A 144,179-nucleotide genomic window follows, 5' to 3' on the forward strand; every position below is an offset into this window, starting at 1 on the left:
ACAGCCCTCATTCCTTTAAGTTTTTACTTGTGAGTAGAAAACGACTGGAAAGGAATGAATCGCCATCCCTCCATCATACTGATTCGTGCAGTAGTGAAGGTTGCTTCCGCTAGTACAGTGCACTGTGCTCGTAAGTGAAACTGGTTATGACACTTCAGTTCAGTTCAGTCGTTCAGTCGTGTCCGACTCTTCGTGACCCTATGGACCATGTCACGCCACGCTTTCCGGTCTCTCACTATCTTCCTAACATCACATAACTTCATCTGCAGCGCCTCGAGGATGCCATCTAACCATCGCGTTCGCTGCCTACCCCTTCTCCGGCGACCCTCAACATTTCCCAACATCAAATCTTTCTCCAGCGACTCCTCTCTTCTCATCAGATGACCAAAGTAGCTGAGCTTCATTTTTAGAATTTGACCTTCCAATGAGCAGTCAGGGTTTATGGTCGACAATATCGACTGATTTGATCTTCTGGCAGTCCAAGGAACTCTCAAGAGTCTTCGCCAGCACCACAATTCAAATGCGTCAATTCTTCGGCGGTCAGCCTTTTTCACAGTCCAACTCTCGCATCCATACATCACAACTGGAAAGACCATAGCACGAGTTATACTTACTGCATCACGAACGTTCGCCATCCTTGAGATTCTGATGAAAATGACCAAATTGTATCTCACCTTATAAAAAGCACTTCAAGACAAAAATTTAATTTGACATCAACATGCGCAAACCAATAACAAATTTGCATGAATTTACAACGAGTTTACATGAATCACTTTCGGTGAACCAAAAACCGGAGCAGGGCTTCCGATTGGTCACTTATTGCATTAGTTCTCCGGATCCGTGTGGTTTAGTTCATCGGGTGGAATTACACAGTGCGGCCAAATGTCACCAATGTGAACGCGCCGAGGGGATATATTCGTACGTCAAAAAAAAAAAAAAAGCGCGTACTGGACAGCAAGCTAAATTTCGGCCTCGGCGTGCGGTGTACACAAGGTTGTTATATTATCTTTTCTTTGACGCCAAAATACCTTATTTCTTACTCTTATGTTAGCATGTAGTTTAGTTATCATTTTCTAACCCTCGCTCCGTTTTGCCATTCAAAATCTTTCCATCAGCTGGCAGCCGGTGAATGTGGTATCTTTTTACTGCTATCAGGCTATTAGCGTACTCGCTTTGGCCGGGGCAAGCAAAATACAATAACTACTTACTGTTATCTTTCTGGCGGTCCTCACCAGGAACCACGTGACGTATACGTCATAATTCAAGATGATGACCTGCTTTGGAACCACGTCATGATTCAAACATAACAACTTACGCTCTTGCATTTAAACATCTATTGTCGGTGCCTGCATTTGTTTTTGTTTTGCAGTCTGCGGAACATCCAGTGTTGATTCACTCAGTGCGCTTTTTAGGTATCCAGCTGCTAGAACTCAAGCCACCGCAGTCCATATCCTCTCACTTTAAGGAAAGATACCTGCTTGGTGCGCACAGCTTCTTTGACCAAACTGAGATATCAACATCCCATTTACCGATATTATTTTGCCGTCGGTGCTGACTTTATGAATGAAGAATTGCCTGGAGAAATTATTCGAGAATGCATTATTTATGATGGAATACTGTTATAGCTACAACGAGCGCAGCGCACAATTCGTTATCTTTCATTCAGTGAGGTCGAACAAAACGAAACTATTAAAAGAAAAACTTCGCTTGTTTCCTTTCAAATATGCTGTGTGCTTGGGCTGAAAGAAAGGAGCAGATGCGAATACCAAATCAACCGGGAAGAGGGAAAAAAAGAACCGGTGGCTGCAGGATCGCCTCCTTATCTCGGCGCATGTGGAAAGCTGAAACGTTTCGAAACCTGCTGAATTGTTAAAAGGAATTGATGAGGCTGATGTGGGAAGAAAGCTATCTGACTGAGAATAAGAAAAGCCGTTATTTTCAGAAAACATGCAGTCCCTCCATATGCTGCGCTTTTATCATGAGTCACTTGTAGTGAAATCAGGACCACGTGTACTTTATTTGCATAATCTCATTGCTTTCGAGGATGTGGAAACAAAAACGAACGTTTTTCTTGCAGCGGATGTACAAGTAACACCAAAATATCTGGCGTGTGCCACGTCCCGCGTCAAAGCATAGTTAGACTGCATTCCGTTTAACAAGGCTATTTTTGTTCTTGTAACCAATCGACAAGCTTGGTTAAATCGGTCGAAGGTGCACCACTTTGCATTTATTCAAGCTCGTGTGCTTTAAAAAAGACAGGAGGAATTTCACAATATTTCATCATGTCACATCATGTCACAATATATTATATTATTTCATATCATATCACATCATTTCATATATATACATCACTGAACACTGGTCATTCTCTACTGACGTGACGCACCTCCTTCGGGTTCATGTCTTTCTCTTCATCTCAAAAAAATTTTAAGGCGTGATCGAATCCGCCAGCTTTTATCGCGTTATGATAACCCTGAAATTTTTCATATGAGGGATTCAAATATACCGACCGTACTTTTCTGTTTACTGAAATACTGTGCTTGCCCCAAGCTCTTACCACTGTATCGGCACCAAACTATTGCAAATAAGAAATAAAATATGAATACTAAGTATAAATAATGACGAAATATAATGTGTTTAGCTCGTATAATTGGATAAAACCATATACCTTCCTTAAGATCAAACGGGTGTCATTCTGGTATAAGTCAGCTTATTTGACTACGATTTTTCTATTAACGAACGGTAGCATCAGCGTCTTTTCCGCGGGTGTACAGATAATGGTAAGATGGGGATAGACAGACGGGGAGCTTAACGAGCAAATGGAACCTGTTTTTCTTTTTTTTTTTTGGCCAGTACTATAAAAAGGAGATTAGAATGGATAGAAGCACCTTTAAAAAACACAAAGGTAACTACATTTAAAGGGGCAAGCTCATTTCTTCGCGCTACCTAGTACTAAAATTTAGGATGAGCAGTTGTCTGAAATGGGTTTGACGAAATTTACCTTAAAGAATCTTCTCTATGGCGAAAGAGACAATCGGTGGGGATGGAAAAAAAAGAACGACTGCTGCCATTGCGTGCTGATCACATTCTCTGAACCACTCACACCTATCAGCGGATTTAATGCAGCGCTATCGCAAACAAAAACCGCTTCCTTATGGCTTACCGCCAAGAACCCAGAAACTTCTGATCAGCCATTGTAAAAAAAAAAAAAAAAAAAAAAAAAGATGCATAACACAAGTTTTGCCTGAGCTGCGGATGACGCCACGTTTTTCACTGCTTTCATCTCACTGCACTTCATAGTCGGTCGTAAATTTGCTTTAGCATCCACAAACGACAGTCTTGTCATATACAAGGATTCGTCAAAGCTTTCTGCAGAAAGGTAAAATATGGTGTCGCCTTAAGGAGAAAATCGGCCCGCGTTCCGCATATTCCGGACGTCCGTGTGCGTACGCAGGCACTCTTTATCAGCCAGTCTAAAAGCTCGTAAATATTTCTCAACCATAATTATGCTGCTGTCCAGTTATACTATCAGCATAAGCTGAAATGGTTTTTATTTTTAGTGTTTGCTGTCTGAGGCTCATCGCTTTCAAACCTTTGCTGGCGTGGAGGCGTTCGTTCGGGCAACTAGAAGTGGAGAGGTCGCCACAGAAAAATTTATGAGATACTAGCGGGTTCGTGTAGAGATGGTATCTCATTGCCGAGGGTCTTACAAACACGCTGCCCTTCTCTGTAAGAGAGACAAATGCAACAGGCAAAGAGTAAATAACGTAAGGATGGTTGAAGCCGGGACGCCAGCGTTGGGCACATAAATGTCGGGCGGCACTACATATAGACGTGACCGCGGAGCTATTTACACTTCAACCTAATCACAGAAACGTCGGATTCGTCTAGCGGACAAACGAAGGCCGAAAGGAAAAAGAGAAGAAAGCGCGAATGTCACTTCATGCGTATAACCGCCCAGGACAGCGACACGGCAGGAAATGAAATTTATGGCGCTAGTCGAATACTCCTTGACGGCGCCGCTTGCCGATGCCGCGTGCGTGCGGTCGCAGCTCCGCAAAGCGGCACGCCCGGCGAAAGCAGAGCAGATGCGAGCGCAGCACGAGAGCGGCAGCTGAATACCGAATGAGCGGAGGGAGAGCTGAGCAAATTTACTGCCGCCTACAAAAGTTGTTGACAAGAAATCGTCTCTTCGTGCGCTCCTGTTTTATTCTTCAAAAGACTAATGGTTGCACTGTCACAACACTATTTGCTACGCGCAGCGCTGACACATATTTTTTGTGTGTGTGTATATGCGTGTGTCCCCGCTTGCACGTGGGTGCTTGAAAGCATATATGTGAAAATCTGTGTTTTCTTGATGACGTTTTGCAAATGCTATAAACTTAATATCCGCGCAACATTACTCAACCGATGTTCCAGTTAGAATTCTTACATGAATCTGCGTTTTCTGTATCTCGTGAACATCTCTGAGGCACTACGCTTCCCATGTTGTTCTTTAAAACCACCCAAGCCCTTCTTTATATGCAGCATTATCGTGAATCCTACTCATCATAAGCGCCTCAAGAAAGTGGATTAGTGTTTGAAGTTCTGGGCTTGAGCCGCGGTACTTAAAAAAAAAAAAGAAAAAAGGGTCGCACTTTTCTTATATGAGTCCAGCGATATATAGCTACTACACACCGTAGCTGCTATGCAACATCGCTGAGCTAGAATGCCAGCGCGCAAACGAATCCTGTGGATTTTTCGGTGCCACTTTGTACACCTTTTCACTATCTCGCACCCTGGCTCTCTACAGGGCAAACTGCTTCATGAGGAAGGAACTTCGGCTGTGTCGTAGTGCTGTCCCATTGGCCCCCTTGGTGTGGTCACAAGACTAGTTCGAGCTCTGATAGAAGGGCAGACAAAAATGTTCTGTTTGGTTAGTTCGTTATATGGGATTTTATGGTACATAGCAACTGTGGCTATCATGCGCCAAAGACAGAGTTAGATGTCTAGATTACTATACTTGGCATAAAAACCTGGATTTTTTGAGAAACATTAAACTTGTGAAAGAAGAATAAGCGCGTATTCTCCTAAAAGCAGTGCTGGATGAAATAGGATGCGTTGACAGTAAAATAAGGTAAGGTATTTTTTCTCAAATCTCTCAAGTTTTGTGCATGCAAATTAAATTTAACTTGAGTGAGCTCCTCACTTCGAAATTCACAAAATGTTTTTTTTTTTGTTAGTAAAAAATTGCTAGTAAAAAACTGACCAATGTGACTTGGGACCCAGCAGAATATTATAGAATGGTTTTGTGTCGTGACTATTATTATGTTAAGTATAATGTTTCCTATCATTGGCTCAAATGCGTTTCTAGAGGTTAATGCAGTAAACCCTAGTAACGAGTGTGTGTAAATAATGCTATTTTTGATGTTTGCATTCTTTATTTTCTCCACAGCGACACAAACTGTATAACGTTCTGCTGTGAAAACTGATGCGCACTGAGGCAGTCGCATTGATTTCCCTGTTTCTCCCTGCACTATCGCTCTTTCGACACAATCTTTAGTTTTTGACCCAACTGTATCAAATGCAGGGTAATTCCTGTACTTTCCCCCTAGCCCCAGGTATTCTTGTATTATGAGTTCCTGTGGTGTGTGTGCGTTTTCTAATCGGAGAATTTGGAAAATGGTGGAAGTAGTTCGCGCCATGGCGCAATAGTTGGTATTTTACTCATTATGTCTAGGCTCTCGCATTTTTCTTCGAATCGCAGGAGGAGTGGCTTTATTGTATGGGGTTTGTTACTGAAGAGCGTTCTGGATGGGATTTTGTGCCTATAGAATAACAGAGATGTCTTGGTTCAGAGGATATTAAGGACGTATGAAAAAGTTAGAGCAGTTCTTCGATCTTCTAAGACGGGTTCATAGTTTCCACATAGAGGCTGGCTATTTGAGAGGTTCGGTAGGCACAGGATGGCAACCGTAAACCAAGATTGAATATAGAATCTACTCGTTTGATGTCAAATGACCTTGCTGAACCGTATACTATGCATCAATCATCCATCTTTGATCGCATTATCGAACAACTGACATAGAATAGACAAGCTCTGTCAGATCCCCAGCGTTTACTTGACAGTATATTTCAGCACATTTAGGGACTACGATGCTTTCTTCTTTAGGCTATTTATATGTGGTAGGAAAGTTAGGTTTTTATAAAACTTCACAGCTATAAATTTATATTCTTGTGGAACTGATAGTGGAGTTTGGTTCAGGTACAATGTAGGATCAATTTGCGAGCGTTGTTTTAGTGAGAAGTGAACGGCTACAGTTTTCTGTGGAGATAATTTGGATCTTTTGGTCCGCCAAGTTTGACAGCTTGTTTTTAGTCACCTGTATTTGTCACCCTCAGGTTCACACGCTGGAGGAAGTGCGCGCTGTCTGGAGGTCGTTTGCACAAACAGAATACATTATGAATTTCAAGATTACTTTAGCTATGGAGTTCATTTCTACTATGAATACAGTTGTGCTAAGAATGCATCCTTAGGGCACACCGTTTTGTTATGTGAATGTCGTGGAGAATGCTGCGCCTAGACGGATTCTGAATGTACGGTCTGTCAGGAAGTCGCTCAGGCAGGTCAACATCCTGCCGCAGATATCTAGGTCTGCTAGGTTACGATGGACACCGAACCTTCACATGGTATCGTACGATCTCTCCAGATCGAAGAACACCCTGATACAATGCTGTCTGTAGATGAACGCTTCCGGGACTGTGTTCTCGAAGCTGAACAAGTTATCGGTTGTTGAAGATGTCTTTTTTAAGCTGCAGTGAGGTATATCTAGCAGTTTCTAAAATTGAAGAACAAATGTGAGCATGATGTTTACAATGCTTTCAAAAGGTTTTGCAATACAGCTGGTGAGGGCTATTGGTCTGTAGCTGCCAAGGCTTGTAGGTTGTTCTTCAGGTTTCAAAAAAGGTACTATTACTGCTTTTTTCCACGCCTCAGGCATTATTCCAGTCATCCGTATTTTATTAAAACATTTAAACAGGGCATCTATGGCAGCTTCAGAGAGATGTGCAAGCATTGCATAATGCACATTGTCTGGGCCAAGTGCTGTATATTTACTACAGGATAACACTGCATTTAGTTCTTGTAGTGTAATTGGTTTGTTGCATTCTTCCTCTGTGCCTGCACGAAAACGTAGTTTTTTGTTTTTCTACTATCTCCAGTGAACATTCGAACCTGCCTCCATATTTTCTTTGCAGGAAGTGAGCTATTTATGGACGATACATAATTATACCATGAGTTTTTCTCCGCCTTTCGCCGGACGTACCATGCTCTCGCTCTAGTCTTTTTAAAGGTGATCAACTTTTCTGCCGTTGTTTATCGACGGAGGATAACCCCAAGCTTTGTTCTATTTCTATTTTGCTACTTTACATTTATCCGTACACCATACCATGTGCTTCTTCCTTGCACGTTTGGTTGTTTGTGGAATGGCGACTAAGGCTGCTGATATTATGTATGTTGAAAACCTTTCATTTATTTCTTCTATAGTTAATTCTTCAGAGTATATTTCTTCTAATGTGGCATTTGTTTTAAAAACTGACCAATCAGCGCGATGAAACTTCCAACGTCGTGGCCTTGTTCAGATGATGAGTACAGAGGGTGATACCATTAAATTGTGGGTAAATGGTAACTCCCTTAGGGTAATCTCAAATATCCCAGTTAAAATGTTTGAAAGTGGATGGTGATGAAAAGGCTAAATCAAGACAGCTCATTGGGCTCAGCGGGGGTAGCAATAAGTTGTATTCCCCTTGTTCAGCAGACATATATTGTTTGATAATATAAAATCCTCTATAATTTGACCTCTTGTGTCAGTGCGCTTACTTCCACAAAAGCAGGAGTGTCGTTAATATCCCCGACTACCACGTATGGCTCCGGTAATTGTTGAGTAAGTTCTTCTAAATCATTGACTGTAAAGGTAAAATGTGGTGGTAGGTATAGAGAATATATTGTTATTCTTTTGTGGCTGGCTATGTTCCAAGTTTGTTTTCAATAGTATTTCTGTTGCAGGCACATCGCTTGTGTGATGATTGCGAAGCCTCCGGAGAATCTGTTGGCTTATTCTCGATCCCTTCGGAAGATTTTATATATCTTGAGTATATTTGTGTTTTTTTGGACCAAAGTTTGTTAATTGAAGGCATAAAGCTGTCGCTGCTATTGATGTTAGCATATCTTTGACGTCAGTATAATTTCTTAATGAATCCATGCAGTTCCATGGTATTAAGTAAGCCATTGGTGTTTTGGAAATTAAAAGCTATTTAATTTCGGTTGGAATTACTCTCAGTTGACACCCTTTTCCCAACTAGTTTCGCCGCTCCTGTCACGGACGAACGAGGTCGAGGCCTCTCTCTGGAAAGGAAAACCCTGTGGCTTCCCGGCTCAGAGGTCGGCAGACACTGTTTTGGAGCTGGCAGTGTAGTATTCACTGCGTCTGTCTGAGGCGGCATGGAAGGCCATACTATAGGCTCCGAAAACGCCTTCTTAGGTGCCAGGCTGTGGTCTGGCGCGCCGCGCCATGTCCTCGTAGTGAGTCTTTGCGGTCTGCCTCTGTGTACGATATGTTTTCTTTGGTCTTCATTGTGATAATTGTTTCTTTATTCTATGTTGCACATGATCTTGAATATGATGAATGTTTCCCTTCACAGTTGGCGCAGTGTGGCACTGGAGCATCACAGTCTTCAGCAGGGTGTTTCTTAGAAGCATATTTAGCATAAGGTTTGTATCCGCGGCAGCGTTGTGACCATTGACTGTACTTTGATTTTGTCGGCATTCACAATATTTTGGTCAGTGACGCCATTTAGCATTCCTTGTTCAGTGAGATGCAGGAAGACAGAATCCAATATTATACAACAATACAACAAACGGTTTTGAAAGATCTGTGTGCAGTTATGGTCACAGGGACATGCCCAAGGGATTGGATGTTGGTAAGTTTCTCTTGCTGCTCTGCATGGCTTTGCTCGAGAAGCAGATCTCCATTTGCTATTTTATTCACTTCATGCTTTGAGCCTAAGGCATTTGTTAGGTACTTGGACAATAGAAATGGTGGCAGGGTTCGGGCAGGCTTTTGCTCAACTTCAGAATGAATGACATGAAACTTAGCATTTGGTTTCTTAAGAAGTTGTATTGTCACTTCGGTCCGCCTCCGTTTGTCGGGGCGATCGGTTTTCGAGGAGTTAGAAGCCGAAAAATTAGATTTGTTGTTCGGCCAGGGTGGCGACCACTCATCATGGTGCCTAATCAGGGGACGTGACAGGAACGTGCAAGGCAGTCCTGCCAACGCCGGCAGTACACCCCAACTACAACTGAATATGGCGTACCGCAGGGAGGCTAGCCACACAGGGTTAACGCTAGACGCGTGGAAGAATGAGAAAACAAGACAAGAAGAGAGGACATGAGAGTTGTCAGAAAGGGGATAGGAAAGTGGAAGTAGGAGGGGAAGACAGGAAAAATCGGCTGCTGATTTCCTCCCGAGTGGGTCAGCCCTGAGGTGCTGCTTTTGGAAAGCATCGGGCAAAGTGGTGTATTGCCTCTGCCGAAGAAGCCTTAAAGGTCATAACACTAGGCATCAGCTCACACATCAGGATCCTATTTTCTACACACACAGCGATGCCACGCACGGCTAAGCGTGGCGGCTCGGGGTCCATGCTGTCGCGCAGTACACACAAACATCTGCTTTAACAGATGCTCCCTGCAGGGTTATATATAAATAAATAAATGATCTTAGAACCGGTAAGCAAATGTTCGTAATGTTCAGCGGCATTGAGATGTAAACACAAAGCTTTAAACTAGACACTGTTAACTATAAACTGAGAAAATATTCAGTCTTACAGTAATTTAGGGGATGTACGTCTGACTGTTGTAGTCGCATGGCACAAAAGTGTAATGCCGTTAAACTCTTTTCTGCCACTGATAAAGGCTACCAAGCTACATTATCTGTTTCTCACTCACATTAGAGCGCTTACTGGTCCCTTGGTTAACAGCGCTAACACAGGACCAGTTGGCTGCTCATAGCTTCAGATGCGCTACTTGGGAACACGGGTAGACAGAAGGAGAGACGACACAAGCGCTTGCATCGTGTGGTCTCTTGCCCTTCCATGATCCCAAGCAGCGCATCTGAAACGATGGCTTCCTAAGGTTAGAAATTGAGGGAAATCGATTTGATTACTGCGAAGAGGATGGGAACGCTTGCCGCGAACCATTTAAATCATTGTTTGTTGCTTTCAATAGCAGCCGTCATGCGACCTTCTCACAGTGATTATGGCGCACGTACCAATTTTGTACTTTGTTTGCTCATGCTCGGCATCGTGAAACACAACTTTATCGCTTTCTTTGCAGCGTGATATACTTCGAGATTAGGCTGGAATGAGCACAGGCAAGCACAAGTGTTGCCGTAATGTTCCAAAGTTTTCCACCATCTCTTGGCTGGTTTGTCTAGATGTTTCTGCTGCGACTTTAAATTGAGCACTACGGGCATTCGTGGATCTCTGACCGCCGAACACGCTTGTTGCTATCGCAGCCGCTGATTACTTAGTTATTTTGCGGGAGCAAGTCAGCCCAATAAAGAGCTTATGCCAGTGAATTTCAAGCCTCCTCATATGTCGCCAACAGGCATTATCACAACTGCGTGCCAATATGTCTTTTGGTTTTCACTTACGTAAAAGGAAGCGCCATTAAAAGTTTTGGTTATATCCGAGTCTTTCGTCTTTTCTCCCACCTTTCTGCTAAAATAAAAGGGAAGATTCCCCCTTCACTTTGCAACCTGGAAATTCTGGCACGGGGGCTGTTGCATGTACCATCCTCCTCGGACTGTACAGAGAAGACGACAGAGGCTTCAGGCACACGGCTGAAATTTATCGTCTGCATGGCTCCCCTAATTGTGCTGCATTAAAAGCGTTGAAACGCAATGGCAAGGGGTCAGCTTACGTTAGAAAGTAGTGCCTGTCTGGTGGTTGAAGTGCTATAATATTAATCTCAGAAGAGAAATAAGCGGTGTGGTTAGTTTTCGCAAAGATGGCATCTTTGCACAGATACTTTCTGCCGTCCTGGCCAAGAATGGTCATGCGCCAGATTGTTAGTTGCAAGCGCGAAGCCACAGTACTTAACGCTTGAAAACTTAGGATCTCTTAAGCAAATCACTGTGGAGTACCTGCCTGAACATCGCTTTGAAAGGTTCTCGACTGAGGTCTGTGCTGTGTGTGCGGTGGATACACGCCAAGCTCATACTTTCTGACAGCACCTGCTTTCCTAAGTGGGATTAATCGGCGTTTGCAGTTTTCAATGTCACTTCACTTCAAATCGCATCACTTTAACTTAAGGGCTCCTCCACTTTGCAGGTGATGAAAAAGAGGTAGATACAAGACTATAAGAAGCTCATGTGCACAACTATGAATGGTACACAATTTGAAAATGTGGATGAGCACTCGATTGCAGTGACGTCAAGTGGAATTAGGCCGCTCCGGCTTATGGCTGAGTGAGGCCAGAAGGTTTCATCACTCATTGCATTAGCAGCATATGGACTAAACAAATGCAAGAGATGATCATTGGAAAATGGAATTCATAATGTCGGAGGGCTGAAGTAGGGCAGAATATAAAGCAACCTGCAAAAGCAAATTATGAACCAAGCACAAACTGGTGACTGCTACCTGATGGTGGGATGTTGGTGAAATGCGCATTTCAGGAAGGGCATTCCACAAGGTTACGCCGATGTGGCGGCAACAATCGAAATTTGCTTGAACGGGCTTGGCTTTCGAAGCCGATATGCTGACACAGTACGAATAGCATGAATGAGGGTATCTAGTGGTTCGATTCGATAGTGTGGCAAGCGATTATCGGATAGATTTAGTTAGGGCTGCAAAAAGGGGATCCACTCTTATTTTTATTAGGACGAGTTTTCAGTATACCAGAAGGTTTACATTTTGCGGCGCGTGAAGCGAATGACATTTTAAGAAACGACAGGTTCTGTTAGAAATTAGTTGGATGTTTGTGCTTTATTTTTTTCAGGGGTGGTAATTGTGTAAGGTATATTAGTATATTAGTATATAAGGTATTTTATTAGTAAGACCCAAGTATATTAGGTCTTGGTTAATTCTATCGCTACACCTGTTTCTACGTTGAGCAAAAAGAGGATGCTTCTTGGGCTACATCAGCTTTGTGCACAGGCTAGATTATTTCAGAGAGTAGCTGTCGAATTAACTGTGCGGTAGGTAATGCAGTCGTAGACAAACATGCGGTTGATAGAAGAAACTGTCGAGAATAAATCATTGATCTATATCGACGAGCATTATATACCATGGTTTCCATATTATTCAATGCAGGGTTATCTTTCTCAAACCCGTACTTGATACATCAGTGCAGTCTATGCAGGTTGATTTGACGGTATAGGGCGAGAATGTTTGTTGCCGATAACGAAATGAGATGATTAGTTATCAATATTATTATAATAAATATTCGTACTCTTAGTATTAGAGCAAGTGATTAAGTTGTGAATATGCATACTGTCCACATGCAAATCGAGCCGTTTTTAAACTACTCACAGTCGGCATCATTGTTCGTGGTGTGTAATGCTAAAAAGCCCATTTGAAAGCTCCTAAGTGGCTTTGCCCTGCTACAAATTGGTAAAATTGCACCGCTTGAACGAAATTCAGACGTAATAAAGGTTCTCTATACAGTAGAACACATTTACGGAAAGATGTCACACGCAACTCTGCCATTTTGGCCATGTGCACTTCGGCAAAGACACATTATCATACTATAAAACCTGTTTTTTTTTTTTTATATTCTATATTTCAAACCACCATGCGGTTTGATAAAATTTGCAAACTGCAGTCAGGTTCAATACTGAACGCTTCCAATTTCGCAATGCTGCCCCATATAAGCAAGAATTAAAAACCTTATTAGTTTCTCTAGCATAATTATTCATAAAAAAAATTCCTCGCAAAAGCTATAAAATGCCTGTTTCGACATACAGGCTATCAGGCTAATTTCCCCAGCGCATTTCATGGAAACGTGTCTATTACACGATTTGAAATGCTCCATGTATATACGAGCCCTGTAATTCAGCTAATGTGGCACGATGTTAGCAAGTTATTTTTTGTAGAACAAGTGATATCAATAGTGCAAATAATAATTTTATGGAGCATGTGCTATCCCGATTAAAACATAAACACCTTACGTGCCGAGTTTCAGTTGGGTCTTCTGAGCTTCAAGTATCATTTTGACTTTTTCGGTTATCATAGGGAGCAGTCGTGTCAGTCAGGCACAGCTAGTAAAGAGGGGTTGTTTTGGAGTTAGAGATGGAAGAAGAGGCGGCCCATGGGATATGCATGGTCGATGGCGGTCTCTAAGCGATAACCTCTACGAAAAATGTTAGTCGGCAAGAAAAGTGAGAAAGGCAGGTTTATCGGAAGCGCCCACATTATAGCGATAGTTATTTTTTCATAATTGCTACGACCCCGCAAATGAACTCACTGGGGCAGGAGAGGCTTCGTTTACGGTATCTTAACTGAAATGAACATGTGGAAAAACGCCCGGAAAAGCTGAAGTTCAACACATTCGAAGGAGGCGATCTGATAACCAGCTTAGATATGAGGCCTTTAAATACCAAGCAGACTTCAGAAGCGCCTAAGCAAGCTAACGAACACGCATCTACCGTCTGCGTCGTATAGGAGCAAAAGCGAACCCTGTTCCGCAGCGCTCCTTCCTTGATGCCTTTCTAATTTAGCGGCCCCATCACCTGTCGCCGTTGTATGTTCGTGGTGCTTTGTTTCTAACTCGGCTGTCTGTCCAAAATCCACAGTTCGCACAGTGAAAAGGCTGCCAAACCTGATAACGGCTTAATGCGAGAGGCTGCTCTGGCCGTCCTTTGGCGACGACATTGGCTGTGGTACCTGCAAGATGAAATTATAGAGACGTTTTAACTCCCCTTAAGAGAGAATGCGGTTGCATTAGAAGCAATGTTGCTTCTATAGGTTTTGTATATTGCTATCCAACATGAATACTGTCGTTTTTGTTTTTAAATGTAGTTTTAATTTTTTTTAGTTTTGCATTTTTGTCCCTCATAGGAGGTGGTGGATCCAACGTATGCCACCACTTTCAACTCCTGCAAACTTGATCCAACTACTTTGCCTAATGACGTCACTAAACTCGGCGATCAATTGACGCTTGCTGATGTCGCCTTCCAGAGCTCCTACTAAGCAGGCCATGTAAAAATGATCGCATGATGTCTCACAACCCGCCGACCAGTCAGTGTTAGGCCATGTAGTCTGCCAACTGCCGCTTGCTTAAGCACCTGCCATCTAGGCTATGTCAGCTCTGGGCTGATGACGTCACTCTTCTCGCCGAGTAATAAGGGCTCAGAAGTGAGGTAATATGACCTGTTACCAGATCGCTTAGCGCGGATTGCTTGAGAAGTTGATGAAGTTGGTGTAACATAGTCACGTAATATCTTTCGACCAATACGGTACTTTAATGTCGGGTAACACGAGGTCTTTATTGAGACAAATTATAATGCTGTCGCATAAAAACGCTTTTGACCCCAAATGAACATTATCGATGTTCATTTGGGGTCAACATTATCGATGATGTTGAAAATCCTCCAAGGTAGGCTGCAGCAGTATGTGGATCGGGAACTTCCGGACGTGCAAGCTGGGTTTCGCAAGGGCAGAGGAACTAGAGACCAAGTTGCCAACCTTCGCTGGATCATGGAAAAAGCAAGAGAGTTCCAGAAACCCATCTACTTCTGCTTTATTGATTATGCGAAAGCGTTTGACTGCGTAGATCACAGCAGATTGTGGCAAGCTCTCCAAGAGATGGGAGTTCCAATTCACCTCATCTGTCTCCTCAGGAACCTGTATGAAGGGCAAGAGGCCACAGTTAGAACTGGGCATGGTCTTACTGATTGGTTTCCGATTGAGAAAGGAGTGAGGCAAGGCTGCATACTGTCGCCCTGCCTATTTAACCTATATGCAGAGTGCATCATGAGGAAGGCTGGTCTGGACGAGTCTCCAGCTGGAGTGAAGATTGCTGGAAAACGTATCAACAACCTTAGATATGCGGATGATACCACTTTAATGGCAGAAAGTGAAGCGGAACTCAAGAGACTTCTGATGCGCGTACAAGAAGAGAGTGAGAAGTTTGGGCTTAAACTGAACATTAAAAAGACAAAGATCACGGCGTCTTGCCCTATCAAGTCCTGGAGCATCAAGGGACAAGAAGTGGAAGCTGTGACAGATTTTCTTTTCTTGGGCTCCAAGATTACCTCGGAAGGAGACTGCAGCCATGAAATTAGGAGACGCCTGCTTCTGGGAAAGAGAGCAATGGTTAGCCTTGACCGCCTAGTAAAGAGCAGAGACATTAGTCTGCCAACCAAGATCCGTATAACTCGTGCTATGGTCTTTCCAGTTGTGATGTATGGATGCGAGAGTTGGACTGTGAAAAAGGCTGACCGCCGAAGAATTGACGCGTTTGAATTGTGGTGCTGGCGAAGACTCTTGAGAGTTCCTTGGACTGCCAGAAGATCAAATCAGTCAATATTGTCGACCATAAACCCTGACTGCTCATTGGAGGGTCAAATTCTAAAGTTAAAGCTCAGCTACTTTGGTCATCTGATGAGAAGAGAGGAGTCGCTGGAGAAAGATTTGATGTTGGGCAAGGTTGAGGGTCGCCGGAGAAGGGGTAGGCAGCGAGCGCGATGGTTAGATGGCATCCTCGAGGCACTGCAGATGAAATTATGTGATGTTAGGAAGATAGTGAGAGACCGGAAAGCGTGGCGTGACATGGTCAATAGGGTCACGAAGAGTCGGACACGACTGAACGACTGAACTGTGAACTGTGAACATTATCGAAAGAGACGCCAGCAATTACACATTCAGTACTCCTAGAAGACAATCAATGGGCCTCTTTAATGCTACAGACAAGCTATTTAATTAGTGCGATAAAGGCTTAACCTTGCTAGCAGAAATAGTGTGAGGCGCTCCTGCATGAAATATAACATCCATAACACCTTGCTTCAGGCTTTCCACAGTAACTTTCCTTTCATTTTGCTACGGGCTTCCAGTTGAGTGCTTCTAGACCAGCTCTAAGCAGCAGAACTCTGGGTTAGGACTCAAACACGTACTGAGAGGCTAGGAAAGAGTTAAATGAAAACAAAAAGAGGTCATATATTTGCCTTCACTTTACACCACGGGCCCGACGCGGAGCTAACCGTGCAGGAAGCACACCGCAGAAACGCGAAACGACTGGCAGAGACACCGCAATACCAGCGGCGGTGCGTTCACAGTTTCTAGCCATCTCCAACAGCGTTACGAATCGCGCGGGGATGGGTCCACTCCATTAGAAGGATGATTCAGCTGTCAGGGCTTGTTTGAAATAGGGGCGCTCTCCACCTCGCCGTTCGCGGTCCCAGCGACAAATAATATTGCTGGTCCGCCCCATGGTTAGCCGAGACAAAGCGAACGCATTAGGCGCCTTCCCCGCCACCGCTAAAGCCTGCGCAAGGCGAGAAGTGTCGTCACCCCTCCGCCTGGCAGTAATGCGTCCAGTAATGGAGGGCCGAGGAGGCGCCATGGGACGGAAGCGATGAGAATACGAAGATAAGGATCACATTTTCATACGGCTCGAAATTAGTGCTCTAGAGGAGCCTGGCTTTGGTATACGAGACTTTATAGAAGCGGGCGCCGCATTAGTAACTCGTTGTTTCATTACATGGCTGAATGCTTTGTGCGGCGGTACTCGGGCTTAATAGTGAGTGCTGCCCATCGTGCCATCGCAGAAATCATTCATTACATCACTTATCTGACAGTGCAGCTTCTTAAACTGCCTTGTTCTTCCTCGCTGTGAGAAACGTTTGCTGCATTCTAGTTAAAACCGTTACAATGGTGAGCAACGAAGCGCTAAATGAAACTCTCGCTGGCGCCTTGCATGCATCTCACTATCAAAGTCGCCAGCAAGAAACCGTACGAGGTTCGCTCAGGTTACAGCATCGTTTTTATAGCAAATTAAGAACGTTTACGACTTAAAATTCCTTTCTATAAAAGGCAGTAACACGAATATTGCGATGACATAAGCTCTGGCAATTATACAATGTTAAAGGGACGGAAGATCAGATACCTCCGAGGCATTTTCTTTGTCACAAACCATAAGGGAATAAGTCTTTCACTGTCTTCTTGACTGCCGTACTGTCATAACCACTATGTGACAATATCTACACCTGACTTCTTCTTCCAGCTCTCGGCGTCTCCATGTTTCCCTCGACGCCCATTGCCTCGACCCTGCATCTGGTATTGCCACCGAAAGTAACGTGCGATCACCTACAAGCTCATAATTCTTCAAACTGCGCCTAGCTTTTTTATACAAAGAAACACGCTCTCAATTCTTTAGCACCATAGGAGGCTGTGGACCCAACCTATTGCCACCGCTCTAAGTATTTGTCGACTCATACCTGAAGCGACTAGACCCAGTACACAGCCTATAGTTTTGAGTCTTTCGACCGGTGTATTCAGGACGTCGCCTGCGAAAAGTCTGTATGCACAAACAAACGAACCGCCACTACAAGAAAGAAGAACCATCCTTACATTTTCATACGTTCTGAAATCCGCTCATTATCGAAATATATCTCTTACTCCATACTTATAACATGCCCCTCAAGAACACTGTTCAACAATAAACCCCAAGCCATCGGACCTCTCATACTCCATTTTTAAGAGCAATGCCGGGAATTCAACATACTAGACACACTCCCTGAAACTGTACAGAGACCTGACTCATTGAAACCTTGGTTAAAATTCCGTGCCTTATATGACCTCTCATTAACACACTTTCGCTAAGAACAAACACCGCACGAACAGATTATACAAGAGTTCTTAGCACTAAATGACAAATACAGTGATCACAAGGCATTTTATACAAATGTTTTCAAAACAACAGTTTAGGTTTACAGCGTTGTAATATAAGACAAATGGGAAACATTATTAAGGTCGTTTCAGTGTGCCTCATTATTTGCCGCCGAATGCTATGTAAAGAAAGAAAATAGCCAAAAACAACATTGAAAACTGTGTAATTTATACCAACTCCTTCAGCGTACTTCCATCGCTACACCCCCAAAATGCAAAAAAAAAAAAAAAAACCTTTAGTAGAGGACATAGCCCATAATGTAGCAATGACAAAAACAGAACGACTAAATATTAAATTCTACTGGGTACCAATTCATGGTGGAATCAACTGTAACAAGAGAGCGAATGTATGGGCTGTAGCCGGGTGTAATGCTTAAATACAGAAAGTGAAAATTGCACACAGTGATGTTATAAAATTTATGCAAAGAAAACTAAGAGCAAAATGGCAGGGAGCATGAGATAATGAGGTTGGCAACAAGTTACACCTAGTAAAGCCAGTTATAGAAGAATGAAAAATATGCAGTCGTCAAGAATGTTCAGTTGAAGTAATTTTATGCCGCCTTCGTATCCGACACATGCACCTAACACATAGCTTCATTCTAGGAACGAAAGACGAACCCACATTCGAATGCTGCGGAGAGGTGGTAACCACAAACCAGATCCTAATATCCTGAACGAAACTCGATGAAACTAGAAAAAAGCATTTCCCACCGTTCTATGACAAATACATTCTGCAACATTCCAGCTTACTCCCACGAGAAACTTCACTGGTTGAAACAACTTCTCTGGTTGATTTCTTAAAATATTGAAAGGTCCTAAATGCATTGTAGTGCTGTAAAATAGTATTTTACCTTCATCTCAAAAGAACAGGTATGTAAACTTTGTGTTTGGCGCATAATGGCCTTAGCTGCCTATGTGCCATAAAACCCAACACAACACAACAACTTTCCCTATTCTATCTTGTTTATCGGCTGAAGGAAACTTTAGGTCTTTAGGTCACATGAAAGGGAGGAGAACAACCAAACAACGGTCATTATATATATTCGTCTGCGATCAAGCGCGTCCACTAAGAAGAAATGTCTTCAAAGTTAGAGGATGGCTTCCTTAATTTAATGGCTACATGATCACGACTTCTATCTGGTCCCAAAGCCTCTTACGAAAGAGCAGTGCGCAACACGCTTTCCAGCGAAAATGCAAATGAGATATAGTTTTGTTGCAAATTTACAGGGTCGCCAGAGCATAGCGTCGGCGGGCGCTATAGTTTCATCTTTAACCTATAATTGACACTACGGCCACCCAGGTAAACGCATTTGAGCAGTCATAAAAGAATGAAGCTTTCGCTTGAATGCTATGTTAATCTTTAGCTAGGACTTTATGGCACAAAAGATAACAAATCAAGCAGTTCCTCTGGACCTTACGTCTCTAAAGGTCAGAGAGACACAACAACAGAGAAAGAAACCACGAGAAGTAGCCGAACTACACCAAAACAAACAAACCCATAAAAATTGTGCTGTGTGGTCTTCGTGTAGGACTTGTAAGATGACTTGTATGTGAATTACACTTCGGCACATGCCTCCGACGAATTAAGTTCACAAAGTAACTTTTTACATCAATAAATTTCAATGTTGGCGGTAATGATGACAAGAATAGGGACTGTGTACGAAAAGAAACATCTGAAGTCAGCGATCGATGCTATCTTGTCATACGCTTAAGCCAAAGCTTAAGTATTAAGTAATCCTTGTGTTAACAGTAATGAATTTGGATGCAAGAAAAAAAAAGTCAGGGAACGTTCAAGCGTCGCCCTAGTAGTACACGTGATACCTCTAGTCACGTAATAAAAAGACAGGCGCAGTATTCCTTCGCTGTACACCTGAACTTGCATGCCTCGATGTCAACATCTCTTCCTAGTTTTCCTGCCCTGTTCTGAACACTTCCGACAATTCTCGACCATACCCATGCCGAAACTGGGGTGTGGCGACGGCGTTTCGCCCAAACAACCTGTATAGGCTATCACGCAGAACTAAGCATAAACAAGCAAAGTAACAGTGCCCAAATCTTGCTTTAATGCAAGACCGCGGTATTTTGTCAGGCCTTTGCCTAGCCACCACTGCAAGTCGTATAACTCGCTGCTATGAGCAGCGCCACTTCTGTGGAAAGTTCAAGAGATTATCCGCGACTGGCAGACGGTAGAAGTTAATGGCGCGATCCTGCACTACAGAAAAAAAGAGAGCGCGCGCGCGCCACGTTTTGCCACGCGTAAAAAGCAGCTCTGCACCTTCGTGATGTGTGTACGAGCACAGTCTTCGCCAACCGGCGTGAACCTTCGCACTAGCAGCAACTGCCCAGTCGGTGAGTTGAACCGGATAACCATTTATCAAGCTTGAGCAGTACGTGGGCGGCCTCAGCTGCTGGCTTTTGCATTCGCGCTAAGTGCTACAGTGGCAACATCACAGCTGGCACAACTGCCCATGTACGTGACCATGCGCAACGAAGAAATAGACACTCGGCAGTGTCCCTGCAAAAGCGCTTTTACTGTAGCGCGGTTGACACGCCCTCACCGACGAAGCTATACGGCGCAGCTTGCCCGGAGGCACCTATGGGCTTCTTGCCGTATCGCATAGCAGTACACGGAAAGATGTCCAGTTCAAAGCTCTGTCATGTCCCATCCAGGATGTCTGCTTAAATGATTTATTGCGGTTGTGAGATGAAAAGTATATAGTGTAGAGGCATTATCCTACCGAAATTCACTAAAATTCAACATCCCCTTTCGCGTAATGTTATGTTTCATTTTCTAAATTATAACCAGAAATGCAATCAAGGATATTTCGTCCTTTTAGCAAAACACAAACAACAGGGACACAAATATTCAACTGCTTACACAATTTCAAAGCTGTTCTGCAGATATCATCATTATGGCTATATCTGTTCAGTTTTGTTGTTAGGTAGACTGAGGAAACGTAAGTGAAGCGAGTTACATTAAAAGCAGCCTCGTATTTGGGCAGCTCATAAACAAGCATTGGGTAACAGAAGCTCGTTGCATTCTGTAGAACCGAAGAGAGAAGTCTATGGACATCAATTAGGGCAGAGTCCCTAGAACTAAAAGATGGCATCCCACGAGATACTTGTGGCGCAAAACCTTCCTCCTCATCATTAAGTGCAGCTGCCTCGCTCTTTGGCTGTACGCTGTCAGTACCGCTATCTGTATGATCTGTAATGACTCGACATTTGTCACGTCAGCGGCAAGTCGAACATAGTTGCCGATGCTCTTTCTCGCACTGAAGTAAATGCGACGGACAATGGACGGCCAATCATCGACTTACGGCTATGGCTGCTGCTCAACGAGCTGATGCCGAACTGCAACGGCTTCGCACGCGCGACACCGCTCTGGTATTGGAGGACGTCTTGCTCCAGCGACTGTGCCATTTCCTCTCGTCTGTGATACGTCAATCGGTCGCCATACATAACAAATGAATATCAGCTTTTCTAAGACTGTCTGCGTTCATTCTCACGATGTCCCTGCATTTCCCTCTTTTGATATGCTTATAATACGGTCGCCTTGCGCAGAGTGTACGAATATAGGTATATCAGTATGCTTCTAACACGCGACATGCCTTGGTCAAAATACATCGATGTAATCTGTAATAAGGCCCTTAAAAGACTGGGATACTTAATGCTTCTTGCATATAAAACCCTTACTTTTCCTACCCTCGAATGCGCTTGAGTTGTTTAGAATCTATATAAACAGTGTGACATCAACAAACTAGGGTCAGTACAGAAGAAGGTTGTGCGTTTTATTTGCGGGAGAACCGATATGGATTTTTCACCATCTGTTTTTCTTCCACAACTAAACCTCAGTACGCTTGCTGCACGTTGTCTTATTGAATGTCTCAAATTTACGTACGCTTTGGTCAACTCTCCTCGCTTTCCTTAGCTACCTAATTATTTCACATTTTCCAAGCCTTCATCTACAAGGAGTAACATCGTCCTGAACATTTCACTCTTTTTCGCGAGCACTATTGTTGTAAGTAGTTTCTTTTACTATTACCATCAAAGCTTGGTATTCTTCACCACACAAAATTCATTCATTATCATTAGAGGAATTCTTAGCAGCCTGTTCATAATATTGTAGTTTTACTTTTTGTGTTTCTTTATTTTTTTACTGTACCACAATCCTGCAATAGCGTCGCCGAGGCTGCAGTTTGTAAAACAAACAAAAAAATAATTATGGAACTGAAAATTGTGTTTCATCACATATTTTAAGCTAATTAGTATGTGATTCATGCATGTGCACGTATTGAACTGTTGCTATAATCACATAGTGTTCGAACCGAACATTTCGACTTTTTGAAGGCTGCTTTATGTCAGAGACAAGCTATGCTGCAAACAGTTTTCTTTCGACTACTTCTTTCCCTCCAGAACAGTAACCGCTTATAAAAGAGAAGCCTTTCTTTCAATTAGCAGAGGGAAAGTCTTTATGCTTCGGAGGAATATATGTAAAACGCGCCTTAAGCTTCCTACGCTGTTTGCATTTTCTGATATTTTTGCCACTCTTTTGCATTATTAATGGTGTTAGTTTTCTGAATTTTGCTACGTAGGGAACATCAAATCACTCTGTTACGTGTTGTAGACAGAACTTTGTATACGAAATTTAATTATCCCTGTAAAGATCGCCTTAACTATTCACCGTCCTTAAACTTCGCCTACGCTAAAGTTCTTCCACATTTTGACTGACTGCTTTCATTACCCAAGTTCTCCCAGAGGCCTCGCAGCCAGGCTCGAGGTGAAGTTGACGTCACATAAGTATGAATAGGGCCATCACTCCTGACGCGTTCTAATTTGGTAGCGTCGGTACAATGATGCCACCTGGCCTCTTTTATTACGGACAACCAGCTTCTGTAGTCATCAAAGTCGTGGCACGTCGCTCTGGCATGCGTACGTTATTAAGACAATGCCGGGGACAGCTCAGACCCCATGCGCGATCGCAAAAAAAAAAAAAAACTTAAAATGTCTTGCAAAGGAAATATCTTTAGATGCTTTGGCAATAGAAAAGAACATTATGAAAGCTCGTCAGGGATGTGGTTATGCTTTTGCGCTTTAACGGGCGGTGCACCATCCGCGACTCTTGTAAGCTTTTTTTCCTTGTGCTTTAGAAAGACACTACAATAAATCCGCCAAAGAGGACTGTGTGGTGATCTAAACACGCTTTTATGACCGAGGCTGCGCCATTTGCTTCCGCCGGCATTGAAGAACGGGGCGTCTTTCTGTAGTGAACATTCAAAGTTTCTTTTCTGTGCCTAATGGAGCGCAGTTGGTAATAAAATGAGGAAGACCTTTTTATATAAACACTGCTTTTCTCGTTTTCGAGATATTATACATGACTTGTTTCGAAATGAAAACTGAAACATTACAATAAAAGGCCACAAACGCTCAGCTCACCATTCACATTTATTTTACTGCGTAATAATTCCGCATTGAGGAGGCTTGAGAGATAGGGAATAACGTTTATTTGCTCAAAGTATTACCCGGCGTCTTCTCAATGGCAGCAGTTATTAACCCGGTCCTCCGACAGCTCTGACTTGTCGCATGACATGGTATACCAGGTTGAGTTTGATTTGTGATCCTGAGCTGGACAAGATTGCCCCTACCTGCCCGGCCTGACTTTGTTACGCTGGCTTCCGCGTTACTTTGGAAGTTCCGTAAAATGCAATATTGGAACGGTATGCTGTTTACTAAGGACATGAGTTCGCGTAAGTGTGGGGTACATTCTGCTTCTAAGGTACAGAGTAGGATGAGCGATCAAAACTGGATCCAGGTGGCCAACTGTGCCTCTTCGAGTTTCGGATTGGGAGGCGTGTTTCGTTTCCTCAGTGGCTTCAAACGTTCCAATGTGTAGCCGTTAGCCCTAAGTAAGGTGAGTATTTCTTATGCGTTCTCGTACGCCAGAAAGGTAGAGCCTGAGGCGTGACAATCTGCGCGGCGATTCCGCGCCCACCCCTCGGGACCGTGCGCCCGCACTAGGCGCGTCTTGACCTTGTTTACTGTGGCTCCTACCACAATTCTAGCGGCTTGCTTTTCAGATCTGTCATTTTTATGTTTGTGGCAGGTGTCTTGAGAGTGGCAGAATTGCAAGACTTCGTTCCGGTTTATTGAACACCTAGATAGTTAGAGGGATTGCACCTTATCCGCTACCAGAGTCCCAGATGGAGATAGAGGCACTCTTCAGCCTTTTGTGCTGAGTGTGCAGCGCAACCGACACCCCTCCGGCTTCCACCTGATATACCGAGCCGCCCATGTATACCGTGTCAGATTTGTCACGGTACTGCCCCGACAGGACGAGGGGTCCGGATGTTCCTCCTTCTTTGCTGCGCGTGAGGCACATAAGTTGCTGGATTGCTGCAACCTCGAACGTGGGTCGGACTTCTCTAGAGAGGTTTGTGATATTGAAGAACAACGCTTTGTAGTCGCGATAACTCACTCTTATAGTTAGCCCCTTACCAGTCTTATTTAACTGTGAGTGTTCCTTTTGCGTCATTTGATTCGCTTCCCTAATTTCTCTACAGGGGTCCACCGCGCCTAACACTTCGAGATGGTTGTTGTCAATGCTAGTTTGGAAGCCCAAGTCGATTACGTATGAATTTTATAGAAGGAAGGCGCGAGGAGTTCTCATAAATTCGCCAAGCGACCGAAGAAAAAAATAACGACGAGTATGTAGCGTAGCCACGGGATGTTGAATTCATTGAGTCTCTTCCAACTTGAATCAGCGATTGTCCGTAACTGTACTAAAATTTTCAATTATATCTACTAAAAATTAAATGACGATCAGAATCCCCGTAGTGCGGGTGGTCGCGTTAGCTGATTCGCTGTGTACCTTTGCAATTGATCCATTTCCTCCGAATGCTGCAGCCATGGACGTGAGTCAGGAGATTGTTTTTTGTTTTGGTAAGTTTCGAACGAATGAATTACAGTTTGATAAATCTGTTCGCACGTGCTACGGGTACAAAAGTTTCCAAGACAAAACATCTAGAATAATAGCCAATTGCGTTTTTTTTTTGTTAGGCGGTGTCCACAGATAAAACTTAATTATCTGAAAGTCGGAGGCTGAGGATGTTTTTATATGTGTTTCAAAGCGTTTGCAGCCCACCTGTTTCAACAGCGCATCCTACCTGATGACCAATGAGTTCTGAGCACAATGTGGTCATGTGATCGTGGACGCACGGTTTTTGTGTCAAGTACTGCTACACCAAAGGCAGGAAAAATTGCTATTAACAGGTAACGCTGCAAAAATGTCTGGCATGGTACCCTCCTGGCGTCAAAACTCCGGTAACGTGAAATCGCTCGCTCTACACTCTCGTAACCGTCATATTATATTTTTTCTTTCTTTCTCTTTAGTTCTTTTCGTTTATCTTTTCCGCTCACTCTCAAGATCAATTTTTTTGTCTTCTACGTACTTTAACTCCATCTTTCTCTACCTCTTTTCTTATGTTTGCTTCTCCCGAATAATTGCCAGTTTTCCTGCTCAACCTCGGTTCAATTACAACAGACCGCGGCAGTAAATTAACTCGGGTTCACGCTGTAAAGCGTGCTTCACGTTATGAAGCTGAGCTACAGGCAAAGCTGCTTACCAAACTGCAGGTATAACGTGCTTTTTGAAAAGTTTGATCCGAACTGCCCACGGCGGCTGCGTTTCGATGGAGGCGAAACAAGTTGCGTCCGTGTGCTGTGCGATGTCAGCGCACGTTAAAGATCCCCAGGTGGTCGAAATTACTCCGCAGCCCTCCACTACGGCTCCCCTTTCTCTCTTTCCACTTTCACTCCCACCTTCATCCCTTCCCTTACGGCGCGGTTCAGGTGTCCACAGAGCAAAGTTTGACGGATACTGCGCCTTTCCCTTCCTGTGAACCAATTATTATTATTATTATTGATCCGAACTGCACTCATAAACCTCGTTCTTTGGGTTCGTGCAGTGAAGTACGCTTCCCAAATTTAAATTATGCAACAGGTGTAGCTACGTAGCTCGCTGTAAGTTTGTAACGTTTTTAAAAAGGTCCCATGACACTATGTTGGTTGTTCCTGAGATGTGTAGCATTTGTTTGATCACATACCTTTCACTAAAAAGATTGTAAAGTAGGAATTGACTTGGAAGGAAATTGTAATATCGCTATAAATGTCCAGGGTGCTAGGGATGTTATGCAGGCCGCACGATAAGCTCTAAATTAAATACTTTTCGAAAGTATTATGCCCACATGTTTCAACTGCGTGCAATAAGCAATTTATATCTTGGCCTGAAAACAGAGCCCATTCAGCTGTCCTCAAATATAATCATCCCGTATACTGAGCAGGACCAAGCATAGTGACTGTGTGTGCGATAGAATGAATGCAACAGATTCAACCATGTCCGTTGTTCCATGTCCATTGTGATAAAAAAATTTGCAAGGGGAGTTAAACCTCGCTGCTGCAGTGAAAGTTCCATGGATTAAAATTACCACATCCCTCAATGCGCTATTTCAAGCGCTTCTCCTCTGTTTTGACAACGAATGTTCACCATTTTCCCCGGTGTAGTAAAACTGTGATTAGGGCGTAGGGGCCCATTTCGAAATCTTGCACTGAGAGTAGATCAAACGTTACAACATCCTTTTTGTGCTTCACGTTAATATAGTGGTCTATGGACATGAGAAAAACTCATTTCGTTCCCGTTTCTTTTTTCTTTCGTTTATTTCTTTTGTTTTTCTCTCTACGTGTAGGGTAGCCTAATGGGCATCGCCTACTTGACCTTGCCGCCTTTCAGTTCTGCTTCTCTCTCTTGTGATTAATCTGGCCTTTCTACGGGTGTGCTCGTAAGTGTGCAGAAACTTTCAAATAATAAGGACCATACTGTCGGCCAACCAGAACTGGAAAACAAAAAGACAAAAAAGCCTGTTTAATGAAGAAGGATGCACTGAAACGTCGCACCAGCAGATAAGCTGGTCCATTACGGTTTAATATCCTTCAACAGAGCTGCTGAATGCGATCACATGGCGCAACAAGACCCACGAGCACCCCCTCTCTTTACGACAGTATGTGACAATGTAGCCTTTTAGCACTTTTGGTTTACCTCTGTTCGAAACAAACGATAATATTCGGGTCGATTCTTATTATTATCGAAGAAGGAGAAGCACGCAATAAAAATTAAGGCTGTATTTTTCCTTCAAATGGCGACAAAGAAATAGTCTCAAGAAAAAGGAAATTTTCAAAATTTCACATTTCGTAACTTGCGCATGAAGGTTGAGAAATATTCAGCTTTCTAATGAACATAGATGATAATTTTGCTATATGTCAAAATATTTGTGTTGGGAATAAGCACTATATTAAGGCTTGATATATACTCATTTGGCTGAGTGTGGTAGCAATAGATCAATACGTTAACAATTAGAAACAGTACGGCAAGTAAATGTGTTTAGTGGTTTTAAACACAAATTCACATTCACAGAAGGCAGACAAGTACTACCAAAATACGCAGTGTCAATAATTAAATAAAAGAAGCTCATATGCTTATTTTGCATGCTGATGCGATATCTATCCGGGAAAGAAAGCTGTTACATGCAGTGAGTTTTCAGATCCACATTGTGGAAATTGAGATTTTAGTAGACGAGCATTGATAAAGTTCAGGCTGCGACTACATACCGTACGAGAAACATACAAGGAGGGCGCAGCAATTCGGAAAGCTGAGTAAAATGGCGCCCTTTTTCCATTGACAACACGCGCTGATGCGTGTTTCTTGACCTGATTTTGCTCGCGGCTAGTAAGACAGGCTAAAAATAAAAAATTAGTTCGAGGAAATTATCACAAAAAAGGGGCACTGCTGAGCTTTAAACGGGGACAAAATCAAGAAATAATACAAAGTCACAAACTCGAGGAAAACGAATGAATATCTTGCTTCTTTTTGAGGACAGCTGACTTCATAAGATCATAGCTACCAGGAAAAGTAACTTGATTTTTCTTAATATGCGCATTTGTATGTAAACTGGATGTGGCTGCCAAAAGGGAAGGTCAAGCTTCGTGTCGGGAAAAGTTCGTTGACCCTGACGCGACATGTTTTAAGAGGATAATTGCACGCCTTTTAGAACCCTTTAACGACCGTCTGCGTCAGCCTTGAAACGCCGAGAGGTGGACCATCTTGAGCTCTTAGGTCGCATCGCGGCCCTATTACCACCGCTTTGTCCAGACAAGTTGCTAGCATGACAGCGAGCGGGATTTCTGTCGGTGCAGTAAGCCTCTTACCGGATTAAAAACGAAAGTGGTCTTAAACACGTGGAGAGTCTGACTGAAAAGACAGGATTTTTTTTTTCTTTCTAGATGCGGGTAAAAAGAGCAGACGGGTGCTACGTTGCGTTCAAGAAGGGCAAACGTCTGATGCTGGTGAGCTTATATGCCCAGGAGAAATCCTGCAGGCAAATGAATTCAGAAAACTACTGCGGCGCCTTACTTTTGCTGCGATCTGACTCAGTTATGGCAGGCGCTTCGTACACCCCTCAGCCCTCAGAGCTGACAGGAGGCGCAATATTTTTTTTTATTTATATATCATCGTGATCATACGAGCGAATGTATGGGTGGGAAACGCGCTAAAAAGGAAATTATAGGGGCACTCAAGCTCCTCGTTTACGTCCATGAAGCGACAGCGGTGAAAACTACCGTCTGCAGCTGCTGTCGTGGTTTCTCATTCGCGTACATGTAGTCCCTGCCTGTACTCTCAATTATCAGTCCCTTAAATTGCACCTCTAAAATCCCAGACATTCGTGTTAGCAAACTGTCCTAAAGCTCCCACGTTATCCAGCTACCAGCCGTATGCGACCATACGGCATAGCTAAATTGTCCCGCTTTAACCAAGCCATGCAAATGTGCCTGCGTGGCCAGATTGTACATCAAAGTGCTGTGGAAATCTATTTCCTAAAAAAAAAAAAAAAAAAGCTACAGAAAGCTATAGAAATTCTCTTTGGCTCGTCACTCTCAAATGGCTTATGACACTCTTCCGAGCGGCTACACCAGCACCGACGGCGACGCAGATCAACTGCAGAACTGGCGTAAGAGCTGCGCTACCTTTTCGTGCCTTTCCCGCGTTCGGGGCACAGTTGTGTTCTTTATGCGTCATGTAGGCAGCGAGCGATATAAATGTCCCAAATAGTCGCCTTAACGGGGATGTTTGTAACTAAGTCATGAGCCAATGCACACGATATTGGCGCCCTTATGCGCTCTTGTTATTTTTGCATTGCCTCATATTTTCTATTAAATCGTAGAACGAGACTTTGCTAATAACGACGTTGTCAGTGATTTTCACGACAGCATAAGGTCCCCGAGTCACAGAAAAGTGACCCCGTCGTCGTCGGCGTCAGTGTAGCTGGCCGTGAGCAAAAAAAAAAAAAAAAAAAAAATTAGCCGTGGCTTAGCTCTGGTTAAACTTGGATGGACGCGGAAGCTTTTATTGCCTGCTACATTAATAATAATAATAATTGGTTCACGGGAAAGAAAAGGCGCAGTATCTGTCAGACTTGTTCGGTGGACGCCTGAACCGCGCCGTAAGGAAAGATAGGAAAGTTGGAGTAAAACGAGAAGAGAAAAATTTGGAGGACGCTTAAGCTTCGCCTTCAAGAGTGGAACGCGATAGCGTTATTGCACCTCGTCGAGAAAACTTACTAAACGCAAGGGTATTGGGACATCCTCGCACCGGTACCCGCGCGGCCCGAAGGGGAGAAGCGGGTGAGCGAAGATAGTGATCTAAAGAAAGGAAAGACGCTTGATTCTACAACCTGTGAGGGTGCACGGCGAAACGTCAGGGGCGAGTGGCGCGCCACGTGTCGGGGCAGCGCCGCACATTGCGAGGACGGGTTCTTCTGTGTTTGCCGCAAGATGGCTCTGCATGTGCGCAGAGCGCAGAAGAAATGTAGCGGAAACGTACTTCGCTACTCGTGTAACTGCGACTTCTGTAAGTAACATGCTCATAAGTACCGATATACACTGCAGTATAACGTTCTACGGCATGTTTCTAAGGCAACACCGCATTCACTAGAAGCGCTTTTGTACCGCTTTCAAGCATTTTGTGGAAACAGAGAGAGCATTTGTGAATTGGTTAACGTTGTTGAAAAATTTTGTGACCAGACTGGATGTCGGATTAACTGGGAAAGAAGCTCCGGATTTTGGCACGGCTTATGGGATGATGAACCGGCTTCTTTCTCCCGATTGCAATGGTCTTCCGTGCCAATGCAGTATCTGGGTGTGCCCCTACAATGTTATCGCGATCCTAGCTTACATTGGAAGGAAGAAACAAATAGAGTGCGAGAGAAAGCGGAAGCATGGCAGGGAAGGCAACTGTCAATCTTTTCACGCGCGTTCATCTGCAATGTTTTTTTGTTTTCAAAGATATGGTATGTAATGAATGTTCTATGTGCGTCACGAACTGCCATTCAAAAAATTCATCGTGTGTTTGCGGTTTTTCTTTGGACTTCGACCTGGGAAAAGACGAGGCGAACGAATTTATTTTTTTCTTTAAAAAACGGAGGAGTCGGTTTGATTCATTTGTTTCTGCGCCGAGTGGTATCGCGCTTTTTTTTTCTTCGCGACCAAAATGACACCTTTTTAAGAACAGTCATGCAAGTGCGGCTGCAAAGTCTGTTACCCGGATTTGTTGTCTCCTCAAGTGAAAACATGCGTGGTGCTGTCACAGGGTATTTGTGCGAGGTAGCTCTCTTACAAGTTGTTAGAAGTGCGTTTTTCCCGTGAATATTTGTACAGTGTTGGCAAGAAAAAGCTGTATAAGGACCTAGTGGAAATAATGCTGCCGGCACCTTTGTATCGAGAGCCCTACCGTCGAGGCCCAGGGCAGGATATTTTAAAACGAGTGAAGAGGATGCCAGTTCGACCGGCTGCCAAAACGTTCTTTTTTAAGTTGCACTCGAACACTCTACCCGTCAAAACCTGGCTTCACGAAAAAGGAATCTATGTCCCTTGGACGACAAACTGCCTGCTTTGCAAGAAGCCAGAGACAATTGAACACATATTCTTAGACTGCTGGGATGCAGTATTTCATTGGGACGTGCTACAAAGAACAATTAAAAAAGAGCTACCACTAAACCCTTATGGCATCCGGTTTTTACCGGCGGTGAACGAAGACGTACCCTATGATTTAATAATGCTTCTGGGCCTCCACAGCTTGTGGAAAACACGGATGCAAGTAAGGCATGAAGATATTAACATTCGCAGTGTACGTGAAAATTTTGTTGAAAGTGCTGTTTATCTACGGGAATGTACCTGCGCGCTCCCCGACCCACCACAGTGGGCAGAAGTTCTGGATGACCTGGTAAAATTGAAGAAATTTTAACCTCACACGCGTCAGCTCAAGGGCAGCTGAAGTGTTTTATTAAGTGTGACAATTTGTTGTTCATGTATACCTCGGAAATAAAGAAAAAAAAAAATCTCGTGGCTGAGTGGTAGCGTCTCCGTCTCACACTCCGGAGACCCTGGTTCGATTCCCACCCAGCCCATCTTAGAACTTGCTTTTTATTTATGAAGTGCATGTTTATTTATGAAGTGCATGCCGGGATTTATCGCTCACTGGACGCCGACAACACCGGCTTTTCTGCGACACGAGCTCCTTAAAGGTCAACTCCGGTGGTTTTTCCATCGTTCTGTGTTTTTGGTTGAATTAAAATCCTCGGCACGTCCTGACTAGAACACACAAAACCGTTTTTCGAAATTCCAATTAGAAGTATTTTTAAAAAGAAAAAACAGCAAATCGAAACCGAAACTGCTTTCACGGCCAGAAATGACATCCCAGGTGACGAAATGGTGACGTCACACTCAGTATTAGAGAAACACTCGTACGTGCGTTGGATGGTGAAAATAAAGCATGGAAATCATGAAGCATTGCATAAAATGTCTGAGGCAGTTCAATATAAGCCTCACAATTTCCTAATCATGCGGGAAGTGGACAGTAACGCCGGTATACTGTTTGTGACGTCAGAAGCTCAGTGTTGCCGGCCGAAATAGTCCCAATTTAAGCCATGAAAACAGCATATTTTAAAGTCGTGTTGCGCGCGAACGGATTATCGTACGGCGCCCAAATTTTGTAGAATGCGTCAGGACGGAGAGGAGAACCTACAGTAAAATTTTTATTAGAATATTCGAATGTCAAAAAACCCCCGGAGTTGCCCTTTAACGCTACCGCGTTAAAAGGGGTGCCGTAGTGGAGGGCTGCGGAGTAATTCGACCACCTGGGAATCTTTTACGTGCACTGACATCGCACAGCACATGGACGCCACTTCGTTTCTTCTCCATCGAAAAACAAACCCTATTACGCCCTATCAATATAGGGTGCTATATTATTGGGGACAATTAAGCCTGGCCTTATAGGTATGACGCGAGATCATAAGCTACCAGCCCACATATAGAGTCCCGTTTTAACCGAGCCTTATGAACGCGCCTGCGTGTCCTAGTGATAAAGTGAATGTAAAGGGTTCTGACACTATCGCCTTACCATATGAAAGGAGCGAGCCGAGTCAGAAGTTCCTGCCCGTGGCTTATGGGTAACGTGAATTTAAATGTCATGGAAGGCCAATTCTAATGTCACCCTCCAACAAGAAAAGAGATACCCGAATAGGTGCTCTTTCAGGCACCCACAGACACTGACGCTGAAGGCTCGAGTTGGCTTCCGTAGTGAAGCATCCGCTTCAAAATTCAGCAGTTCGAAGCTGTAGACATGGATATCGATCGTTAGCTCAGGGTACTTTGCCGCTGATGGAGCGACCATGCATCATGAATGCATCTTGTTTATAATCGATGTTGCTTGTTCGTTATATCCGATGTGTGCATGCATCTTTGTTACAACTGCGGTTGCGTGCTTGTTATATCTGAGATCACGCGATATGTGTGCATCTTCACTGCAACCGAGGTCATGCATCTGTATATTCGAGGTCAAAGGTCGAATCAAGAATAACTGCGATATTCGCATATGTATGCAGTAAAACTAAAGCTCTAAACCAGACTCGCCGGCAAGACCATGACGTTGCATGTCACAGTCGAATAAATACGAGAGATGATTTCAAACATCCCACAAAGCTCATATTAGGTCCGCTGTCATTCTTGGAATGCAGTGACTAAATCCTGACATGTAAAACGTTGTTTAAGATGGCGTATTAAGTATCCAGTGTGTGAACCTTATGAAGCTTAAACGGCAACAAGTGATCTTTTACAATTCAACAAATTTATTGAGTTGAACGACTGAGAGCTAAAAGTCTCTATTGTATGTCGTCCTGCACTAGCATTAAAGATGTGTGACGTAATTGATGCAATTACTTCGGCGTTCAGGCATATTCGTAGCACTTAGCGATGACAAGGGAGCCCGATGATGGTGTCGTCGATTGATGTGGCGCGTTTACAACGCAGAAACGCTATCCGAAAGGATAAAACTGACGTCACCGGATTGAAAGGCAACGAAGCAGCGTTTTGCAGCATCGTATGACCCGCAAAAAGGGGCGGGTGGAAACAGTTGGAATCTGGACACATCACACTGTCATCACCATCCAGTTTTCTCACTTTACTTTGATTTACTTTGACGCTACGAGAAGAACCTTGTAGATCGCGCGACTTTTGTAGTCGGATACGACAGAATTTTAAATGGTAGGGGAAAAACACTTGGAAAGCTGAACGTCAAGATTTTATTTATTTATTTATTTATATATTTATTTATTTATTTAGAGATACTGCCGACCCTTCACGGGCCGATGCAGAAGTGGATACAAAGAAAGAAATAAAATATTAAATAGGAAAACAAATGTAGGCATAATAACAATTCACACACAATGCACAATAACAATTCATCACCATAGTGGCGTCATGCTGTTAATGACATCAATTGAATGAAACAAAAAGACCTGGTTGAACAGGGGGGTAAATTTAGTTGCAAAGTGAGTAGTTATCATGGATTCATCACGGTGGTATTGGTGGGGATTCAAAGCGATTAACATGCTCTATGAATGTTTCTACTGAGTTACAGTTTAAGTAGCTGAGGGTAGTTTATTCCTGCGAGAAATCACCAAGGGGAACAAAGGGTACACATGAGCGGTAATGCGGCTAATGGGTAGATTAAGTGCTTTTTCATGGCTAGTTCTCGAAGAGTGACGGAATGGTTCCTAGAGGCATGTTTCTATGCATATGTTCAGATGACCGTGATAGAGTAAGTACAAAACTTTAAGTCTTGATATTGTTATACGGTATGCTAAGCTGTAAACATCTGCTCTGTGAAGTAGGTTGGATATGCTGGAATGTCTGGAAAAGTTTGTATATACAAAGCGGATTGCTATGTTTTCAATACGGCCAGTTTTCTCAACAAAACTTTTTGATGCGGACTCCAAATAATGTCAGCATATTCTAAGGTTGGCCTCACGAGTGTTTAATATACATTCAGTTATTTATTAGTAGCGGCGTTGCGCAATCTTCTTCTGAGGAAATAAAGTTTTTCTTGGGCCTTAGGACATGTTTTTAATGCGCTTTGCTTTACGTTTCTGTAATGAAAACTCTTCGAGTTTAGCACAAACTCGAACCCTTGACACTTATGTTGCGAGAAATGCACTGTACCGACTAGATTACGCAACGTATGCTTGTATTGCTTGAAAACAGCCGTACTGTAATCTTTCGCGTAAAGCGGTATGGTAAGATGGCATGTCAGTGAGCATGTGTAGATAGAGAGGCCAACAGGTTGCTATAGTGTCAAACCCGTAAGGTGGGGCTTAAGTTTTCGGCAAATGTTTTCTCCTACCTCTAGGAAAAGGTACGATATTGAACTGCCAGCCATAAAAATTACATATTGCTTTTAAATAACAAATGATTAAATGAACGAATGTTGATATAAAATAAATTGGTACCAACGGGGCACAAAGCAGCAATCCCAATGAGAGCCAGTGCACAAGAAAATGAAATAGTCATAAACGCGAACCCTCAGGGGGCACCGGACGCCGGAATGAAACGAACTATGAAGCCTTAGGTGCGAGACGAAGAAGAACGTACGAGACAAAGCCTGCGAGCCGGTTACTTTTACCTTTTTTTTCCGCGTTTCGTGGCACGAAGCTTGGCTGGCATTCCACTCAGAGGGGTTGTAAGACTTCCAGAAGCCGTGGCTAGACCGGTGTCGTTTTGGATGTGTGAAAGCAACGTAAAAGGTGTAAATGTACCTCATGGTTGCTAGCGTAAAATTCTGCTTTCTATACCTCGCCTTCTAGTGTCTTAATATTTCGAAATAAACCACTTTACCCTCTGCTTACCATCATGCTGTACGGGCACCGGTACGCAGCATGAACGTCCTGAGCGCGTAATCAAAACTTTTCAGTAATATGAAATAAAACAAAAATGTATTTGTTTCTTCTAAAACTAAGGCAGCTGGCTTATATAATGCATGCAGCTATCTTAATTGGTATAGATCTTAATTTAGCGACATTTGATTTGATGTGACAAAAGAAAAGCATTCTGTTTTATGGTTTTTTTCTCCTGGAGTATAAAGTGCAGCTGTTGCGTAAAGTAATGCTTACCCTTTATTTCTTGCAACGCATGTGTTTCTACCATCCCAACTATATAACTATAAATCAAGCACTCAGTCCCTCTATGTAGAAAAAAATATTTATTATGCGTCTACTGAACAAAACCACTTCTTTTATTGCGCATTTTACTTGCTTTGGCACGTCTTTTGTGCCGCAAGACACAAAGCCTGCAGCACCAAAATCTTCGGGTGCATTAATCTTGAAACCGCGCATTAAGCAAGAGCTACTTTAATAGTGTCGAATCATTGCCGAAATAAATTTAGCAGTACTTCTGCGCGGGATGCCTTTATAACCTTCTTTACTACAGTCAGAGCTTTTCAGCAGAAGCAGTCTCGTGCCATATGTAACTCATTGCGTTTATTTAAAATGACGGTCTTTTTTACGGCAATATCTTGAGTTCGAAGAGTCTTCGACATTCGCCTGGTCAGAAAAAAAAAAACTCCAGTGGTTTTAACCGCTTCGCGAATTTTTGCTTTGAGCGAGTTGATATTCCGCCTTGAAAACCAATACTTCAAAGCGAAAAAAGTCGTTTCGCCGCTTTTTCAGCTTTCATTGAGTACCAAGGTCTTTCATGCCAAAATACAAAGAAAGACCCGTAGCATAGTTGGTATTATTTTAGTTTCACTCAAAGATAGTGATCGATGTCAGCGTGGCAAAAATGGCATTGCAGCGATTTAGTTTACCGTGATCCGCGATCCGTCACCCTGACCTTCTCCCGCACGTGGGCGGGGCGCTAAAGCTAATTGGTCCCGACGCAACAGTCTTCGTGCCGATATCCAGTTTGGCGCCATCTATTAGCGTCAAGAGGATCTGGGCATGCGCAGTGGAACGCGCGGTGGCGGATCACGGTAAACTAAAACTCTCTATAAGAGCCTCAGACTAGAAGTGACTGTTGTCTCTCTGCAATTCGAAGGGTAACTCCGGGAACGTTTTTTAAGGTTGAAGTAATCACAAAAAACCTATACTGCCAGTTTACCTAGCCGTCCTTATCATTGAGAGCATGTACCGTAGCTGTGCGAAGATTGTTTTCTGCGAAAATTCAGTTTCAACTAACCGTTTCGTTGGCATCAGTTGTAATTTTTGTGGGCGGCCCAGAATTTTAGGCCACAAACAATACCACGATTTTATTCCCTAATCACTGCGTGATGCAAAATGGTGATGCACGTATTAGGTCCCCTTATGCATGTTATGAAATGACTCCTCGCTTACAGCCACTCTAAAAACAATCAGACGTGTTTACGAGTGTTTTCTGTTAATGTCTGTGACGTCATCCCTGGATCAACTGCAGTACACTAAAGGAGTTTAGGTTTCCTTTGCATTTTTTGCTCTTTATAGAGATCTATTTGCAATTTCGAATAGTTACTGTTTGTACGGTAGAGCGCGGATTCGATGGAGCTGTGATGCGACCATTAACGCAAAAGGTTGAAAAACAAAAACCGAAATTACCCTTCGAAACAAAACGGCGCGCTGCTCAATATACCATCTGCCGTGTATACTCGCGCGTTCAGCGTTTTGCTTTATGCTTCACACCGGTGCTTCTCATACGGTACAGTCTCTTTGCGAGGGCAGTGACTTAAATACACCGAATCAAGTCATTTTTGGTGAACAAACAGCACGGAGAGACGCAAGACACAGATAAGAAAACCACACGGGCGAGCGCTCGTCCGTGTGGTTTCCTCTCAGCTCGCCCAGTTTCCTATTCTACGAATCAATTAATCCGTCCCGCTTCCAGCGCAGGGTGTATGATTGCTGCAACAGGGCGGCGCGTCATCATTCATTTTTGCGTTTTTATGTTCCGCCCTACCTCTTGCCCGGAACACGCACGTTTCGCCAGGCTCCACAAATTGATAACGGGAGTTTATTACCTCATAAAGACGAAACGTGGAGTACCGCTTTTATATCTGATGCAGAATAAATCATTCTGTACTACCAGTAGGTCATAGAGTGCAGTGATAGGCTGAGATAGGCATTCTCCGCGCGCAGACTGGCGGCAGTCGAGAGGCTGAAGCATGCATAATATACACAGGCAACATCATCCTCGGGGTCGATCAGAACTCCTGATGCAATACTGATTGGGTGCTTCAAAATGCCGTATACATTACCGAGTGGCCTAGAATGATTTCATGCTGTCAGAAGTGCTGTTCATCATAAAAGGCTGCAAACGCAGCAAACGCTTACCTCCTTACACCGCCTAAAAGTAACGATGAAGGGACAACCTATCAAAGAGTCAGGCCCCGTACGAATCTTTAGCATACTCATTCGGGACAACAGATGAAGCGTTGTCACTCCCGACAAACCGGCAATCATGGTCAGCCAAATCACGTACTCGACTCATCAAATGGCTCGCCAATAGAAGTCGAGGTAGGAAGGGGCCCAAATTATGCCGGCTTATTCAAGTATTTGTCCTCAGCAGATTCAGGTACACCATACCATACCTATACCTCATGCACAGCAAGACAGCCAAACTTGACAGCCTCATCCAGTTAGCATACAAGACGGACGTCAGGCCACCCAGAAAGCCCTCCACCGACAAATGTTTTGCCCTAGAATTGCACACAATCGTATATAAATGACATGTAGATGCACAGACTGGAATTGCAAGGGAAGCGTCCACATACTGGCCAACTCGATCATCAGCACTGAAACGATGGCGGACGAACCCACGCCGGTAATCCTACAGGTATAAAAACGGGTCACTGTCTGACCCCCGTCTAAAACATGGAACATGAACAACACGAATGTAGAAGGAAGGCAAGGGCGAAAGCCCTACACGTCAAAGAGAGACGAGGAGTGCCGATGTGGACGCAGGTGACTGTGGAACAAGAGACCGCACTTATGCGATTTCCGTGGTGACTAAGCCATGTTAGAACGCGGCGCTAAAGTGGTCGCAGCCGCCACAGTATGCACAAAAGCTCTGTAACCATGGAGGAAGGAGCCGTTACAGTGACCAACACAGATGTTTGGGTAACCATGAGCGACTCGAAATCATTCATGGGTAAACTTTCGAGCATCGAGCCCAGTTTCAATACATCGCTCTAAGTTGTAGAGGAATTTCAACCCGATACTAGAGAGACAGACCTAGTCTGTGTGCCCATCCAGACATTGCAAGAACGAAGCTGCCGGCAATCACGCTCGAGGTTTGGTCGGCGGAGCAGTGGCTGTATCGGTTGTATCGAGCGAGGGTTTCACCTTTTCTCATTGCATCCCCCAGCACTTTCACCACACGATGTTAAGCATGCTGCCACAGCACACATCTCTCACCAAATAGTCAAGAAATAATCTGGGCCTGTATTCCGAGATAGCGTCGCTATCGAAGTGTCGCTATCTCCCGTGACCTCGAGTCATCTTATTGGTGGAAACGTCGGAACATGATTTTACCACCTCTTCTGATTTCTTAGTGGCAACATCTGGTTCTAACGTTTTGACCAATCAGATGACTCGAGGTCACGGGAGGTAGCGACACTTTCGATAACGACGCCGACTTGGAATACCGACCTTGGTGCGGCTCCTGACTTACTCGCATCCCTGCCTGCCCGCAGGAATATACGCACATATTCCTTTGATCCCGGCATCAACTGGACTTGAAACACTGTCCTCGGTGAGTGTACAAATAAGAGTGAATGTATAAAAATGCTTGATATAGCTCACTTTTTTTGCTTACAACAACTTGTGACTTCGCCAACTCGTGACACTGCTGTTTTAGACCTATTTTTCACGACCCACCCTGCGCATTCCACAACAATGGTTACTGATAAAATAAGTGATCATCTTGCCGTTCATGTTAATCTCTCCCTCGAAGTCGAGAATTGCGACCGTGCAAAGAAAAAAATATATGATTACAGACGGGCAGACGTTGAAAATATGACGACAATGCTGGTCGATTTCTCGTCTTTTTATCTCGATGGATTCGAGAATCGGTCGATCAACAACAACTGGGTATTGCTTCGTGATAAACTTCTTGAATGTCAGAACGCATGTGTACCAGTGTTAGAAATAGCCCCTTGTTATCGTAACCCATGGTTCACGACAACAATTAGGCGCAGTATACGCAAAAAGAAACGCCTATACAGGCATGCAGCTGTCTCGGACTCGGAGCAGCGTTGGGAGGCTTATCATGCGCAGTCTCTTCTCGTGAAAAAAACAAATAAAAGAAGCTAAAGATGCCTTCTTAAATACTGAAATTGCTAACTTGATGCGGCATGATCCGAAGAAATTTTGGAAGGTTGTAAAACCCAATTCTTCTAACGCTCTCCCGAGTTTAGATATAGATGGCATGCCAGTCGAGGAAACTCTTTTGGCGAATCAATTCAATGTGTATTTTAGTACTGTGTTTACTGACGAAGAGTCTTTTTCCGACACGGGCATTCTGGAATCTGTTGGTCACTCCATGAATGATATCACTGTTTCCTGTCATGGGGTAGAGTGTGCCATTGACCGTTTGCCTTCGAACTCTAGTCCCGGACCCGATGGAATTTCCACAAAACTGTTAACACTAACCAAACACATCTCCGGACCACTGCTGTGCAGGCTGTTCCAGTACTCCCTTGAAACAGGCAAATTGCCTAAGGATTGGAAAATTGCTCATGTCATTCCTGTCTTTAAGTCTGGAGACAAAAATTCACTTCACAATTACAGGCCTATTTCGCTCACTTGCGTTTCATGTAAACTCCTTGAACACATTATAGCATCTCAAATCATGCAGTACCTTGTAAATTCTAAGCTCATCTTTTCTAATCAGCACGGGTTTCAACGTGGACGTTCCTGTGAATCGCAGCTGTTTGAGTTGGTCACTCATCTTCACCATTCTGTTCATTCGACTCATCCCATTGATGCCTTCTTTATTGATTTCGCTAAAGCCTTCGATCGCGTTCCTCACTTCCGCCTAATCCATAAACTTAATGCAATGAATTTATCCCCTGGGGTCATTGATTGGACCAAGGATTTTTTAACTGATCGCTCTCAATCTGTCATCATTAACAAAAATGCCTCTGCTCCTGTCTCAGTGAAATCGGGTGTACCCCAGGGTTCCGTCTTAGGACCGATTCTTTTTCTCATGTACATAAATGACCTACATTATAACATTTCCTCTAGTATTCGTTTGTTTGCAGACGATTGTGTAATTTACCGTCCCATTAAAAGCCCTCGTGACCACATTATCTTGCAGGATGACTTAAACGTTATTTCTGACTGGTGTGCAACGTGGCTAATGCAAGTAAATACTGACAAAACTAAAGCTCAAACGTTTACTAAAAGGCGACGCGTTGTCCTTCATACCTATTTCATTGGAAACGTTGCCATTGAACATGTATCATCCATTAAATACCTAGGAGTACATTTATCTTCTGACCTTACTTGGAATACTCACATTGAACACATTATCAACAAGGCCTCTAGAACATTAGGCTTTCTAAAACGCACTCTCTATCAAGCTAATGAAAAAACGAAACTCCTAGCCTATACAACACTTGTCAGGTCTCAGCTTGAATATGCATCCATCATTTGGCACCCTCATCAATCTTACTTTGCAGACTCCATTGAATCTCTACAGAGTAAAGCAGCCAGGTTTATTGCCCACGATTATTCCTACCCAACTAGCGTAAACAGTATCAAGCAACGATTTAATTTATTGCCCCTTGAGACTAGGCGACGAAATACCCGCCTATCTTTCATGCACAAACTATATCATGGTTCATCAGACTTTCGAAAAACGTTCCTCCGCCCTGCCCCCCACATATCTGCTCGCGTAGACCATCCATTTAAAATCAACCCCGTACATGCGCGCACAAATATGTTTAAATATTCACCACTGCTACTTGCTATTTCACAATGGAACAGTTTGCCAGCAGATGTCGCTACCATACCTGACTATAGTTCATTCCTCAAGGCTTTGGAGGGAATTGAATGTTAAACTGACTTAATTTTCTTAATAATATTTTGCAATGCTTATTACTTGTTTTCCTTGATGTGTACTGCTGTGTGATTTCTTGTTCATTTCAGCCTACTGCTTGGTATTAAGCGCGCGCATACTTCGTTTCTTCAGAGCATGTAAAATTGCTTAGGTCATATAACTACTGTATAAAAAAAAAAAAGGAAAAATAGCGACCTGACTGACTTGTTTTTTTTTTCTCCTTTCTTTTCCTCCTCTCTGACCCTTAAGTGCAATTGTTACTTATGTGCCTGTTATAACCAACTTTGTTCATGTGACACTTCCCCCCCTATGTAATGCCTGAAATGGCCTTTATGGTATATAAATAAATAAAAATAAAATCAGTCTGCATTGTAAACTCTGCGCAGAGTTGGCTATCTTAGACCACATACTATGTGACGGCCCGTAGTATCTTCAGCTTCAAACATCATGGCTTCTTCACTCAAAACAAGGGAACGGATCTGTGCGGCTCTGCTCGGACCCGGCGTCGCAAGTGAACTCTTTATCGACGAGTTGTTCGCATCTCTATCGAACCAACCGTTCTCTCTTCATTAAAAGGCTGCAGCACCACAGCAAACACTCCCCTTATATTAAGCTTTATCAAAGTTTAACTACAACTCAAGCATGTAATGGAGTAACTAAGAGATCGTTCTTTCTTGTTGTTTGGAAAGCACAACGAGCGTTTCACTCGATGGTTAAATTAGCTGATTAAATCAGCGTAAACACAGCCCTGCGGCAGCCTGCTGTAGTGTGGTACGGCATTCGCAAAAATGGCGCCAGCCCAGCTGGCTGATGCCGCCTACGTGCACCAGCTGCGCGCTGTTTCATTTTCCTTCCGAGTGATGGGGCCACCAGTTGCAGGATGACGGGAATGGAGGAATACTTTTATGCAGCGAGCGCGTTTCTGCTTAGCTCAGGTTGCCGTGCGTGCCTGAGTGCTACAAAGCAACTGTGAGATCAAGTATAACTGTGCGTTGCTGTTGTATCCATACTATGACTTCGGCACTTAGCAGCGAAAGTATTAAATGCGGATGGTCTCGTAAGGCTTAATGATGCAACGGTATCCTCATGTTACTCTCGCGTCGAAAAGATATGTACGCAAGTTTTAACAAGGAAACTTCAAAAATATTCCTCGATCTACGGTTGGCAGAAACATATTACCGTTCGAGAAGTATAAATTGAAGCGATGACAATTGCAATGAAATTTGTTATAAGCAAGCACACAACCTTAATTATCTCGCCATTTATCTTACCAGCATTGGACGTTTATACCATTCTTGAACACCTCATCTACAGACGCATTGCTAGTTCTTCTGATTTGAACATACTTTTTAATTTGAAACAAAAAGGTACTTTTCCTTTTTTCTCCCTCCGAGCTAGCCTTTAGTCACCATCATTCTTTGGTTGTATTCATTTTCCTAGATTTCTTTAAAGCAGTTGCTCTCTGGGGAGATCATCGGGCCTTTGGAGTTCACGAAGGAATTGTTGGGCTCGAGAATCCCTCTTTAAGGCACTCGATGAAATTAATCATCATCTTCTGCTGCAGCTCAATACGACTCCTAACTCAAGCGTCCAAATATTAACATATATATTCATTTGGTTGAATTGTGCCTTCGGAGACCATCACTCTGTGTCTTTGCGCAATAATAGTGCTTTCTTAATGCTTGTTATATCGCTTGTACCACGAACCTTCATTTTAATTTCCTTATTTTACTTATTTTATATTAATGGCCTCCAAAACTATGTGACCGCCTCTATGAAATAACGACCTGCGGGCAAGCGCATAATATATCGCGGCAAGACTAACCTTACGAAAATTCAGCGTAACAAAAACGCCGTAAACACAGGAGCTAGCTGTGTAATACTTGAAATAAAAAGTTGAATGTCTTAAAACGCAAAATTATGCGTGTTGTTCACTAATCTCAGCCCTGCTTGCTATGCGTCGAGCAATATACATTCAAGTTAAATTACTTGCTTCAGATTCGTTGATGTTCGCATTACTAGTGATCTTACCAGGAAGCAATGTATCGAGAACGTTCTTAACAGCAGTTATCACATTCTTAGCTACTTGTGCAGCAATGTTTAGAGGGTGTTTGTGTCCGCTAAATGAATTATTACTATACTTTAGTGCATTGGAAGTTCGAATGATCTTCTGAAATTTCGTATCCGGTTTTGTGACCTGAACAGCGCACTCGGGACGGTTAAGAATAACTTGTTCGCTCTTTAAGCTTTCAAATGACAATCTCACCAGAACAGTTACTTCGATGAATCTCTCCCTATGATTGGCCTCTCTTGAGCTCTGTATGTTAATCATAAACTTTAAAACCGATGTCCCTTTTCATCCTCTTCTTACGCATGCAATAACAGGGGGAAGCACCATCCATTCGGCGTGGCAATAATGCCAGATCATTCTTTATTTCGATGATCACTCGTAAGACACCAGAAATCTAATCTGTTTTGTATTTTGTCTCTCCATTTATCCCACATTTGCACATACATGTTTGCCCTCCTTACTATATTTCTCCAAGCGAGATGTTATGAAACATTGTGCGGCATTATCACGTGTTCTCGTTTTCATTTTTTTTCTTTTTCATGCATTTGAGTGTTTAATTTATGATCTTATTCCTTATTCTGCATGCCTTTTTTGCGTGGTTTCAGCGCTCTCGCAATCTCCCCTCTTTAATGCTTTTATCTTATCAAAATGTTGAAAATACAAAAAAAAAATTATGATATTTGTTTCAAATATTGGCACTGGTTACGCGCAGCTTGTCGCATTTGGCGCGGAATGACCCGAAGGTTTTTAGACGAATCCTTCTACCACTCGATACATTTCATGAGCAAATAACAATAAGCTTAAAGGGATTGACGCGTTAGATCACCAAGCGTAGCTCTACCACTGTTGTGAACTTCCAACGTATCGCACGTGCATATTCCACAGCGGAAAGAAATGCGAAGACGTCGGTCCTCTCGAAGGTGAAAGGGGCTGCAAAGCAAACAGGGCGCCTGCTCTTGACAGTAAATAACAACCCGGGCGGACAGACTCCGCTACACTCAGCCGCAACGAAGCGTTGCAATATTGTTTGGAGGCTTCAATTCAGAGTGCTTGCCTGAATGCTGCGTTCCCTTGGAATTGCCATTTATGTGCTTTTGTACACGACAATACGTGTGCAGGTAGACATGAAAGAGCTACCGGAGTGCCGTCCATTCCAGTTTCAATAAACCTAAACCTGAACTGAACGAATGCCTTGCACAGCCTTGGAATGGCGGCTGCGTTTGAAGTTGACGCTCCGAAAATGGTCCCTCTAACCGGCAAGCTGTTGTGATTGAAACATTCTTTTTATCGGTATCTTTTTAGGTTGTTTGTTTCGCTGCGGTTCGTGAGTGCTGTTCAGATGAAGTATTTTCCAAAGCGGACGAGGCATGGAACCTCCCGCTGTGTCCTAACGGAGACTGAAATCGATCCTGATGCCCTTTTCGAAGTTTACAGGAAAACTGAATTTCGCAAGGCGAGGATGTGAGCCACATTTAAAAAAACGAAAAGATGATGGCAGCCTTATTCACCAGTAAACAAAAAAACAAAATCATTTCAGAGGTGCTGCATTTTATCATCTTCGCCAAAAGCACAGTCTGGTTAGCCTCAATTCGTCCAGAAAAGCGCACAAAAAATTATTATCCGACTTTTTGAAGATTAAGGAAATAATTCGCCGCGTTGGGAACACAAGGAAAAAGTCGCTTACTTCTGATATATTCAGAGAGTATGTAAGACTTGGGAACTCAGCCGAGCAAAATTGTGTAGTAAAACAACTGAGCAGCCATATTGTTAGGAAGACATTTATGTTCTTTTCCAAGTCGTACAACTTCCCTGCCAAGGTGTGCACCTAAGCGAAATCTAGTTTAAAAGATTTTCCATGTAACCTACGAGCTCTGCGTATTATTCGGCCTGCAGCCATTAGCCAGAAAAATTTCTTTTTTTTTTTTTCAAGTTACTCCCGTCTTAGAGCGCGACTTGCTCTTTAAATCAGCGGAGCACCTCTAATGGCAGAGTCATCGCGTCTAAACTTTGACCTGTGTGGTTTTGCGAGGCAACTGTTCACTGAAGTTTTCTTTTTGTTTTGAGATAAGAAAGCAGGAGGCGTGGTTTACCATAAAAATAATAGAGGAACTGTGTATTTTGCATGCCAGTTTTGTGTGCCATTTAATTAGACGCGCTAAGGCCTGTGGGCTTTGATTCCAAACAGGACTGTCTTAATTTAAGCACACCTCTGGCGGCCTCTTTCGTACTAATGCTCCCATTGGATGCAGTCGCTTTCTACATTCTTTCATAAGAAACTAGTTCTCATGCGACTCTGATGTCTTTAAAAATTGTTATAAAAAAAAGGTTGTAATGAATGGAGGTCTAAACGTGTTTATTTTTATGCTCATTTGTAGTTTTTTATTACGCTCAACGAGTCTCCATGCTCAATTTTGCTGTTTGCTATGCCGGTAACGAATGTTTGGTCCTATGCCATGAGAACACACTGCCTTGAAGAAAATCTCTATTCTTTCGGTAACAGTAGACCTCAGAACAAATGCGACAAAAGGCACTGTGAATTGTTAGTACTGATTATACAATGGCATAAATATCAGCCTACTTGAGCAAAGATCTTACCTATGTGTCAGAGAGCAGGTTTTCCTTTGAACTCGCGGACTCTATTCAGCTACGGCAGTTCAGCGTCATTGATGTGGCTGAAATTTTCAGCCATAAATTTCTCTTATAGATATATGGGGATGAAATCGTTTATTTAACTCTTGAAGCAAAACCAATGTTAGAAACATGTTCCATCAATGAAACTGTATTGTTTGCGATAGTGAGATGGCTATGCCGAAGCTTGTACCCTCGCCCTTAACACTGCTGCTATTCATATCGGCGCCAGTGTGTCTGTTCAGATCGCCGACCCAATTTCTCCGAATATTTTTCACTACTCCGTCAACACAGAATCGACGAATACGAAATTGGTGCTACATGTTGCCGTCGTTTAGCTGTCTTAAGCTTCACTGGACCACCTGCAACCTTTCCTTGAGCCGCGTAAAAACCGTTACCCATAGTAGTAGGCACCAGCACCTGTGCAGCTTTGAGCCAGCGCCCGTACCGCGTCTCAGTCGTCGCACGCTCAAAAGATCAGCGACGGGCTCCATCACCAAGGTAACCAGCCAGCACAAAACAGTGGGCATATTAAGTTGTCCCGAAAAGAAAAAAGGCGGTTTTATCCTGTTCTACCTGGACTATCGCCGTCTAAACCTTGCCCTCTCCCATGTACCACCGACGTCCTCAATTGCTTGCAGCAGTTCTAGTTCTTTTAAAGGGACAATCTACTGGCGGAGACGAGTATAAAAACATTGCATATTCTGGTAGGCTTGGTGGCAGTATCGACGCAAACACTCGAGGTTTAACCAGGCATTTATATTTCAAATCGACCGGGAAGATCGGATACAGATGGTGGCGCCATACTGCGTCCTTTTGTTGCCACTGGCATTTTATCTATTTGAGGCATCTGAAGCTAATATACTACATTTTATAACTATGCTACATCGTAATACAGACAGGTATTTGTACTAACATAAACTTAATCTTACCTACTTTTCGCTTTCGGTAAATTACCGCTATTTTTATTCTTTAGTATTGCTTTATTCACTTTTCAGTTCAGTTCAGTTCAGTCGTTCAGTCGTGCCCGACTCTTCGTGACCCTATGGACCATTTCACGCCACGCGTTCCGGTCTCTCACTATCTTCCTAACATCACATAACTTCATCTGCAGTGCCTCGAGGATGCCATCTAACCATCGCGTTCGCTGCCTACCCCTTCTCCGGCGACCGTCAACCTTTCCCAACATCAAATCTTTCTCCAGCGACTCCTCTCTTCTCATCAGATGACCAAAGTAGCTGAGTTTTAAATTTAGAATTTGACCCTCCAATGAGCAGTCAGGGTTTATGGTCGACAATATCGACTGATTTGATCTTCTGGCAGTCCAAGGAACTCTCAAGAGTCTTCGCCAGCACCACAATTCAAACGCGTCAATTCTTCGGCGGTCAGCCTTTTTCACAGTCCAACTCTCGCATCCATACATCACAACTGGAAAGACCATAGCACGAGTTATACGGATCTTGGTTGGCAGACTAATGTCTCTGCTCTTTACTAGGCGGTCAAGGCTAACCATTGCTCTCTTTCCCACAAGCAGGCGTCTCCTAATTTCATGGCTGCAGTCTCCTTCCGAGGTAATCTTGGAGCCCAAGAAGAGAAAATCTGTCACAGCTTCCACTTCTTGTCCATTGATGCTCCAGGACTTGATAGGGCAAGACGCCATGATCTTTTTCTTTTTGATGTTCAGTTTAAGCCCAAACTTCTCACTCTCTTCTTGTACGCGCATCAGAAGTTTCTTGAGTTCCACTTCACTTTCTGCCATTAAAGTGGTATCATCCGCATATCTAAGGTTGTTGATACGTTTTCCAGCAATCTTCACTCCATATGAAGACTCGTCCAGACCGGCCTTCCTCATGATGCACTCTGCATATAGGTTAAATAGGCAGGGCGACAGTATGCAGCCTTGCCTCACTCCTTTCTCAATCGGAAACCAATCGGTAAGACCATGCCCAGTTCTGACTGTGACCTCTTGTCCTTCATACAGGTTCCTGAGGAGACAGATGAGGTGAATTGGAACTCCCATCTCTTGGAGAGCTTGCCACAATCTGCTGTGATCTACGCAATCAAACGCTTTCGCATAATCAATAAAGCAGAAGTAGATGGGTTTGTGGAACTCTCTTGCTTTTTCCATGATCCAGCGGAGGTTGGCAATTTGGTCTCTAGTTCATCTGCCCTTGCGAAACCCAGCTTGCACGTCCGGAAGCTCCCGATCCACATACTGCTGCAGCCTACCTTGGAGGATTTTCAACATCACCTTGCTAGCATGCGAAATAAGTGCGATCGTGCGGTAGTTGGAACAATCTTTGGCACTGCCTTTCTTTGGAATGGGGATGTAAACTGACCTCCTCCAATCCTGTGGCCACTGCAGGGTTGTCCAAATCTTCTGACATAATGTATGCAGAATGCTAACAGCGTCATGGTTGAGGTTTTGAAGCAGCTCAGCTGGAATGCCATCACTTCCGCCGGCTTTCTTCTTAGCAAGACTGGCTAAGGCCCATTCAACTTCACTCTTCAGGATGCCCGGCTCGAGATCAGTAATCACAACCGTCTTATGTTGGGTTTGCACATTCGGGTCCTTCTTGTACAGTTCTTCTGTGTATTCCTGCCACCTCTTCTTTATCTCTGAGGCGTCAGTGAGGTCCTTGCCTCGTTTGTCCTTTATCACGCCCATCTTAGCACAGAAGCTTCCCTTGATATCTTTGATTGTCTTGTATAGAGCTGTTGTGTTCCTTAATTGGCTGTTGTCCTCAACTGCTTGGCACTGTATGTTCAGGAAGGCATTCTTATCTCTCCTTGCTATTTTCTGAAAATCCGCATTGAGAACCTTGTATCTTTCTCTTTCCCCCATAACTTTTGCCATCCTCCTTTCCTCAGCTATTTGCAAAGCCTCTTCAGATAACCAGTTTGCTTTCTTGCATTTCTTTTGCTTTGGAACTACCTTAGTAGCAACTTCTTGTATTATATCACGAACATCAGACCACATCTCTTCGGGCTCTTTGTCTTCTAGATCTAATTCTTGAAATCGATTGCTCACTTCCACAGCATATTCTAATGGAATTTGATCCAGATCATACCTGAAAGGCCTTCTAGTTTTCTGAGTTTTCCTCAATCGAAGCTTAATTTTGGCAACAAGAAGCTGATGATCGGTGCCACAATCGGCCCCAGGCCTTGTTTTTACTGCTTGTATAGCGCTTCTCCATCTCTGCCGGCAAAGAATATAATCGATCTGATTCCTGTACAGACCGTCCGGTGAAGTCCATGTGTACAGGCGCCTCTTGTGCTGTTGAAAACGAGTATTCGCTATGGTCAGGTTGTTTTCTTGACAAAACTCTACTAGCCTCTGTCCAGCTTCCTTTGACTCGCCAAGACCGAACTTGCCTGTAATTCCGGATATTTCTTCACTCCCGACCTTAGCATTCCAGTCTCCTACGAGAAAAACGACGTCTGATGATGGGGTGCTGTCTAAAAGGCATTGTAGGTCCGCATAAAATCTCTCAACGTCAGCTTCTTCAGCAGTAGTGGTCGGTGCATAGACTTGGATAACTGTTATGTTGAGAGGGTGACCTTGGATCCGAAGTGAAATCATTCGGTCGTTTTTGGGGTTGTACCCTAGCACTGCTTTACCTATTCTTCTGTTTACTATGAGAGCGACCCCATTCCTTCTCTTGGATTCGTGTCCACAATAAAAGACATAATGGTCGCCGGAGTTAAATTCTCCCATTCCGGTCCACTTGAGCTCGCTGATACCCAAGATATCAATGTTCAATCGGTTCATTTCTCGCTTGACGACATCCAGTTTACCTTGCGTCATAGATCTTACATTCCATGTTGCTATGTGATATATCTCCTTGCAACATCAGACTTTCCGGTCGCTTCCCGACACATCCACAACTGAGCGTCCTCTTGGCTTTAGCCCAGCCGCTTCATTCGTCCTGGAGCTACTAGGAATCGCCCTTTGTTCATCCCCAGTAACATGTGGGACGCCTTCCAACCTGGGGGGCTCATCTTCCGGCGTGATATCATTAATGGTATTGTGACTGGCCATAGGGTTTTCTTGGCAGGAAATACTGGAGTGGGTTGCCATTACCTTCTCCAGTGAATCACATTTTGTCAGAACTCTCTGCCGTGACCTGTCTATCTTGGGTGGCCCTACACAGCAGAGCTCACGACTTCATCGGGTTTCGCAAGCCCCTCCGCCACGACAAGGCAGTGATCCATGAAGGGGTTATTCACTTTTAAAACGCATTAAAACACAAAACAATGCCACCAAAGACGTCATCATAATTTAGTGGCGCTGCCATCAGCAGCGCTGCTACAGGCAAGAAAGGTTGTTGGCATGTGCGATAGATGTTGTCGCAGATTCGTACAGGCATCTAAAAGAGGAATGAGGTTGGTGAAGATGAGGTTGGGGAATGCGGCGCGTGAAGGAGATGGATTGCCATATTGACAGCCGGGGGGAACCCGTAGATTATGTCAGTTAGAAGCGGCCTGGTGTGTGCCCTTCACTTTTTATAGATGTCACCCGGTTTATTTATTTTACCTATTATTTTATTCTATATTTAGTCTTTATTTAGTCTTTATTTAACTCTCAAATATATATTTAACGAAATCTTTGCACTTAGGTAATGGTACACTCCCGTTCCGGTATTCTCGTAAACATGTAAATTTTGATACCCTCTGGCGTACCCTGCTGTCGCATGACACAGATAATTAATTATACGCACTTCATCTTCGGCCTTTCATCATCATCGGTACAGCTTCTGAGCAGCTCAAGGATTCATGAACTACTGCACTTTCAAATCTCTTGCCAGGTTTACCGTCATGCACTACTTTCAAAATATCTCCCGCCAGTCCCACTACTTCACCACAAAATACGGCCTATAGCATCCAGGATTCCTCTCAAACAGTCGCTTGTGACTGCTACTCATTACGAAACAACAGCACTTCATCATTAAGTCAACCTAGTTTATACGTGTTAATATGCGGTAGAGAAGCGATATGAAAGTTATGTGAAGCCTCGCGGAAACAACAATAATAAAATTGCTCGGTGCCGATCACACTTCATTATCCTCGACAGATCCGTTACGAGCCACAGCAGTAGTAGCATTTGGGGCGGAACTATCCGTGACGCCAGCTTAGGAGGCGTGAACGAACAGGGGAGGGGAGGCGCGCTCACATCATAGAAATCTACAGTGCGCTTGCCAATAAAACCTTCGCGTGCCTTTTCACGACTGAATAAAAAAAAAAATGGTCTATGCTGTGTCCAACCAAAGGGGTCCAGTACAAATTTGAAAAAATAAAATAACAAAAAAAAACAACAAGTTGTTAATGAGGTCAGCTGCTTGCTATAACATTGAAACCCTGCTCTTGTAGAGCATGAACTTATTTTTCCTCCTCCATCTTAGTGAAGGAGTCACTTGTCACGGAATTATGGGGCGCAGGGAGTCATTTTTATGCAGCGTGTGCCGGTATGATTGGCTGAGGTCACTGTAAACTTCACGGCGGTGCAAACTGCTTGTAAAATGAAATATATAAATCTGGTTTTGGCGCTAATAAATATTATCTCGAAGGGAGCCGGAAGCTATCTGTATCACCCCACTCCCATTCTCCCTTCTCACAGCTCAAGGTAAACTACAACTGGACTGATCTCGACGCTGAACGAAGTTCAACTTAGATCATAGCCCTTTTTGATATTTTTTCTAGTCTCCTTTTGATTTCATGATCCTTGTTTTCAGGCCAGTGAACTTTCTTGACTTCCTCTCAACCCTTTTTTAAACAGCTCTATACTTTTCATTCAGTTCTTATGCCAATAAACAATGCATTCAACTGGCGTCCAGGCCTGGAACAGAACGCTTAGGCCAAATTGACGCTGAACGCTAACTCACAGACGGCTGCGTCAGTCGCCGCACAAGCATTTCAAAACTGCCTCAGCTTCCATGCTTACTAAGGCCGAAGAGCTGGAGGGAGATGCGAACCACTTGCACCGCTTGCCAGCGGCATAGGGAGTCATTATTCGGCCACACCCTCGCTGTCCTGCCGGTGTTCGTGTTAGAACAGGCCTGCACGCGTGCGCGCTGCTTTGACCGAACGCCCTCCGGCGAGGACGGAGCAATATGGAGTAATTAAGGCGATAACCGTACAACCGGCCACCCCGAGACCGCATTCATTATCAGCCAGCCGCAGTCAATCCATTACCGTCCCTGCCGACTCGGCCATGCTCGAGAAGGTGGAAGAAGATTGGGGAAGGAAAGTAAGGAGGAGTAGCCGACTGCGCCAAGGCAGAGGGAGTATAGTGACACGTCGTGTCTCTCGGATGTGTGACCCTGCGTCAGGGGCCATCGTCAGTTAGAAAAGGTAGAGTTATTGCATAGCACCTGTAAAGCAGCTTTAAAAAACAGCGCCCTCTCTTTGTTCTCTCCAGAGATAAGACGAGTCTGCCGGTAGTAAGATCAGCACGGATCTATGCAAGATACTTTGCGAAAGATGGTGTGGTTATCCCCCCTTGATTACAAAATAGCATCTCTGACCCACGCGCAAGAACACTTGTCAGTGGTTTCTTTTCAAGGTATATGGTTTAGCTAGGGCTTTAAAGGTATAAGGATGCTCTCTTGAGTAACTAGTACAGTAATCAGGTAATGAAGCCACCATAACACTGTCCGGAGCGAAATACTATATTCAGCGCTTGCGTGAAAGTATAAGTACATCAGCTTGTAATTCTCGTCTCCGGGCTCATCTTTAATTGTGTCTCGAAACAATCATGAAATGCACCCTAAAATAAAGTCGTATTTGTTATTGCTTCTATCCGTTCACCGCCGCTCGCGCCAGCGAATGTGTGCATAAACTCCGCAGCAAAAGGCCTCTACGCCGTTGTCAGAGTGTGAAGTTCTGCACCAAAAAATGGGCGCATAAGAGAAGAAAAGAATAGGATGTGGTGTGCGGCCGCAAACATGATGGATGTATACTCCGTATGGAGTACCGGATAAACAACGGCTTTTCATGGAAGGGGATGTGGCCACCTGCTACAGTCAATCGAATAAATATATTAGATAATCATTAGAAACCCCTATACGAGGCGAAGCACTTTGACTCAGAGTACTTTCACAAGACATCTGACAACAGGTACCTGTCGCAATGAGTTTATTCTAGCTGCAGCCGGTCCCGACTCGTGTAAAAGAGCAACACACTTTCGCGCTGGGCAGTAAACATAGGCGTCTTCATGAAGTTTCGTATTCGTTGCTGCATTTAATCTAGATGAATGCGCCATGCACATGAGCTATCTGGGCGAGTGCGGGCGAGTTGCGCGAGTGTACTGTCGGACGAATCCACCACGTTCCCGAGACCATCGAACAGCGAGAATCCAGAATAGTCAGTTGCCTAGGAGCTTACCAAGTGCGGAGGCCGGCCAAGATCAAAGCGGCAGCAGCGAGTGCTGGTGCGGTTGATCGCTTACATTAGTGAAACTTGGTTTGAGTGTAACCTGCACAATTTGTTAAAATCTGAACGATAATATTGATAGAAGTTAGTAAGCAGTATATAAAACAGTAATAATATCAGGTTATTGTTTCACACTTAAGGTGCGTGTTACCGCTCACTTTTCCCATTCAAAAATTTTGTCGTAAGAGTTTGGTCAGATGTTTCTTTTGTCTTTCTGAAGCAGCGTATCAATAAAGATAGTCTAAATCAAATAAAAATGTCAGTTGTCACGTGAATGTCACTTAGGTATATAAGACTGACTGCGTTTTTCATTCTGTTAAGCTCTGCGAGAGGTTATTTAATGAATAATGCCATCAACCTTGATTTTTTGTCCGAAGTGTATTACATTTATATATATATTATTTTTAATTTTCGATCCACAGTATTCTCCTGCGGCACGTTCAACGCCGTTTCAGAGCACACTAGTCAAAGTCTAGTTACAAAGCGCGCCGAACCCTAGGCGCAAAGAAAGGGTCTTTTCCTGAATCCCTACCTTAATGCATCAGCAGGCTCAACGCCTTCGGTGCGCCGCTCTTCGAGTTTCTCAGCTATTTACCTTTAGATAAGCGGTGCTGAGGCATAGAGGCGCCGAAGTGACCGTGTAATTGGTTAGACTAGGATGCTAGGGTCCCATCTATTTCGGTGGTACCTTCAGCCCATTTGATAAGAAAGAAAAGGAAGACCAGAAATACCACCCATTCGAATGCATACTGAGGCCCAGCTATTCGTTGTGTTTATGTAATCTGTTTATGCAGATCCCTGAATAAAGAGTGGTAGCAATTCTGGCTCGCCAAAACACGCATCCTGACTTGCCGGTTCACTGAACCAGCTGGGGCCGTTCTGCCTGCCTCTCCATCAATGAAAGAGGCTATTTCCAGAATAGAGATGAGCTGATGTCGTGCTGTTAAGAGAAACGGAGCATCAGTTCGTTGTTCCATTATGCGTTTCGTTGGAACCTCGCACGAACAGCGAGCATCGCGAACGGTACTGCGTGGACTAGGTTTCAATTCTGAGTCATGCGCCTCACAAATATCAGCCGTATAGGGATATTTTGTCACCAGTCTGCGAAGTCATGGATTAGAAAGGTGAAAAAGAGTGCTATAATATTGGGATTCCTTCTTCTCACAGGACCCATCGTGGTGCACATCGCGAGTCCTGAGAGATTGTCTGCGGCTGCTTTCTGCTGAGCTGTTTGTCACGGATGAAAACTTGTTGGGTTGATGGAATTGATAGGTTCGTAGAGAGAACCTGCTGTTGTGGCGACGTGGCTCTCTCTTCTTTGTTTGCATCTGTTGTACATTTGTGACTAGGTACGTCATCAGCTATGCAGAATCGACAGGAACAAACTTTGCTTTGAAAAAACGCGTTTCTTAATAAACGCGTCGTGTCTCGGGCTGACTGGCAGCATACATGTTCACACAACGTTTTTTAGCCCTTTGCAAAGTAGGTGATGTCACGACTATGTGGCTACGCAGTGCATTATCTCTTTTGTATGCCGATCAAAACGAGCTCCTTAATCACACCTTACTGAAAAGCGCACAAAACTGAATGCACATACGGGAGATTCGAAAATAACGAGAACAGCCTCGGGCTCGAAGAGGCAATTCACTGCCGTGCTGTGAGTATTCATCCATGATAATGGCAATGTATTCTAGCATCTTATTGGTCAGAACGTCTTATAATATATGTTCGGTCACGTCTGCGAAGGCGCCAACGTGTCTTTATCGCCAGGGGCACTTTGGAAGTTTTTGAAGCGGCAATCTAGCAACAGGCCTGCCTCCATAACGGCGGCTCTGCAGCAAGACCCTGGGCGAAACGGCAGCTCGCATGACATCGGGTGTCCACGTGCGGAGAACGCTATGGGAGGCTGCCCTTAAAACTAGGCTCTTCCAAACGGCGGCGGTAGAGGAAGGGCGCATGCATCGGCGGGCCAACATTGAGCTTGGTTTGAAGTTACAAAGAGTATACCAGAGAGAACAGACGCGCCGAAAACATAATCATCGTTTCCGCAATGTCTACCCACGGAAGCTGCGGACGTATTCGTCGACGTAGCGTGGCTCACTTGAAGGAATCCAGAAGGCGGGTCTTTATGGTGCTGTGTGCAAAAATGTCAATTAGTTTCCTTCTATTGGTCAGTGCTGAAGTACAATGGATTTCCTACCTAGGGGACCAGAGACAAGAGAGTGATTAAAGACCAGGGTATTACTATTGCTGGGGACTCTGAGAGACTTTTCTCTCAAATCTCTACAAACATGTTCCCATGTATATAGATTTGCACTGCTCCTATTCCAAGAGCTGCGGTTCCACGACGCCTCGCCTCGCAGGTCTTCGCTATCTTACGCTCTGGCCCTGCCGGCGTCGCATCTATCTACGGTGCGCTTTAGTACCGCTGCTTTTGCCCAAGTGAGGTTTGTGATAAGAGGAAATAACTTATACTTTACGGAACTGTTGATGCTGATTATTTCATATTTTCTTTCATATGTTCAAAAATTTTAACAATTTGTATTTATGGGATATAATATCTGATTTTATTATCAGAGACATACTCTTTGCAAAACCTAGTTCTCGTAAACGCTTGTTATCCAGAAATAATATCGGATCAATTTTATCAATACGGGGCAAGAGGGTCCCTCGCATGCGAGTGCCCCTTATCCCCAGGGAGGACTGCAAATATCAATAACGAAAATAACATTGGATCAACTGCTGCGTCGCTCGGATCCCGAGACCTCGCATGGTCTAGTCCGACTGGCCGAGGAGACCGCAAAGGAATAAGACATCCCGGCCAGCATCTAAGGCGGAGCTCCATTCTGAACACCCTTTTGACATATAGCCGGTGCGTAAAAGCTGCGCACCATTATCTGTTGTACAATAAAAGTTTAGTATTCCTCCTCCTCTTATGTATGTCTTTTTCTCCTGCCCTCCTATACCTTAATTTTTTACTTGAATCTTCTCCTGCCCTCCTATACTTGAATTTTTTATCTTCCTGTCGGCAGCTATGGCAGTGACATTCCGACTCGTCATCTTTGGAACATCAAACCTTAAAGCGCACGTGATGAAATTCAACACGCATTTGCGTTCCCGAAAAGAAGCATACAGGGACAAAATATAGTTCTTCCTTATGTAGTGTACATGCATGATATACAAACTGATCAAGGTAAATACCGTCACCCAGTTCGGGAGAGCGTAACAACAAAAGGATTATGTTATACAAGCAAGTCAGCTGTTGCGGCCTTTGATAAGATTGGCTTTAATATGGATCCATAAGTGTTTCAGCCAATTTAGTTTGATGTGCTAACGTTTAAGCTTTCGCGTATGGCTTATTTACCGCAGAGTTCCAAGAGGGATGTTGTGACTCTCAAAGAAACCCCGAGATGATCCGAATCTCCCTGCAGCACCGACAGAGCGACAAACATTACAACGTGGTTGCTATGTTAGAATATAGCGGGAGGCAGGTTGACGCAGGACTACTGAAGTAGGTTGCCGCGGTGCGCAGAATATAGAAGGAGAAGAGAAGAGAAGAAGGGTACGAAACAGGGAGATGTAAATTCGCGTTGTTCTAAGCTGCGGGCCTCTGGACACTCTGTTCGTGAAGGCTGCCTACAAAACCGATACGCCCGACAAAATCACCAACCCAACTCGTGTCACGTTGGATTTTCCACGCAATTTGTCACGCATCGTGCGCTGCCGCGAGTCTGCAGCCACCAACGCCCGGAATCCTTTCTGCCCCTGGGCAAAGACGGCGAGGACCACTTGAGCTGCTCGGCACAACGCCAATAAGAGACTACGCAGCGCCCGCGCATGTAGGATAAAAATAGTAATGCAGCGAATACAGGCAGCGAACTACGGCCAATGGTTCATTAAGCGTTCAGCATCGAACGAACTTCCAATATGCGGCGCGCCACCACGTCCTCACTTAGCACAATGCGCAGAATGTTGGCGGGGATAGAGGGCGCCTTCCTCGACGCGGCCTGCCGTACCGACACAGGGGGACTGCGCCTCGCTATTGCAGTCGTCGGACTCCATATTACGAGGCCGGCTCGGTACAATCAGGCCAGTTTAATTACCCTGCACTCTGCTGATGGACGTCGTTATTTCGAACCAGGTGCCTGCTAAACTGAGAGTTTGGTCTTCGGCCGAGCGAAAGTGGAGGGCGCTGTTTGTCGCTGCCCGCCCAACCTGGGCGCAGGCATTTATGTCCTTATTTCCTTCAGAATTCCTTCAGGCTTCGCCAATAGCAGAAAGAGTCTTTTTTTTTTTACCTGTCTGTTTTTATTGAAATCAGGGCGGTGCCGTTGTTATCAAATATTGCTGCAGGTCCTGCTTGGTAGCACTGAAACAGTACCCTCAGATGCGGAGGCTTTCGCAGAGAGTATCTTGTTGACTCAAAGATCTGTTGAGAGCTTTATACTCCCTCCGATTCAAGAAAAAATATGAAATTATTCGTGTTAATTATGAATATTAGCTGTTGTGAGGAAGTTTAGATGACTTTATGGAATATCGAGCAAGCAGGTGTCTGAAAGCTGAAAAATTACTGGTGTGTTTCTTACACGCCGTTTCTTATAAGCTATTCATTAAATTATTTTACGGCGTGTACCCCTTCTAGGAAGGGTACTCAAGATTATACTACAAAAATAGTAAATACACTCACGCCATCGCTAATGGCGAAAGCGACCCTCATTTTTGGCATAAGCGTATGGGGGGTTCACGCGTTTTGCTACGAGAGCGATTACATTATTATAGGCACCTCGGTAATTTTGTTTGCGTGGCTACTTAAGTGATTCGTGAGGCATTAGAAAACATATTAATCACAACGTTCATATTACTATTTAAACGGTAAACAGTCTTCTACTTTAATTTAGTTCCAATAATATTTGTGTTGTAATTTCATCTATCCAACGATCACTGCGACGTGCAAGGAATGTTTAGGTCAGTCAGACATGTAAAAATCTACAACATACCTGATGATAGGAAGATATATTTCAATAAAACACTTGAACCAGCCTGTTAGATTGACTTCAAATGATAAGTTAGTGATTATATCGCATTAGATTTATATTCCTCATATGAACTAAATGTTTCATACCCATCATAGTAATCATTTGGTTGCTGAAACAGAAACAGAAAGAAGAATGCAGCTGGAATAAATTCAAATATATATTACCTCAGTTAGAGGTAATACCGGTAATATTACCTAGTGGTCGTAGGCAAAGACAACCTGGAGGCACATGTATATTTTCGAATTACAATTCAGCACTTGCAACAAGAAAATAAGCAAGAAAACCTTGGTGCTTATATACCCTATTTTTTAGGCGCTTGTACGTTATTTATTTAACGCAAAAGTTGTTAGGGTCCTGTTCATCGGAAAACCCAACGTCACCCTTGCCTTCTGTCGTCGGAAACTCATGTCACGCGTGATATCACGCCTGTACGTCTTGAATGAGAATGACCGAAAAGAAGACTTGTAATGTATATAAAACGCCGACGCATATCGTCAACGATTTACCTTTTATGACTGTTTTGTAAACATAATTTCCGTATAGCTATGGAGTTGTTAAGGGGCCACTCCACCCCATTTGGCATTGGCATACCTGGGGCATAAGATTTTGCTCGGCCTCTAGCAACCGGCCATAGGATACCCCTGATGTCCGGCCTATTGCAAGCATTGGGTTCTACGGGAAATATTTATTTATTTATTTATTACAACCTACAAGGCCCCATTGAAGGGATATTACATGAGGGAGTGGGTTTCAGGGCATAATATTGCTTCGAGTGATGACTTGAACAGGTATAGGTCAGTATGGAACACGACGTCGGCAGGCAAGTCATTCCAGTCTTTTGCTGTGCTCACGAAAAATGAATATAGATGCGCAGATGCACAGGCTTGAGGAGGATGGGTTGTCTTTCCGTGGTTCGTGCGGCTGGAGGTGCGTCATGCATGGATAATGACAGATTCGTTTGAAACATAACAAAATTTATGAAATAGAGATAGTCTTGCGATGCTATGTCGGTTAGCGAAATTTGATAGAATAGGATTGCATTTTAATTTGGTGGCACTTTCATGATAAGAATAGGCAGAGAAGATGAATCTAGCGTCGCGGTTTTGTATTGCTTCTAGCGTGTTAGAAAGATTACGTTGATTATTGTCCCAAATAGCGCATACATATTCTATTTTGGGCCGTACAAATGTTACATAGGCTAGTGATTTTAACGATGGTGGTGCTGAACGTAGTGTTCGCCGAAAATACTCCAGAACTCGATTTGCTTGTTTAGAAATTTGTGTTACGTGGTATGTACACTTAAGATCATATGCTAAGTGAAGGCCAAGGCATTTATATGTGGTCACAGCTGCGATTTCTGAGTTAGCAATTAGGTACTTAGAAGGTGGTTCATAGGGAAGCCTGTAAAAGGAAAGTAAAGAAGTTTTGTTCACGTTTAGAGACATGCGCCATTCACTGCATCAAGTTAAAATGCGATATATGTCGGATTGAAGAAGCTGGCGATCACTGTGAGTAATTATAGGACGACACACAACACAATTCTCAGCAAATCAGCGTGTGTTAGAGCTTTTGTCAGTTGGCAGGTCGTTTATATAGATAAAAAAAAGCAGGGGCCCCATGAGTGTGTCCTGGGGCACCCCCGATATAACAGAGGAGCGAGAAGAGGAGCATTTATTATCGAGAACAAACTGTTGCCGGGTAGTTAGAAAGTTACGAAGCCACTCAAGAACCAATGAATTGAGACTAAGACGTATAAGTTTCAAAAAAAGCCGCTGGTGGGGGAACTTTTTCAAACGCTTTTTCAAAGTATAAGAAGAGGGCGTCAACTAGAACGTTGTGATGAAGGTTGGAGCTTAGGTTAGGAGCTTACCTGAGTGTCGCAAGAAAAGCCCTTTATAAAACCATCTTGGATAGCGTGAAAGAAATGAACAGATAAAAGAAATTTCATGATGTGAGAAAAGATTACATGTTCCATTAGTTTAGACGGGATGCTAGTAATGGATATAGGAAGGTAATTATGACGGGAAGATGACGGCCCTCTTTTTCGTACTGGAATGACTTTGCCCACTTTCAAGTCGTACGACGTTTGAAAGCCGCATGCTGGAAAACGGCTTTGAGAACAACGTTACCGGTAGGAAGTCGAAAAAGGAAAACTTTGTACGAGTTGGCTGTGGCATTTCTATTTGTCAGAAGACCTCGGCCAACGACCGATGCGCTGTTTCGAACTTGGAATATTTTCTTACACAGCCGTTCGGAACAGCTTCTTCTTCCACTTGTGAAAAGCATATCTTAGTTCTCTCTGTCTACTGTTCTTTCCGTCTCCATGGAAACGTAGTGGCGTGAAGACGACACCTTCACACCGGTGTCCAGAAGGGAGCATGCATTGCACATGCCATCTGTCGCCAGCTATAAAGATCAAGTGCCGCAAGGAGCGCACGCCATCGCCATCATGAGGAGCTGCTCACCTCGAATCCCGCACGGAAGAAGCCACTGTTTTGCACTGTGTGATCAGTGGAATTTGTCAAATAAACGCTATAGTAGAACCAGCCCTAAAGGCTTTCGCCGTATTGCTCTAAGGGGTCTGAAATGCCTCAATATTTTAGGCCTTGCGTACGTGTAACCGTAACCTCGGGAATTCCGTCTAGCAAGAACGTTTTTGATGGTTTCGCTTTGCTCAAACATGCAGCGATGATCCCAATATTTCTAAATTAAATCTTCCTTCATCGTTTGTGCGGGCGTCCCATCAGCATACCCGTAAAAGCTATTAGCATACCAGTTCACTTCACATTGGGCTGGGATCCACTTCACACAAAAAAGACGAAAAAAAAAAAAACGCCACTGCACCTCCACCTTCCGACTACGTGCGTACGCGAAAAAGGCGTTTCCTCGCAAATATGTCCGTACCTTTGTTTCTTTTTGTTTTGCACATTTTAAAGCAGCCTGTAAAGAAGTGACACGTAAAACGCGACCTGAATGGCAGCGCGAAACAAAGACTGACGGCTTTCTTTCGTGGCTTCTTTGGCTGACGACGGCCAGAATCGGCCGCTGCATGGATGCTTATGGTTTTAGACGACGCCTTCTTAAACTGACATCGTTGAAAGCAGAAAAAAGAAAGCGTCGATATCATCTGAGGTATAACGCCGCTGGATGTTGTAGGCTTTTTGCAGAGCAGAAACTGGACGTTGCTTTTCGAAGCTTATAAATCAAGTGACAACCTAGATGGGGCATGGTTTGCCTCGTAAGAGCTTTGTGTTCATGTATTTTTTTATTAGTTTCCACTTTTCATTCGTTTTTCCAATTTTTCTATTTCTTCTTTCTTGCGTCAGGTACGCTGCATATACAAGAAGTTTTGAGACTGGGAAATGAATGATCGCCATTCTGTATCAAGAGGCCACTTGGCGACAAGTTATTTCCTGCATAATGAACGATTTAAAAATTAGCTCTCACTATCATCACCTTTTCGACTAAATGTCGGTATTGAATTTTTGTTGTATTAATTATTGTGACGTACGTTACACAGATAGTAATCCAGGAACTACAACAGCAGGAAGAGTGAAAGCTATAAGCATGTCCCTTAAACGATTTGTGGATATATTTACTGATTTCGCTTTTCTATTGATATAGGCGTACTTTTTATTCGCAGCCGAAATCATCAGTAAACATTTACAGGTCACGATTCTCGGAAAAAGTTTACTGCTGCTCTGCCTCGCACTCAGCCACCTGATAATGTTTCCAGGAAACACAACACGTACAGCCATATGTAGCTTGGAAATTTTCAATGGAGCAGGTCACATGACCGCGCAGAAATACAAACTTTCCCGCCCACTCACGTCGCTTAAATTTGTTAATTCACAAGGTAGATACTGTTCATGTCCCAACCCCTTTAAAAGGGGATTCGAACATGAAATTGTGGTTTCTATGTTTCTGATTCTGATTATACTGAAGACCAGTTAAAATATATCATCGCGTGAAATTCCGTCTTCGCTTAATAAAAGAACTACGACAGAATAGTCTGTAGTTCTGTAGTAAACGTCAGATTTTCCTGAAGTTCTATAGTTTTTCTGTAGTAGCTTTCTGTTTTCTGTAGTTCTGTCGCACTTTTTTGTTGTAACTACAGAAAGCTCTGATGTTAATATAGAAAGTTCTGTTCTCACAACAGGTTTTCTATCAGAAACCGCACATAAATTCTGTCGTAACAACAGAACATTGTCTGTAGTTTTTTTCGGCTGGGATATAAATATATATATATATATATATAGATACCGAAATTTCTTCTGTCACACAGCGTCGGTTTCGGTTCCAGGTTGCCTACCAGTGATTTCACCATCATAAGTAAGCATGAGGTTACGTGAGGTCCTCAAAAGCTTCGATATATAGCTCTTTGTCCTGTCGCTGTCACTCCGGCTTCTGGAGGAGCTTATCTTAAGAGTTTGCGCAATTCCGGTTCTTGTTAGAATAAAACTTCGGTACCTTCTCCTTTCATTAGGCTCTAAACAAGATCCTCCCCTGGGGTTGGAACTTTGACAAATCCAAGCAACGGATAAAAAAGAAGCTAGAAAAACTACCACCCTAACCACCACATTATTATGCAACAATTCCTGTGTCAGTGAAAAAAAGAAATTTTAACGGGACAAGTCTTTAATTCCACACATTCGCAGGCACCAAAGAGAATTTGAAAATATTACCCGATACAAATGACCGAACCTTACATCGCTTACATGTATGAAAAAATGTTATAACATCCAATAAGAAATAACAAAAGCCTGCGTAACATATATCTCTGGGAGAGTAGACCCGGAACGTCCCCGGGCACGGCGATTTTTGCTAACGCCTCTGCGACACCGTTCAATGTAGTGAATAATCCATACTAAGACACTGAATATGCAATCATGCAACAGCATGCCTATCTTTTGGGGAGCTACCCCCAAACAATTTGTTCATGGAATGGGGATCTCTGGTACAATGTTACTTCCTTCATACGAGTCTTTACTAATTATAGTCTGCCAGTTCATGCTTTCATCTCATTGTTCGGGGTATTTCTAAAGCACAATGCACGCTATAGTATTTCTTGCTTGCTGTTATCTATTATTCAACAAGCTGCATGTTCTTATGGGCTCCTATGTATTTGTGCTCTCGCGCACGCGAGCGTGGGGGCGAGGGAAGGAAAGAGGGAGGTAGGGAAGCTCAGAATGAGTGTGCTTGTGCGTGTTTTGTTTTATTTCTCTCGAAATCACAGCATCGCTCGCTTCACATTTGTATCCCACTACTTTTCGTGCACTTGACTCCCGTGTCGCTATTGTGTTCAGTAGAATTTTGCACTTACTACCAGCGTCACCTATTCCCAATTTTTAGCTACATTTTCTATTCCTTTACCGGTAGGACCAGATGTTAAATTTATATTCAGAAAAATGTCGCCTAATTCTTCCTTACTTCTACGTCGCTTATTAACAGCACTAGAAAATGTTTATACGTAGAAAGCAAGCTATTCAAGTGCGAAAGTATTAACCATCAATCTTAATTCCACATCATTTACACTACCAACGATAACGCACGCACGCACACTCACACACGCACACACGCACAAATCGTCTCCTGAAGTAATGCACTGCACTTAGGCCGCAGGGAAATTAAACAATCGAACAGGCAAATGAGTGATATTTTTCCATAAAAAAATCAAGACTAGAAAGTCTTACGTTCAGTGAACTCTGTTGCTATGACAAGTTCGTCGCTTTGTGAAAACGATGGGAAGCAGATTTTGTTCTTGTAGTACTACCTACTCACTGCTTCCCTTTTTCTACTGCTGGGGATTTTGATTCTTCGCCTGAATGGACGCATGGTCCGTCTCGCAACCACAAGTAACGCGAACGGCGCAGCCGAACGGAAAACAGTCCTAAGCTCTCCTATCCATCATCGGCGCTTATAAGCGCGGGCGAACAGCCATGACCTGACGTGCAAGTGTGGGAGGCGAGTGAGACATACTATAAGCAGCATTGCTCGGCTCAAGGAACGTAGATGTATACGTCCCACGCACACCCTCTACTGCGGAGCAGCGTATGAAGAGAATATTCGGAGTGCTGCGTTCCCAGAAATAGTGACAGTATTGCTATTGGTATCATCATGGTGCTGTGGCCTAAATTGAATGACAAATTACTTCTTAGTTGAAACGTTATGAATAACGAAAAAAAAAAAAAGGTGAGGAACGATATACTTTTATAGGAAAACACACTAGCTGTTTCTGTCTCGCGATTAAAAAAAAAAAAAAAAGGAAAGCACTCACCTTTATTAGCCAGCCTTTGCACGCGGCAAATTTAACTTTTTTGAGAAGGATGTGATTGAGTATATGCTCACATTCCCTAACTGCAATATACCGATGTTCTGCTGCCCTGTCGAAAACTTTCTTGCTCCTGTATATTCGAAAAAGATGTGGTCCCTTGGTGGTATTAGAGTTCGGAGTCAAGTGCATATTTTCCAGACACCTTGTACAACCTTGACGTGCATTTATTATAATTTAAGTTTCTAACATAGATACACAAGTGACTATTTATTTTCTAGTTGTGGCTCATCATTCACAACAAGGCGACAACCCGCAACTTTGGCAGCAAATTTTAATGAATATAAGGCCAGACCTCGTTCTGGCCGCGCACACTATTTAAAACTCGTCGCCCTCAGGCAATCTAGCTACACCGCTTGGAGCTGGTTTTATTGTTTTAGTTAATTTGATATAGTATTTATCACTTAATATTTTCAGTACCACTGAGCGAGAAACGTTGACATCTGCACTTTTGTCAACGTACCAACTCATCATCATTACGTTTATGGTTTAACTTTCATTCTCACTCATCTCTTAAATTACTAGGAGACCACCACTATATTGACCTGTTATCCGCGATGCTGCTACTGGCTAAATACAGCTACCATACAATACATTTAAATACAGTAGCATATACTCCCTGGGCTTACAGTAATAAAATATCCTCTAGGTGATGAAGCTCCACTGCAAGCAGTGCGAATAACTTTTACCCAGGTTTGGTCCCCGCCTTCATTTCCAGAAAACTATTTTAACGCGTCATGAACTTGGTGCGAGTAGACAGTGGTTCTTCAGTTTTTATGTCAGACAGAAGACATTATAGCCTGCGAAACTTGTGTGGCGTGCTATGAATAATTAGCGTGATTATTACTGGGATACACACTTCTGCGTACTCGTGGGTGCGGCACATATGCGTGTATTTTGCTATGTCTGGGAAGATTTCCTTGTCTTGCAGGAGACATTCAGCGCAGCGTCACGTAGCATGTCAGAGTTCAGCCCCGCGCAAGAGTGTCAGGACGCTGCGCACAAGAGACGTGCTTTGCGTGGCAGCAGCAGCCACTGCTGCGTAAGCCAGGCCTCTGAGTTCTCACCTTTAGCACAATGGCCCTGCTTGGAAAACATTCAAAATCACCCTAGTGCCTGGGATCATAAGTTTGCCTGTTATGGTGTCATCTTTACAGATAGCTAATCTAGTGCCGGTAAAGACCTCGACAGGACCTTGAAAGGTGCCGTAATAATATATTTTTATGTGACAATTTAGGTTCTTTCTCACTCTCTCTTTTATCTAAATGGGGTGCGCATAGAAATGACAACTTCTAGCAGTTCTCATTTATCGACCAAGTGATGTGAGCAATGTGATACCTAGAATTTACTACGGGCATACCTAGAATTTACTACGGGCGCTATAACGACACTACAGACCGTCCGCTGGTGACACAGATACTGCCACTAAATCTAGCCTCCTAAGATGTTTTTGCAACACTTGACAAAGTTTGACAAAAGTTTACAAAAGATCAGTTATTATTTGTTTAGGGTGACCAAAAGCAAGCTCAAAATGTTATCCTTCAGCAAAGTCACATCGAATATCGGCGCCTGTGCTCGGTGGCGTCACACACGTGAGGTGGACTGTACAAGTTATCGCGACTGAAGAGACAGAATAGGAAACTTTAAAATCATGTAGCGCTGCAAGGGAAGCACCACCCCGCTCTGAAATGTGAAATAAAAGATCAGAAACAAGCCGAAAATCTACCGAGCAAACTTAAAACAAATCTGAGGAGGTATATAAAAGGCCGCAGTTTACTTTAAATTGTCGCTTTTGACCTATGTCAAAGTAGGAAGAGGCTCACCGATTTGTGTGTCTGCCTACTCCAACCCCGGGTTCTATTATTATCTCTTCATGCGACAAGTGGATCGGTGTCGCGACTGACTATTAGACTGTGTAAGCCATCAGAAATGCTCTGCCGACAAGCCGCGCTACAGATGTCGAAATTTTCTTCACCAGAACATTATTCCTCGGCTGCTGCTCACAGTCGATCCGCAGCCTCTTTTATTCCCAGACTTAGGGCGTGGCACAACCAAACTTTCACGAGCTTTTTTTATTCTATTTTATTTATTTATATGTACTGGAATCCAGTACAGAATATAGCAGGGTGGGGAAAAAACCAAAATACAAGCATATAAATACAACTCATATTCATAAAATTCATAACATTTGCAGGCACTTTTCAAACATTACTAAAGTTTTCTGGGTAACAGTCTGGCTGTTAAGTTTGTTTCACTCAGTAATTGTCCTCGGAAAAAAAAAGAATATTTCAAGCAGTTATTTCGCGCGTTCAAGGAAGTTATTGTTAGTGCATGCCCTTGTCTCGTGTTATAACCTCAGGAGTAAGCAAATTAATTAGAAGCAATAATATTATAGTGACCTTTATGAGCTGAAATAGAAACTAATCGGCAGACACAATTGTGCTCACTGACTTGGGTAATCCGCTGCGTTTCACGAGTTCACTGACAGATGCACGGCTTTATGAGTTAAACAAAAACCTAACTACCTTGTGCTGTATTTGTGCTACCTTGTGCTATTTTATGAATGTTGGTTAATGGGAAAGGCTCCCAGATAATTAAGGCACATTCTAAGAGCGGCCGAATGAGGGAATTGTAGGCTAATAAGCGAACGCTAGAGGGGGCAGACTTCAGTGAGCGCCTCAAAAAATTTATATTGTCTGTCCAGAACGTTAAGATTAAAATGTAATCTTACATTGCTTAATATTCATATAAAATTATTCGCGGCATGACACCTTTTGATTGGCAGGGACTACTACTGCAACCACTTAAGCATTTCATGCAGCCGGCAGACAACAGAAAATACTGTCAACGTCAGGAGCAGAAGGTGGCCGTGGACGTTTTCTCTCTCCTCTATGTTCTTGTTACGGTTAACATTACTCGACAATGCACCTTAGTACGCATTTATGTATGATCGCATTCTTCTCCCCTCCACCCTCCCCCCCCACCCTCCCCCCTCCCGTCTTTTTTTTTAAACACATCTCTTATTCCGCCTTTCCCTCGCCAATTACCTCTCCTACACTGAGGACCATGCCAGCGAATCTTAAAGGCCGGTTACATTTTCTCATTTTCAATAAAAAGCTCACTCTCAAAGCTCCATCGTTTCAAGTTTTCACGCACGTAATATGCCTTTTCACCGAATAACGTGCGGTTTGTTTTTAATGTGAGAACAACCGTACAGTTTTTGACTACCTCAAGGTTGTGACTTCTATACTGATTGTTTACGTTCTATCATTGTACTATATAATAATACAAAAAGAATCTTTGATGTTCTCAACATGCCGACTTTAGTCGCTACGGTGGCGAAAGCGAATCGTCGTTTTGGAGGATCTTTCAAAATGGTATACGCACTCAAGTTTAATTAGCCAACCTTCATTTCAATGCAGTAGATTTAAGCTTAATTGACAATTAAACAAAGCACCTCCGAACGTAAAACACATCAGACATTTCTGATACAGCACACATCATAGTCCTAAGAAAAGAAGAAAATCGTATGCGCAGTTATAGATAAACAGCTATAGATACCAGAACAAAGAATGGGGTATTTTGTGCCCGCGCCGAAGAGGGGCTTACTGAACGCGAGAACGACGCGCATGCGCTTCTGCTGGAGATCTCCGGCTTGGTTGAACGCATCCCGTGCAATGCGGTGCAATTAGCGCAAACGCAAGAGCACGGACAAAGCACCTCCGCTGCTCCCACGGAGAGAGACGAGACCTCTCTGGACATCGCCGCTCCGTCTGTAATCGCATAAGGATGCTATTCCTGGGCCTCCCTGGGTGTAAGGGCCAGGGCAGCGTATCGGGATTGAGCGCCACAATGGGTGCCATTAGTGTCCGGTCGCCGCCGAGCACGGATGCCTTTTGTCCCAAATGAGAGGATTGGGGCTGCGTGCAGGCATGGAGGGTCCGCGACCCTTCTTGTGCAGGCTCGCCTGTCTCCATGGTGCGGATGAAGGTGGCTGAGACCCCTAAACGAGTGGCCGCCGCGGGAGAAAATACCGTTTTCTGTCTTCTGTCCGTGACGGTTTTGAGTGGCTCTCACAGCCGGCAGACAGGAGGGACTCGAATAAAGTGAGCGGACTAGTTCAAGTTAGTTTTTTTTTAATCACTTTTTCTTCTTCTCTTACTGGCCCATTTCAGCGGACTGCATCCGTTCATATCGACTGTGTGATTAAAATCGGACCTAGTTTTCAATTCGCGCACCAGGGGCGGTCTCTTGAAGACTTTGGTATTGTAAGCTTCAATAATTCTATGCGTGAAAGAACACATTATTGACACAGTGAAAAGAAAAGCAATTAAGTGCAGCATTAATTTGAAGTATGTCGAAAGTGGCTGCTATTTTTTCATTGCACAATGCAGAAAGACGTCCTGCGCTGAGGAGCCAAAATTTGCATTTCTGTTAATAGGTACTATTCCTGCAATTGGTGGCACGAATGAGCTGGTCCTCCTTCGTTTCCTATAAGCAGCGGTGGTGATGTCGTCTCTGCTCTACTACAAAGAAAGATGAGAGCGACGGCGTTGCCTAGAAAACACTCCATTTCATGTTACTCAAAAAATAATTTTTAGCATTATTTAGTCAACCTTTCAGGAGCAACTATCAAGAAACAACAATGGGCGCGACGAAGGAATCTGACAGAAATGATGATAATAATAATAACTGGTTTACAGGAAAGGAAAGGCGCGGTATCTGTTACACTTCTTCTGCAGATTGATTGATTGATTGATTGATTGATTGATTGATTGATTGATTGATTGATTGATTGATTGATTGATTGATTGATTGATTGATTGAATGATTGATTTATAGGAATGGAAAGGCGCGGTAACTGCCTTGCTTGTTTTCTGTGGACACCTCAACCGCGCCGTAAGGGAAGAGGGGAAGGTGAGAGTGAAAGTTGAAAGAGAGAAAGACATCTGACAGCGCCGTAAGGAAAGAGAGAATGGTGGGAGTGAAAGCGAAAAGAGAGAAAGGGGTGCCGTAGTGGAGGGCTCCGGAGTATTTTCGACCACTTGGGGATCTTTAAAGAGCATTGATATCGCACAGCACACGGATGCCACTTCGTTTCGCTTCCATCGAAACGCAGCCGCCGGCGGGCGGGATCGAGCCCGGGTACCCCGGTACAGTATTTGGGCGTCTTACCACTGCAACACGGCGGCGGGGCTGACAGAAACCCGTAAAAATCAAAATTAAGTATGGTTAGCGCTACATCTTAAGACAATGCTTGCTACGAGGCAATAAGATCTCTCACACGAGCATGATACTTCCAGGCCGAGCTTGTTTACCAAAAACAAAGATTATTCAAAACACAACATGACGAGGCCGGCATTGTTTCTTGGCTATCGTCTAATGCTTGTAGGCGAGCACGGTTCATTTGTCTCTGAATCAAGATGTATTTTAAAGCCTGTTGCTGCAGACATCCCAAACAAGCATGCCCCTATGGAACCTATAGTGGCCCAACAGTGGCAAAATAGGCATGAATATGTCCTATCTTGTCATTTGCGAAAATCACCACTTCTTCCAAGCTTGTGAGGTGATTCAGGTAAATCAATGATCGATGAAATTATCGATGAAACACCAACAATTGCCCTTCTTCGCCAGTGTACGGTTCAATATGAGCTAAGCGCGGCTTTACACGTATTGCCACGTTCTGGCTGCCCAGGCATTTACAACATTGGAAATATTGGTCTTGCCTTTAAAATATCAGCGCAAAATTACTGCAGGCAAGCAGAAATCCCGTATCATTTTTAATGTTGTGGGACTTTTGGTCTCTATAGTGTAATTTGTTTTCGTCACTTGAAATAAATTTCCGAGTAAGACTAGCATTTTTCGATGCAATACTTTTTCCCTTATGTGTGGATGAAATCCTAGGATTGAGAAAGCCCACCCTATTTATAACATATGTCGTCTGTAAAAAGAAGAGCGAAACGTAGGCCTTACTGCAGGACACTGAAATGAAGTTCATTATTCAAAAAAACAAGCGGAGGAGGCAGAAATGTGGCAGCATACATGTAAATACAGATAATTATTCCAGTAGTGGAAGCACTGTACAATAATCATAATTTTTGTTTTAACCTGCTTATTTAAAAACAAAGAAGCCTTTATAACCAGCTTTGTTCAGCTACTGTCCGGACGTCGTCCTGGAACGGTAGACGACCGGCAGATGCTATACAATTAACGCCTTGACATCTGGTGGACACGAATACTTCGAGAGCTTAAATCTGCTCTAAACGATGAACAGGTGTTGTTTCTTTGCTGAATTGCATCGACTCGTAAAGGTTCTGATAACTAACTACAAAACAGTTAGAGAAGCTGCATATTCATCCGCTCGTATAAAAAACTCGAGGACAAGATGCGACGGTGAAAAATGAGAGTGAAGAAAAAATCGAGTACAGGAATATCCGATCCGCAGAAGATTTAAATCACTGCATCATAGTATTATTGGAATCGAAAGCTACTTTAATCATAAAGGAATATTGCTGAGGTGGCAGTTCACAGACGACACAAAAGCGACTTTCTTCTGGAGGAAAGCCTGCACGAGAGATGTTTCCCTGTCTTGTGTTTGCTGCGTGCTGGACAGGTTCACGCTATGTGGCTTGTATAGGTTTCGTAGATAAATTTTATTGGTTAAATTTTATACTATCAAGCTTTTGTTTTAAGTGATAACTTGAGTCGGGACTCAATCGTCTGCAGATCAGATCGCCTCAGTAGTTTAATGATATACCCGTGTATTCATTAGGCGCACCAGCATACGGCGACAACAGAATAGAAGATCACAACAGCGGCAGAAGTTCCAGCATGTCGTAAATGACCTTGTATATAAGCGGGCCCTATCGTCTCCTTGAAACGACTCGCTGCGTCATCGACTACCTCATGCAACAACGAGGCACTTTGCTGGAGAACACTAGTAGCTTAAGCGGCAGCTATTGGAGAGAGAGGGTAGGAGCTGCGCTAACGGCCAACTCATCTCAAGATTCCTTTTTATGTTGCCAGTTCACGGTAAAAAATAAGCCTGAAAAGAAACGTGCGGAAAAAAAAGTTTTAGGGTTCCTGTATATACTTCAGTTAAAACAAATTTTAACACGTCATTGCAACTAGGCGCTGTTAAAAGTTTCCTGCGTAATTTTGTGCTGCAAATGAAATCATGGCGCTATATTTTATTAACTCCTTCTGCAGAATTATTACCGCTGTTTCGGTTATTGGCGGGGGATTATTCAATGACTCTCAACTATGTAACTCGTATCACTTGCCACTTCTCACCCCAATGTAAACCGCGAAAAACGGAGCTAGAAAGCTGGCGTATTTCATAAATGTATTCTTATATACATTATAGAAAATAAATGCGGGCGAAGATATCATTAAACGTTAGCTCGTATTCCCGCGCTTAGCTGATTCATACCCGCAGAAGTTCGACACTCAGTCGGGGATGGAAAGCCGCCAATAGGCAAACATTACAATGATGGCTGGCGGGAAGGCAGATAAAATCTATCTTCTCGCATTGCATTTTCAGTGGAAAGCGCAATCCGCAGACATTTCGGAGTTCTCAATAGCGCAAAAATACGAGAAAAAAGAAGCTTCTATGGGTCCGTGCGGTTGCGGGAAACTTTACACGGCGGACCATTCTGGCGGGTATCATCCCCGCACTGCTACTACGCTAGCACGGCTCTGAATGCGAGGGGGCCCAACAACCTATGCGGTAGCCCCGCGCCCGAGCACTTTGGCAAATAACGGGAAGCTATGGAGCGCTCCTTTTCCCGCCGCCCTCAATTTCACCGATGAAGGTGCCATGGACGGAAGCGATGAGGACTCCCCGCCCCACATCGCTTATCAGTCTGAACCAATAATGCCGCATATCCTCTTTTTTTACGAAACGGCCATGGGCTCGAGAACTCCATAGTGTAAATAGCAGCCTGCCACGCATTTGTACATAGCCGCAAGCTATTCCGCTGTGATGGTCGGAGTTTCTGTTCTGCGCGTGTGGATACGTGCATTTTTCTTGGTGCGGCGACCGGGGACGAGCCGAAGTGCGCATTAAGGTGTGCGGGCCTCCTGAGGTACAGGTTGGGAAAATAGCAAGCATACGTATGCTGGAAAGCAACGTCACATAATCGTGGTTGGGCCGTTGTTTTCAGACGGCGACTCACCGCATGTGAGCACACACAAGGGTACATAGGAGAAGGAGAAGTTCACATAAGGGAAGCTTTGTGGCTGCTGCTTCGTTATACAGAGCGCCGAATCTGGCATGTAGCCATGTAGACATGTAGCTGCTCAGGCATAATGTAGCTGCTCAGGCACTTTCGCTATAGAGTGTCAAGCTTTTCGGAGGGACATTTTCAAAGGCAGCATCACTTAGATTTTTGCTGGGCATAGCACATTTGATTGCATACAAGCCTCGACAAGCGCAACGTAGGTCAGGTGGCACAATATTCGGTTCGCGTCCATGCAGAGCTACAAATGGGAGGAGGCTCGAAGAGGTGTTTTCCAAATTCTCTAGCACAATTACCCCCCCCCCCCCCCTAAATTTTGCTGCCAACAAATTGTCTACGGATAGCTTGCGTCAGAACAACGTTCTTTCGACGTGCTTTCAAAGCTTACAACGACAGCCTTCGCTTAGTGAGGTTAGTATATATGAAGGGCGCGTGTTTTAGGAACGAGTTTGTCTGGCGATCCGCAGCGCTGAACAAAACTGATGCGAAATAACAACAGAAACTGGCCGATAGACTTCGCTACAATATAGGAAACAACCAACATGCCTTTCAATGTCACTCGCGGAAAGTACGTGCAGTCTTAGGGGTCGCAGAAGATAAAATCATGCAGAAATCCACGGGCCAAGAGATGATACTGAACACAATATCTGACCTCAAAATCTCACGCTAAAAGAAGGAATGCCCCAAAATTTTTGTCTGAAGCTGACCGCAGACACAACTCCTGCCTCCTCAACGTCGACTATTACAGTGGCTTGTCCCAGCAATGTGAATGTTTACTCTTCCATACCGATACCTGTAGCCATTTAGTGCCTCTGTGTTTTCCCCGAATATACGTATGCTTCCTTTTTTCCTATACTCTCTTCTCGCGTCGCTCTGATTGGATGAAATCGCTACAAGGACGAAAGTAGCAATGCTGGAAATCCGGACAGCCTCCCAGATTAAAGCACCGGTGCTCTGGCGAGGAGCCAGTACTGGCCGCCCAGAGGATACAGTAATACGTATCGTGGTAGCGCTTATTAGGAATGCGGCGGGCTCTCCTTCGACCGAGCACACGGTAGCGGCCGAATGTCCGCACTGTTATGATGGGCCCAGGCAATATCGGGGTCATCCCATCCTGATCAGGCCCAATAATCCGGTTTATTGAAGCCTGTAAATCCGCGGGGCATATTACCCGGGCCTAAGAGCGGAGTACGGGGGAGGGCGCTGCCATTCTCCCGACCCCGGCATGCAATCGGCTCAGGAATAATGCGCGACGGATTCGACCCGGCGTTTCCACTCGCCCCATGATGCACGGCGAGGGAAGAACAACAGGCAGGAACTACGAAGCCGTGGTCATTTATGCAGCCCTCTCCCTCAGGCTTACCTTGCAGCGAAGCAACAGTTACGGAAAGCAGGAAGGGGAGAGGAACGATGCGAACGAATTGGAAACCAGCAGAAACCTTAGGCGAAAGAAGAAAATAATGAAAGAAAAAGGAAACCTATACCACAGGCGTACACGCGCGTGCAATCGTAAACACAAGCCCAAGCATCATAAACGCCACGGAGCTGGTGATTTGTAGCGTTCCTCGACTTTAACGGCTTTCAGACTCCCATATCGCTGCCTGTGCGTAATAGGAATAAGAAGGCTCTTTGAAGCACGGGTTCCAATACGACTTGCGCGCTTCGGCGTAGAGCACTGCAGCGGGCGGTGCCTGTAACGACTGCAATGTGCGCTCCACATCGGGCTTTCTCGCAGGAGGGTCCGAATCCAGAGTCTCGTTCAAAAAGACGTCGCGATTCTTCGACGTGTCGGCGCCTATAATGGGGCCGGCTCACTCACTGGGCGTCATTGCCCTTACGTCCTAACATCGCGCCCAGTTGGAAAATAATTTCAGACAGGCGCATCATGGAGGAGATAATGGCTCAGCTTCAATTTCGGCGATTTGATGTGACTACATACCCAAGTAACATCGTTTAGTTGATCAGGGAGGGTTATTAATGTCGAGCTGCGGAATACGTCACCGTTAAATAACGCAAACACGCCACTTTTAGTGATAGAACAAGCTTTGCGTATTTTTATTTGAATGTGTATCTTCTCGTAGTCTCCTTACTGTTACTAGAAAAAGATCTCATGTCTTGTTGCCCTCTTCTGTAGCGCCATCATGGCCTCTAGGGTACTTCCTTCCGCATGGAATCTTCGGAAAGAAAGCTATTGAATGGAGAATCTATATAATGGCCAGAGGGGCAAGGGACAATATATGGACGACTGCAACCATATATATGGGTATTTGGTCCCTTCCTCTGTCATGTCTCAACTGTAGGCCCCGTGGGAAAGTAAGCACTTAGCTGCATGCCTCCCTTTTGGGATTTAAATGCTTAGTGCATCAGTAAACATAAGGTCTTCTCTCCACTCTCCTCCTCCACATTTGTATTACGTTTGGAAGTCAGCTCCGATCGGTTGAATTTGTTTATTGTGGTTAAAGCTCGATGCTTTGCTAAGAGACCCTGAAATGACATGAGGTTAAATAGATAAACCTACATACCTACATAGTGTCCATAATACGGGTAAATTTAGCAAGAAAGTTACTTTTCCTCGTGTTTGATGTTGCAGAAGTTATAAAAAAAGTGTAAAATTGATGTAAAGCATGCCTGTGCTTACTAACTGTTACATTCATTGCCATGCTTACACTTGACCAGGAAAAAAGACCGTAACTCTCGATCGCATGAATTTGCTATTAAACAATATTTACGACATTCGTATGATGTTCCAAAACTCAACCTTCAAATACGGAATGTTTTACATATGCGAGTCTGTCATTTCGTCTGTTATGCACGTGGATGCTGTCCTATTCCGTCCTTTTGTGCCCCTTCACTCGAACGAGCTCTGTTTAGTAATTCCAATGTGCAGTCCTAGATTACTTCATCCCGAACTGCCACCCCTGAATACGTGCTGCTCGCGCCAGTGGTGAAAAACAGCCCCTTTCTGAACTCATCATTTGTGTGTTGCCTAAATTACCTCGGTTTGCCCAGTCTGGTGACGTGTGGCATATGTATGCTCACGCGTTCAGGTTAACTAGTTTACTGCGCGGTGCCGAACTTTGAAGCTCTCACACACGGACCCCCACATCAAGGGCAAGGGAAAATACTCACAGCAATAAACGCGCGTTAGTGACAACATGTGAAATCATTTTAGTAGAAACAAAGTACGCGATCCCTCCCACTGAGAACTCGTTCCGCTAGTGAGCCGATAAACCCTGTGCGTATCTTCAGAAACGTTTGGAGAAACATGTTTTTAAATTCAACTTCCTCTAACGCGCCTTTGACGAGATATAAACCTGTTTCCAAGATTTTATGCGCGAAATTACTATTTCGGAAGTTCAGATCCTAGCATTACAGTCTAACCTTTGTATGCCCGCTTTCTACAGGTGTCCACCGAGGGGCGAGGCAGCCAGGTGTGCGCTGTTCTTGCCCCGACATAAACAAATTAAGTAAAGACATTTAGTTTGGTTAGTTTACTTTATAGAGTTTAATGTCCCAAAGCGACTCAGTCTATGAGAGACGCCTTAGTGAAGGGCTCATGAAATATCGAACACCTACGGTTATTCAGTGGGCCCTAACATCGCATGATACACGGACGCCTTGCAAACTGGTGTAAAGGAAAAAAAGGCGAAGTATTTTTCATAATTCTCGCTGGAGAAATGAGCCTCGCCATTGAAAAAGAAGGCGTACGTGATAGAGAGGAAGAGATACTATTGTGCAGGTTTATGGAATAATTTCAACCCTCCAGGGACTTTGAAGTGCACTGATATCACTGTGCCAGTTTCTCAATGATAAACCAGCAAGAAAAGCTATGCGAAACAGTGTTCTTGCACGTTTCAACTGGTTCAGACAGAATTAAACCTTGTCTAATTTTATATTTCCCTTGATCCGAATAGAAATGCAGAACCTTGGGACACCTTATTACTCAATCACAAAGCAGAAGACCAACGCAAAGTCATCGGTCTTGCCCTGGCCGCCGCCGAGCCCCAAGAGATCCCTGACGGTTAGGGGAATTACGGGGGGTGTAGGCTAAACTTTCCTTCCCGTCATTCTTGACGGGTGCGAATAAAAGCTATTTTTCTTTCTCTCCCCTCTACACGAGAATGGCATGTTAAAGACGCGTACGTGAAACTCCCAATCCAGATGACCGTATGTTCTCGCGTAGATGCATTCTGCACGCCATTTTATGCAAACAAATGTGGAATTGTCACATACACGATAAAAAAGCAGTAATGTGCCTGCATATAGCATATTAAGAAAAAAATACAGGGGGCACTTTGGATCACTAAACTGTGATGAGATGAAAGTTTCTACCGCGTGATAATCTCAAGCCCTCCACTACGGTTACTCTTTCTCTCTGTTTTCACTCCCTCTTTCCTCCTTTTCCTTACGGCACCGTTAAGACGTCCGCGGAAAATTGTTACAGATACAGCGCCTTTTGCTTCCTGCAAACCAATTTTAAACGCTGCTGATGCCTGCTGTGCTGCGCCTTCTTCTGTATGCTGTGTGGTGCGGCGCTCGAGGAAGGGCCAAATTAAAGGCTCTGCACGGACGCCTTGATCGGTATGACGCGATGGCGTAAGCTACCAGCTAACATAAAGCCCCACTTGAAGCGAGCCGTATGAAAGTGCTTGCATTGCCTTGGGTAACGTGAATTCAAAGGTTTTGGCAGGCTGATTCTGATATCACCCACCCATATGAGAGAAGAGGCCCCAGTTGGCAGCTCCTGCAAAATGTAATGTCAGGAAGCCCTACATCCAGTTAGTGCTAGGCCATGTCAGTTGCCAACTATCACCTCCCACGTAACGAAAGCGTTACGGATGGACTGACGGACAGACGAACACAATCGTGGCTGCAAGCATGAGTCATTAAAGGCTATCGCCTTAAATATCATGCAAACAAGCGAGAGCTAAACGTGCCTCTTGAACATGATATGCTGGCGAAATTCGTGTGTTCACATGGATGTCGCTTTAAACAATGGAATGTTCATACCCTGCATTGATAATCATCATACCTTATTGCGGCAAGGACTGCTTTTATTTGTGGCCATGCGCAATCGGCCTCCCTGAGGCAAAACATATGCACCCAATAGATGTTCCGGTCCGAAGAAATACAGAAATGGCTATCAGAGACAGCAATACGCGAAAAAAAAATATTCTCATAGAGCTTCGCATTATTTCGCATTGAGAAAGAGTTGGTGAGATCGGGTGCTGTCAAGCAACATGAAAGGAAGGGACATGCTTCCATATTCTAGAATAAAAAAAGATCTATGAAGCGGTATTTCGTTTGTATGACAGGACAAATGAAATGGGTAGAATGGGATTCTTACTTACGCCAGTGAAATATTGGAAGTAGTTCTACTCGGCGAAACCGAGAGTCGAGCGATGGCTACTCGTAGCTATGTTGTTGTTGCGACTGTAGGAAGAAGAACAAAATACACGTGCCTGCTACTGGCTCTGTAGCTGAGCCCCCTCCGCTGCCTCATGCGGATAGAAAGTAAAATAGAGAAGAAAGAAAGAAAAAGAAGAGGGAGAGAAAGACGCGCGTCGCAATAACCGTCGTTCACCACCGAAGCGGTGGCGGGTGCAATGACGGCCTATAACATATGCAAATCCGGTGGCAAACCGTCAAACCATGTGTATTCATGCTTAAAGCAGCCTTCGCTCGTGTCGCGTAAATAATAATAATAATAATAATAATAATAATAATAATAATAATAATAATAATAATAATAATAATAATAATAATAATAATAATAATAATAATAATAATAATATATTTTTTGTAATCGGTGAATGCTATATGTATAAGGGCTGGTTATATTCCGAGCATTTTTCTATCACCTGGTTATGGTATGAATATGATCGTTAGTAGAGTACCCTTTAAGAAAACGTGCTTGATCTTTTGGTTGTTTGAAGTTCATTGAAGGGAACTGAAAACACGTTGGTGTATTTCCACCTTCTCACATATTCTCACATATTCATTCCTTCCAATACGTTCAAGCCACATTATAGAACACTTTCGAAAGCAAAATCGCCAAAAACAAGAAATGAGATCAAGCTATTTGCCTTAAATATATTTGTTCTAGCCTTTATGCAGCTTGCTTCAGTTTACTGGAATCCCCAATAAAAAATGTTGATGTTGAAAGGTTGGCAAGAGAGGGAGCCGAAAGTTTCTTCTCTGGGAGGTGTATGTATACAGATTCTTTCCAAGAGATGTTGCAATTCTTGATGTGCTTGGAGGCAGAGCGAAAATAAATGAAGAGAGTAGTTTACCGAATACTGCACGAGAATTGCAATATTGCTACTACGTGAACTTTGGGGATAAACTTAAAGTACATTTGAACCATGGTGCAATGATGCATCTTTACTTTGCGGGTTCTGCCATCTTTCGTTTCTATTTTTTTTCCTTCTACGCTGATTTCATACAGCTATGGAATCAAATACGTACCAAAGTTTTGCATAATACTAGCATGACAGCTTTTGAAACATTGATCAATAGTGCGTGCAGAGCTAACCACTTGTCCTCTATGATGTACATTCTCTATCATAATAGTGTTTGAATATTGCACCTGCATTATTCAAATGCAATATGTACAGCGTTAAAATGGGTCATCTTTTAAGCTTTATTATATATTAGTGTTTAGTTTGAACCGGCTGTATTTGTGCCTAGCCATGGTCCTGAAAGTAGGGTCGCACTGCGAATAATAAATAAAAATGAGGCGATGAGATCCTGTAGTCTTTACTTCAGATCAAGTTCGTCCTCACTCCAGCGCCCGTAGTGCCATCCTGTGGTGCGGTTACTAACCTTTCCTGCGAGCACTCCTCTTCCTGTGCAGCATTTTAACTACTCCCTACGGGTTCGACGTGTCTATGCACGCTGCTTGTATAAACCTCCCACAAACAGCTTTCGCTATACAAGAAGCCGAGATAGGATAAATAGGAAGATCCACAGCGTAAGGCGGTAACGAGAAAAGCGGTCCTAGCCTCAACCTCTAAATAAAAGTGCGATACGAGCTGGTGGAGTTCAGAATTCGGCATCATCTTCAAACGATTCCCTTTGTTTTCAGCGTGCAGATGTTTATAAGGTCGGGTGAAAAGCCAATGGTTGTAAGTGTATAGTAAAGCACTGGAGCGCACGATGTATACGTTGTAAAGTGTCATCACAACTACAAGCATTTAAAGCTGGTATGCAAGTGCATTGGTAAGAAATAAAAAAAACAAACAAATTCGTTATTGCTAGGCCAGGAGGAACACTGCACCGGAAGCTTGCCTAACGGTTTGGATTACCCGATGGGAAAGGGCTTCATCAAAAAGAAAATATCAGCATAAGTTTGCAAAATATTTAGAGTTTTTTGGGGCTGACGGCGATCAAGAGCTACCGTAAGAAGCCTACCTGCTGCGTACGTTCTCGATAGCTATGAACACGTGGGCAGATCGAGTAACTTCGCCTACGTCGTTGTCTTCACTGGTACCGTTTTCTACAGGAATTCATTTAGATAATTTATGAATCCTCCGAACACATTAGGGTGGGAACTCCAAACTAACAAAGTGGGGCCTAGAAACGACGAAATATTCCATGCTATATTATTTAAACATTGGAGTATCTTATTGCTAAATATTACTCTTTATCGTAATAACCATGCCTATCTGAGCTCAATGAAGTATTAAGCCAAACTAGCATGACTATGATGACTATTCCAGTTAGTGCAAAATACAATAAATATAGCTCGTTGTACATATATCCTTATAGGAATGCAGAGCTTACCGGCATAAGAAGTCATAAACTCTCAAAGGATATGTTTTCTGCACTGAGTATTTTAGAAATTTATTTTTTCCCACTTACATTTAGGAAATTGAATAGTTTTAAACCATATGCATCACCAATAGCACATATCATTACATACATTTCTTACTCTTATAGATGACTACTGCGAAATGAGTAGGTTATGTCTAAACAAATATAAACGACCATTCCCATCCCTGTATAAAATTATATCTGTATTATTACATTATTTACCATGTACCACGGATTATTCTCTACCAGCTGTGCTTTACATGACATTTTTTTATTATCCGGTTCCTGTATTGTCTTCCACAGACATGCATTGTAAGCAGCATTGTACTTGAAAGTATAGAAGCCATTTGTATAAAATTAGGCATTTATCCTCTAGAATTATCCCATTCTCTAACGTATCCAGTGGAGATTTGCAGCATCTGAAATAAATATAAATAAATAAATGCTCACACCAAAGACATCTACTTTCGTGGCATACAGCGCGAGCACATTCTACCATCTCATGTTGTCGCCTTCCCTCTGCGCTGCCGTTTCCGCGGTTTTGTTCCTATAGCCCACTCACATAGCCCACACACTGTGGATTATATGTGTGGGTTATATGCACAGTTTGTGCATATAGCCCACACACTCACGACACTCAAATATAGTCAAGCCCAATCCCAATGTCACCACACCTATCTCTCAATTATAAATTCAAAATGGTGCTATCTTTCATTCATTGAACACATTATTGGCTGTCCAGATTCTTGTTAACTTGACACATTCGGCCTATAGTCTAAAGCCTGCGCTTCCTCTCTTGACTGCACAATAGCACACAAAACAGGGTAAGAGATTGACCGTGAACGTGTGAGGAAGAATCCTTGGCAAACAAAGTTCGGTGACGCTACGCGCTACCATATTGTACCATGTTTTAGTAAGCGCAGCAGCTTTATAACTGGTATTGTGGAGGCATGCTAGGTCTGGCACAACAGGTGCGGTATATTAAGGATAAGGGATAAAAATACGGCGTTTTTAAGCGTATCTTATACATCTACAAAAGGGATGTGCCGTGTAACGCTTTCGTAGCGGCATATGAGTTATAAGGGGCACCTAAACGCAGGTAGCGCAATTTTTAGGCCCAGTGTTGGCGCTGTATTTGTCAACGTCTTTCTCGACTTTCTCGTTTTTGTGGACTGTGACAAGGAATCGTTTCCTGTGTGTGTGACCACGTCTCTAGTCACGTTTTCAGAGTGCCTAGCCCCATTACAGTTGACGCACGAATTACCGGAATTAGGTTTTTGGATCTAGGATTTCGTTTTTCAACCAGCCATGTCTGTTGGGCCTTTGTACCCAGAGGCAACCAATAATTGTTCCCTTACTGCTCGGTGAACTCCTAGTTGGTTAAAGGAGGTATTGTGACCTCCTGTCTATCGAGCGCTCTGAACAAGTGCTGCCTCCCTCTAGTAGGATGCTGCTTTAAGAGTCAGGTGCAGCGCCTCTCAAACGCAGGCTACCAGCCATCCTTGTTGGCGTCAATTGCCGAATACCTGCTTAACAAACCGGTAAACAGGCGGCCAGATGAAGCGGATCAAATGAAATTGGCACTTATCCCGTAAATTCACGGTATTTTCCACAACCTGAAAATATTTGGGGCCAGCGCCGTCGCCAAGGTGGTCTTTTCTCCATCTAAAGAACTCAGAGTGAGTGGGAAAGAATTGCACGTGCCCTGTTCGAAACGTCACCAAATACGCTTCGTAGGATATGTCGTATATTCCATACCGCTGATCTGTGATAAGCGGTATATTGGTTAAACTGGGAGGTGCCTTAAAGAGAGGTTAAGGGAGCACGCAAATGATGTAAGAAATAACTCGGGCAGTAAAATGCTTGGTGCACATTAGGAATGCCATAATTTTGCTCCTAGGCTAGATATTACAGTTGTGCTGCGCAGGTGCTTGACTCATCTAGGAAGAGAGATTATCAAAGCTGATAAGATATTTCCAAGTCCGCTAGCTCGTGTGTCAGCAACCCTTCAATTTTGCTATCAGGAAAAGAACTGAAGTATCTCGTGCTGTAAGAGAACTAGCTGTAAGCCCTCACTTCGTTCGATGACGGGATATCAGTTGTATTGATTTCTTCCTGCGTTCTCCTGCCATTCCATTTTTGTTGATACGAGCAGGTGCTGTATCTAAGTGGCTGATCGGTCAACAAAAAAAATGCCCGAGTTGTTAGTACCACTCTATCTTGCCACTTTGTTTCTTCCTGTGCTTGTCTGCCGGCGTATAAACCAATTTCAGTAATGTGTCAACTAGCGTGCAAAAACGTTCGTGCAAATTGTGAAGCTCTAGTTTCTTACTTTCTGTTACTCTTGAAACAATTGAAGCTGGTTTGGTTTAAGGTGTTTAACGTTGCTAAGCGACTAAGGCAAACAGAGACGCCGTAGTGGAAGGCTCCGGCAATATCAAATACTTGGGGTTCTTTAGCATGCACTGACATCGCGCAGAGTGCACACGGGCGCCTAGCATTTCGCCTCCATCAAAAAGCGGCCGCCACGGCAGGGAATCGATACCGCATCCTTGGGCACAGTAGTCGAGTGTCGTAACCACTGCGTCACACCATGGGCCAAGCGAGTGACGAGGTTACCTTTTGTCTCAGTTCAGTTTAGTCGTTCAGTCGTGTCCGACTCTTCGTGACCCTATGGACCATGTCACGCCACGCTTTCCGGTCTCTCACTATCTTCCTAACATCACATAACTTCATCTGCAGTGCCTCGAGGATGCCATCTAACCATCGCGTTCGCTGCCTACCCCTTCTCCGGCGACCCTCAATCTTTCCCAACATCAAATCTTTCTCCAGCGACTCCTCTCTTCTCATCAGATGACCAAAGCAGCTGAGCTTTAACATTAGAATTTGACCCTCCAATGAGCAGCCTAGGACATATCAAGACGCATCAGAAGAACAACAAGTTTCTTAGGGCACGAACCAGTTATGACATTTTGACTGCATTTGCCTAAAAAAAATCTGACAATGAAACATACGTTAATTAATATACTGTTTCGGTACACTGGCTGTTTTTGCTGTTCATCTTTTGTAGACCTTTTATTTCTTGGACAACAAAGGACTAAATCCTAGCCCTCTCTCCAAATAAAAAATAATGGAAGAAAATAGTAAATAGTTTCAATATAGCATCTTGCAAAAATAGTTGCAAAAAGATGTGGAAGAATTGTGATTGGAACCGTCATTAACCCCACGTCTGGCAGGCTACGCGACAGGGCATATTAAAGAAGCGTGCAATTACCGAACGCTGAAAAAATACATGGGAATGTTATCAGGTTTTTATATATTGTCATGTTGGTCCATGGTAATTATTAGTGTAATGATTTTATGGCTGAAGTAGATTTGATTAGAAGGTAGCAGAAAATGTCCGACACACAACCAGTTGCATCCTAACTAACGAACTTTGCATTTCTCGTGCGTGCTCTACCTAATAACCTATGGCGGCGGCTACGTTAACTGGAAGCGCTCACCGGCGCCACGTTCGTTTTTAATGGCATTCACAGGCCGTCCTGTATCATCGCGTGAGCCACACAGGTTATCATCAAACTATGACAGTTGAATGAGAACACTGTTATGCTACCCATGCTCATCGAGGCTTCCAGAAAAAAAAAAACATACTACCAGTCGAATCTGGATCCACGACCTCTGAATATTGCTCAGTGCTCTGCCAACTGAGCTATGCCAGCGGCTGTCTAATATAACTTCTGGAATATTTGTATTTGTGTGTAACTTAACCAGAGCTCCCCCGCCCCCCCCTCACGTACCTAACTTTGTCTCTCTCAGGATACATTTGACGAATATATCCATCAGTAATGTGTACGCTGAAGAGCACTGTTATTAACACTGCGAAGGCCCTCGGGTATGCTCGGACTTGCAGCGAGCTCATCCAAATTATTCATTGTCGCTGTTAGCGAGAAAATTGGTAAATTCATTAAGCTGCCTCAAGGCATGCGGAATGCGAAGAGTGAGAAAGCGACAACAAACAAGCACCCGCAAAGAAGGCGGCGGCCCGAGGTAAAGTACCGAGCTGGAAATTAGACGCCCCTGGCCGTGAGCCTCGATGGTTGGGGGCGCCAAACAGCGTGCTCCGCGCGGAACGCGCAAATATTGGCCTTGGGAGGGCGATAGGGGAGGACGCAGCGCTCCCAGAACTAGTTGGAGTGGCTCCTCTTCTTCCGGAGCCCACACAGGAGCAGTGACCCGTTCAATGACGGCTGCAAGCAGGGCGAGTCTGCTCAGGCGTGCTATGGGCACTATGGGTCTCGAAGGACAGGCTGCGCTTTCCGGCAAGGCAAAATGATGCAGAGGCACCACTGAAACAACACCGAGTCCATCTCGAGATACGGGGAAGCGAACGAAAAAAGAACCGAAACTGGACACAGAGCAGAAAGACTGCGGAAGAGTGGGCATGCCCCAAAGTGCGTCTACAATATGTTGGTGCTTACCATCGGTAAGATTTTGCACCCCAGGCTTTCTGATTGTTTAGTATTTAATATGACAGTGAGCGTCGTTGAAAAGCGAATTCAAGATTATGATATAAACTTCCCCTCATTGCTTTTTAAAGCTGTCACTTGAGCTACTTGCTTTAAAAATATTAACTTCACTAGTGCGCCACTCCTGGCTACGGTCAGCATCATGGAGACGTAAACATGACATAGAGCACAGAATCTGCTCGCGTAATTTTTTTTTAATTACGTCACGTTTCTTGTCCTTCGTTACAAGAATAGCGCTGTTTGCCATGCTTTCAATAAAGACACTTATCTGAATATGCCCATGAAATCTAAAATACTTTCATTATCTAATTTATCATGGATTGCACTCCATTACTGGTAACCGTATAAACAAAGCAAAGAACGAACACAGGACATTGTGCCTGGACATGTTAAAGTGCCTACGAGATAGCTTTGCTGCATGTGCTCGAAAAATTGATCTGCACGCAATGTGCGCTTGTGATCGATTTCTAAAGCCGGATGGTCACATTCATGTTCTTTGTCCTCTTCTTTGGCAGAATTCGGAAATCTTTTTGACACAGCAGCCATCCGAGGAAAGTGTTCGACAGAAAGCAAAATGGAAAGCTGTACCCGATCGTCGTAGCAATCAGCGAGCGAGTCGCAGCTCACCGCCGTTCTGCCCCATCCGGCTGTGTTGTCCGCGCCAGGCTCCCTGGCAGGGGTTGTTACGCTTCCTAGACGCTGTCGTGCGCGCACCTCGTGACGGGCGCTCTCATCCGTGAAATCTGCTGCACCGTGGCCAGCGAGCTCTGCATCGCTCTTCTCCTTCTCTACCGCGCAACTGCTTTCATGTTCTCCACAATATCTGGAACATTTCACCGTGTTATTAAGCAAAAATGAGGCATTTGACGCATTTTTTTTTTTTTCTCTGATTACTGAAGGATCTCGTTTCATGTTTATAATAAATGTCCGATTTTTCGGACTTCATAATTAGGCCAACGAAGATTTCTCTTTTTGTTTGTTTGTTTGCTTAAATCGTCTATGTTCATTGAGCCAATTTTTTTTTCACCTGCGCCAATCACATTTTACGCTTCAAAGAACAGACGCTGTCAAGCTTAGTGCGTTTACCTCTTACATGTCCTTGTATGATATGATTAGGCAGATATAAAATCATAACCTAATGAATAATGCGAATTTCAAGATTAGTTGCTGCATCAGCTAAACAGTGGCATAAATTGATTCCCTTAGAGCCAATACCTAATACATAATTTAACCGAAAAGTTCCTATATATTTGTGCTGCCATATAATGGCACATACATTTTCTAAAGTATTTTGCTGTTATTGTGTCGGTACAATTGACCTTACTTAGAAATTTAGCTAGGTAGGAAGGCTAGTATCATTTGGTGCATAGCTGACGACGTCCATTATTGACGACTTTTGTACCTGTTTTAATTTTGTGTTTCTCTATTTCTTCACTGTGGTTCTCGCCCTATGTAATGTCCGTTTAGGATTTTAAAGTAACTGAATGATATGAATGAATGAACTAAAACGTGTCGCATTACATTATTTGCCCCCTGCCCCCTCCTTTCTTGTTCTACCTTCAATATATGATCACATCTCCGAGAAAAAAAATAGAAGCAAAATAAACTCTTCATATAGAAGGACCATAAAAGTTCTATTCCTCTCCCAGGACACCCGCCAAGATCTTCTGAAAAGGAAAGAAAATGTGCACCAGCGGCGAAAACCACATATACCAGAGAGGAGAGATCCGCCTGACACCTTAGTCTGGTATATACAATAACGACAGCTGCCCATTTATGTCGTGAGTGAAATTCACATTTTACGCATATACGACTACCATGTCGTACGCCATCAACGTGACAAGATAATCCGTATTCGATGCATGGACTGCTGGTTCGTCAGATTAGTAACGTCGTCGAACATGACAGAAAAGATATGGCATGGTTTTAAGGCCTTTAATGGCTCATATTGCCGTTTGCAGAAGGTGTCGCATTCTGCGGCCGCCCTAGGTCAGGTGATGCCAACCAAGATAAGGGCCACCATAGGTCAAGGCGGACCACTTTGGGCTCTTTTTATTTACTTAGAAATGAATATAAAAGTGTTAGAAGGAAATCGGGCAAGACTGGATGAACGAAGAAACTTGAGTTTCATAGGACTATAATAAAAAAGTTTTTCTAACCATCTATGAGAGAACTAAGTTTGATAACATTTTAACAGCATTTGCCAAAATGGTCATTGAAACGTAACAATGTTCACAAAATGTAGAAAATTGGCAGTTAGAAACCACTTATGCCATAATATATCATCTCAGATAACATGTTTGACAATAATTTGTATTAGACTTCAGAAGCAACTATATTTATTTGTTTGAAATGAAACCATAATTAACTAATGACAGAAAGACACAACCCGCTGGCATTACACAGGGCGCTCATAGAACTCGCCGCCGCATTCAGAGGAACCAAAGTTTATGACCTGTCAAGGAGAAGTGGGTAACGTAAAACCAGACAACAAGAGAGAGAAAAAAAAAAGAAGGGCGCCTTAGACCTGCTGACGGTATTCAAGACAAACTGCAGGGTTAGCCATCACAAGTGCCGAGAAGGAGGTGTGTGCTTTGACATAGAGAGAGGTAGAGCTTGACACCACCAAATCTAGCCCCGTTAATACTGGAAAGAAAAATCGTATAAATAGATCCCAAAACAAAACGATGCACAACAAAAACAGCCGCGGAATGAACGTAGCTGCACAATTGGATAAAAATGTTCGCCGTTTTGAACGAAATTTGTTGCATCGCGTTCGTCACGTTTCTGAAAAACAAGCAGAGCATTTTTGGAATCTCTGCTGCACGTTTCCGGTGTTGGGAATAGGCTTCGACACTGACACGACAGTAGTCAGTCGTGATGTTTCTTTTGTTGCGACTGGTCAGGCTTATTCATAAAATATAAAGAATAAAAAATAAAGTCTAATAGAATGTAAAATGTAAATGTAATTTTTCACAAGGGAAAAATTCGCACTGACCTCAGTGAAACTGTAATCCTTGCTGTCCAACTGGAACTGCACCAGAATTGCACTGATACTATTTTAAACTGTGTTTTGCGCTGATGACTGTCTCTGCAGTGCAGTGATAGATGTCCTCACAAAGCAGATGAAAGAAACCTCTGGTATAGTACTGAATACTGATATCAGATTCTGTTCAAGGGCCAAGAAGAGTGCAGACGTCATCCTGGAGACCTGGAGAAAGCATTGGAACAAAGAGTTCTGAGAATTACCCTAAGCAAGATAGATTACACAGCTTGAAATCCATGAGATCATACGTGCTCAGAACAGCCATAGAACGATTGAGTTGAGACAGCAAAGAATTACGGGCAACTGGGCTCAATATTTTGCGAACAGGAAAACACTCCAAGGAATATCTCCCATTGATCATGGAAGCAGAATAGAAGAATTGAAAGCCTCTTTCTCGTGTACTTCGTGACAAGAAGATCCCTGTTAACCTTAAGGACCAAGTCTCAAGAACAGCTGTGGTCTTGGCAATGTTGTACGCACCGGAAGTGACACTTCTACAGTAGTGCATTATCATACGAAAGCCAATACTGACAAGAATAAGGATTCTGGGATTGCTGCGCTGTTGCACGGAACGAAAAGGAACCTAAACAAAAACATATTGATAGAATAATTCACGAACGGCTGCGAAGTTTTGGTCATACAAGAAGAAAGTGTGGCAAGTTCGTTTGTAAGAAGGCAACGAATCTCGACGGTGCCTTGAAGATGACTATTACGATGACGTAGCAAGGTACAGCAAAACGTTGTGCAGATGAATCACGAGTGCGATGAAACTCAAAGAGGAATGGCCTAATGACATGGTGAAGCAGACATAACGATTATATACAAAAAATTTAAAAATATCTAGGAGGTGCTTCTAAAGGAGTAAAGCTATGCCCCTGTCCTGAATTTTACTAATATATTTTTCATTCCGGTTCAAACTAACAGCCAGCTGGGACCATGTGTGTTGTAAAAGACAATTCTATTCCGACGAAAAGACAAAGTACTAGCATAGTGAATGTATAAGAAAGCGTTTCGCGAGCAATGTTGAGGCAATGCTACATAAAGTGATTCAGACTTGCTGTTGGACATAATTGAAGGTCAGAGGAGCACATCTCTTCCGTGCCACTATTATAACGCACTTGGCGGAAGGGTACGACTAAAAATGTTAGAAAATGGAGCACTAGAGGAAAGAAATCTCTCTAAACAAAATAACATGAATAGGTAGAATCGAGAAAATTTAGAGAAAAAGAAAGGAGAAGATCATAGCTGATCATATCATCAGCGGCTGCAGCAAAAAAAAATGCAAAAACAGGGGAACGCCTAAACTTAGTCCTTCGCCTTTATACCACCTCTTCATTCCACGAGTATTTTATACTTTTTAGCTGTCGTGAAAATGAAGGAGCAGTATTCCATTTCTCATTCTCAGTGGATACCTACACTTGTCAGAAATGCATACGCCGTTGGTTCGAATCCCTAATACACACTAGCACGAATGCTCTTCCATACTCATTTGCACTCTCTCACTCACTCTCTCTCTCTTTCTCTCTCACACACACACACACACACACACACACACACACACACACACACACACACACACACACACACACACACACACACACACACACACACACACACACACACACACACACACACACACACACACACACACACACACACACACACACACACACACACACACACACACACACACACACACACACACACACACACACACACACACACACACACACACACACACACACACACACACACACACACACACACACACACACACACACACACACACACACACACACACACACACACACACACACACACACACACACACACACACACACACACACACACACACACACACACACACACACACACACACACACACACACACACACACACACACACACACACACACACACACACACACACACACACACACACACACACACACACACACACACACACACACACACACACACACACACACACACACACACACACACACACACACACACACACACACACACACACACACACACACACACACACACACACACACACACACACACACACACACACACACACACACACACACACACACACACACACACACACACACACACACACACACACACACACACACACACACACACACACACACACACACACACACACACACACACACACACACACACACACACACACACACACACACACACACACACACACACACACACACACACACACACACACACACACACACACACACACACACACACACACACACACACACACACACACACACACACACACACACACACACACACACACACACACACACACACACACACACACACACACACACACACACACACACACACACACACACACACACACACACACACACACACACACACACACACACACACACACACACACACACACACACACACACACACACACACACACACACACACACACACACACACACACACACACACACACACACACACACACACACACACACACACACACACACACACACACACACACACACACACACACACACACCGGCTTGTGACGACTGTTTGTCTTATTTACGTACCCGACCACACATGCTACACACGTGCACACATCGTCCGCGATTTGGTGATCCAAGTTCGAGTCCAGCACTGACGCTGGACTGCACTTTACTTTTTCACATTCTCGTTACTGCAATAGAATTGGCGAGGAGTGCCGGCGCGTAAAATCACAACACTCTTTTCGGCTTTCACATTAATATTTTGGCTCCTCATACCATTTATAGATCCGCAAACTTATTTAAAGAGCCTCAAGATCCTGTCTGTATTAATCCTTTAGCAATTTACAGCAGGAATTCCCAACAGTGCAACGGTAAAATCTGACAGCGAGATCTTGCAAAAAAACTGCTTGAAGGAAAGGTGCCCATACTACCGGTTTCTAATTACAATGAAACTTGCAACTCACTCCGAGGAAGGATTAGAGCATCAGCATCACAATGCCACTGTCAATAAACATTGCCAGTAATAATTGGTTAACAATGTCCTGCCCATGGGGACACTCCAGCGGGCGGGCTCAGCATCTGCGCTGTTATACATTATCCCCGGAATTATGGTGCAAGTGTTCCGGGTAGAAAAAAAACAACAAACTGGGCATTGGTGGCGTGATCGCTGCGCACATTAAGAATGCGCGTTTCTCAATCTACGCAAATTTCTCCTAGTGAATATAGCTTACATTAGGAAAAATAATTCCCTCGTCTCCACAGGTTTAAACTAAGGACAACTATTTTTTTTAATGGCGGTAGTTCGATAATGTACATTGATAAGCAGCAACACAATATGTGCTGCAACGTTTGGGTCTGAATGAAGCTGTTTCCCCTCTGGGACTTTGCACGTGAGGCAGGCGCTGACTGTCGGATGTAAGGTACTTGTCCTGCTCTTATTCTCCCACAACAAGGTCTTCGTGGCAGGGCTATTTAATAAAAGGTACTCATAACTCATTTCGGGTTCCAACTTGCTATTGTTGTTTTCCCTTTCCTTTATGCTGCTTCTATATCTTTCTGTGGACGTTGTTGAGTTGTTACCGCTGCAACAGGAATCCGCCAGAGGGGGGGCAGCCGTCTGCATGGGGAACACGTTGCGCCAGTTCCTAAAAGAGCCCCGCGTTCCCAAGGGTGCTCTGCGGTACGGAAGAAGAAGAATAGATCGGGCACAGAAGAACCGAATGTTTCCCGAACGCACTCAAGCACGCACCTTTGTCGCTCTCTCACGCCCAGCAACGTTTTCCTTCGTCGCTCCTTTTTGTACATTCTTCCTGCGAATTTCAACCTCCATTGACGCTCTTCGATTGCGTGCCCATTCTCTCAAAGCATAGTTTTTAGTCTCTTTTCAGTACGGAATGTTTCGTTTTTTTTTTTTTTTTTTGGTCTCCATGGGCCTTGATGTACATTTTTCGTTTTCCTCGCGTATAAGATTATTGCGTTGTTTTGTGGCGTCGCAATATACGTGTGTGAGGCGTTGGCTAAACCAGGGAGTTGCCTGGAAGAAGCGCAAGAAAAACTACGCGCCATAGGTTGAAAGAGGCATGCGTTCTCCTTTTCGTAAACAGCAGAGAACCGATCCCTGCCTAGGAAGGCCGTTTAGCTTTCGCGCTACGCGTACGCCTGCTCTGCGATCTCCGAGAAATACGGAGGTTCGCCGTTTCCGGCACCCAGATCACGAACAGAGGCCGCTAACTTTGGCGCTTTACCGGCTCTCTTCTTTCGAGTTTTCCCTTCCCCGTCCCCAGTCTTCATGTTCACCAAGACGCTCTACGCAAAATATATATATATTTTTTTTTGGTGTTTGAAAGCAAGAGGCGGTTTGTCTTCCAGATTTCATTCTTGTTTCGTCATTGTTACATGTCCGTTCTCTCTGCGGAAGCTTTTATTCCCGCCGAAGTTTATAGTATGAGATTTGGTTTATCGGAGCAAGGTTGCCTTTAATGCCATGCTACCTTGGAGCACCTTGGCCTACCATTACTCAGTCAGAATGGCAGAGAAGGACATTCAGAGATCAATCGTGCAAGTGAAAGGTAGGCAATGGACTCAACGTTTTGTCGTAGACATAAGATTTTCTCCCCGCAGCTCGGTAAACCAACATAAAATATTTGGGCTGTTTTATTTTGTTACCATACATTTTTCATTAACATTCCTAGAATAGGATTACATTGCATCGTACGTCAGAGTATAGGTTAGTGTAAAAAAAAATATTGGATGTATTACGTTCAGTATTTAGAGGCAGCGCACTTATAGTTATCGTAGGCGGTTTATTCTCCGAGAAGGCTGTGAAAATGTTCTTGGGTAAGGCTATTGTTCTTTTTCACGCCTTCGCCACTCATGCTTCACTGCTAAGTACGTGTTGGCTCTTTCACTGTTCACTTTCTCATCCTTTTACTCCTCTTACATTGGAGATCTTAAATTGCTCAAGCGCCAGCATGATCTGCGGAACAGTTATAGTGAGGCTAGTCGAATTTTGTTTACAATAAAGTGCTCGACATGTGCGCACCTCGTCAAAAAGTATCTGTCGGATCGGAAAATGCCAATAATTTTTTATTGCGAAAGCAATTCTACTTCCACTTTTCAGCCCTTCGCGTAGCGAGGCGGTAGCTACCATTGACCTTTAGCGTGACCATTGGCGCGCCGCCAAGCACAGCTGCGCAAAACCAGGGGCCCCAATTCGCGCCGTCAACTCGCGAGACGGTAACTGCCAACCGCGGCCTAACTACCGCTCCTTCCGTGAGGAAGCGCTACAGCCGGAGTGACGTCATCCCATCTGCCGCAAAAACAGGGCTCCCAAGTCGCGCCGTCAACTCGCGAGGCGGTAGCTACCAACCGCGGCCTAACTCCCGCTCCTACCGCAGCTACCGCCGGGGGTGCAACGTTGGATACTATAGGTGGTGTCCTATCGGCAGGTGGAACCAAAGCAGATTCCAGGGATGCTTTCATTTCTGCTGGAGTGAAGAATGCCGTTGCAGCCGGTGCCGGAGCGGCAGTTGTACATTCTGCCTTAACCTCACCCACAACCAAGTATATCGTTGCAGCCTTGGCACTCCTTGCATCGCTACTAGTTATACATAGAATAACCAAGTAGCACCCCGCAATAAACAATGGTTGAACCATATGCCGTGGCCAGAAAGAATCACTGCATAACCATAAGCATAAACACAAGCACCACAACCAGCTACACCACCAGCTGAACCTAGGCGTAGCCATAGCTATTGCTTTCGCAATTACCCGGTTTAACCAAGCTAAGACACTGCCAATTTTTTTAATTCTCTTTTTGTAATTAGTAATAGCAATATTCCCACAGACAACAACGTTAACTACTACAGTTGATTATGGGTTTGGCGACTGGCTATGAAAATGGCGGTTGTCTTCCTAGCAACTCATGGTGCCCGGAGCCCGAGTCATTTTATTTTCATTTCGGCTTCCGTTTTCACTTCCCATTTCATCTTCATTAAGGTCCTAGACATTGTGTCGCCATTTTCACATAGGTGAAGTGCAAGATTGATAGGGTGGTAAACGCTTCAAGGCCAATAAAAAAGAAGAAACTGTGGCAGGTGTAAGTTGGCAGTCTCCATGGCTGGACATCCATTGATCATCGGGTTGTGTGCCGAATGAGGACGCCGTCTGTCGGGAAAATATATGTTATAGACTTCACTGAAGAAGTTTCCCGACCCGCTTGTGAATATAGGTCAGAATACTGCCCTCTCGAACTGAGCTTTGTTTGCACGTACTCTCAAACCCAGATGGCTGGCACCATCTTCCTTCAGGCTATTAAAACTTTGCTCAGTGCCTTGCCGCTATGCACAAAAATTGGATTTTTTAATTTCTGTGAGTGAAATAGCATGCCCTTGTCATTCTCATGAAAGTACAAAAATCATTGTCCCTGTGTTGTCTACAGATGCAGAAACAACCAGAGGGACAGAAGCGTCCGGATCGTTGAGCTATGTGCGACTTCATCGACGTGTGTCCAGGGCTGCCCCACTGCGGAACGTCCAAGCTGAATCCATAAGGTGTTATAAATTACGATGCGTCGTAAACAGATGTTTGTGGTGCACACACAACACACAAATTTGCGAGAGGGGGGGCAAGTAATAACGTAATGTGTTTGCAATGGTCGGCGTTGCAAACTGCTGGGCCATCGTATAGATTTATTATTCAGTGTCTGTTTTATCGAACGTGTAGGCATGCTAATAGCCTCTGCTTGAACAAACGCGGACCAATAAAAACCATATATCAAATTTGCTTCTGAGCTTACACAGAAATGATAAATTCAGCCCACATCCACAGCGTTTCTTTCTAGCGTTTGATTGCCGTTTTTTAGTTGTGTTCCCTTGCTGTGTCGATGTAATCAGCATCGATCTGTGTAGGTTTACTGAAATAGCGCAGTGGATACGAATACAGCCAGCTTAACGCAACAAGCTTGGTCTAGTTGTGTGAACCACCGTCGGCCAGACCCTGCCGGGGTGGCGCAGTGGTTATGGCGCTCGAGTACTGTTCCCAAGGACGCGGGATCGAATCCCGGCCTCGGCGGCCGCTTTTCGATGGCAACGAAAAGCAAGGTGCCCGTGTGCTGTGCGATGTCAGTGCACGTTAAAGAACCCCAGGTGGTCGAAATTTCCGGAGTCCTTCATTACGGCGTCTCTCAAAGCCTCAGTCGCTTTGGGACGTTAAACCCCACAAACCAAACCAACCAAACCATCGGCCAGTTATAATATTTGAAAACGGCTCGCTTCCGTCGGCAGCTCAAGCGATCAAATCTTATGTGACTGGGTAGCGCTTCGTCAAGCCTCCTCTAATAATTCAGACCGGAAATTTTATAAAATCGCGTCTAAGCGCTTTAATAACAGGCGCAAAAGTCAGGAGCTTTACTAATAGTGCGAAAAAACTACATTAGACCTCTCTGTACAGGTGATGCCAGTTATCGCACTAACTGCGACCGTGCAGAAGAATGGTTTCTAGCAATACTGGCTGCGTTACTGAATCTCTCAATTGCTTCGCGGATATGTACTACCGCAGGATAAGTGAGGTAGCTGACTGAAAACTAAGCCGAAATATTAGTTCAGCGTTTAAAATTGCCTATCCTTCACCTCCCCTGCATTAGCTCTCTGTCGAGTCACGTTCCGTGGCAGCTCTCGAGTTGTGCTTTTCTCCGTCATCAAAAGGCGGCGTTACGGAGCTTTAAATATGTGGGTGCCCGAGTTTTTTCTTTGCTCTAATTCATACTGAAGCTGTAAGAAATATTTTGCATTTCGTGAGCGCGGCACAAGGCCGATCCTTCTTTCAAGCAAATTTATTTACCCTGTGTGCATCGACCATTTCTTAGAGTCCACAGCGTCTCACATAGGGGGTAAATCTTTTAGCAGAGCTCAGCTGTCTTTCTGCATGCAAGTCGGATCTTTATTTGTCAATGGTATTTACGGTAAATACGGGAAGAAACAATATACTACCAGAAGCAATGACACCCGAGATACGCGAGCAACAACCGGAGTATGGTGCCTTGCTTTCGGCAAGTAGCTTTAGACGACACTTTTACTATCAGATTCAGACTAAGCGCTTCTGATTTGTAGTAGTTAAATCTGGCGTCTGAAAGGGCACGTCATTCTATACACCTAGAGCATCAATTGAAATTTTTGGATAACTCGACACCAATAGTTCGTCAACGAACACAAAGCAGGTGGCATATTCAGAAGTTCGCTTACAGCGAAGTGCTGCAGATTATTCTTCTACCTTTATGGGGGCCCGCAAGTGAGCTTTGCTCTGTCCGAGTGAATCACTGAAAAATTTTCGCTGAAAAAATTATGAGGACACTTAAGCTCCACCTTTAAGATAATGACACGACAGTGGGGGGCGCACGTACAGCTACAATTTGTCGCTTTATTTCCTTCGGAGCCAAATTACAAGCTAGATTGAAGTTCATAGAAAGACGTCTTGACATTACAAGGCATGTGAAGGTCACCTAGGACAACAGACGTTTCAATTCTCACTACACAATGGCAGCAAAATTCATTCAAGACCGGCTTTCAGCCAACTGAGACTCTCATTTGGCTTACTACCAGTATGCTGTCTACATCACAGCGCTCATGCCAAAACCTGATTTGCCAAAACAAAATAAAAAATAGTCTCTTTGCAGGACAATTTTGGGAGAACCCATTATATCCGCATTCTAAGTATGACGCAGTGATTGAATTTGATGTAGAACAGCTGCCATCATGTTGTCAGTCTAGTCAGATTTAGATTTAGTTCTTTAAGGTCTCAAAATAACTTAAAGACGCGTAGAAGTGAACGTTACAAATACCTGTATAGGTTAAAAAAGTTTATTGGTAATTTTTACTGTGCGAAAGTATCCTTAGGAGCGCTTGACATTCAGCAAGCTGAGCGATTCTTACGGCATTGCGAAATTCAAGTCAATAGTCAGAGCCCTACAGCGAAAAAGTAAATACTTCCAAATCGGTTAATCCATGCCAAACAGTTATTTTCAATGAAATAGAAAAAAATTAAAACAGTACGTATTCTTTTGTTCATTTCCCCAAAGAGCAATTCACACTAGAAGCAACTCACACGTTGGTAAATAATTAGTGGCTTCATCACTGTAATGTACGCTCAGAACTTCACCATGACCCAGTGCTTATATTAGGCTTTTATTCGTATGTTCTGCACACTTTTTTTTTTGTTGCTCTCTAGGAGAAGGCGTCATTGTACTTTGAGCTCGTTTGGTCTCCAGAATGAAGCATACAAATTGAGGGACAATCTTATTAACCGTCATGGCATAGCTGGCACAGCAGGGGCAGCTTTAAATTCTCCGCCTGGCCATTTGCATTTGTTAATTTGATTGCGTCGTCCGGCTTTGTTATGCAGCTGAATGGACTTCTCACGGGAAGAGCTTCCGCAGTGCTGCTGCCGGAAGGGCAGAGGTTGAGACAAGCCTGTGGTTCGAGGGTGTGCTCCTCTCACTGGCTTCCGACAGATGAAGGCTTTGGTTGGTTAAGATCGGTGGTGCGGAATTTCGCGTCTAATGTGCGCTGACTTGTGGACGAAGGAAATGGCTTGAGAAGGAGGCCAGTGCGTGACGGGGTGGTGGGCGCCTCGCACGGGTTGCCGGTGGGCGGGTACACCTGATGATTAGAATGGCCTCTAGATGGCACTTCTGGAGCATGCGGAAGAGTGGTGTGAAGCATTTTTGTTCTTGCACACAGACGCAGCGATTTTGAATAATTAGCCGACAACCACTTAAGAAAACAAAACTGATAGGACAATGAGACCATTGCTCCTTTGTTTACACGAGTAACTGTCCTGTCACAGCGAGATAAAGTGGCCTTTATATAGCGCAGCTGTATACGTTAACGTGACGAGAGGGCCGGCCCGTCCTTATCGATAAAGATACGAAGTTACACAAAAGTGGATAACTACACATATTCGTAAAACAGTTTTTTTTTTATTTATAGGCTTTCTACTTTGGGTGCATATCTATTTTCAACTGAAAGCAAATGACGCCATCTGACGTGAACTGCCTTCTTATCCAGCCTCGAAATGAATGCGAACTAGACACATAAGAGGAAAGTCTAGTTGAGCAATTACAGGAGGTTATCCTAAACGTTTGCACATCAGAGAAGCCAAGCCGTTTTTCAAGCAACCTCTAGATAAGACGTTAATCCTTTAGACGGGGTCTCCTGTAATCCTTTGCTAAACCATGCAGACATTTGTAACGTTGTTATCTTTCCTCGCTCACGATTTTGCCTTCTTATTCTCCCTGTGTCTGAGCTCCCCATTTATTTGGAAGAGATTCTGGGCTGTCCTGTCTTTTGTCACTTCCTCCTTATACTTGAATATCTAAGGCATAATTAGCAGGGACGTCGTTAACGACAAAGTGGTTGTACAGCGACTGCATTACGTTTCCTGAGTAGCAGAAAAATAAGGGCGAAAGCACAATAACGTAGACTGGAACGAAAGGTTATACGCTAAAACATCCCTTAGGCCTGATAAGAACTAAGTGGCCGAAGAAGGCTTATATTGGCCCCAAAATCATACAGCAAAAGCAGAACGCGACCTCGGCGGTTTTTCTTTGAAGGGGAAGCTAAATGGGTGTTCTAGATTTCTGTATATTTAAGCACGCTATTACCTTTAGTATGAACACCTAAAAGATGTCCATATATTGTGCGTTTCAAATTATGCAGACTTTTGCCAAAAGTCTTAACAGATACGCCTAGGCGGCCGTGCAGGTGGATTGTATGGTAAGGAGTATGTAGTACAATATTAGCGCCATACAGTGCGAGGAAACAGCGAGTCGTAAAGTGAGGTCAATTAATCAACTTGGTAAACTTTTAGGACACAATTTTATATTATTATGCTTATAAGTTCAAGGCCTTGATATCGATGATGAGTCCAGCTCTGGCGAAAACTGACAATTGTTGCCCTTTCCACCCCTCCACTTTTTCCCGCATGGCTTGAGTCTGTGCCCTCCAGTACGATTCGCTATCGCGATAACTATCTAGTGGGACTCCCAAGTACTTTACTGGTGTTGTCACCCAGGACAGTGTGCAATATGTTTTTTATGTCGAAGCTGTGGTACGTGATGCAAGTGTTGCATTGTGCAAGGATGAACGTACAGAGACTGCACCGGATATTTGCCATTTTTGTGTGGGCAGCAGAATGGGAACGATGTAGCCGGACCAGTTTGTTTAGGTGGGTGAAGGACGGTGGACTGGGTTTGGGGCATTTGTTTCTACGACAGATTGTCAGCAGATTTCTTTTTGTTCGTCATGTAAAAGATCCAATTTTGCGTACTGTGTGCCAATTAAGGCTCGGAAATGCACTGCCGGACTTTGTTGTCTCGACCGAAAGTGTATCGGGACGCATTTTTGATTATTTTAGAGAAGTTGCAGCTAGTGTGCGATTCCTGTCTGTTCGATTTTCTTATAGATATTTATCTTGTGTTAGCAGGAAGAAGCTGTACAAGGATTTGTGTGACGTAGTTCTTCCCATACCAATGTACAGGGCCTTATACAGTGGAGGACCAGGACGCGAAGTACTTAAGCGGGTGAAGGCGATGCAGGTGCCGTCAAATGCAAAAACTTTTTTCTTTAAGTTACACACGGAAACACTGCCAGTAAAGAAGTTCTTGGAAGGGAAGAATTTATTTTTACCTTGGGGTTCGCATTGCTTAAATTGTAAACAGCCAGAAACTATAGACCACGTTTTCCTACATTGTTGGGAAGGGGTACACTTTTGGGATATTTTACAAAGGGCTTTAAAAAAGGAATTTCCATTAGACTCGCACTGTATTAGGTACTTGCCAGTAGAGAATGAGGATGGGGTGCCATTTGACCTTATTATGCTAATGGCCCTCCACTGTATTTGGCGCTCGAGAATGGCAGGATACCATTGCGATCCTGACGCACGGCCAGCACGGATCTATTTTTGAGTAGGCATGAATAGATATATTTAAATTCAGAAACTTGCTCCTGAAGCTCCCGAGTGGCTCGGAAGATTGGAGCCATTAGTGACCCTAAGAGAATTTTAGCATGACGACGCCACAACCCATCTGGCTGATTGTTGTATTAATGAATGCTCATTGTGTCCTGTAAGTGGTTTTGTGTATTGTGCCGAAGTCATGCAATAAGGAAAAAAAAAAAGATGATGAGTCAGCTCATAAAATTCCCCAAGCGGCGTCGTGGTCTGCAGTATAAGACTGTTGCATATTGATTTGGCAACTATTTCCCGTTTCTGCATTTCCTTTTTTCTTTTTGTCTTTTTCTTTTCGTTAAGACGACGGGAACCAAGAAGAGGATTGAAACGCCGTTGTGTTTGGTATGTTTGGAGCTTTTAGGCGCCGAGAGGGCTCAATGAGCCGTTTTTCCCCGAGCCGTTGTCCCCCGAAATACTCCAGAAGCGTAGTTCTGATTATCGTTACTAGCCGTTTACGTTCAGTGCAGTGACGCGTAATCCCTTCTGCATGTGGCCGTTCAGATAAATGTCATCTGCGGCTGTTGTGAATTCACATTAACGTATTTTCCTCTTTCTTCCAGGATATAGCACGACCTTAGTGTTATCGGCGTTGTGAGCTAAAAATCACAGGCATGCCATTAGCAGGTGGTACTTTTCGGGTGACTGGCCAGGGCCAGAGCCTCAACGGGAGATCACATGACACGGCCGAGTTGCCAGGAGCTGCCAACTCGAGTAGCTCTTTGCAAGACTAGGCCACGCGGGAATATTCACCGGGCGTGTTTAAAGTATATTAGGGACAAAATCGGCAGCAAAAAAAATAAAAAATAATAATAATAAAGGTAATTGGAGTGGTTAGTCAAGAAGTAGCTTTAAACTCGACGTACACAAAAACAGCTTGGCGCCTTTGCAAATCAATTATTTGTCAATGTGATGATAAATGTATTAGTAAAAGCGTAATAAAATCTAATGCACGAGTGATTATCGATTGCAGTGCGTTTAAGAAAAAGCCCAGCATCGAACGCATCCTCCTTGAATGAGTATTCTACCCGTTTAAAAGAAACAGTTTATCCAGTTTATCTCCAGAAGTTCCACAAACGTTTAAACCAAAGGGTGACGTAATAATGCATTTTAGAAATCGAAACAAATATAAATAATCTGGATTCGATCACGAAAGAAGCAAAGATATTCAAGCTACGAAACAAACCACGCTCAAGCCATATATTGAATGAACTGAAGGGAACAGGAATGAAATATTTGAGTGGTAATGTACTGCTTGTGCAAATTCTCGAGCCAAACGATTATCTGCGTAAAATAGCTGAAAACGTGCGGCAGCGCTGCAACTCTTAGCTACCTCTGGTGTAGCTGCAGCGGTGGAAAGATGCAACAGTGACCTCCACTAGGCGATATTTGTACTAAGTCCGTATTGTGATCTTCATTTCAAGCGATTCGACAAATTATTATTATTATTATTATTATTATTTTTTTTTGCTGACTGCAGCGGTGCATACACTACAGCCGCATCTAAGTTGATGAGAAGGACGATGGTTATGAGCTGAGGCCTTCAATATCAGCAAGGGTTAAGGCCTCCCGCGTCACCCGTTAATCAAAGCTACATGCTTGAGCGCCTTAAAAGCCGTTACACGAACGAACCTCCTCGCGGCGTTTAACGCGCAGACTAAACATGGCATCTTGCCCTACGACGTGGCTTTGATGAAACGATCGAGCACCTCCTTTGTGATTGCCCTGTTTTTGCAACAGAATGACTTACAATGCGTACTGCATTGGATCGTCTGGACGCTCACCCCTTAATGGAAGGGACGATCGGGGGACCATGGCCACAAAAGATATCAGCGCTCAAAGCCTACAAAGCACTTCGCTTTTTAAGACCGACTAGCCCGATTGACAGTCTGCGACTTTCTCACCTCCTCTCCTCTTCTACCCTCTTTCTTTAATCCCCCATTCCCCTTCCACAGTGCAGGGTAGCCAACCAGAATTCATTCCTTCTGGTTGACATCCCTGCCTTCCGCCCTCCTTTTCTCCTCCTCCTCCTTGCCCTACGATGTTGGAGCGGGCTATTGTTCCGACGAAAACTAAGGCATGACCGACTCGGATATTTTTTTTGTTATTCAAAACATTTATTACACTTGTGGTGTCATTGCATTCGTTTTAAATTCTTTTAAATATGTGCTGCTTGAGTTGTAATAACAGAATGGGGCAATATCAAACTCTAGAGTTAAAAATATGAAAAGTCGCGCACATCCAGACCTAACCCAATATGGCTTTCATAATACACTAACACACACTGTTCCGTGTTTCCTTTTGCGCTTCTGGTATGCTAGAAAACAAAGGCAGCTATGGAGGGAAGTGCCTCAAAAAAGAACAAAAGCGGCTTTCACTCAGAATGTAAGTGATCCGCAGATGAAACTTCGTAGAGGCGTAAGAGCGGCGTTGAAATGCGAGGAGGCCATTGCGACACACGCAGTAGATGAAAACAGAATGCATTACGGCACAGAGGCGGGAACAGTGAGAACTGAAATTCCTTACTCAGCGGCAAACCATAGAAAGCATAAAAAAAGTTCACAGAGCCGGAGCCGTACGAAATTTGATCAGGAAGCTTCCGGTTCGAGCGTGCATGGAAACGAAAGACGCATCTTTCGAAACAAACGCCCGCTTAGAAAAGCCGAAGTGGGCAATCTGCAGGCATATTGTGGTCAGGATCAGATGTCGCTGAAGTGGCGAATTTCATAGCAACTGAATTGCCACAAAAAAAAAAAAAAAAAAAACAGAAAGCAAGAGCGGAAAGTCAGCTCCGATTTCTGAAACGTTCCTTCGATTGTTTCCTGTTTTTTTGGGCTGTGTCTTTTTTTTTCTGCCTTTTTTGTTTAGAACGACATCTCTGTTTCCAAATGGTATAAAACCCTGGACGTATAACGAAATATCACTGCACTTCTTTTTAGCTGAATACTATAGAAGAAATTTATTAAGGGTTATGTTCGTGTTAGCCAAGGGATGTCAGTGATGGTATGGCTGTGAGACACTTCATATTAATTTTACCCATCAGACGATTGTGTTATCTACCAACCTGCCACTACCTTGACCGATCAAAAATTGTTATAGACTGACTCAAACAACATAGAATAATGGTGCAATCAATGCAAATGACTCTTAATCCTACCAAATGCCAAACGATGTTGTTTCACCACTGCCGTAATCCTCTTTTCATATAACATTTCCGGCATTACGATCGATCTAGCACCGTTGTATAAGTATTTGTGCGTCTGATTTAAGCTGGCATGCATATGTAACGGGCATTATTTATTATGGTAACAAATAATTAGGTTTCTTAAAGCGTCACCTCTATTGCGCACCTCACCATGTAAGCGAACTTTCTAGACAGCATTCGGCTAACCAAAATTGAAATATTCATCTGAAGTTCGTAATCACCACCAATACATCTTGCTATTGCCCTCGAAGGGGTTTGAAAGAGATCCACTACTTTCATACATTCATGCTATCTTACGCGATATCAGCATTTCATCCATTAAATGAAAACAATCTGATCTACAGCCTCTATCACATCGCCACCGCATCGCCAGACTCTGTCTTTATCACAAGTTCTATTGTTCTGCACTTCATCAGGAACCCTAGATCCGCGCAACTACTGCATGCTTTTCTTACCGCACCGGCCATCCTCTTCAAGTTTCATGTCGACGCGCCCGTACCGCCACCTTTTAAACGTCATTCTTCCATAGAACAGCAGCCGACTAGAACAATTTTCCCCACCAATTGCTGTCCTGTCATCACGTGTCGCTTGATGTTGTGTCAAAATGTTTGTATGTTTTTCGTAAGCTTATTGCATTTCTGCCCCACCCGTGAGGTAAAAAACGAAATGGAGTGAGAACCGAAAAGGGCAAAGAGGTGTACCTACTTACATTGGAACGTTAAGGCAGATACTTCGAACAACCAGAAAAGGATAGGACCTCTAGAGCTTCTCGAGATGTCTGTAACATAAAATTTCCCGACTATTCTCCAGTATTTTCTTCAAGACCTAAGTCAGAACATTTCACAAGACGTTTGCTGTCTAGGTGATGGCGAAATATTTAGATAGCAACTAAGATAAGACGACAGTATTGATCCCTTTGTGACCTACTGCATCGTCTCTTTACAATAGTCACTGTCTATTCGCTAAACCCGGGCGTATTTTTCACCAAAACACCTATATCGCGCTTGATAAGCTGTTTATATGCTGTTTTTCTGCTGCTATTGTTGCTTATCATGTTTCGCTTCATGGTTACGTTGATAATCTGCTGTCAATGCCCTCTCTAACAATTAGCAACTAGTAATTTTCTATTGGGACGTCATCGCTCTCTAATGTGCTCAGTGACTTGTCACGTGGCGTTGTGATGTAATGTCATTCTCGGCCAGTCAGCAGAACCTGTGACTAAACATAGACTGGAAATTGCGCGGTGTGAAATCGAATGCTTTCGGATTAAAATATTCGGTAAAATTTCCTCAGTGGTATGTTATAATACCTGGAATACCTCCTCAACTTGTCAGTATATATTGGGGCTTCCAGATGCAGAAATAAGCATGACGGACATGCTGACATCTGTGGCCTCAATAAACAAAAAAAAAAAAATACTACACTTTCTGATACCTTGCGTAGCATAGCATGCAGCGCAAGCAAAGGTGCCCTAGACGGATGCTTTTCTTCCTTCCATGGGATATAATAAAAACGCATTTAATTATCGTCATTTAGTTTACAATTCCCTTTTACTATGCGCTCCATAATTTACCTTTCAACGTAATCTCAAAGCACGAAATATATTTTGTACTTTGCAGTTGATTACCGTCAAGCAAAATTTCTCTGATGAGCGTCTGTCTTCCATTTTTTTCCTTTACCTACCTTAAGTGCACGCGTATGCGACACTGGCCCATTTATTTATCGATGCACATTTATATTTCCGGATATTTCTTACCTTTCCCGTGCCTCTCATCATTGCAAATTCTTTGCAACCATCCTTCGCAGCCTAGCACCGCCCGCGTGGAGAATAAAATCTAACGCTGGCACAAACGTTTCAGAACGCTCTCTCTCCTACTTTTCCCGCTAAATTTGGTTAGGGTTTATCGGGTAAAAGTATTATATTGTGGGAGACGGGACTTTAGCGGTTTTTAGATCTTTTTTAAATTTATATTGCCAATTTTTGTAGTCCTACAAATTTTTATTTATTAGTACAGTATCATATAAATAACTTTATCAAAATTGCACTCATTTCTGCAAAAGTACGTCGCTGCTAAATCATGATTTCAATAAGTTATCAAGTTTGCGAATATTTGAAGACGCCTTATAGGCCTTGAATGGTTTGTGTGAATTTTTAATACAGTTGTCGGGTTTGGTGCTACTCTGCACTCATACGGACTGGGGACTGTCAAGTATTCACAGAAGTTTGGGAAGTACCGCCCAGAGATTTCCAGTTTGACTGTGCACTGGAAGTCCCAGTTACAAATAAACAGTATTTGCATCGCTAGCCCTTTAACGAATATTTTTGTTTATAAATCTTTATGCAGGGCCCATAACAGCTTCTGGCTGCTCAAGAAAAATTTGTACTGGTCGATGCAAACCAAATACAGAGTGGCACAAAATAGACGAACTGGACTCATCAAGAACCAGACAGGACAGCCGGAAATTGACGAGCGTGGCTCGTCGAAGACCGCAAGAGGGATTTCTTTATGGAAATTATGAGGACCATGAGAAAATGTTGGCTGTGGTTTAGCTCTGGTTAACCCTAGTTGAATTGCGAAAGCAACGACTTCATGGCTACGCTTGTCACGAAATGAAGCGTCTGATGCATACGTTCACTCACCAGTGCGCCGACCACTTTCGACGTCTCCAGGCTCAACTATTAAACCGGCCAAAGTCCTCTTCCTTCTTTTCTCGAGACATGCAGTGCGCTCTTCATCCGTTTTTTTTTTTCGTTTTTTTTTTGGCATGCCGTATCCTGAGGGTTTCGTTGCGCCTGCCATTTGTGGCTACAGCATTCAAGTGATGAGCCAAAGCTTTGGCTGTGGGCGACCGAGCGCTGCATCCAACACAACCAGCGCTCCGTTGAATGCATCAAATTTCACCGACGTTTTAGGTGGTAGCGGTAAAGGCGTTTATTGCATCTAAATATGAGGGACACTTCAGCTCAGAAGGGTATGACGCGATAGCTTAGGCTATCAACCCACATGTACAGCCCCGCTTTAACCAAGCCGCGAGAACGTGCCTTAGTGGCCTATAGTGGTAACGTAAATACCAGGGTTCTGGCAGGCTGATTCTGACATAGGAGACCCAGGTTGGCAGCTCCTGGCATTTGCGACTACGGCACACGAGCATACGTGACGAACGGAGCTGGCAGGCGTAGTGTTGCTTTCGCAACAAAAAATCACTGCATTCAGCTGCAATAGAAGAAGCCTACTCCTGTTAGCTGAAACAGCCATCGGACTAGAGCAGCATTCTTGGATGAAGTGAGCTAGTGCAGTGTTTCTTCCAAGAAAAAAAGTTCTTCTAGCTGACCGCATTTGCCTTCTTTATGCTGATACTGCTCTGGTAGAAAACAAATTGAATGCGTGCTCAGTCAGCAAAATGTTGTGAAATGTAAATGGGGAACCTAATACGAACAGGGATCAAGAAATGTGAATTGCTTTACATTAATGGTGGACACCTCAACCGCTCCGTAAAGGAAGGGAGGAAGCCGGGAGTGAAAGAATAAAGATGGAAAGCGGTGCCGTAGTCTAGAATAAGTTCGACCATGTTCGGATGTTTAGTGTGCCCTAACATCACAAGGAAGCCTTAACACTTTCACCTCCATGGAAACGCGGCCGCTGCAGTCTGGTTACAATTCGGGTTCTGTGGTTGGTAGCCCAGCTTCTTAACCATACAGCCATGGTGGTGGGTAGAAGACAGGTGACGAATTCCATCTTAATTATTCGAGCCAGGCTCCGGGGGCAGAATAAATGCTTTTCAAACCGCGAACTGCTCTGAAATGTAAGCCGGAAAATCTACACAATATGAACGTGTACGTTTGCAGCAGTGCTGTAGTCCCGCTCAGAACAGCTGAACGAACGGAAATTCTCCCTCAGAGTCTATAGAACATCTTAAAATAAAAATAAACAATTTTCCCATCATAAAAACAACTTTCTGCTCCAACGCTGTGGAGCGGAAGAGAATGCTGTACTAACACATTTCTTATCCTTCATATTTTATAGAGCATTGGTCCAACAAAATATAGAAGTTACTGTCCTTGGTGTGGAGCAAGCCCAACGCAGCTGCCACACCTCTTAGGTATGCCACGACAAAGCTGATGAAAATATGATAATGCCATATCCGAAACACGAGCAGCGGGAGGTGGCCCTGAGCAGCGACAACCTGGACCTGCAAGTTTGGATCATCCAGCTAGCCCGCAAGGTCAGCGGCCGCCAGCGGAGTCCCGGACTAAACACCACCCATGTAGGTCCCGCAAATTAGTATTCGTAATAAACCCTCCCTATCTCTTTCTTTCCCTCTCTTTTTTTTCTTTTTTCACTCTCTCCCTCTCTCTCGGCAAATCAAGATGAAGCAGATTTTTTGGTTTTGAGAATTGAAGGTGCCTCCAGACAGCCGTTTGTAGTCGGTAAAGGAAAACCTGTTCTTGCAATCTTGCTTTGAGCCTGGAGAAGGCTGGTGGGATATTCCTGAAAATAAAGTTATTTGTAGTTTCTCGCCAATATAAAAAAGGCCTTTCTAATATATCTACAATATTGGTCATTTGTTTTCTGACCAAATAAGAAAATGAAAGGCGTAAATTTAGTTTTTTGATGCAAATAATAAATTTACGCATTTTTAGCAAGTTTCGGGGATACCTACGGCGGGTTTTCTAATTTTAAATCGACAACACTGGTTCCACTTGCTTACACCTAATATGCTGATCCTATGAAGCGAACTCTATCGGAAAATCTGTCCAGTACTGACGAGCCGCCTGAGCTCGTCGAGGCGTAAGAGCTGAAGTTTTTCGCTATATTTCTTGACGGTAAGAAGATGCTGTCGTAATAATTAGCAGCAGCCCTACAGTGTCCTTTATCTTCTTCCGCTGCTTTTTGTTTCACAGATGGAACGCGCAGATTTGCCGTCTGAAGGCTCACTCACAAAAGCACGGTAACACCCATTTCATTTGCATTGTCTCCTCCTGGAAAGGGTGCTCTGCCTCAAGCTGACAGTTGTGAAGGTGGTGCCAACTCCTCAATGCAAAATGAAGTAGATAGGCAGCGCGTTTTCACATGCCTGGAAAGTATCGCCTACGGTTTGAAGAAGCTAAAGTTAAGAAGTTATAAATCTTAAGCCTTCGGAAAATTGAGATGTTCTTCCTAAATTTTCTCAAGGTTGCCAGTAATGCTATAAGCCAACCACACAAAAATAAATGCAGCCACAGATGCCTGTGACTACTTGATGCTAGCATACAAACAGCACTTCTGTTCACTTTCGCCCCCTTAAAATGTGACTCCATATCAGCACATCGTTCATTAAACACAAATTTTGAAGGCCACAGACTTGTATGTGATCAATCAGTTTCATGTACGGTATTTTGTATGCTGAGAATCTATCAGTGGCCTGCGCCGTATATGACGTTACCAGTATATATAGCTGACACCTGAGACTACCCCCCACCCTTTTTTGCATTGCTTACAGAGACCCTGAAACACTATTTGACACTATTTGGGGTGATATTCTAATACGACAAATTCATAGAAGTGGTCGTTGTGACTATTAGAGTAACACTTGTAGCCTATAATGGTGACAGGACGGGCGCTGAACTGTCACTCCTTGCTAACTGAACTTTTCCATTAATTAATATGCACCAAATACCCCAACTATTTTTTAGCTAGATCAGGGCCGGCTGCGATGCTCAAGGCACCAGTGCCGCACCGGAAGGCAGCAGCAGCGAAAGGAGTGTAGTATACTTTGTCCACCTTGCTCTCGCCACACGGCCGAGGGGTGCTCTTGTGACGCTTTGTTTGACAGCATCTACGTGGACCAAGTTAACAGCGCGGTATCACGTAAACAAGCCGCAGGCGGACGCTACCGCCGATAGTGCTCTGTGCCACTAAGACGCAAACATAAGTTGGCCCTTGAAAGCATAGCCTGATTTGCCGGTAACTGCAATCTTCCAGTGTCGCAGAAAATCTTACGTCTTCGTCATCGTCGTCGACGACTTGTCGGAAAAATCCCGAGGTGCCTCATTTCGAGCGGAGGTCTCTCAACGAATGGCACGTGATATTACGTCCCGTCCCAAGTGACCTACGAAGGATAGCGGTGGCGGTCGATCCGAGGCTGGCGAGGTGCAGCCGTCGGTTAGGGTCAGCCGTGTACGGACTTGACAATCTCTGCTTCGACATGCAGCCAAAATTGAAGCCCAACAAACCGCAGAACCAGTAGCAGTCGCACAGAGGCGCTATGCGGTCGCATTTGTATGTCCTGTGGTTTCTCGCGTAGGAATTGTAAGAAAAGGGGACCAGCGCCTGTATCTATAGGTGAAACCGCCGACGGCACCGATTAACGCTTCCATGTGTACCCTTGCAGGAGGATGCTATGCGTCCGCCAAAGTTTCGGTGCATAAATCTCCTGCGTAGAGTTATCAAAATGATTTCTTGTACGCCTTCAGTGGCTCGTCGGGAAACAAAATAACTTCACGAACTATCATTGGGCATCGCTTTGCACACTGGTAACTCGACCGTAAATGTTTTCTTCGTACTTCTTTTGTCTTCACGTTCAGACGCGCACGAAAACAAGCATAAACAATGACCAAAAAGAGTAAACCTACGTTCGTGACCCTGCGTTCTTTCTTTTTCATTTCAACCTTCACCCCACGGTGCGATCCAGGTAACGATCAAGGTGTTCATCAAAAATTGAAGCAATAAAGCAGGAATTTTTGTTTTATGTTTTGTCGCAAGTATTGTGTTCTTTCATTGGCGGTGCTGACCGCAACGGCCTGTATTTGCAAATAAACAAAGCACAGTAACTCGGATACAAAGAATTTTTTTGCGGAGAGCGAAGCATTGGAGAGAGCGTAAATCGTACTGCAGTGAAGGCAACCCATGATGCCAAGGCGGCGCCACCAGTTTGCAGCGTTTAGCGCAACTAACGATTGCGCAGAAAGTTTATGTGATCGTTACTTACGGTTTTCCACGCTTTCGAGAGTTTTCGACTACCTTGACACTGGGAATTAGTGAACATATATTTGTGTCACACACATTACTAGCAAAGACTAGTACGTGAGTTTTATGGGCTTTGTAGCTGAGAATGATTAGCTCGTCTTTCTTGATATGACCGCAAAAAAGAAATAGCTGTGGTTTAGCTTCGGTTATACCTTGTGTGAAGCGAAAGCTGAGGCATGGTTACACATGATAAAGCTGTTAATTTAACAGAAGGCTTTTCTTTTGTAATGGCTAGGAAGAGACTCCGGTGATCCACAAAGAAGTTTCTTCTTGGTTTGAACTTTGCGTACTCTGAGTCCTTGTCGTGGCTGCGCACTCGATAATGGTGTCAGCGATCATGTGTATCCACACGCAACTGCTCACGCGTTAAGCTACTTTCCCAATCAGTGGACCTTTGACCTAAACTGACTTTGACCTTGACCTTTGGTCGGAATATAGCTTCTCAAAGTGGTTGTGGCTAAAGATCCAATTCACAACTCGAATGTTTGAAGGTCATCGGAAGCACATAGTGACCTTGGATTTATTTTGCTTAGTGAAGATATCGCTTCAAAATTGTGGGGGTTTAAGCATGCCTTGAACCTAGTGGTAAAGCTAAAGCTTTGAATGTTGCAGCGATAACCTCTGTAACACCGCCTTTTCGATCCATGGTCTTTTCATATTTTTTCTTACAGTTGGTTCACAGGAAAGGAAAGGCGGAGTATCTGTTCTACTTGTCCGTGAACACCTGAATCGGCACTGCATGGAAACTGTTTGTTTTTGATGTTTAAAGTTTTTCAAGCTCAAATTTGCTTCCATGTTGAAGGCTTGGAAACCTGGCATAATGAAGCTTTCTCTTCAGAACCTAACAGAAGCCTTAGAATTTGCTAGTGCAGCAGACAATAATTTCGTTATAGGAAATGAAGCGTTGACTCCTATCTGAACTGAGCCCCCAGCAAAGCAAAAACTTTTAATATTACTTTGCCCAAGAATAAAATTCCGCATGGCTCCTAAACTTCTAGGTGCTAATCAGGGACGAGTTAAAAGTGAACGGTACATGATCGATTAATATATGGCGCAGCCGAGAAATACACACTGAGCTGCCCTTTAACAAACTCTCTTGTGAAGTATTGATCGTGAAAAACAATCTCGTCGTCAGAGCGCTTCAATGTTACGACAAACGGCGACCTCGAGTGCAAAGTGTGTTGATCTAGAACTTGAACACCGACAAAGCACGAAGTAAAAATAAGAGTGTAAGAGATTTGTGTTTTCGAGCGTCTTTCTGAGTCGAAAACAGTAAAGTGAGGCAGGGCTGCTAGAAGCACGCGAACACTTTGCTGCGCGTACGTGCTTACCTGTAAAATACTTAGCTGGCGCGTGTTGAATTCATCTATTCGGCAACCAGGTAGCAGCCGCTGTTCTCAGAGTTTAACAATCTCTTCTGCTCCCACACTGAAATGATGTTTACAGACACTAAGTTTTCAGCGGCCGCATTTACTTTTCGGCACTGCCTTTTTCCTCTTTTTCCGCTCTTAGGTCGACAGCGTCCTTTTAAATTTTGTTTGTTTCTAGAAAGCGATGGTTGCTGCATTCGTCGTTTCAGTCTCCAATGTATACATATTCTGTAATCCCGCGTCATCATCATCATCATCATCATCATCATCATCATCATCATCATCAGCCTGACTATACCCACTGCAGGGCGAAGGCCTCTCCCATATTTCTCCACTTAACCTGGTTCTGTGCTAGCTGCATCCACTTGACAACTGCGAACTTCTTAATCTCATCCGCCCACCTAACTTTCTGCCGCCCCCTGCTACGCTTTCCTTCCCTTGGAATCCAGTTTGTTACCCTCAGCGACCATCGGTTATCCTCTCTTCGCACTACATGTCCTGCCCATGTCCATTTCTTCTTCTTAATTTCCACTAGAATGTCGGTAACTTGAGTTATTTCTCTGACCCAATCTGCACGCTTCCTATCTCTTAATGTTACCCCTACCATTTTTCGTTCCATAGCCCTCTGGGTTGTCCTCAACTTAAGTAGAACTCTCTTGGTTAGCCTCCACGTTTCAGCCCCATAGGTGAGTACAGGCAAGACGCAACTGTTGTATACTTTCCTCTTGAGCGATACCGGTAAGCTGCTAGTCATAATATGCGAGTGCTTGCCAAATGTGCTCCATCCTAATCTTATTCTTCTTGTTATTTCCTTTTCATGGTCCGGATGGTTACTACCTGTCCTAAGTAGACATATTCGCCTACTACTTCCAGTATTTCGCTACCTAATGTAAACTGCTGTTCCTTCCCGAGGCTGTTGAACATTACCTTAGTCTTCTGCATATTGATTTTCAAGCCTACCTTTCTACTTTTTCTGTCTAGGTCATCAATCATTATTTGCAGTTCATCCCCCGAGTTGCTTAGCAAAGCAATGTCATCAGCAAATCGCAGATTACTGAGGTACCTTTGTTCAACCCGCGGAATTCTGTTTTTCCTGAAATACTTCGCTGGCAAGTTTTCACTGAAATGGAGATCAAACCTCGCGGTTTGCCGCCGACTAAGTGCGTTTTGATGTCAGGTTTCAGCTGAGAACGGAACACATTTCTGTCTGTCGCTCCGCTAATATTCTGCTATCCAGTTGTAACTCGCTCGTAGAGTTGGGCCCGACTCTAGAATTCCTTGCAGCTTTCCACTTTATTCAGTAATTTTGTAAATTTTGTATTCGTTCATTTTCCTGTCGTCGAAACGAGATATTGGTGCCTGTAGGTGTACCTATATGCCTAATACCTTCCGCCGAGGGCTGTCAAAGGTATCTGCACAGTTTTATTAGGACTAATACTCTACGCCACCAGGTCTTCGAGCTGAAACAGCATTGGTGTCGGATATAGGTACAAGGGCTCATGGAGGCACAAGGATGGTTTCGTCGACATGCAAGAGGCAGCACGGCAATGGCGGGACTCCCACCGCTTAGACATACATTCAATAAACAGAGGGCAGCAATAAATATATAAACAACATGTTCCCCTTCACGCACCGTTTGCCGCAAACAGGGCTTAAACTAATTTAAAATAGAAAGAAAGAGGCAAAAAGCAATTTTATTTTGATGGCTTTTTCCCTAGCAGAGCCGCCCCTCACCATAATGAAGTCGAATGACCTCCGCAATTTTTGTGTTATATTCATTACTTAAATACAGTGGTAGAGACATTAGCCACCACTGTACATTCCGATGAGCGTCTATGTCATCTATGTATAGGAGAAAAACTTGCTGATGTTTATTTTTCCGTTGATGTACTTTAGAAGGAATTTCAACATGCGCCCCATATACCAGACCAGCCAAAGCGCGCCCGCCTTTCCTGTGAGTTTCTCATGCCTAATCACTGAAAGTGTAGTATATAGTGTACCGCTACTACAGAAGACTAGAATACACCAGTTCAGAATACCTACTTGCATTTCCTAGGCCCTAAGGCCATTGAGGGTCAAGGCACAAAAACTGCGCACGCTGGTGTTTTATTATTTTCCTAGAAGACGAAATTGCATTTACGATGAATGCCTTCTGAAAGACGAAACATTTTGTGCCCTTCTTTGTCATCCTGTGTTTGTGTCAAGCTCGCACAATGCATTGTTGAGCAGTTTCAGCCACGTGACTAGGTTTCAAAACAAAATTGAACTTTACACTGCATCTGGAAAGCGAAACAAATCCGCAGTCGGCGATCTGCGGTGATGAGTTCGGAGGAAGACGGACGTCTGTAACGAGCATGAGCGCAGCTGCCCTGGCACAGGCTACAGCGTGTTTTAATCAGCAAAACAGCGCCCGATTTCCACCCAGGTTTCTCACGCTGGCGTCAACTCATGAGCATTGAAGTCGAGACTAAAAAACGTCCAAATAAATTGTGCGTTGGCAGAATAAATTTGCTGCATGTTTTTGCTGTGCTGCAGGGATCGCGCTATGAGTAGTAATTTCAGTTGCTGCAGTACGAATGAATTTAGATGCGTTAAGCACGGTTGAAAATGTCTATCCTTTGCGAGAGGTCGCAGTGGTGTTGATTGCAGGATCGTTATATCCCTCCATGGGATAACTTCGCATAATAAACACGAGATTTAAATACATGTTTTTTATATGACTTTTAATGAGGAATGTCAACTGTTGTTCTTAATTATATGAACTTGTTATTAGCAGCTGGGTTATAGCAATATTAGCTCGATTCATAGACCAAGAAGCCTCTAACAAAGGCAGAATTTTCTCTGCTCTCGCCTACACCATGTATGGAGGAGGTGATTGCTGAGGTCGCTATTATCCTTTTGATGTGAAAGCTTCGCTTTGCCAAAGGACAAAATGCGGCTATAAGCAAAGACCATGCACCATACACGTGGTTTTGCACCGCCTTTACCATTTGTTTCAAAGTGTGGCTATAAGCAAAGAAGAAAAAAACTGTCTCCAGCATGTACACCACTACTCCGATAATCGATCTCCTAGCGCTCAAATCCCTACTCCACGCCGGGCTCACGAGAAACCGATCTTAATTCAATTCAATTCAATTTTATTTTTCACTTCAATTTATTTTCAACTCCAGGTTGAAGGCCCTCAGGCGAAAAAGCTGTTCTAGAACAGCTTGAAGAGTGCCTGAGGGCCCATACATGGCAGCAGTTACAGTGTAGACTCACACCAATTTAACATCAGTTAAAACAAAATCTAACAAAAATTAAGAAGTACAGTAATTAACAAAACAGTAGTTATTCACGGAAATTATAAGAAATTTGCGTTATGCCTCAATTCACAATGAAACTTATAAAGCACTACAGAATAGTAACATGTCAGTACAACTCTAATCACAAAGTGAGCATGGTTATTGAAACATACGTAGTTCATTTGGTTACAAAATAATGTCGCAATCTTTTTTTTATTGAAAGTCTCGAAATATATTGCCCTCTTTTCATAGTCATTGGGAAGAAGTGGAAGTTGGTATTGTAAGGATTGACAGAGATATTCGGCACGCCGATGCGGTACAAACCACTTGTCACAGCTGCGGGTGCGGTCGTCGCTTTTTTGTTTGCTTAAACTTGCGAAGCTATTTAAAAACGTTTGAAGGCCATTGTTTGCAAAAAAAAAGAAAGTATATATTAAGCGATATTGTAGGTAATATTGTGCTTTTATTATATGATACTTGAGAAACAGTGCTTCTGTCGGATGGTAATATGATACATTAGCAATATTACGAAGAGCTTTTTTCTGTAAAATCAAAATTGCGTTAATGTTGCCGATCGTTGTTGTTCCCCAAACAAATCTATCGCGAGGATTATAGTAGCGATGACAATGACGATGCAGTTATTGATGTCAAGCCCCTACTCCACGGCGGGCTCACGAGAAACTGATCTTAATTCTCTTTATCTATCGCGGGGATCTACTTTATCTATAGTAGCGATGACAATGACGATGCAGTTAGTGATGATGCTCATGATGATAGTAGCGACAGTAATGACGCTGCAGTTGGTGGTAATGATAACGAAGGTAGTAGTGATGAAAACGACGGTGCATTTAGTTTATAATGATGAAAGTAGTGATAGTGATTGTGATGATGGTGTTGGTAATTGCAAGAAACCTAACTAAGCCTAACGAGGTTTTTTTCTTCATCTGGGTTTAGCAGGGACCACAAAAGTTACTTGTATTTTTTTTTTTTTTTGACACACGCATACATGGAGACGACCTGCTTTTTGCTCCGTTTGGGCGCCAAATTACCCGATGTCAATTTTCGCATGTACGGAGATTTAGCAGCTCCTCGCCTGCCAATAAAAAAAAAACTGAGAATGAAAAATGATTGATTGTTATCAGTGGGATCAATGTGGGTTTTGTATATGAAGTATACCTTTCATTTGCCCTTGAAATTTCATTTCTGTAGTTCCTTCAAACCATCCTGCGAGCGTGTACTCAACTTAATTCAACTCAACGTATAGTCAACTTAATTCTACCCATGTCATATTGCGTCAGCATGAACTGTAGACGATGGTGTAAACTACCGAAAAAATGGAAAGATGCAGGTTCACTGCGGTGTCTTTATCTCTCAAGAGTTAGAAATTGTCTGGCTGTTAGCGTTTAAGGAGCAGAATTTCCGGAGAAATGAAAAGCTGCCATGTAGCAAAGGAAGGAAGCCTAGCACTAAAAAAGATTTTTTTTTTCATCTTACCATTCAGCCTGACAGGCAACGATAGGAAAGAAGTTAATGTCTGTATGCAATTGAAACAAATATTAGGACACATGCGAGGCTTACAACAACTGCAACGAAGCCCAATACCCTTTTTCCGTTTGACGCCTCCTGAAAATACTTCAAATTAGGCTTCTCGTTCTGAGACCCATTTTTTATAAACCTTTGCTTGTCTATATTGTATGCCAGAGGAAGCGTCTAGCTGCAAACTCGTCGCAGTCGACGGCCTTACACGTCGCGTAGAAAACCTGTCAAGCACTCTCGACAGATGACAGCCAGCGACAGAAGGCATCTGATTCCTGTCGTCGATGTAATGCAAAGAGCGAGCTGATTTAGGTTGTAGCAAAGTTTATTGATGTAGAAAGGCAGAGAATCTGTCGTTACTTTCCATGCTAAAAGCGCTGACAAGAGATCTTGTTCGTAGGCTCTTTTCGACAGCTGGAACGGACGAGGAAGCGATCAGTAGCAGTCACTACACCTGCTGCCGTCGCTGCCGCCTTATTGGCCGTGACAGACCGAACCTAAAACATACAATATACTGCAGGAAACCATACAAATCAAACCACAGGAATGCTGTTTCTCCGTAAAAAAAGGTAAAAGGGCGAATGACCTAAAAATGAACCACAGTTTGCGCCGTTGCTTTATACGGCATACATTACCAGTTAGCTTAATTTCCGTAATTCTCTCTAACGTCCACGTTCTCATTGGCGGATGTTTCGACAAGGAAGGGGCGATAGAAGGAGGGGTGGAGGGGATATTAGTGAGATACACAACGCACCTTATCGATCTTTTAATGTCACTGCATCTATAATAAATCAAAAGAATTCGCGTATATTGTTTGGCACGGTGCAGCTGGGCGAAAAATACCAAGTTTTGAGACTCCATCTACATTCTAATTAACAAGAAGAAGCTCTCTATGGAGATTCGTTGCAGTGTGGCTGTAAAGCTACACGTGTCGAAAACTGACTTATCAGGACGTCATCATCATCATCATCAGCCTGACTATACCCACTGCAGGGCGAAGGCCTCTCCCATATTTCTCCAATTAACAGGACGTACTGTGGTAAAAACGGTTTGCACTAACTCACGAAAACCACATGCGGTTCCCAAGCCATGAGTTCTGATGCAGCTAGCATGATGAAGTTTTGTGTGTGTTTTTTTCCACAGGAGAACTAAGGCTTGAAAACGAAGTAAAATTGACCAGTACAAAGCCATCTACGACGCTGCTACCTATAAAGAGTTCCTCGCAATAGACAGCACAGGCGATCGACGTAGATAAATTAAGCAACGCGTTACACCAGTAGGTTAATGAATTATTAAGGATCGCCAGCTATCGTTTTCTTCGTGTTGTTTTCTTCGTGTTCAGAGCTTACACAAGTGATGCTGTGAGTTAGCTTCGCAGAGTACCAGAGGCTGCCTATTTGGCTGCTCTTCAAAGGCTGATAGCAAACAGGGCATTCCTTTCTAAACTTTTTGTTCTGCGCCATAGGCTTACAGTGGTCTGATCAGGACGTGTTATTATGTGTTTTCTGAAATAATGGCTTAGCTGAAAGCTCACCAACCTCCTTGACGACATGCAAACACAACGAAAATACAATCATTCTTCAGAACTAATCTCTTCTGAAAGCCATTTTCGCTTCAGTGTTCTAAATAGAACTTCTGACTATTGTCGAATGCTGGCTTTCCATATGACCCCCTTAGTAAGTGAACCTACAATTTCTTGGGCTTAAATATCCCAAACGAAATTCGCCATGTATGCGTATGATGATAAAAGAAAATTATGATGTCAGTGCCGTATTTATCTTTACAGATATATCAAGAACTGCCGCAATCTGCGCTAATGGGCAAATCGAAATCGCACTAATCATAAACCCTCCCGTAGCTTACCACTGTGATGAAAAAGAGGGAAGGAGGGGATAGAGGGCCACTTTATTATAGTCCTTGCCAATTTCGTGGGTCAGAAGGAAGGCTGAACCAAGATTAATCCGAAAGGCTTGGCTGCTTAAAGTTGTTTGCAAAAGACACTGATGATGACAGCAAACCATATAGGAAACGTAAGGGTGCAATGTCTTCAATTTGAGCATTGATCCCTAGCGCGGAAGACAAAGGAAGGTAACAGTACGTGCTCACATTCTTTTTTTGGGAGTGCGTGACTGAGTGAGCAAATAATCTTCATTAAATGGAGCTGGCACGAAAACCTATTTACACGAGAGATGCTGTCGGCACAGAAAGATCAAATTTGGATATGGATGGCTGCCCCGCGTGAAAACTCCCAGAGGGAAAGCAGCATAGTTTGACCCGAACATCATCGTTTATCGATGTAGTCAAATCACTGAATATGGTTATATATGGCTGGCAAGACATTTTCTTATGATACCTTGGTAGCCAATGCGCACACAAAACCTCGTATTGAGTCATTGGGTGGGCGCCCATGCTGCATTTCATGCTTGTAACAGTGATCACATGTTCGTTATCGTATTTTCGCTGATCGTCTGGCTAAGGCTATGGTGCCTGGGTGTCTTATTCGGCAGCAATTTGGCAAGTACATCTGAGGTGAGTGCGTAGTCTCTGTGGGCCCTAGGTACTAGAACTTGGGCACCGCTGTGAAATCAAGGTGGTAGGGGGTTGGGATTAACAGGAGTCTGCGCCTCGAGGATCTGCCGTCTTTCTTGTCTGGCCACAATGACATGCATACACTTAGGCCACTTTAAGGTCTGAAAACGAAAGAAAAAGGGAAGAAACATTTCTTTAGTTAAATAGTTCCGTAGGGTCGGTTTACATTACGGGTACTAGCTAGGTGGCCAGCAGAACATCTCTACTGCCGACCTCATAAGTGCGCTTGAAGTATGTATGTCCAGAATGTATGTACCTTATTTTCTAAGCACCCCCGATTCTAAGGACCCCCTAAGTTAGCAAAATATATTTGAAAAAAAAAAAAAACGTTTATATACGAATCTAAGCAGCCCCCTTCTTTGCAAGGGTGAGCGTTTAGACCAGCCTGCCAGCATCCTTGTTCACTCAGTCGTCAAGCCAGATTAATTGGATTGCCGATGTCGAGCAGCGTCTGGTGTGCGATCTCCGGGTTGTTGTATTGCTGCGTTCTGATGCTATATGATAACCGGCGGCCCTGGCCAGGAAATTACGGCCAAAAGCCATTCCGATAAATAATATCAGCATGTTGTCACGTGGACCTGAAAACGGCGGCCATTCGACGGAGCTGGACAGGAGGAGGAGGAGAAAAGGAGGGCGGAAGGCAGGGATGTTAACCAGAAAGAATGCATTCCGGTTGGCTACCCTGCACTGAGGAAGGGGAATGGGGGATTAAAAGGGGAGGGTAGAAGAGGAGAGGTGGTGCGAAAGTCACAGTCTGTCAATCAGGCTAGTCTTTCTTAAAAAGCGAAGTGCCTTGTAGGCTTTGAGCGCAGATGACGTTTGTGGCCACGGTCCCAAGATCTTCCCTTCCGTTAAGGGGTGGACAGGTTTTGCTGACATCGAGAGTCCGCGACGCTTTGATTGGTGTCAGCTGTTTAACATTTGTTACGCAAGTCAGAATAAGTTTGAAGAGGGCTCCCAGAGCTTGAAGTTCAAGTTGATGGTAATCGCATGTGCCGAGGATGTTTAGCAAGTTCTTTGCCAATTAAAAATTATTTCGCACCCCCTTTCAATAAAATATTGCCGCGAACACAAGAAGAGAGGGAGGAGGAGTATTTTGTATATTTCGAATCTAAGCAACTCCCCCCCCCCCCCCCACACACACACACACACATACCAGCATTGCGGTCATGAAAAAAAGGGGAAGCTTAAAATCGAGTAAATACAGAACATCCGTGTCCCAGCTGCGCAGAAAGGTCTCCCAATTCTCTTAAAGGAGGCTTTACTCTAATTCTGAACGTGTCAGAGGCTGAAAACGAGATTCCAAAAATGTCTTGTGACAGATACGGCGCCTTTCCCTTCTTGTGAACTAACCAACCAATTTTAACATAGAAATGGTATTATTTAAAACCTTGTTAACATAGAAATGGTATTATTTAAAACCTTGTGTCGTGCTGGATCGTCATTGAAGTCTCTAAAAATGTAAAATTCACTTCACACAGACACTCAGCTCTTCGTTACAAAACCACTGGGATTTGTATCAAAATCAGTAGAAACATCCCTGCAAATAGATTTCAAAAGTCTTATATGCAAGGAACTCGTAAAGAACAAAAAATTAATATGATTTTGTCACATTGTTTGATTTAGCTCTTTTCATGATTATTCACGAACAATTAAGCTGCCTTTACGAGGATAAACCGCAAACAGGGTAAACCCATTTAAGAATGCAAATCGGTGGATTCACGATCTTCTATCTTTAATCGCTACATCAAACCTGCATCAAAATCTGCATACAACTTTAAAAAGGAAGGCAAACATAGAGTGAAACTGTGGAAATGCTTCGGGCAGAAGAAAAACAGAACGACGCTAAGAAGTAGGCGGTGTGCGAGCTATCCTAGAAGCAGGAAGCTTTGCCTGATCGCTCTAACTCCGCTGAGGGAGGTCTACTTGAGCTCGGTGGACGCGCTAATCCAACGAGCCGGGCTCGCATTCGGTCAGATAAGTTGGGTGCTACGAAGTCAGAGGTGGAAGCACTGGTGACGATTGCAAGCAAGGTAACTAGCACATCTTGGGTGGTGCACAGGGGGCAACTGGAACAGGAGAGCAAGTGATCAGCGCATGCAGTGGAAAGTGAGCTTACACCACGTGTTTCCGGTTCTTATATCGGCTGCTCTCGTAGATGACCTGCCCTGTCCTTAATTAATCAGTCCTGAAAGTTAAGGCTTCCTATAACATCCGCACAGTTTCCTTCGTGTGACGGAAATGATGTGACAAGGCAGCACCTGTTTCTCCCAGCTTACCTACTTCTAACCAGCCGGGCGACTTCTTTAGTCAAGCTGCGTGTGATTTGCAAGGTCCAGAGAAACACTGTATCTTGCAATAATTTTCTTCAAAGTCGGCGTTAGTGTCTTCGCCTCTGTAATAACCGGGAGACTGCTTAATAATGGAGGATATCGATAGCGATATCATAGTCCTTAGTAAAGAACACAATATATTTCATAAAAAGAAGGGTGTTATGCATGGATGAACGATTATTCCAGTACTATTCTCCGCTTCCTTAGAGGAAGTATTCAGAGACCTGGGTTAGGAAACGTTGAGGATTAGGACTGATAGAAAACCCCACAGTAGTCTGCGACTAGCTGATGATATTGCTTTGTAGTCACGGGACGAACTGCAAAGAATTAATAACAATCTAGACAGGCAAATCAGAACGGAAGAAGATGGATTAGTCGGGCGAGCTAGTTCATGCTTGACGAAACGGCAAAAGAGCGCCGACAGACGGGACGAAAGAGAAGACAGATGTATGCGCTGACTAGGAACTGATTTATTGGGAAATGAAGGGCTACAATATAAGTTAGCATGGCAAGCAAAAACACAAACTGAAACTTTAGTAGAGCACAATTATGATCGGGGCATCAACAACAAGGATTTACCAGAACATCTCACTTTTTAAGAAAAGCCAGCAACTGTGGGGTTAGAGCCCACCAATAGCCGACGCATGTTTCACGAAAGTTGTGAATTTCATATGCCTAAAAAATGACCCGTGTGGGCTTATACTTGGCGATATAGTAGTCTTACTCAAAAACATTTATCTTCGTGAGTGCCGAGACACGAAAAAAACTTCCATTTCCATGTCATCGTGTCTGAACGGGGTATGTTGACGCGTGTGGCAGCGATGCTCGTATACAGAAGTGTTTTTTGCCCCTGGACATCGAAGACCATTTCATCATTAGGAAGCCTGGACATGAAGGTTTCGAGTTTCTACAATATGAGTGTCTAGATCATGTGAATGCCTTTCCGAGACCTTAAAGACTTGTACTGTCCCCACCTTGGGAATACTGTGATCGCATAAAGATGTGAATGCGTTGTTTTTCATGGAGTAGCAAATTTCTACATTTATGGTATGGATGCTAGTAAGCTTTAAATAATGCTCAAATATCAATTACAGTCGTCGCTCGCAAGTGTAGACTGGATATTTATCTAAACAACAAGGAGAATGCATTGGATCCAGCCTCGCTCCGTTTCTTTGTTACTTGATTTTGTCGCTATGCGATAGGCAATTCCTAGTCAGACATGCCGACGCCACCGTTGTTAAAGTCTTGGGTAACGTTCATGATGTTTTATTATGTTATCGCGAAGGCGAAGCCCACCAGACGGTTCAGATTTGGACGCGTTCTGTACTGAGTTTAATGACTTAGAATTGACCTAAAGAGTTTCCTACTGAGAACAGAAACGTTTTTTATAGCTCGAACTTGCACTGTCGGACGATTATGTTGAGTGCACTTTGGGAAGAGCATTCTGCCGTTTCAGTCAGCTCACTTAAAGATAGTCAAGCGCGGGATAACAAAAGCGTGCATGAAAACCGCTCTGCATAGGCAACGCGTAAATAAAACCCAAGCTACCTTTCTCGTGAGAGTCAAAAGGCTTACCGCCGCAGGCTACCCGATGAAGATGTTGTAAAACGTAGTAGTGTCAATTCTATCCTAGCGCCGCATTCAAAATTATTCGCGCAGCATTGCTGACAATCTAAAGAAATAAGAACATTGCATGTATATCGTAAGTGCATAAAGTCTCGTATATTCTGAAGAAAATTAAAATTCGAGTAGTGGGAGCGTGGCGTGCAGGTCCTTTATTCTGTTTGGTGTAAATTGAGAGTGCGGTGCAAAACAGTAATTCAAGGAGTTAGAAAGAAAGGCCATAAGAAAAAAACATCCAAAAATACTTGTCAAGTGTTTCTGTGGTGCAGGATTTCACTGTAATTCGGACAACTCTACATCGGGAACAGGACGCTATATCAGTGAACGACTGCGCGCACACGTGAAGGGTATAGAAAACTAGTCACACCGAAAAAATTTCAGCAAGGCTGTCGACTGGGCGAGTTGGTATTGGTTCATAATAGAAACCAGCCAAAAAACGATAAACAGAAAAAGGTGCACACAGGACGAAGGCTGGTCAGCCTTCATTGTTAGCTCACTGCGTGACGAACTCGCAGTAATTTTGTAAGAACAACTTTTAAACTGGAAGAACGTAAAATTATAGGTAAAAGCTTGCTTGGAACCGCAAGATGTGAATTTCATTTGTCCATCCCGCCACCACCAGAAGTAGGTTAAAAAAAAAAGACAACGACACGCTAGTGAACGGTCGCAGTATTGCGGCATAGTATGCAAGTTATATAGCAGTTATTTGCAGTGACTGAGCGATTGCAGCTAGCGTGCTTCAAAAGTAATGAAAAGCCCGAGTTCACAAAGTTTAAAAACTGTCTTCGACGTCTCTTCGTTCTTACTCATGTGGTGCAACCGTGTTGTGCACCATAAGGTTAAGCTCTGTTTCTTAAGAAGTGATTCGAAATTTTCCATCTTTCTCACAGCGCCGGAGACAACTCAATTCATGAAATCTTGTTATTTTGTGGTGTCGATTCTCTGGCTGATTCTTAGCGATCATTTGTCCGATTGACAACCCTGAGAGATATAGAAAGAGTGTAAAGCTACTCAGATTTATTTCGAGGCAAAAAGAGGTGTCAACTCTACATGAATTTGATTACTGTAGCTTCCTTATCACGGCGAAGCTATTACGCATGAAGTTTACAATTGCTTCGCAAGTCTTTTAGCGAAAACTACTGCCTTTCACGAAGAACCATTGCTAAGCCGCATGCTAAGCGCATCTCGTAAGCAGCAAATAATTTGTGGCGGTTCGTTCACAGTGATATCGCATTCGTAAAGCTGAATTCGAGTCCTCGGTTGTGCACTATATGAGCCAAATACAAAGTTTCCCACCTGACGGAGACATTGTGAAAGGTATGATACGACGGTGCTTGTTTTACCTTTAGCTTATTTCGAGAAACTTCACATAGTGTATTACTTTCTTCCCACGAAGAGCAGAATCAAGTGGTGCACCATAACTGCAACGCCTACACGCGCCACCACTTCATTATTGGAGAGTCCTATGTTGAAGGTGAAGCCCGAGGTCGGCGTCAGGGCGGTAAAGGCACTCTCGAGCTTCGGAGCACTAAACAAAATGATGTTGTTGGCATCGAGCACGACCCACTCAGACCGAAGCTCATGCTTGGGAACCGGTTTTCAGACCGTAGTTTATAGCATAGTTAAGTTGGTTACTGCACAGTTTTGCCTGTAGATAAGAAATATGTTTCGAGTTTCCCACAAAAGCTCGCTTGGCTTTCAGTTTTGCGAATGTCGCGCTTCCGTTCCTACTTTCTTGCTCAGTCTCCCGTGTGAGCAGCTACCCCTACCTGCTTCGACAAAAGATGACTGCTTGGCCATGCTCACGGAAAGGAAGTTCAGAAACGCCGCCACTGAAGCTCGAGCAGACTCTGCCACGTGCACCGTGTAAAGGCAGCCGCTAGAGGAAGTAGGGAGGTCAGAATAGCAACATCGTGCCGGCGCCGCACGGAATCTGCTCTCTGAATTCAAATAGGCCACGTCTACCATTGTTCGTTGGGAAGCATTGCGGTGCTCGAAAAGGGAGCAGTGGTGAAGCGCTAAACGAAACACCGGAAGAAAACATCGCCCGCGCAGAACCTCTCGTCCTAACGAACGTCGTAAAATAGTTCTTTCATAAGTTCTCGAACAAAGAACGCAGGTCGTCGAGCTAGAAGCCGCGGTACGCGCTCGCGGCAAGTGTCGTGCTGCTGCTCCGAGGGGAAAGGCAGCCCCCTGGAGCTGAAAGGCCGTGTCGGAGGACGCTTCCCCTTCTTCCGGCGCCGAAAGTGTGGGTGTCTGAGTGCGCTCGCTGAGTAAACGCCCACCGTTGCGGCAACACGAAGAAGGCAACGCAGGTTTTCAGCTCTTGTACGCAAGATAAGCCGGCTACGGGTGGCATGCGCTGTGTCTATATCCTCGTGACAGTTTCGGCATGTTTGCCAGAGAAAAGTTTTGCGTTATCTCACCTGGGTAATGAAAAAAAAAAAGAAATACTCGTCTTGCTTCATTTGTACCGTTGTTGTCAGCTTTAATTAGATTTTCGCTTGCCGTCTCGACACCTCCTTCTGTCACGACTAGACAAACACGCCTGCGGAACAAGTGTTAAGTGATAAACCCGCGAGTGAAGAAGATGAAGGCAAAATATCAAAGTTGTGCGGTTCCCTTTTACGGTAACTGAATTATCGACTGCAAGTCAGTGGTATTGCGACAATGCTCTTCAGCGGGATTTACATAGAATAATCAGTGCCAACCGATTTTAATAGAATGAGCTTGTCTATACGCGTACAAAATAAACGTGGAGAGGGGCCTTCAGCACCCAGGCTCTGTTCGGTTTAGTACGCTGATTGTTTGTTTTAGTCCTAGCTTTCGTTTTCTTCGTTATCTTGAAAACAAGAATAAATTAGAAATTTCATACAAAATACCTTTCTAAATCTTGAACGCAACACTGTTGCGTGCCAGCGTGAAGAACTATGGTATCTCTACGTTCATTAAAAAGTAAAAATTAGTTGTTCAAGCCGCAGTCATTTCTATTTTATCTGTGGTCAAACATTACTGTTACCATCATGCAAAGTTCACAGTGCTGACAAAAATCAAACAGCTATCTAGAAGCTCAAACTAATTTTTATACCACCTTCCAGAGTAACCCTACAAAAGAGAACTCAGTTCAGTCGTTCAGTCGTGTCCGACTCTTCGTGACCCTATGGACCATGTCACGCCACGCTTTCCGGTCTCTCACTATCTTCCTAACATCACATAACTTCATCTGCAGTGCCTCGAGGATGCCATCTAACCATCGCGTTCGCTGCCTACCCCTTCTCCGGCGACCCTCAACCTTTCCCAACATCAAATCTTTCTCCAGCGACTCCTCTCTTCTCATCAGATGACCAAAGTAGCTGAGCTTTAACTTTAGAATTTGACCCTCTAATGAGCAGTCAGGGTTTATGGTCGACAATATTGACTGATTTGATCTTCTGGCAGTCCAAGGAAGTCTCAAGAGTCTACGCCAGCTCCACAATTCAAACGCGTCAATTCTTCGGCGGTCAGCCTTTTTCACAGTCCAACTCTCGCATCCATGCATCACAACTGGAAAGACCATAGCACGAGTTATACGGATCTTGGTTGGCAGACTAATGTCTCTGCTCTTTACTAGGCGGTCAAGGCTAACCATTGCACTTTTTCCCAGAAGCAGGCGTCTCCTAATTTCATGGCTGCAGTCTCCTTCTGAGGTAATCTTGGAGCCCAAGAACAGAAAATCTGTCACAGCTTCCACTTCTTGTCCATTGATGCTCCAGGACTTGATAGGGCAAGACGCCATGATCTTTGTCTTTTTAATGTTCAGTTTAAGCCCAAACGTCTCACTCTCTTCTTGTACGCGCATCAAAAGTCTTTTGAGTTCCTCTTCACTTTCTGCCATTAAAGTGGTATCATCCGCATATCTAAGGTTGTTGATACGTATTCCAGCAATCTTCAATCCAGCTGAAGACTCGTCCAGACCGGCCTTCCTCATGACGCACTCAGCATATAGGTTAAATGGGTAGGACGACAGTATGCAGCCTTAACTCACTCCTTTCTCAATCGGAAACCAATCAGTAAGACCATGCCCAGTTCTGACTGTGACCTCTTGCCCTTCATACAGGTTCCTGAGGAGACAGTTGAGGTGCTATTAGATGTTAATTTATTCTTTTAGAATTGTGATTTATTCATTGGAAAGAAAAAAATATGTTAATCCTGAAAGCCACGGAAGGCCAACCGAGCGCTGACAGCTTGTGCAAGCTCGGAGCGGAAAATGCTTGGTCACCTTACGTTGTGCATGGGCGCTCAAGCCCCAACAGCGAGCATTGACGAGTGGTCTCAACCACAAGAAATACGTCGCGCACTTTGTGGAACTGAATAGCGGGGTCGTGGCTAACGCGAAACGACCCTTTAGATCGAGGAAAAAGGTTACTTGGCGAATGCGAGGCGGTCATTTAATTGCTCGCATCAAACAGCTTGCAGCACTGTTTCGCGGGGTGATAGCACTCGCCGAACCGTGCAGCCCCTACACGTTGCGTGAGTGGCATGACGTTTCTCTCACGCGCGTTGCGCGCATCTTCATTTAAGAAAGGATGGATCCCCAAAAAGCGAACATGAGGAGAGTAATACCCCCCTTATGTAATACCCTTCGTAGGGGTCTTTAAAGGTCAATAAATGATGACAACAAATTGTGACAAATACAAGATTAAACAATATACATGCCTCCAAAGAAAACACGGTACAAAAATTTGAAATAGGTGGCAATGACCGCCTAATAATTAATGGTTACACTTTACCAGCCAGAGTATTGCCATCGCGGCTTGGAAGGCTGCAAAAATCTTTGCTGCTTGCAATTAAGACAAACACATGTATCTATTCCTTTCCATTTATATCCGCCGCTCGGTTGAAATCAATGGCTATACCGGTGGTTCGGCCTAATGTTTTGTGTTCCTACTTTGAGCTCAGTTTCCTTGGAACTTTGCAGCGACAAAGCAGCATTCTGTTCACTTATGTTAACTTCGTACTACAGGGAATGAGAGTGAATGCCTTGATAGGAGTCTTGTTTTACGTGTAAATTGATGCTTTTTTTTTATTTTTTTCGTGTAGCGAAGCGACAGCGGTGTTGTGAACTCCCAAGTGTCACAAACTCACTGCTTTCTACGAATATGTATGAATGAAAACCCGTAAGAGTACGTATGTCGTCATATGATATCAGCGTAAGTAATATTCAACTCAAAAACAATAGAAGGGAATAGAGATGTCAACAGACGGATTGCAGAAAAGGTAATGGTCGAATAAGTACATCATGCCACACGGTGTTATCCCCTCCTTTCGAGAAGCTGCGTCCGCCCGCCGCACGTGCCTCATACGTGCACTACAGTACGCATTTCTCGTACGCCATCAGTACAAAGGAAACCATATCTGTCACTTGCGGGTGGCGTGAGTCACCGGGCCGCATTCATTCAGTAACACCTGATCTTAAATCTCTTTTAGCTGCTTTGCGTCCCAAAGCATACTCTTTTGAATGGTACACCTCCTTCGGCTGAAAGAGATACCTGACTTTACTAGAGTGATCTGTCCCGCATACTCTCTCCAAGCTTGCAGAAAGGCAGGCACAGTGTCAGCGGACACCCTAATTTTCGCAGAAACGACCACATCCGCTTCATTATGCGCAGGCTGAATTCAGGAAGGTTCGATGCCATGGCGTCTCCCCTATAATGCACCTGGTTCGAAGTTAAAACAAATCATCTCATTCACTGGTTACGCATAGTGTGTAGCGTAATGGGTTTCGTGCCCTTTTATCTGCAGCCGTTTCACTGCTTACAAGCATCGCCAAATGGTGAAAGTTTTAAACACCTTGCTTTCTTTCTTTTGGGTGGCCTTATAGGTAGAGTCTGAACGTTTTTTACTGGTTACGCCAAGCAATGCAGCTTTGTAAATAAAGTCAGAAATTGGGTCCTTGTTTCAAGAGAGGTAATTTTGCTACCAATATGTTTTACGCTTTAAAAGGAGGGTTCAGGATGAGACCAGTTCGCTTGATAGCGCTGTTCCTCTTTTGCACTCGCCTAACTGTTGGACAGGATCTGAGATGCTTATTATAATTAGGCATACGACTGTGTGTTTCGCATTTTCTAGCCCATCTGAGGCTAAATGAGCGCGATAATTTATCAATGTTTTATGCACGCCATAACACGTAAATAGATGCCTATAACCAAAATAAGGTAAGGTATATGGTGTTTACCATCCCAAAGCGACCGTCTCTTTTAGAGACGCCATATTGGAGGGCTCCAGATAAGTTCGACAAATTGGGGTTCCTTAACGTGCACTGACGTCACACAGTACATGGGTACATTGCGTATCATTTGCACAGAAACGCAGTTGCGCTTCGATGGATCGAACCCGCTTATTCGATCAATGGGAAATACATCGAAGCAGGAAGGACATATAGGCACATCTGAGGTGTAAATCTATAATAATGGAAGGCCACCTCCGTGAAGTTAACTCTTTAATATATATACATATAAGTATATAAGCACATATAAGCACGACAGGCGGACATTGAGAGCTTTCAAGCAACATTTTGTACTGGGAGAACTCTTGCCCCGAAAATAAACCGCACTCACCGACGACGATATCAGCAAGTGAGCATTGGGGTCGAAGGTGATCAAAATGACGGTCGTTCTCGGCCAAGTTCAGCATAACGGCTCCAGTGAACCTTCAAGCGAAGAAGCATCGAGCATCTACACTGTTCTCTCATAAAAACAGTCGCTTTAGAGTACAATTAATCCAACCACTCATGTGAAAAACAGAGACGGGAAATCGCACGCCCCAACGATAAGAAAATAGCATAACACAAAACAAAGAAAATAAATCATAATGCGGCACTATTGCTCGTCGCAACAATTGCTAGCCAAACAAGAGTACTCGAAATGGCACTATCTGTTGAAAGGGCCGTTGGGCTTGCACAGTATCACCTCAGTACCCGGCACACATACCTCCCCTATGCATTTACTATAGGAGATATTCACATCCCGCCCCCAGAAAAAAAAATCAAACCTGCCTTATTATTATTATTATTATTATTATTATTATTATTATTATTATTATTATTATTATTATTATTATTATTATTATTATTATTATTATTATTATTATTATCGTTATCATTATCATTATCATTATCATTATCATTATTATTATTATTATTATTATTATTATTATTATTATTATTATTATTATTATTATTATTATTATTATTATTATTATTATTATTATTATTATTATTATTATTATTATTATTATTGCATTCTTTTTGCAGCGGCAGATGCATGTCTTTTCGTCTTTAGCTCTCTTTCTCGGCCTGGCCCATCGCTGATTCGGCCAAGCTGCCCGACTGCTCGATATAAATGGATAAGGGGGCGTGTCGCCGCATTTGTCGCAAGCCAAGCAAGCCTACAACAAGATGTGTGCTCCGCTCCATAGGCAGATAAGTGCGACAGTGTGAGAGTATTTCTGTGAGCATAAGTAATGATGCTTTGCCAAATAAAATACAACGAATGAACGCGTTTCATCAACAGGGATGGCCTCGTCTTCAAATTAATGAGAAGCGGTAAAAACAAGTAGACGCCTAATGACAAGAAATGCATCCAGGTGGCGCCACACGACCATGCTTTTCCCGCGAACTCGCGAGGGGCAAAATGTGAAAACAGCGTCGACGGGCATGGACGGGCGTCGACTCCTGGGGCCTCTTAGGCGCTGCACGCGTGAACTAATGACAAAGAGCTATGAACTAAGAATAAAGTGCTTATGACGGCTCAGCCAACTAAAGCACGGCAGCACAAGTCTCGATTCTCATGACGGAGGAAATGCTGGGGAGACAACGAATTCGAGGCCCGTGCGTCTTCCCATGGAAAAATAAATAGCAGAGAGGGAGGATTATCTAAACATTGAAGAAAACTTTTAGCCATTTTTGAATGCGACAGCATCATTTTTACCATTGCGAGAAAGCGAGAAATGCAGGTGCGTACTCGCGAGATGACCCTAAATATTACACAATTACAAGAAGAATGCGGGGACGTAATCAAGCGGCTATAAGACGCAGACAACCGGGACTTTCACGACGTATCGCAGGATGCATAAAGATCGACCCATTCAGGACAGAGGCTATCGTAATTGCAGACATTGCTGCGCATGCTCCGCATGCATACACTCGGCACTGATGGATTTTCGTCAAAATTGTAATGCAGCTTTCAGGCTGGTTTCACAAAAATTCTCATTGCCCATATTCTACATCTTCCAGTCAAATTGGAAGCCATCTCACAACAAGGCATAAAACCGACGGCAAACGTAACTCCAGTTGCATGCCTTCCGAGACTTTTATAACAAGTTTTGACGCAACAGTGCTTCATACAGCATTATGTGTGGTGTCCTACGATTTCTCGTTTCAAATATTTGCATATGCTGCTCAAGTAGGGGTGAGATTCTTACCGGATTTGATACGGCTGACATAGCAATTCAATAGTCAGTGAGTCACGGGACAACCTATCTGCACACTGCCGGATTCGCAAATGTTCGCCCCTGTTTTCAAGAACTGATGTCCTTTTCTGCAATCATGACCAGGTCACCCGAGAGGTTACGGAAGCCTTTCTTATTAGAAAAAAACGCTGATCGGTTTGTTAGCGCGTCTTCTGTGGCCCTGTTAGATAGGGAATTCTGCTACTTAGATGACCGGGTGAACTCCGCGTCTGATTAGTAATCTTTGCCATGTGTGATCTTGCGCTGACGTGGGTCTGACGTGTACGGGTGGCACTTTATATTTGTTCGATTTCTTCTTTAAACGTTCCGTTGAGAGTCAGCGTTTGTGGTATTTACTTCTCGTCTCTGTCTTGTGTTTAAGTTTACGCTGTTTTTTTCATTATGAAGTAAGGCGCCCACAGACTTAACACGAATGATGTAAAGCATGGTTTGAACTGCTGCCAGCGCCGCGAAGCAATAGTCATTGGGCGCAAGATAATGCTCTCGGTAGGTTTATGATGGCTAACAGTATCCGGTGCGCAACTCGCTCTGACTACTCTTTCGGCTTTGCCAGACTGCCCCATACCCAGCGCGCTCGTTACTTGAATGCGGCCTCGCACGTCCGCCGAAAGCGTTGCAGTTTTCTTACCGCAGGAGCGTGAAATTGCGCGCTAAGATTTCGTAGCTCGCACACCTCGCGAATTTCTTGAGAATGATGGGGATGTAAGAAAAAAATATATTTTTTGGCCATTGGCGTGAGCTTCCAAGTGAATACCAATGGCAGTCACACGTTTTGTTTCGTTATGAGGGCTGAAAAAAAAAAAATAAGCTAGAACAGACAGTAAGGCTTGAAGGTTTTATAAAACATAAAACTGTGCTTAATTCCCGCGATGCGCGCGAGCTGCGGTAGCTTAGCACATAATTTCCGGTTCCCGTGGTTAGGAAACTGGAATGCGTTACCCACGCGTGACACTACTGCACACGCGAGAAAAAAGCGGAGATATGCATACAAAACCAGCGCGCTGTATACGCAGCGATTGGGTACAGCCGAAAAAGTAGTCAAAGTATGCTGCGCACGAGCTCTCGTAAGCCGGCGCGAAAATACAAAGAGCATTATTTCGCGCCCAATGACTATACTGCTTCGCGGCGCTGGCGACGGACTAAGCCATGCTATCCATCATTCTCCTCATGTCCCTGGATGACTACACCTCATACCTATACCTCGTAAACGAGATTCCGAAGATCACAGTTTCCAGACGCTGCTTGGAGTATGGACGTCAACGGCGAATACGCAAACGCACACACAGAGTACTTAATTCGAAAACAGTAGCACTGTTGAACCGTAATCTTTTCGCGAACGTTCATACATGTAGCCGGCTTTGAGTGCATGTCTCTGCCAAATATTGTTTTTTCCCTTGAATTTTCTCAACCTGTTTCGTAGTTATAAACACACCATTTTTTGTCAAGGTTTCTTTACAATATATAAAAACTACAATATATGCAAAGCGGACTGAAGGTTCCACGGCCAACTGTATTGTTAACGTGTGGTAAAAGGAGCTTATTTCTGGAATGGCAATGAAAAGTTTACTCCCAAAGCGCCTCAAAGCGACTCAGGTTATGAGAGACGCCGTAGTGGTTCCAAAAATTTCGACCACCTGAAGGTCTTTCACGTGCAGTGACTTCATACAGCACACGGGCGCCTTGCTTTTCGGCTTCATCGGAAAGCAGCCGGCACAGCCGAGATTCAATGCCGCATCCTTGTGCCCGATTGTCGAGCACCAAAACCACATAACCACCATGGCGGAGCGTCGAGGCGGCGAGGCGGCCGTGAAATGACTACGGTGAGTAGGTGACGAATGTTTAGCAAAGGCACTCTGTTAATAAATGTGTGGTGATCTCAGAAGCTGCACGTTGCTAGTATTTCAATCGCAGATTAACTGGCACTCCTGTTACAACAGTCGCACAATAAGGCGACTAGGCGCGCTTAGATGCACCTGCCAACCTGCGAACAACGCGCGCACAGCGTACACACCCTATGCGTCACTGTCTGCGCAAGCGAAAGCATATTGCCGGCATGCTTCGGAATATAGGTCGTTTTCTTGGTTTTTTGTTGCAGGCAGGGGTTTTCTCCACTCCCCATTGAAGCGATGACATTGCTCGCCACGTGCACCTACCGTCTTTGCGTCCTGTCATCGTTCGCACAAGCCAAAGTAAAGAAACGACACTCTCCCTTTCCTTATAAGGTACAGGGCGGAGAGACTGGAATGTGAGAGTCAAGGAAAGATGAAAAATTTAGGGGACACTTAAGCTCCACCGTTAAGGTATGATTCGACAGCATTTCGCACACGAACGAAGGTTTTGAAGCGAAAGCTTTACGGCGTCACGTATCAGCCAAGGTCAACCTGGCTGGCCACTTGACCTAAAACGACCGAGAGGTGAAAGTGCGGCTGTATAGCTTAACCATGGTATGGCATATAGGACGCCACCACTTTACCTCTGACCTTTGATACTGGTCTTTGACCTTTCACGACCGATACAGCATCATATGTTCCCTCTTGTAAACTGATAGCGCCCTCGCCTCGGAAAATTAATCATTCCAAACTACGTCTTCCTGGGTATCAATTTAAGCCCAATGAAAGCAAAACGAAGCAAAGCGACTATTTCACTTCTCCTAACTAGGTTTACCACGGTTAAGCCTCCGCCATCTTTTTTCTCTTTATTTATGTTTTGTTACGTTTATTTTTTATTACGCTGATAGTTAGTATCAGCAATCATTGCCTTTCAATTCTGAGCAGTTTGACACATTTGAGCCCTTTTTTCAATTTTGATTACTTCATTTATTCTAGAAAGTTAATTGATCATATACACTCACATTTACAGGTAGCATCCCCTGGCATTGCCTTTTCGTTCTCAGCATTTCGACACATTTGAACCTCCTTTTTTCCAATTTTCTCTTTTTTCATTTTTATTTCATTGATTAATCAATTATTGACAATGACGCCGTTAACTCGCTATCACCTATCCCATACCAATCAATAATCAGTCACTAGAACCACAAATTATTATGATACAAATTTTTGCATGCAGCCCTGATTATTTCCGACATGCGGTGCTTACTATTACTACTACTGCTACTATAGGCTGGTAGGCTTCCGACCGAACGAGCTACGTAAGCTAGCGCACAATGTTTTCAGAAGTTTAAAGGCTGTGTGCGGTGATGCATTTTTTGTGAAGCGTGCATGACGTGCGTGATAATTCATGAAGTATGGGGTATGTTAATGTATGGCTCCTCACAACTGTCTGTGTTTAAACAGAACCTAATTGTGATTGAGATACACGTCAAGTACCGAGTCCAGTTCATAATAGCAGATACGCAAGGAGGGAGCTTTATGGAAGAGTAAAGAATCGTATAGTAAATCACGAAGACGATTTGACATTACGAGAGAGCGGTTGTTCCCCTGTGCATAAACAAGAGTGGTACAATACACAGTACTCGTGTCTTATCCCTCCTCTTCGTCTTACTCTAGAGACCATCAAGTATAGCCACTATGCCGAATAATTTCCCTCAGAGAGCGAAATGTGCCATTCCCAGCAATCCGCTCCAATGTCGCACTTCAGTGCGCAGCTCCTTGACGGATGTGCCATAAATGTTCATACCAGCTATGGACCTCTATGTGAACTAAGTTTCTTCAGATGTAGTCATCCAACATGGTCGCTTCTAGGAGCTGCAGGAAGCGAAAAGAGTGAGAAAAACAAATACACTATTGCAGCTCGCATCTGAATGCCATCAAATGCTGCTATATTTTCTCAAGCTGCTCCGCTGTCTGCTGCGCCAGTTCACAGCAGAACAAAGACACAAAATCAATTTCAATAGTGAAGCTCACTTCCATTGCACAATCTGATTCTTGCAGAATTTGTTTATTTTTGAAACCGTTTGCAGCTGTCTACAAATTCGCATCCCATCGAAGCATTTCGCTCCTTATGGCAAGAGATCGATGGAAATAAAAATATTTGCTGCCGAAGGAAATACTTAGCATGAACATATTGCACACCGTTGGCTTTCTCAGTCTTTTCTGCAGTAAAGAAATGTGCAGAGAAACGAACAAGAACCTTAGCGCTAGAATGTCATGGGAAGAAAAGTGTTGCTACGGAGTCGAGACAAGAGCTGCACCAAGCAGAGACCACGAACATCGATCCGAACGAAGAGAGGTGAAGCTCGTAGTGGCAGAACTTTTCCAAAGTAGGACATAGCAGAATGATGTTGGCGATGAAAGGCGGTAAACTCTTCTCACTGCGATCATCGATCATCGGACTGCCGTTGGAGGATCTTCGCGTGCTGTCACTAGGAGGGTGTTCAAGCAGTCTCACGAAAGAAGACAAAAAGAAAATGCACAGCGACTCGTTGAAAAGCGCGACCGCTGGATGCTTCCACCACGCGAAACGCCGGCAGAGATGTCCGTACCAGTGTAGACTGAGATCTTTGGCTCAGAAAAATTGACTATTTACACAGCTTCATACGCGCCAATACGTTTCATGGGCACCAGCCTGTGTGCTGTTACACAGAACGGCACTTCTCCTCATTTCACCAGTGCCTCGTTGCAAAGTCATGCATAGCTTTGTTTTTGAAGCAAATGTGACCGCAAATGATGCATTCTCTGAACACAACAGCAGCATATATCGTTCGTCCACAGCGATGTGCATCGCTTTTTCTGTTACAAATCGTTAGCAAGTGTGTGACGTCGTTTTTGCAGTAAATTTGTTATGAACGCAGAGCAAGACTCAGTTTTATGGCAATCATAGAGGTTTACCCAAAAGGCGACTTTCGTGAAAGAAAGAACATTCAGAGAGTCCCAGACACAATTCTGTCACCTATGTCCGGCTGAAAACGCAAAATAAAAAAACATAAATCGTATTTACAAATTTTAGAAATCCAATCAAAAACTGGTGATGCTTCTTCCGCTAGAAGTTTGTGGAAATATGAAGCACGTGGTTGTAGTAACATCGCTGTGACTTCATATTAGAATGTAATCTGTATTTGTGTTTTATCTCTCCAACGGCATTAGTGAGTTTTCAGTTTCACTTACAGGAGCAAACCGCAAGCGTACTCACTTCTGCACAATATTTTATCAAATATGTCACTAATTTTCGCTGCTTTGTTTGAATTGGAGAGCACCGCTAATCTTCGGCTTTGTTTTGTGAGCCAATAATGATGCACAGTGCATTTTTATTTTTGGATCGCAAAGTTATTTTTGGATATTTGTTCGCGTTATAACAACAATCTAACGACAAGCAGATCAATAAAGGGGAAATGAGGGTGCTCGTTATAATACATGAAGGGAAGACTGTTGGCTTCTTTCCTTCACAATCTAACGACGACATATGATATATATTCAGCTAATATACACAGCCTTGGAGAAAAAGTGATCTTAAATGGCCACATATACATCCTCGTAACAGCAGCATGATTCAAAGAGTCAGCATTACCTCACACATACGTTTAGGCTGTGGTCTGGAAATTGTTTACTGGGGATTTGTGATACGCGCGGGCGAAACAGCCAAGCCCAGCAAACATTCCGCAATCCATGTAGGCGTGATGACGGCATAAGCCAATGGTTTCATAAGAGAAACTTACAGATGCATATGTATTGCGGATGTCTTTGGCGCATTGCAAAACAAGGCACACTAGCGAACGCGGCTTAGATCCGCCTACTCCTGTCTAGACCGAGCACTTACGCCTGCGCGTGAGTTTTGTCAGTGTATTTTCTCTCTTTATACATGTGGAATTCTTTGCGTACCTTCTAAGATGAAGATTGGTGTATGGAGTTTTTCCTTTCTTGCAGCATTTTTGATAGCTTTCTGAGGAGCGGACGGACACATAAGTGTGAAGAGGGATCTCACAGCGCCTGCCGTGGCACTGCTCCTACACGAAGATCCATTAGTGCACAATGCTACCAAACAGAGGACCCAAGAAAAGACGAAGCAAAATTATGCCGGTGCTAAATGTATAGATAAGCGCAGCCAGTGACAATATTGGCCTCGCTATTTATCCTTGAGAAGGCCGGGAAAGACTATCCCCGTCTCTGTTTGCTGCGACTTGCCCGGCTTGCATGTTTCTTTCTGTACTGTCCATGCCGCTCTTGCTGAAACCCATCGCTTTCCTTACGGGCCTTCCCAAGATCTTGATACACCAACAGGCAAGCATAACGAGGAAAACACACGTAGCCCTTGCAACGTCTAAATTCGAGCAAACAGATCATTAATGAGCGAGTTATTGACTAGTCGGCACACTACACACGGAGATACGTAGCGGCAGCGCATGCGAATTCTTGTCACTAGCTTGAAATTTACTCTTCCGAAAGGCTTCAGGTGATATGAATGACGCGAGCATCGGTCTGCTTTCTGCGTTGAGTATAGAGAACCAGAGCTCAAGTTTGGTCACACGGAGGCAGCGCCTCATTTCTGACGTGGCGGTGAACGTGCAAAGTTTGGGTACCACCACCACGTTTGCTCGGCTTGTTTCTAAGGAAGCAAAACTGGGCGAGTTGGTTTACATTAAAAGTAGACTTATTTGATTTATATTGCGGACAGCATGAACAAACAAGCCAGACAACACAGCACTGAGCAGCAACTGAATTTTTATTCAGCAAGGACTGCTTTTGTACAGCAGATAAAAAAGACACGATACGCACAGACATACCCACACACACGCAAATGTAAGCAGCGAGCACTGTTGGAATAAAACGATTAAACAGATACCTGCCTGAGATTTCAATGATCAATTCCACCTGGTGAACTCTGACCACTACCACGCAGCTGTTTTTGTGAAAGCTAACAGGTCCGTACATTAGCGAAATTGACGCAAAGCAGCCACCAACGGCAACCCTGGTCCGAGAACCACGGTCCACAATTGCGCCTCTTTAACTCACAGGGCTGATATTTTTCGTTTATTAATTACAATAAGTACTATCATATAACTATATAGCGAATTTTGATCGAAGTGCTCGTCATAGATGATGCTTTCGCCTGCTTGAAAAACTCATTTGGTTATTGAACATGACATGTTATCAATCGTTATAAGTTCGATGTTATGTTCACTCGTAGATAAGGTTTGGTTCCCAGAAAAGCGGGGCACTCTTGTCGCTCTTGTAGGCACAAAGCTGGTATACATTAATACACGTCAGCGCGAGTGTGTACACGTGGGAATACGTGCGAAAGAAAGCGCGACGAGCATTCAGCGAAAGCGGCAAACGGAGCAGTCAGTCACCATCCCAATTTGTACTTAATAGTCGCAGATGGCGCTGCACATCAGGAGGGGCTACAAAAAGAAATTTAACCAAACAGTGACACATGTGCAGTTCGTGGTAAATCCACAGAAAAAAGTGAAACACGAATGTGGTGCTATCGGCAAGTAGCGGCAATATAAGACCACAATCTTAATTAATGTCCACTCATTCCGTAGTGTAATGTTGTGATTAACTAGAGTCTTCTATTTCTGTCGTAGCATGCTCACCTCCATTGCCGCAGGGAAGGGGATACTCCTTTCGAAGTTACATAGCTGTACACCAGCGGAGGTCCCCATAGCTCGGACAAATCAGCATAGAAAACCGAGCAAGCAATTACAACTCTGGCAACACTACTTTACCGCAGCGCAGCCGTCTTGACATGTATTCTTGCTGTTGGTGGTTGCTCCTGTATTTATTTTAATATTTCTCCCACTGCTGCTTTCTTAATTGCGGGTAAGTAGGAGACTCGAACGTCTGAGCACATAACCGTAAGTAGTACTGGTGCCCTGCCGAAATGTAAACGTGTGCTCGTCGCTATGCTTCTCCGTCGAGAAGGCACGTTGGGATTATTCCTTGTATATAACTGCTCTCCGCTGCCACTTCCTGCTTTGTTTTCGTTGAACGCTAGTCGCCGACTCCGCCTACGTGTTAGTTCGGACTAAGGTAGAGCCTGCAGTAGCTTTGTATTACATTACGGGCTGGTACGCGTTTCTTTTCCGATGGTGGTGATGTTGGTGGTGCGTGTGCGTGCGTGCGTGCGTGCGTGCGTGCGCACGTGCGTGCGTGCGCACGTGTGTGTGTGTGTGTGTGTGTGTGTGTGCGTGTGTGCGTGTGTGCGTGTGTGCGTGTGTGCGTGTGTGCGTGTGTGCGTGTGTGCGTGTGTGCGTGTGTGCGTGTGCGTGTGCGTGCGCGTGTGCGTGTGCGTGTGCGTGTGCGTGTGCGTGTGTGTGTGTGTGTGTGTGTGTGTGTGTGTGTGTGTGTGTGTGTGTGTGTGTGTGTGTGTGTGTGTGTGTGTGTGCGTGCGTGCGTGCGTGCGCGCGTGCGCGTGTGTGTGTGTGTGTGTGTGTGTGTGTGTGTGTGTGTGTGTGTGTGTGTGTGTGTGTGTGTGTGTGTGTGTGTGTGTGTGTGTGTGTGTGTGTGTGTGTGTGTGTGTGTGTGTGTGTGTGTGTGTGTGTGTGTGTGTGTGTGTGTGTGTGTGTGTGAGAGAGAGAGAGAGAGAGAGGGAGCGATTGCTCAGTGGTTGCGAAACTCTACTGCTGAAACCAGGACGGGGTTTCGATCCCGGAAGCGGAAGCGGCTTTTCGATAGTGGCGAAAGCAGTGCGCTCGTGTACTGTGCTACGTCAGTGCGCATTAAAGAACCTCGGATGGTAAAAATTTCTGGAGTCCTCCGTCACGGCATCCCTCTAATCTGAGTCATTTTGAAACGATAATAATAAAACTACCAACAATATACCCTGTTGTTTTCTGTTAATTCCTTCTGAATCGCGATGCAGGCTTTAAGCGGAAAATATAAGATAAACTTGCAGCCCAAATCTAAAAATAGAGGTGGATTCTGCCAGTAGATGGGTTAATGTCTTCGACATAAAGGAAGGCCTTTCAGCAGCCTGTTTTATGTGTCGGACGAGAAACAGTTTTTATTAAAGGTTTGCAGCACATGGGGTCTGCTTCTAAGCCGCGTAATGGAGCTCCTTATGTCCTCCCCATAGTACAGGGTAGGACAAAAATTATGTTACCTTCTGAGGGTAAGCAGCAATACGAATAATTTACGAACCACACTGTGGGGCTCAAAAGCTAACCCCTTGGGCCCTCAAATTTGACAGGCTCCCTTCCGACAGTATTGTAATGCTAACAACGATTGGCAGTCCGCAGTGTCTTGAAGTTTTAAAAATCGTAAATCCTATGTTCCGAGTGCTTATTTAATACCATGCCGCAAGATAGAGCGAAGTATTTTTTTCGCTGTGATAAAGACTTCGTGGAACTGTATGCCTGAAGTTAAAAGCCGGCGTATCTGCTTATTAATTTCTATCATGCAAAAAAGTTTCCTCGTTATTTCGCATTGCCTTAGTTTATACCCCGCATTCGAGCTTCAGCGGCTATAAACATTTTTCATCGTTTATATGCACCTCATTTTGCGTGCAGAGAAGAATCTGGTACCCAATGCTGTCTTTACGACCAGCATTTTTCAAAAGTTAGGCCTTGTAACTTCGGCAGAAACAGTGAAATATCACGAAGAGGTCTAAATTACGGCAATGGCATCTGTAAGCGAACGGGGTGCTCTAAATAAGCTAGCGCTTATTTCTTTCAAAGCACGGGCAATACTAAATGCGGAAGCTAATGGCATGAAAAGAAAGTCATTTATGAGACGTGGTTTCTGAGAATATAGTATATGCTGAGTCGGTTTTGGTTTTTATTTCCATTCCCTGTTTATTAAACTCTGAGAGTATGGAACGTTGCTTAGTGGCGGCATTTTCAGCACACTTCATCCTCCCTTCCCTTTTTCCTTGCCTCAGGCGCATGGCCTCTCACTTCGGCATCTGTAGCAAGCTGCGGGGCTGCATAGACCCTGAGAATCAGCAAATTCGGCGCTCTTACCGCAGCTAGCCTAGCGCATTCAGCTCATTGCTTGATAAGTGGCTTGACATATTGTTTATTATACACTTTGTTTTATTTTCGGTAACGGATAAGCTACCATGCCCGGTTCGTCATTTATGCATGGAGCCGTCCACAGCGGAATTCATTTTTATGGCTAGGTGACAAGCAGACTCAGTGTATGAGGAAAGACAAGTTATAATAGAGTTCTTTGAAGGCTCTTAATGGCGATTAGTTTGCAAAATCATAGAAAACGTACTACACACTTGTAGCTCACAGTTTCACCTTTGCTTAGTCTCACGTAACAGCGCACATATCTGATCGCTTGTGCAACCGACACGGGTGCCAACGACTACCACTGAATATTAGACCTTTGAGGAGTAATCCGAAGCGATCTTGCATACTGTACGACAAAGTTCTTTAGTGGATATTTAAAGGCTTGACTTTAGTGGGAAGAGCAAAAACTGCACGTCAAACTTTTGAGAAGCGTTTATCAATACTCAATATCATAAATAATCGACCAGAGAAGTCTGAATCATTTGTAATAAAAAAGCAAGGTGAAACGTGCGTGAGAACCCTCTCAATACTACCGAGGAAAAAAGAGCTTACATATATTTGGCCCATCGTGTGCCATGCCAATGACAACTTATAGACTACCAAGCCATGAGTGCATTTCTGTTAGCTTTCACCCAATATCTTTTCTTATGTCATGTTTATAAATATACCATGGACCAGGGGAGACAACAGTAATGGAACCTAAGCGGACGTAACGCCTTGTCCGTGTCCGTTATTTTTTGTTCCGTCTAGTGCGCGTTGTAATATCAGATGTTCCAAATTCTATGGCGCAACTGCAGTAACTCGAAGGTGGCCTAAGTTTCGAGATTTGTATCCGAATCCTACATGCTGAAGTCCCAACAAGCTGAATTCAATATCCACCACCTAGTGTGAGAATGACCAGTGCTGAAGCCGACGCGGATCCGGCACCTGGTGGTGGCTGGTCTTGCCCCCCACAATGCGCCGTCATATGCCGCTTGGACGGAGGGACTGCATCATCGTTCACTCCTGGATTTAATTTCATCAGCTAATCTTTTTACAAATATTTGATCATACCCTTCATCCATCATACCATGTTCTTTAGGCCCCGAGGCAATAAACACCGCAAGAACATTGCCTTGTCCGTTTCATATTGTGCCCTCTTCATAAAAGCCCCTCTGCTATATCGGCAACTCCAGATGCTTTTTTTCTTCCCTGCAGGAGGCTATCGTTTTAAATGAATAATGAAAGTCGCATTCCGCGTTATCGGAAAGCTGATTTGTGCCTTAACATGGAGGGTCATCGGTACGACCGGCAAGACACCATACTCGCTTTGTTCACTGCGTATCTCCAGGCTCAGTTACATCTTCACCCCACGATTCGATGTCGCCATGCCGCTATGGCGTTCCCACCCTTTCCTCACATGCAGAGCAGAATGTCGTCGATTAAAGGAAGAAACCTCGAGGGCGGTGCCTACAGATGAACCGCGTGCATGACTGCCGAAGAAAACATTGTTTCGTTTCTTTCTCCTCCCGACGTGCACTCGGGAGGACATGGAAAGGCTCTCCACATTCAGGTGCTATTTGACCACACAGCGACACGCAAAACGGCTTCCCACACATAAAAAATGCAACAGCGTCTTTGCCAGGGTGCGTGCGTCCTCAAGCCAGTTACCCTGACCCGAAGCCGAGGCTCGGCGCGTATCCGTCTGGGTTGGACTGCCGCACTTCGTACCATTAACAGTGACCACGTTGTTAGCGAAACGTGATATGCCTTCATCACCGAAAAATAAAAAGGCTGGTGCATCATACATTTTGCCTGAAGGGATGACCACGGAATGCGCGTCGATAGTTCACTTAATTTATATGGGCGCGTGGAACTAAGATACGGACTCAGCTTTTTTTTTTTTTATCCCTTGCGGCCCATCTTGTAGCCGTGATGTTGGAGACTGGAATGCACTAGCCTTGTCGTGATTTGACGGAAACGGGTAACGTCGATGGCTATTCTCGAACCGAGTGCGCTTCCAGCTTGAACTTGTATACAAAGCTGTGCCGTGACTATTACTAATACGTTTTAAAAAGGAACCCAGCGCGACGCTCCCGGTACACACGAAACGGTACTTTACATCGTAATAGCATAGCCCTGTCCTCGCTCTGTTACCATGGCCCGCCACCGCGTGTTCCCGCGCTCATGCCCAGATTGCCTCCATGACGCCACATACTGGGTATATGATGTCAGTCATGTCTGCCGCGTCAGGAACTATTCAGCCTGTCAGACCCACCACTGTGGTGCAGTGGTTAGAGC

Source organism: Amblyomma maculatum, chromosome 4 (genome assembly GCF_055883805.1).
Source record: "Amblyomma maculatum isolate TAMU_Amacu chromosome 4, ASM5588380v1, whole genome shotgun sequence".
Classification (NCBI taxonomy): Eukaryota; Metazoa; Arthropoda; class Arachnida; order Ixodida; family Ixodidae; genus Amblyomma; species Amblyomma maculatum.